General features: G+C 36.2%; 11 protein-coding genes and 2 long non-coding RNA genes across 32 annotated transcripts; 5 read left to right on the forward strand and 8 right to left on the reverse strand.

The window, feature by feature from the left end:
* Positions 1-17856: 17856 nt before the first annotated feature.
* Positions 17857-24682, forward strand: LOC18437729 (PPR containing protein). 6 transcript variants are annotated; one of them, XM_006847929.4, is made up of 9 exons: positions 17857-18210; positions 18382-18824; positions 19823-19949; positions 20036-20380; positions 20509-20671; positions 21794-21917; positions 22015-22083; positions 23319-23561; positions 24239-24682. In XM_006847929.4, exons 2-9 carry the CDS (start codon positions 18642-18644, stop codon positions 24338-24340), a joined length of 1356 nt encoding a protein of 451 aa, XP_006847992.1. In that variant the 5' UTR covers positions 17857-18210; positions 18382-18641; the 3' UTR covers positions 24341-24682. The 6 variants fall into 6 exon arrangements, 4 of the variants coding, with proteins under 4 accessions (XP_006847992.1, XP_020525338.1, XP_088703268.1 ...); XM_020669679.2 differs by having other exon boundaries at positions 17977-18210; positions 19846-19949; XR_016041044.1 differs by having other exon boundaries at positions 18022-18210; positions 21794-21862.
* Positions 24683-29068: 4386 nt separating this feature from the next.
* On the forward strand, positions 29069-30310 carry LOC18437730 (Protein prenylyltransferase superfamily protein). Its single transcript, XM_006847930.4, has one exon. The coding sequence runs from the start codon at positions 29276-29278 to the stop codon at positions 30176-30178; it is 903 nt and encodes a 300-aa protein (XP_006847993.2). The 5' UTR covers positions 29069-29275; the 3' UTR covers positions 30179-30310.
* Positions 30311-33885: 3575 nt separating this feature from the next.
* LOC18437731 (Ribosomal protein L20) lies at positions 33886-36554 on the reverse strand. The gene is made up of 3 exons (XM_006847931.4): positions 36103-36554; positions 34199-34431; positions 33886-34070 (listed from the first exon to the last, which is right to left on the reverse strand). Exons 1-2 carry the CDS (start codon positions 36286-36288, stop codon positions 34240-34242), a joined length of 378 nt encoding a protein of 125 aa, XP_006847994.1. The 5' UTR covers positions 36289-36554; the 3' UTR covers positions 33886-34070; positions 34199-34239.
* Positions 36555-38650: 2096 nt separating this feature from the next.
* LOC18437732 (uncharacterized) lies at positions 38651-62479 on the reverse strand. Of its 3 annotated transcripts, none has more exons than XM_020669316.2 (14): positions 62269-62479; positions 55781-56386; positions 54421-55599; positions 53974-54301; positions 53489-53741; positions 49563-49779; positions 48477-48826; positions 46716-47249; positions 44899-46102; positions 44443-44796; positions 43780-44017; positions 40797-43453; positions 40548-40702; positions 38651-39103 (listed from the first exon to the last, which is right to left on the reverse strand). In XM_020669316.2, exons 1-14 carry the CDS (start codon positions 62371-62373, stop codon positions 38767-38769), a joined length of 8517 nt encoding a protein of 2838 aa, XP_020524975.2. In that variant the 5' UTR covers positions 62374-62479; the 3' UTR covers positions 38651-38766. The 3 variants fall into 3 exon arrangements, with proteins under 3 accessions (XP_020524975.2, XP_088703270.1, XP_088703271.1); XM_088847144.1 differs by lacking the exon at positions 62269-62479 and adding an exon at positions 56541-59758; XM_088847145.1 differs by lacking the exons at positions 53489-53741; positions 53974-54301; positions 54421-55599; positions 55781-56386; positions 62269-62479 and having other exon boundaries at positions 48477-48858; positions 49563-49661.
* Positions 62480-62824: 345 nt separating this feature from the next.
* On the forward strand, positions 62825-76656 carry LOC148780298 (uncharacterized). Of its 6 annotated transcripts, XR_016041050.1 has the most exons (5): positions 62825-63069; positions 63656-63716; positions 69060-69198; positions 74773-75518; positions 76213-76656. It is a non-coding gene; the product is annotated as an uncharacterized LOC148780298 (long non-coding RNA). The 6 variants fall into 6 exon arrangements; XR_016041046.1 differs by lacking the exon at positions 74773-75518 and having other exon boundaries at positions 62859-63069; XR_016041047.1 differs by lacking the exons at positions 69060-69198; positions 74773-75518; positions 76213-76656 and adding an exon at positions 64230-64622.
* On the reverse strand, positions 64930-66584 carry LOC110007584 (uncharacterized). The gene is made up of 3 exons (XR_002281545.2): positions 65869-66584; positions 65448-65609; positions 64930-65326 (listed from the first exon to the last, which is right to left on the reverse strand). It is a non-coding gene; the product is annotated as an uncharacterized LOC110007584 (long non-coding RNA).
* On the forward strand, positions 70985-73479 carry LOC18437733 (transcription termination factor MTEF18, mitochondrial). Of its 2 annotated transcripts, XM_088847146.1 has the most exons (2): positions 70985-71407; positions 71724-73479. In XM_088847146.1, exon 2 carries the CDS (start codon positions 72070-72072, stop codon positions 73330-73332), a length of 1263 nt encoding a protein of 420 aa, XP_088703272.1. In that variant the 5' UTR covers positions 70985-71407; positions 71724-72069; the 3' UTR covers positions 73333-73479. The 2 variants fall into 2 exon arrangements, with proteins under 2 accessions (XP_088703272.1, XP_006847996.3); XM_006847933.4 differs by having other exon boundaries at positions 70985-73479.
* Positions 76657-77307: 651 nt separating the features above from the next.
* On the reverse strand, positions 77308-80170 carry LOC148780299 (putative helicase MAGATAMA 3). The gene is made up of 4 exons (XM_088847148.1): positions 79786-80170; positions 78358-78613; positions 77890-78080; positions 77308-77558 (listed from the first exon to the last, which is right to left on the reverse strand). Exons 1-4 carry the CDS (start codon positions 79811-79813, stop codon positions 77506-77508), a joined length of 528 nt encoding a protein of 175 aa, XP_088703274.1. The 5' UTR covers positions 79814-80170; the 3' UTR covers positions 77308-77505.
* A 757-nt stretch (positions 80171-80927) lies between these two features.
* On the reverse strand, positions 80928-86366 carry LOC148780300 (P-loop nucleoside triphosphate hydrolase superfamily protein). Its single transcript, XM_088845911.1, has 5 exons — positions 85721-86366; positions 84411-84542; positions 81872-82297; positions 81197-81498; positions 80928-81051 (listed from the first exon to the last, which is right to left on the reverse strand). Exons 1-5 carry the CDS (start codon positions 85745-85747, stop codon positions 80928-80930), a joined length of 1011 nt encoding a protein of 336 aa, XP_088702037.1. The 5' UTR covers positions 85748-86366.
* LOC148780301 (uncharacterized) lies at positions 81973-84405 on the reverse strand. The gene is made up of 3 exons (XM_088847147.1): positions 84300-84405; positions 83316-84136; positions 81973-82392 (listed from the first exon to the last, which is right to left on the reverse strand). The coding sequence occupies exons 2-3, from the start codon at positions 84117-84119 to the stop codon at positions 82324-82326; spliced, it is 873 nt and encodes a 290-aa protein (XP_088703273.1). The 5' UTR covers positions 84120-84136; positions 84300-84405; the 3' UTR covers positions 81973-82323.
* Positions 86367-93351: 6985 nt separating the features above from the next.
* LOC18437736 (P-loop containing nucleoside triphosphate hydrolases superfamily protein) lies at positions 93352-107831 on the reverse strand. 3 transcript variants are annotated; one of them, XM_020669546.2, is made up of 9 exons: positions 107680-107831; positions 103480-103522; positions 99828-100099; positions 97925-98446; positions 96289-97464; positions 95860-96187; positions 94371-94626; positions 93902-94085; positions 93352-93691 (listed from the first exon to the last, which is right to left on the reverse strand). In XM_020669546.2, the coding sequence occupies exons 2-9, from the start codon at positions 103505-103507 to the stop codon at positions 93638-93640; spliced, it is 2820 nt and encodes a 939-aa protein (XP_020525205.2). In that variant the 5' UTR covers positions 103508-103522; positions 107680-107831; the 3' UTR covers positions 93352-93637. The 3 variants fall into 3 exon arrangements, with proteins under 3 accessions (XP_020525205.2, XP_020525206.2, XP_006847999.3); XM_020669547.2 differs by having other exon boundaries at positions 103480-103585; XM_006847936.4 differs by lacking the exon at positions 103480-103522.
* A 7759-nt stretch (positions 107832-115590) lies between these two features.
* On the forward strand, positions 115591-118211 carry LOC18437737 (transcription termination factor MTEF18, mitochondrial). The gene has a single exon (XM_006847937.4). It carries the CDS (start codon positions 116369-116371, stop codon positions 118130-118132), a length of 1764 nt encoding a protein of 587 aa, XP_006848000.2. The 5' UTR covers positions 115591-116368; the 3' UTR covers positions 118133-118211.
* A 4055-nt stretch (positions 118212-122266) lies between these two features.
* LOC18437738 (ARM repeat superfamily protein) lies at positions 122267-130286 on the reverse strand. Of its 5 annotated transcripts, none has more exons than XR_016041053.1 (8): positions 129018-130286; positions 128192-128276; positions 124031-124127; positions 123802-123865; positions 123639-123695; positions 123379-123416; positions 123171-123231; positions 122267-122658 (listed from the first exon to the last, which is right to left on the reverse strand). XR_016041053.1 is itself a non-coding variant. In XM_011626388.3 (8 exons), the coding sequence occupies exons 1-8, from the start codon at positions 130075-130077 to the stop codon at positions 122569-122571; spliced, it is 1557 nt and encodes a 518-aa protein (XP_011624690.1). In that variant the 5' UTR covers positions 130078-130286; the 3' UTR covers positions 122267-122568. The 5 variants fall into 5 exon arrangements, 2 of the variants coding, with proteins under 2 accessions (XP_011624690.1, XP_088703277.1); XR_016041054.1 differs by having other exon boundaries at positions 128184-128276; XR_016041052.1 differs by having other exon boundaries at positions 128184-128276; positions 129013-130286.
* Between the last annotated feature and the right edge of the window lie 12249 nt (positions 130287-142535).

Below are 142535 nucleotides of genomic sequence, written 5' to 3' on the forward strand. Positions count from 1 at the left end.
TGGGTTCCATTGGGTTCCATTCAATTTCTTCTTGGGATGAGGACGAAAGGGGAAAGGGTTAGTCCCAAACAAAAGGTCTCCAAGCATTTCTTCTTGGGTTCTTGGGTTCTTGGGACTGCTTGGAGACAGGTTCCATTGGGTTCCATTCCATTTCTTCTTGGGATGAGGAATGGGATGACGAGGAACGAAAGGTCTCCAAGCATTTCTTCTTGGGACTACTTGGGTTCTTGGGACTGCTTGGAGGCCGAGACTGCTTGGAGACCGACTGCTTGGGTTCTTGCGACTGCTGGGTTATTGGGACTGCTTGGAGACCTCCTTGGGTTCTTGGGACTGCTTGGGAAGAAAGGTCTCCAAGCATGGAGGGCGGGTTGCTTGGGTTCTTAGAGACCGAATGCTTGGGTTCTTGGTACTGTTGGGTTCTTGGGATTGCTTGGAGACCGACTGCTTGGTTTCTTGGGACTGCTTGGGACGAAAGGTCTCCAAGCATGGAGGTCGGGTTGCTTGGGTTCTTAGAGACCGACTGCTTGGGTTCTTGGGATTGCTTGGGATGAAAGGTCTCCAAGCATGGAGGGTGAGTTGCTTGGGTTCTTGGAGACCGACTGCTTGGGTTCTTGGGACTGTTGGGTTCTTGGGACTGCTTGGGACGAAAGGCCTCCAAGCATGGAGAGCCGGTTCCATTGGGTTCTTGGGACTGCTGGGTTCTTGGGACTGCTTGGAGACCGACTGCTTGGGACGAAAGGCCTCCAAGCATGGAGGGCCGGTTCCATTGGATTCTTGGGACTGCTGGGTTCTTGGGATTGCTTGGAGACCGACTGCTTGGGTTCTTGGGACTGCTTGGGACGAAAGGTCTCCAAGCATGGAGGGCGGGTTGTTTGGGTTCTTGGAGACTGACTGCTTGGGTTCTTGGGGCTGTTGGGTTCTTAGGACTACTTGGAGACCGACTGCTTGGGTTCTTGGGACTACTGGGTTCTTGGGACTGCTTGGAGACCGACTGCTTGGGTTCTTGGGACTGCTTGGGACGAAGGGTCTCCAAGCATGGAGGGTGGGTTCCATTCTATTTCTTCTTGGGACGAAAGGTCTCCAAGCATGGAAGACGAAAGGGGAAAGGGGATCTCTAACCATGGAGGGCGGGTTCCACAACGAAAGGTCTCTGCTTGGGTTCTTGGGATGAAAGGTTTCCAAGCATGGAGGGCGGGTGCCATTCCATTTCTTCTTGGGACGAAAGGTCTCCAAGGAGAAATGGACGCTTCTTGGGAGGGGAAAAGGGACGAAAGGGGATAGGGGAGGGGGAGCTTCTTGAGAGGGAAAAGTGGGAAAAGTGGGAGGGGAAAGGGGCGGACGAAAGGTCTCCAAGCATGGAGGACGAAAGGGAAAAGGGAGGGGGAGGACAAAGGTCTCTTTGGACGAAAGGGGAAAGGGGGAAAGGGGAGGGGAGGAAGGGGGGAAGGGGAGGGAGAGGAGAAAGGTCTCCTTGGACGAAAGGGGAAAGGGGGGGAAAGGGGAGGGGGAGGAGAAAGGTCTCCTTGGACGTAAGGGGAAAGGGGAGGGGGAGGAGAAAGGTCTCCTAAGCTAGCCCCAAAAGGCTTGGTCTTACATTTGATCCCGTACTCAGTAAGAAACCAGACCAGAAGGGCTTTGTAGATCATGAAAATGCGTCTTCAGGTGATTCCTCATCTGCTTCCTTTTTGGTTACTTTCTCTTTTTCGTTACTCTCTCTGGGTTAGGGTTATGGCTTGGGTCGATCAATCTCCCTTCAATCTACCGACTAGCCGTAGGTCACAAGCTGTAAACGTCTGGCAAAGTATTCACTATTCACCAAAGCCCTAGTCACGTAGGATCAGGATGAGCTAGGGTTATTATGGCTTGGGTCGATCAATCTCCCTTCAATCTACCTACTAGCCCCAGGTCACAAGCTGTAAACATCTGGGCAGTGTATTCACTATTCACCAAAGCCCTAGTCACGTAGGATCAGGATCAACTAAAGAGCTAGCTTTAGACCTTTGGGGCACCTTGCTTCACGCCAATAATCCACTATCTTCAGAAATACCTATTTATGATTGAAAGATGACAGATTTCGAACCTTCAGAGGTAGAGCCGTCTATCTCCTTTCCCTTATGGTAGAGCCAAGTCCCTATGGCCAATCCCCCTTCAATGCGAGTTGCAGATTCTTCCCTAGAAGATGACAGATTTCAAACCTTCAGAGGTAGAGCCGTCTATCTCCTTTTCCTTATGGTAGAGCCAAGTCCCTATGGCCAATCCCCCTTCAATGCGAGTTGTAGATTCTTCCCTCTACGGACTAGAGTGCTTGGCCTTTAGGAAAGGAAGTCATTTCAGTTAGACTAAAGTAAGTCGGCTACTCAAACTCTTGAATAAGCAGGGCATCTTACATGTGGTGTGGGTTCCATTTCTTCTTGAGACGAAAGGTCTCCAAGCATTTCTTCTTGGGACAAAAGGTCTCCAAGCATGGAGGGCGGGTTCCATTCCATTCTCCTTGAATGCTACGAAAAGCTTCTTGGGAATAGAGGGCGGGTTCTATTCCATTCTCCATGGGTGCTACGAAAGGAGAGGGGGAGGAAAAAGGTCTCCTTGGACGAAAGGGGAAAGGGGAAGGGGAGGAGAAAGGTCTCATTGGACGAAAGATGGAGGAAAGGGGAGGGGGAGGAGAAAGGTCTCCTTGGAAGAAAGGGGAAAGGGGAGGGGACGAAAGGGGAGGGGACGAAAGGAATGGGTTCCATTCCATTCTCCTTGGGAGAAAGGTCTCCTTGGGATGAAAGGGGAGGACGAAAGGGGGCGGATTCCAGTCCATTCTCCTTGGGATGAAATGTCTCCTTGAGACGAAAGGGGAGGACGAAAGGTCCATTCTCTCCTTGGGGTCTCCTTGGACGAAAGGGGAAAGGGGAGGGGACGAAAGGGAAGGGCATGAGTTCATTCCATTCTCTTTGGGAAGAAAGAGGTCTCTTTGGAGAAATGGTCTCCTTGGAAGAAAGGGGAAAGAGGAGGGGACGAAAGGGGAGGGCGTGGGTTCATTCCATTCTTCGGGAAGGGGACGAAAGGAAAGGGCGTGGGTTCCATTCCATTCTCCTTAGGACGAAAGAGGTCTCCTTGGACGAAAGGGGAAAAGGAATGGGACGAAAGGGGAGGGCATAGGTTCCATTCCATTCTCCTTAGGGCGAAAGGTCTCCTTGGGACGAAGGTGAGGTCTCCTTGGACGAAAGGGGAAAGGGAAGGGGACGAAAGGGGTGGGCGTGGGTTCCATTCCATTCTCCTTAGGACGAAAGGTTTCTTTGGGATGAAGGTCTCCAATCATGGAGTGAGAGTTCCATTCCATTCTCCTTGAGTGCTATGAAATGGTAAAGGGGAGGGGAGGAGAAAGGTCTCCTTGGATGAAAGGAGAAAGGGACGAAAGGGGAAAGGGGAGGAGACGACAAAAGTCTCCTTGGATGAAAGGGAAAGGGGAGGGGACGAAAGGTGACAGCGTGGGTTCTATTCCATTCTCCTTGGGACTAAAGGGAGGATGGGACTAAAGGGGAGGATGAAAGGAAGGTTCATTCTCCTTGGAATGAAGGTCAAGGAAGGTCTCCTTGGGGTCTCCTTGGAAGAAAGGGGAAAGGGGAAAGGGGAGGGGACGAAAAGGGAACGTGTGGGTTCCATTCCATTCTCTTTGGGACAAAAGGTCTTTTTCCATTCCATTCTCCTTGAGATGAAATATCTCCTTGGACAAAAAGGGCGTGGGTTCCATTCCATTCCTTGGGATGAAAGGTCTCTTTTGGGACGAAAGGGGAGGACGAAAGTTCCATTCTCTCCTTGGGGTCTCCTTGAACAAAAAGGGGAAAGGGGAGGGGACGAAAGGGGAGAGCGTGAGTTCCATTCCATTCTCTTTGGGATAAAATTCCATTCCATTCTCTTTAGGATGAAGTAAGATTATAAATTTTTTTTTAACTTTCTTTATGGATGTAGAGGGCGTGGGGCGTGGTTGGTTTCATTCTCCTTGGGACGTGGTGGGTTCCATTCTCCTTGGGACGAAGTGGTGGGTTCCATTGGAGGGCGTAGTGGGTTTCATTCTCCTTGGGACGAAGTGGTGGGTTCCATTGGAGGTCGTAGTGGGTTCCATTTCCATTCTCCTTGGGACGAAGGGGTTTCATTCTTCTTTTCTCCTTGTTCCATTCTCCTTGGGACGAAGTGGTGGGTTCCATTGGAGGGCATGGTGGGTTCCATTCTCCTTGTTCCATTCTCCTTGGGATGTCCTTAGGACGAAAGGGTTTCATTCTCCTTGGGACGAAGGGGGTTCCATTTATAACTTTCTTTCTGCATGTCGAGGGCGTGGTCGGTTCCATTCTCCTTGGGACGAAGGGGGTTTATAACTTTCTTTCTAACTTTATTTCTGCATATGTTTTTGCATGTGCATGTGTTTCTGCATGTGGAGGGCGTGGTGGGTTCTATTCTCCTTAGGACGAAGGGGGTTTATAACTTTCTTTCTGTGCATGTGTTTCTGCATGTGGAGGGCATGGTGGGTTCCATTCTCCTTGGGACGAAGGGGCGTGGAGGGCATGTTTCATTCTCCTTGGGACGTAGGGGGTTCCATTTTTAACTTTCTTTCTGCATGTGGAGGGGGTGGTGGGTTCCATTCTCCTTGGGACGAAGGGCATGTGGAGGGCGTGGTGGGTTCCATTCTTCCATTCTCCTTGTTCCATTCTCCTTAGGACAAAGGGGGGTTTATAACTTTATTTCCGGATGTGGAGGGGGGTTTATAACTTTCTTTCTGCATGTGGAGGGCGTAGTGGGTTCCATTCTCCTTGGGACGAAGGGGGTTTATAACTTTCTTTCTGCATGTGGAGTCTATTTTTTGGTGTGACGAAGACGAAAGGGGGTATATAACTTTCTTTCTGAATGTAGAGGAGGGCGTGGTGGGTTCCATTCACCATATTCCATTCTCCTTGGGGCGAAGGGGGTTTATAACTTTCTTTCTGCATGTGGAGGGCATGACGAAAAGGGGTTTGTAACTTTCTTTCTGCATATGAAAGAGGGTTTATAACATAAGGGGGTTTATAAATTTCTTTCTGCATATGAAAGGGGGTTTATAACTTTCTTTCTGCACGTGGAGGGTGTTTCATTCTCCTTGAGACGAAATGGGTTTATAGCTTTCTTTCTGCATGTGAAGGGCTTAGTGGGTTCTATTCTCCTTGGGACGAAAGGGGTTTATAACTTTCTTTCTGCATGTGGAGGGCTTAGTGGGTTCCATTCTCCTTGTTCCACTCTCATGTAGAGGGGTGGTGGGTTCCACTCTCCTTGGGAAGAGGGGGGTTTATAATTTTCTTTCTGCATGTGAAGGACGTTCCATTCTCCTTGGGACGAAGGGGGAGGCATGTGGAGGGCATTCCATTCTCCTTGGGACGAAGGGGGAGGGCATGACGAAAGGGGGTATAACTTTCTTTCTGCATGTGGAGGGTGTTCCATTCTCCTTGGGACGAAGGGGGAGGGCATGACAAAATGGGGTTTATAGCTTTCTTTCTGCATGTGGAGGGTCGAAATGGGGTTTATAACTTTCTTTCTGCATGTGGAGGGTGTTCTATTCTCCTTGGGACTAGGGGGTTTATAACTTTCTTTCTCCATGGGACTAAGGGGGGTTTATAACTTTCTTTCTGCATGTGGAGGGTGTGGTGGGTTCCATTCTCCTTGGGACGAAGGGGGGTTTATAACTTTTTTTCTGCATGTGGAGTCCATTTTTTGGCGTGACGAAGACGAAAGGGTGTTTATAACTTTTTTTCTACATGTGGAGGAGAACGTGGTGGGTTCTATTCACCTTGTTTCATTCTCCTTGAGATGAATGGGGGTTTATAACTTTCTTTCTGCATGTGGAGGGCGTGACGAAAGGGGGTTTATAACTTTCTCTCTGCATGTGAAAGGGGGTTTATAACTTTCTTTCTGCATGTGGAGGGCGTTCTATTTTCCTTGAGACGAAGGGGTTTTATAACTTTCTTTCTGCATGTAGAGGGTGTAGTGGGTTCTATTCTTCTTGTTCCATTCTCATGTGGAGGGCGTGGTGGATTCCATTCTCCTTGGGACGAGGGGGGTTTATAACTTTCTTTCTGCATGTGGAGGGCATTCCATTGTCCTTGGGACGAAGGGGAGGACATGACGAAAGAGGGTTTATAACTTTCTTTCTGCATGTAGAGGGCGTTCCATTCTCCTTGGGACTAAGGGGATTTATAACTTTCTTTCTCCTTGGGACTAAGGGGATATATAACTTTCTTTCTGCATGTGGAGGGCGTGGTGCGTTCCAGTCTCCTTGGGACGAAGGGGGGTTTATAACTTTCTTTTTGCATGTGGAGTCCATTCTCCGACGTGATGAAATGGGGTTTATAACTTTCTTTCGACATGTAGAGGGGGGTTTATAACTTTCTTTCTGGATGTGGAGAGCGTGGGTTCTATTTTCCTTGGGACAAAAGGGGTTTTCTACATGTGGAGGGCGTGGTGGGTTTCATTCTCCTTACCATTCTCTTTGTTCCATTCTCCTTGGGACGAAGGGGGTTTATAACTTTCTTTCTGCTCCTTGTTCCATTCTCTTTGGGACGAAGGGGGTTTATAACTTTCTTTGTGCATGTGGAGGTCATTCTCCTTGTTCCATTCTCTTTGGGACGAAGGGGGTTTATAACTTTCTTTGTGCATGTGGAGGTCATTCTCCTTGTTCCATTCTCTTTGGAACGAAGGGGGTTTATAACTTTCTTTGTGCATGTGGAGGTCATTCTCCTTGTTCCATTCTCTTTAGGACGAAGGGGGTTTATAACTTTTTTTCTGCATGGATAGAAATGAAGTTTATAACTTTCTTTCTGCATGAAAAGAAGGGGGTTTATAACTTTCTTTTTGCCTGTGGAGGGTGTGGGTTTCATTTTCCTTCTCGATGAAAGGGAGTTTATAACGTTCTTTTTGCACGTGGAGGGCGTGAGATTCATTCTCCTTCTCAACGAAAAGGGGGTTTATAACTTTCTTTCTGCATGTGGAGGGCATGAGTTCCATTCTCCTTCTCGACGAAAAGGGGGTTTATAACTTTCTTTCTGCATGTGGAGGGCATGAGTTCCATTCTCCTTCTCGACGAAATGGGGGTTTATAACTTTCTTTCTGCGTTCCATTCTCCTTCTCATTGGGACGAAGGGCATGTGTTCCATTCTCCTTCTTTTTGGGACGAAAGGGGACGGGTTCCATTCTCCTACTCCTTGGGGGGTGGGTTGCATTCTTTTTCTCCTTGAGACGAAAGGGGGCGTGGGTTCCATTCTCATTCTCCTTCTCTTTGGGACTTGGGATGAAAGGGGGCGTGGGTTCTATTCTCCTTCTCCCGTGGGTTCCATTCTCCTTCTCTTTGGGACGAAATGGGGCGGCTTCCATTATCTTTCCATTCTCCTTCTCCTTGAGACGAAGGGCATGAGTTCCATTCTCCTTCTCCTTGGGATGAAAGAAAGCGTGTGTTCTATTCTCCTTCTCCTTGGGACGCTTGGGACTTGGGACTAAAGAGGATGTGGGTTCCATTCTCCTTGAGACTAAAGGGGGTGTGGGTTCCATACTCCTCCTTGAGACATGGGTTCCATGACTTGGGACGGACGAAAGGGACGAAAGGGGGCATGGGTTCCATTCTCATTCTCCTTGGGACGCTTGGGATGCTTGGGACGAACTCCTTGGGACGAAAGGGGGCGGGTTCCATTCTCCTTCTCCTTGGGACGAAGGGCGTGGGTTCCTTTCTCCTTCTCGTTGGGATCTTCTCCTGAGGGCGAGTTCCATTCTCCTTCTCCTTGGGATCTTCTCCTGGGGGAGAGTTCCATTCTCCTTCTCTTTGGGACGAAGGGTGTACGTTCCATTTTCCTTCTCCTTGGGATATTCTCCTTGTGATGAAAGGGGGCGTGAGTTTCATTCTCTTTCTCCTTGGGATATTTTCCTTGTGATGAAAGGGGGCATGGGTTTCATTCTTCTTCTCGATATTTTCCTTTGGATGAAAGAGATATTCTCCTTGTGATGAAAGGGGGAGTGGGTTTCATTCTCCTTCTCCTTAGGATATTTTCCTTGGGATGAAAGGGGGTGTGGGTTCCATTCTCTTTCTCCTTGGGACGCTTTGGACGAAAGGAGACGTGAGTTCATTCTCTTTCTCCTGGACGAAAGGGCCATTCTCCTTCTCCTTGGGACGAAAGGGGCGTGGGTTCCATTCTCCTTCTCCTTGGGAAGAAAGGGCCATTCTCCTTCTCCTTGGGATGAAAGGGGGCATGGGTTCTATTCTTCTTGTTCCATTCCTTTATAACTTTATTTCTGTATGTAGAGGGCATGGGTTACATTCTCCTTGTTTGATTCTCGCATTTTCCTTCTCCTTGAGACGAAAGGGCCCATTCTCCTTCTCCTTAGGACGAAAGGGGGCATAGGTTCCATTCTGCTTGTTCCATTCCTCTATAACTTTCTTTCTGTATGTGAAGGGTATGGGTTCCATTCTCCTTGTTCGATTCTCCTTGGGAGACGAAAGGGGGTTTATAACTTTCTTTCTACATGTGTAGGGCATGGGTTCCATTCTCCTTCTCCTTGGAACGAAAGGGGGAATGTGTTCCATTCTTTTATAACTTTCTTTCTACATGTGGAGGGCGTGGGTTCCATTTTCCTTGGGGCCATTCTCCTTGAGACGAAAGGGGGCGTATGTTCCATTCTCCTTCTTCTCCTTGAGAAGAAAGGAGGCGTGAGTTCCATTCTCCTTCTCCTTGGGACAAAAGGGGGTGGGTTCTATTCTCCTTCTCTTTGAGACGAAAGGGGACGTGAGTTCCATTCTCCTTGTTCCATTCTTTTATAACTTTCTTTCTGCATGACGAAAGGGGGTGTGAGTTCCATTCTCCTTGTTCCATTCTTTCATAACTTTCTTTCTGCATGTGTATAACTTTATTTCGGCATGTAGAGGGCATGTGTATAACTTTCTTTCGGCATGTGGAGGGCATGTGTATAACTTTCTTTCGGCATGTGGAGGGCATGGGTTCCATTCTCCTTCTCCTTGGGACGAAAGGGGGCGTGGGTTCCATTCTCCTTGTTCCATTCTTTTATAACGTTCCATTCTTTTATAACTTTCTTTCTGCATGTGGAGGGCGTAATTTGCATTCTCTTTCTCCTTAGGACGAAAGGGGGTTTATAATTTTCTTTCTGCATGTGGAGGGCGTGGGTTTCATTCTCCTTCTCCTTGGCTCCTTGGTGGCTCTTTAGGACGAAAGGGGGTTTATAACTTTCTTTCTGCATGTCATGTGGAAGGGGTGGGTTCCATTTTCCTTCTCCTTGGCTTGGCTCCTTGGGACGGGGAACGTGGGTTCCATTCTCCTTGGGTTTATAACTTTCTTTTTGCATGTGAAGGGCGTGGGTTTCATTCTCTTTCTCCTTGACTCCTTGGGACGAAAATAGGTTTATAACTTTCTACTTTCTTTTTTCTTTCTGCATATAGAGGGCGTGAGTTCCATTCTCCTTCTCCTTGGCTCCTTGGGACGAAAGGGAGTGTGAGTTCCATTCTTCTTCTCCTTGAGACAAAAGGGAGTGTGGGTTCCATTCTCCTTGTTCAATTATCCTTAAGACAAAAGGGTTTATAACTCTCTTTCCATTCTCCTTCTCCTTGGGACACTCCTTCTCCTTGGGACGAAAAGGGACGTGCGTTCCATTCTCCTTGAGAGAAAAGAGGGTTTATAACTTTCTTTTCATTCTCTTTCTCCTTGGGACGCTCTTTCTCCCAAGGAGAAGAGGTCGTTCCATTCTCCTTGGGAGAAAAGAGGGTTTATAACTTTCTTTCCATTCTCCTTCTTCTTGGGACGCTCCTTCTCCCAAGGATAAGGGGGCATGGGTTCCATTCTCCTTGGTCTATTCTCCTTAGGATGAAAAGGGGTTTATAACTTTCTTTCTGCATGTACTACATGAGTTCCATTCTCCTCATCCCAAGGAGGCGTGGGTTCCATTCTCGTTGTTCCATTCTCCTTGGGATGAAAGGGGGTTTATAACTTTCTTTCTGCATGTAATACATGAGTTCCATTCTTCTTCTCCTTGAGACGGGTTCCATTTTCTTTCTCCTTGGGAAGAAAGGTTCCATTCTCCTTTTCCTTGGGATTCCTTCTTCAAGGAGAAGGGTTCCATTCTCCTTCCGCTTGGGATTCCTTCTCCAAGGAGAAAGGTTCCATTCTCCTTCTCTTTGGGATTTCTTCTCCAAGGAGAAGGGTTCCACTCTCATTCTCCTTGGGATTCCTTCTCCTTGGGACGAAAGGGGAGGGTTCTATTCTCCTTGTTCCATTCTCTTTGGGATGAAAGGGGGTTTATAGCTTTCTTTCTGCATGTGGAGGGCGTGGGTTTTATTCTCCTTCTCCTTAGGACGAAAAGGGCATGCGGGTTCCATTCTCCTTCTCCTTGGGACGGAGAAAGTGGCCGTTCTCCTTCTCCTTGGGACGGAGAAAGTGACCATTCTCTTTCTCCTTGGGACGAAAGGGGCATGTGGAGAGCGTGGGTTCCATTTTCCTGGGGACGACAATGGGTTTATAACTTTCTTTCTGCATGTGGAGGGCGTGGGTTCCATTCTCCTTCTTCTTGACGAAAGGGGGCATGTGGGTTCGAGGATGTGGTCCTTGGGACGACAAGGGGTTTATAACTTTCTTTCTGCATGTGGAGGAAGTGGGTTCCATTATCATTCTCCTTGACGAAAGGGGGCATGTGGGTTCAAGGGGCATGTGGAGGGCGTAGGTTCCATTCTCCTTGAGACGAAAGGGGGTTTATAACTTTCTTTTTTATAACTTTCTTTCTTCATGTGAATTCTCCTTCTCCTTGACGAAAGGGGGCATGTGGGTTCCATTCTCTTTCTCCGGTTCCATTTTCTTGGGGACAAAAAGGGATTTATAACTTTCTTTTTGCATGTGGAGGGACAAAAGGGGAGTTATAACTTTATTTTTGCATGTGGAGGGCGTGGGTTCCATTCTCCTTCTCCTTAGAACGAAAGGGGTATGTGGGTTCCATTCCCCTTCTCCTTGAGACCAAAAGGGGCATGTGGGTTCCATTCTCCTTCTCCTTGGACTCCTTCTCCTTGAGACTCCTTCCCCTTGGGGCATGTGGGTTCCATTCTCTTCTCCTTGGGACCAATTGGGACCAAAGGAGGCATGTGGGTTCCATTCTCCTTCTCCTTGGGACTCTTTTTCCTTGGGACGAAAAGGGGCATGTGGGTTCCAATCTTCTTCTCCTTGGGACGACAGGGTCATTCTCCTTCTCCTTAGGATGAAAGAGGGCACGTGGGTTCCATTCTCCTTCTCCTTGGGGACTCCTTCTCCTTGGGGATAAAAGGAGACGAAAGGGGGCATGTGGGTTCCATGCTTCTTCTCCATGGACGAAAGGGGGCGTGGGTTCCTTCTCCTTAAGACGAAAGGGGGCATGTGGTTCATTCTCCTTCTCTTTAATACGAAATGGGGCATGTGGGTTCTATTCTCCTTCTCCTTGGGGACTCTTTTTCCTTGCGACGAAAGGGGGCATATGGGTTCATGTGGGTTCCATTCTTCTTCTCCTTGAGACGAAAGGGGACGAAAGGGGGCATGTGCATTCATGTGGGTTCCATTCTTCATCTCCTTGGGACGAAAGGGGGCTTGAGTTCCTTTTTTCTTCTCCTAGGGACGAATGGGGGCGTGGGTTCCATTTCTTCTCCTTTGGACGAAAGGGGGCATGTGGGTTCCATTCTCCTTCTCCTTCTCATTCTCCTTAGGACGAAAGGGGGCATATGGGTTCCATTCTCCTTCTTTTTAAGACGAAAAGGGGGCATCTGTTCCATTCTCCTTCTCCTTGGGACGAAAGGGGCATATGGGTTCCATTCTCCTTCTCCTTGGGACGAAAGGGGGTTCCATTCTTCTTCTCTTTGAGTTCCATTCTTCTTCTCTTTGTGACAAAAGGGGCACGAAAGGGGGACGAAAAGGGCATGTGGGTTCCATTCTTTTTTTTTTGGACGAAAGGGGGCATGTAGAGGGCGTGGGTTCCATTCTCCTTCTCCTTAGGACGAAAGGGACGAAAGGGGCATGTGGAGGGCGTGAGTTCCATTCTCCTTCTCCTTGGGACGAAAAGGGGCATGTGGAGGGTGTGGGTTCCATTCTCCTTCTCCATGGGACGAAGTCATGTGGAGGGTGTGGGTTCCATTCTCCTTCTTCTTGGGATGAAAGGGGAGACGAAAGGGGGCATGTGGAGGGCGTGGGGTTCATTATCCTTCTCCTTGGGATGATAGGGGAGACGAAAGGAGGCATATGGAGGGCATGGGTTCATTCTCTTTCTCCTTGGGTCAAAAGGGACGAAAGGAGCTTTTTTTCTACATGTGGAGGGCGTAGAATGGAGACGAAATGCTTTCTCTCTGCATAACTTTCTTTCTGCATGTGGAGGGCGTGGGTCCCATTCTCCTTATTCAATTCTCCTTTTGTGTTTTTTCTGCATGTGGAAGGTGTGAGTTCCATTCTCTTTTTCTGCATGTGGTGGGTTCCATTCTCCTTTTTTGTATCCTTTTCTGCATGTGGAGGGGAGGGCTCGTGTTCCATTCTCTCTCCTTGTTCCATTCTCCTTGGGACGAAATGAGTTCTTGTAAATTTTATTTTTTTGAGGTCAATCTTGGGACGAAAGGGGGTTCTTATCAATTTTATTTTTTTGAGGTCAAATTTTTTTCTGGTCAATTCAGTATGAATGTGCCCTTTCGTCCCAAGGAGAATGGAACCCACTTGTTCTTATCAAATTTTTTTTTTTTTTAGGTCAACCTTGGGACGAAAGGGGGTTCTTGTCAATTTTATTTTTTTGAGGTCAAATTTTTTTCTTGTCAATTCAGTATTAATATGCCCTTTCGTCCCAGTGAGAATGGAACCCATTTGTTCTCGTCAATTTTATTTTTTTGAGGTCAACCTTGGGACGAAAGGGGATTCTTGTCAATTTTATTTTTTTGAGGTCAAATTCTTTTCTTGTCAATTCAGGATTAATGTGGTCTTTCGTCCCAATGAGAATAAAACCCACGCCCTCCAAAGAAAGTTATAACCAAGGAGAATGGAACCCACGCTCTCGAAAGAAAGTTATAATCAGTAAGCCACATGTCCTTGTCAATTCAGGATTAATGTGCTCTTTCGTCCCAAGAAGAATGGAACCCACGCCCTCCACATGTTATAACCTAAGCCACATGTTACTTAATAGTAGTAGTATTAAGGAGGGATTAATGGGGGCACATGTTACTTAGTAGTAGTATTAAGGAGGGATTAATGGGGGCACATGTTACTTAGTAGTAGTAGTATTACATGTTACTTAATAGTAGTAGTATTAAGGAGGGATTGATGGGGGCACATGTTACTTAGTAGTAGTATTAGTAGTAGTATTAAGGAGGGATTAATGGGGGCACATGTTACTTAATAGTAGTATTAAGGAGGGATTAATGGGGGCACTTGTTACTTAGTAGTAGTATTAAGGAGGGATTAATGGGAACATGTGGGTTCCATTCTCTTTCTCCTTGGGAGGATAGGGGACGAAAGGGGCATGTGGAGGGTGTGGAGGGCTGCATGTGGAGGGCGTGAAAGGTTCTCCTTTTCTACCTTTTATGCATGTGGGGGGCGTGGAGGGTGTGGAGGGCGAGGGCGTGAAAGGTTCTCCTTTTCTGCATGTGGAGAGATGGCGTGGAAGGCGTGAACCTTTTCTGCATGTGGAGGGCGTGAACCTTTTCTGCATGTGGAGGGTGTGGAGGGTGTGGAGGGCGAGGGCGTGAAAGGTTCTCCTTTATGCCCTTTTTGCATGTGGAGGGTGTGAAAGGGGGTTCTCCCAAGGAGAATGGAACCCACGGCCTCTACATGCAGAAAGAAAGTTATAACCAGTAAGCCACATGTTACAAATTTTACAAAATTTTTAAGTTTTTTCCCAAGGAGAATGGAAACCCATGCCCTCTTTCTTGTCAATAAAGAAAGTTATAACCAGTAAGCCATATGTTACTTAGTAGTAGTAGTAGTATTAAGGTGGGATTAAAGGGCACAAAAGGAGAATGGAAATCCACGCCCTTTTTTTTGTCAATAAAGAAAGTTATAACCAATAAGCCACATATTACTTAGTAGTAGTGGTCTTAAGGAGGGATTAGTAGTATTAAGGAGGGATTAATGTGCCCTTTCGTCCCAAGGAGTTGTCAATTTAGGATTAATGTGCCCTTTCATCCCTAGGATAATGGAAACCCACGCCCTCCACTTGCAGTAAGAAAGTTATAATGTTACTTAGTTGTAGTAGTATTAAGGAGGGATTAATGTGCCGGAGCTATCAGGATTATTGTGTCCTTTCTTCCCAAGGATAATGGAAACTCACGACCTCCACATACGTAAAGAAAGAGAATGGAAACCTATGCCCTCCACATACAGAAAGAAAGTTATAACCAGTAAGCCACATGTTACTTAATAGTAGTATTAAGGAGGGATTAATGTGCCTCAAGGAGAATGTTAGTAGTAGTAGCATTAAGGAGGGATTAATGCGCCCTTTCGTCCCAAGGAGAATGTTAGTAGTAGTAGTAGTATTAAGGAGGGATTAATGTGCCTTTTCGTCCCAAGGAGAACGAACCCCCCTCTACATGCAAAGAAAGTTATAACCAGTAAGCCACATGTTAAGTATTTAAAGCGTAAACAAAATATAAATTTTCCACAAAATATAAATTTATTTTCCACGTTATTGTCAAATGCACGCCCTCCACATGCAAAAAGAAAGTTATAACCAGTAAGCCACATGTTACTTAGTAGTATTAAAAGCGCAAACAAAATATATAATATATTAATGTTTCAAGTTAATACCTTCACATTATCCTACATCGAAGAGAAATTTTATTTTTTTGAGGTCAAATTTTTTTCTTGTCAATTCAAGATTAATATGCCCTTTCGTCCCAAGGAGCTCCACATGCAGAAAGAAAGCTACATGTTACTTAGTAGTATTAAAAGCGCAAACAAAATATATAATATATTAATGTTTCAAGTTAATACCTTCACATTATCCCACATCGAAGAGGTAGAAGGAAGTTGTAGTGAATAAATACCTCTTTGTAGTTAACGAGGATAAAGCGTGCGAAGTAAGGAGAGTCACGTGACAAGGTGTACAGACATAAAGGTTAGTGTACTTTTTAAAATTTACAAAAATGCTCATTGAAGAATCGGCGGGCCATGACGTCATGAATCGAAGAATCGGGAGAATCATGACATCACATGGCGATTTACGGCATGGTAGAACCGGGTGATTTTCGATATTTCACTGGATCCAGCTCAGGTCTGCCGGTTCCCGAGTCATGAATTGAAGAATCAGGAGAATCATGACGTCACATGGCGATTTACGGCATGGAATCGCTGGTTCTTCTCTAAAACCTCACGATTTTCGATATTTCACTGGAACCGAATCATGAATTGAAAAATCAGGAGACATCACATGGCGAATTGAAGAACCGTGCGATTTTCGATATTTCACTGGAACCGGCTCGGGTCTGCCTGTTCTCGAGTCATGAATCGAAGAATCAGGATAATCATGACGTCACATGGAGATTTACGGCATGGAATCGCTGGTTCTTCTCTAGAACCGGGCGATTCTTGATATTTCACTGGAACCGAGTCATGAATCGAAGAATCGGGAGACGTCACATGGCGATTTACGACATGGAATCGCCTATTCTTCTCTAGAATCGGGCGATGAATCGAAGAATCGGGAGAATCATGACGTCACATGGCGATTTACGACATGGAATCGTCGATTCTTCTCTAAAACTAGGCAATTCCGATATTTCACTGGAACCGAGTCATGAATCGAAGAATCGAGGGACGTCACATGGTGATTTACGGCATGGAATCGCCGGTTCTTCTCTAGAACCGGGCGATTTCCTATATTTCACTAGAACCGACTCGGGTCTGCCGGTTCTCGAGTCGAATCGAACTCGCCGACTTTTGAATCACTGCTACTAAGTAACATGTGGCTTACTGGTTATAACTTTCTTTCTGCATGAAGGGCGTGGGTTCCATTCTCCTGTAACATGTGCTGCATGGAGGGGGTGGGTTCCATTCTCCTATAATATGTGCTGCATGGAGGGCGTGGGTTCCATTCTCCTGTAACATATGACTTACTGGTTATAACTTTCTTTCTGCATGGAGGGCGTGGGTTTCATTCTCCTTGGGACGCATGGAGGGCGTGGGTTTCATTCTCCTTGGGATGAACGGGGGTTCTCTTATCAACTATTTTTCTTGTCAATTTTTTTTTTTCTTGTCAATTTTTTTTTTTGAGGTCTAATTTTTTTCTTATAAATATTTTTCTTGTCAATTTTATTTTTTTGAGGTCAAATTTTTTTCTTATAAAAAAAATGAAAGGTTTTTTTATCAATTTCGTTTTTTGTCAAATTTTTTTATTATAAAAAAATGAAAGGTTTTTTTATCAATTTCGAATTTTATCAAATTTTTTTCTCATCAATAAAATAAAATTTTTATTATAAAAAAAAATGAAAGGTTCTTATCAATTATTTTTCTTGTCAAATTTCTTTTTTTTGTCAAAAAAATAAAAAGTTTTTGTCAAAAAAAAAAAAATGGTAATAAAAAGTTATTTTCAAAAAAAAAAAAGTTCTTATAAAAAAATAATAATGCAACAAGTATTTTTGTCATAAGAAAAAAATGAAAGGTTTTTTTATCAATTTCGCTTTTTATCAAATTTTTTTCTTATCAAAAAAATTAAAGGTTTTTTTTATCAATTTTTCTTTATGTTAAATTTTTTTCTTATCAATAAAATAAAAAGTTTCTTATAAAAAAGAATGAAAGGTTCTTATCAATTACTTTTCTTGTCAAATTTATTTTTTTTTTTCAAAAAAATAAAAGGTTTTTGTTAAAAAATAAAAAGTAATAAAAAGTTATTGTCAAAAAAAAAAGTTCTTAAAAAATAAAATAAAAATACAACATGTATTTTTTGTCAAAAAAAAGGTTCTTGCTAAAAACAAAAAAAAATGTAATAAGACAAACATTTCTTGTAAAAAAATAAAACGTTTTTATCAAAAAAACTAAAATGTTTTTATAAAAAAATCATTCTTTATTGTATTCCATGTATAATTATATACTTCATCCACGATAGTTCTATAATTTTTATTTTATGCAATGTAATATAATAGTTAAAATAAGTTCATACATAGAAAAAATATCTAAATATTCACATATTGATAAAAAAAATAGAAATTAATAATATAGTATCTCGATTTCTTATTGGATTCCTAAAAAACAACATTTTATAATAAATATTAATAAATTTTTTATATTTTTTTTACAGCTTAATTTGATCTATTCGACCGATTTTTGATCCGAATCGTCGATCCACCGATCCAGATGGATTTTTGGGGTGCCCGATATGAGCCGTAGATCCATTTTTTAAACCAATAGTTCATACTCAATTTTGACAATAACTCCTTCGATAACTTAGGTGCAGCTGGTTTTGATGGACTCACTAAAAATAGTATGTTCACATCATTTATTCATATTCAGGGCCTTATGGATTTACTACTCCAAATGAGGCCGAAGCTTGGGGTTTACTAGAAGGACTGAAAGGAATTATCCAAGGAGACCGTATAGGAGAAGCCAATATTTCATGAAGGTTAAGGTCTATTTTTCATACGATTAGGGGACACTTCGATGGGATTAAATGCTGAAATCCATTGTTACTGGGAGGCTAATGAAGAAGCAGATGCTTTAGCAAAAAGGTGGTTAACTCCTCTTCCTTGATGGCGACCTTTTTCTAGTGATTCTTCCTTCTTTCTCATACATCTTGTAATCTTTTAAAGACTTAATAAAAATCATGTTAATGTTAAAAAAGAAGAAGAGATGCTTAGTCAAAAGAGTTTTAATTGTAGAGAAAGAGAGAGAGAGAGATGAATTTGGCTTATTGCTTAATGGGACATACAAAATCCATTAATGAGATGACATGAGAGAGAGATTTGGAGAGAAGAGGTGATTAGAGAGAGATGAATTGCTTAATCGTTTTTGCTTGATAGTGCCAAATGGATTAATAAGGGGGTACAGAGAGAAAGAGATTTGGGCACACGAGGTCATTAGGGTAAAAGACAGGCACCATTTGACACACTTCACTTATATTAACCAATCGAACAAGAAAGCAAGTGGATCAGAGGCTTGGGAACAGAGACGAGGTTTGGGAAGGTTGCGAAGCTAAGGCATGGCCTCACGCTACCGACCCTAGCAACAAGTACCCTCTCTCTCTCTCTCTCTCTCTAAAATGAATAAACCGTGTGTTTTTCCCCGCTCTTTTCCCCTTTCTGCTCAGATGCACTAGCCGTTACTCTTTACCGAATAATCCTCTTCCATTTCGCGCCAAATTCCTCTAATGAACCTAGGGTTTTCCCTTTCAATTTTGCAGGCTACAGCTCGCCAGCAGAAGTCTAAGAAGAAGAAGAAGAGGAGGAGGATGACAATTAGGGTTTTGAACCTACTATTCTGTAGAAAAATGGGACTGGAGGTTGCAAAGGGGGCAAAAGTTGGGGTTTTGGAGTGTGACTAAGAAGACGGGGAAGAAGAAGCTAGGTTTTGGCCTTACATTTCTATGGAGACATGGTCTGGTTAGGTAGAAAGCCGGAGCTTTTAATTTGGGGGAAAAGATTAGGGTTTTGATTTTCTGTTATGGGGACGCGAATTCCAGTTCCGCATTACAATGTGCGGTCTTCAGACTCGTTTATAGCGGGTTCGTTGCATGATCTCAACACAGTGGATGCGAGGCCTGGCGAAATCGAAGGGATAAGCGATGTTGATAGAGATGCAGTTACAGGAGATACATTGGAGAATGAAGATGATTCAAATTCAGCTGTGAGTTTACTTATTTGCTTTTCTCCTTCTCCTTTTATTTATTTTTTTATTTTTTTTATTTTTTTTAGTTTTTTATTTTATTTATTTATTTTATTTATTTTTTAACTTTGCCAATGTCTCAAAAAGTATTCTCCTTTTTATTTATTTATTTCCTTTTATTTTTGGCTTTTTTCTTCGCTGATGTCTCAAAAAATCTCTTTATTTTGGTGACTTAATGGGTGGATGAGCATCTGTTGTGTTCATATGCGTAAATGGCCAAATCCTTTTTGAAATATTGTGAGCTTCTTTAGCTGGTAGATTTCTTATACTATATAAGCAATATGAATGATACAATTGAATGCCCAAAATTACATGATCCTAACAAATTTCTTAACATTTTTTATATCTAATGACATTCCTGTCATTTCTTTGGCAATCCTAACATTGTTATTCCTAGTGGTTCTTTTTTCATAAGAGTAGGATCTCTTTTTGTGCTAAATGGAAGGTGAAGATCTCTTTCTTTTACGATTATTTCTTAGAAATAATGGCTCATTGTATCAATAGCTGACAAAAAAAAAGGAAAACAAAAAGGGTTTTCTCTATAAACTTCATTTTCCTTTGTTCAGTCATGTTACTTAAAGTGTTTCTTTACATTTCTTGAATACTTTGATGGTATTGCAGCTTGAACTTGTTGGTTTTGAAAGCCATCCATTGGTTTTCAATTTCGACAATCCACTGGAAATTCTACTAGCCATGTTGAAAGAATAATTGTAATACGATAAAACTTTATGTGGGAGCTTTTTGGCTAAGTAGTTGTAGAAGTTGTTTTTTATTTTCTAAAAGAATATAAAGTAACCATCATGATTTTGTGATTTTATTTCTTGTTAATCTACTGTGATAAAATGTTTTTTCATGTGAATATTTGTGTCCTGTTGTTTCAAGATATTGGCTTCTCTATCCTCTGGAAAATTTTCTTCACATAATGACTCTGTCTATTAGTAATAGTGTCTTTTTATTAGGATTGTATACATGATTCATATAGGAGTTCGTTGCCATTGCATGGCGTTGGTGGAGTGCAAGATGATCAGGCTCCCCTTGAAAGTAGTGAATCCTCAAGGCCACCCTATGATATATTCTCACTCGAAGGTGATTTCTATTTTGTACTTCTTTTAGCTTTACCAAGTGCAATTTATTAGTTGGAATATTGATTCTTGCAAATATTTGTGAGACAGATATTTTGCCAATTGAAACAGCAAGAGCAAGGTTTTTGCAATTTATTGCGGATCATTTTCTTCAAGAACATGTGATTGAGGTTCCAGATTGCTCAAATGTAGATTACACTACCCAATCTGGACAAGATAATATTAACAAGAGAAAATCAAGGGGAACCCAGTATGAAGGGGACCCGAGGTTTGTCTTACCCTTGATGTATGTGGCTAACTTATACGAGACATTAGTGAATGATGTGAATTTGAGGCTTGCTTCTGTGAATGGAGTTCGTGAGAAGACCATGGGTGTAGCTCTTGAAGCAGCTGGTGGATTGTACAGAAGGCTTGCAAAAAAGTTTCCTAAAAAAGGTGGAACATGGCTCTTGACTTTGCATTTTAAGTGACATTAGAGGGCTTTCCAAATTAGTTTTGTGCTTTACGTGTGACTTTTTGTGATATTTGAACTACTCAGTGACTTTTATTCTATGGTTCCGTAGGACCTTACACATTTAGGAGACGGGAATTAGCTACATCTGTTGAGACAAGATCACGATTCCCAGAGTTAGTGATACAAGAAGAGAAACGTGTTCGTTTTGTGGTCGTTAATGGTTTGGAGATTGTAGAGAAACCGAATAACATCCTTCCTGAGGATGCTGATTGGTAAGTTCTGATAATCTTACACGCTGAATACCTAGAATGATTCTCCTTCTCGTGTCATACTTTCTTCTGTGTTGGACAGCTATGCATTACTTACAATGTTTATAAAAAAGAAATATCGATCTTTCTTAGAATCTTTTAACATATAAAAGCACATCACTTTACTGCTCTTTTATGGAGGAAGATCTTGGGTGATGGTTGTAATCAGCCTTTTGTCTTACTTGATATTAATTTCCTTTTTCAAATTTGTTTTTTGTAGCATTTTGTCCATAATTTGCGGAAGAATGTTTTGTATGGTTCTCATGATGGCATCTTAGGAGTTGTGAGGTTTTGATGTAAGGGAGATTGTGCAAACTTTGCTATCCCTATGATTTTTGAGGCAATAAAGATTTTCAAGGATTGGCAGATGTTGCAAACTTGCTGGTAGTATTTCATTAAAATCAATGGGCATGTAGTTATTCATATTATGGTCTAGCAGGTTTTGTGAGTTAACTGAGTTTTGGTTTCTTCTATATGAGCATAGATGAATTCAAGTTGATCTTTTGTTATTCAGCTAGTAGCTATCAGGGTTAACAATCCTGAAGAAGGCACATCTGTGCTTGAACCTTGCCTGTTCTCTGTTGGTTATTCAGCAAGGGAATTACATTCTCTGGCTCAAGCTACAAGTTTCCCAGACACAGCTGCTGCAATGTTAGAGTCTAAATTCTTTTGAGTTGGTTGGTTTTGATCCACAGCTCTCCTTGTGACATTAACAAATACAGTTGCTCAATTCCAATAGTGGAATCTTCCACTTTGTGGCAAGTGCTGAGAATATAAAACATCCTAATTTTCTTATGAGCCATATGTTTTCCTAATGCCAGAAGAAAGGATAAGTTATTTCAGCAGTATTCATAATGCATAAACATTCATGATCTCCTGCATATTATTACTGTTGGGCTATTTTTTCCAAGTATTTAAACATATAGCTCTATCAATATTTATGTTGTGCCATTTATATCTGTCACGGGTAATTTTTTTCTTATTGTGGACTACTATTCTCTCTTTTTACTTTTTCTTTTTCTGGAGTATCCAAGAGTGTTTGTTTCTTTATATCCTCGATGACCATCTTGTACTGCTCTGGTTCAGGTTCAGACGCATGACTGGCCGGCATGAAGTGGCTATCTCAGCTAGAGACTACAAATTTTATTCACCCAGGCATAAATACAGACGCCTCTCCCAGCATTCTGTTTCTAATATTCCAGGGCTTTCAGTGAGTTTGTTGACCAATTTGACACACAATGTAGTATTGGGCTTGTTTGTTAGTGGACTTTTGATTATTATTATTATTATTTTTTCCATAAATGCAGGCATTCCCCAGTGCAGAGGGTTCTTTAGCGCTCGTTACAGTTACAGGGGCACGAAATCCTGTCAATGAAGTAAGATTCCTTGTTGTTCTTGTAAGATTATCTTTGTGGAATCTAGCTTATGTTTAGTGCCATATCATATACATTGGAGAGATTTAGGTAATTCATGGTACTTAAGTAGAGGGAAGTTTGTGGAATGCCTGGAATGTGGTTACATTGTACAGGATGTGGTGTATCTTGCATGGCTTTTGGGTTGTGTTTTGTGGTTCTTGGATCTACAGTCGTAAGGCATAAATCCAGCTATTGCCAATTTTCAATCATCTGGGTCTGATGTTCACAAGAGAAACTGTTTCTATTTATTCAATTTCTATGGTCTTTTGATTGGAGATATGATTGAGCATTTGTCCTATTGTCAGTCACTACAACTTCTCGTATGGCTTGGTATGCATTTATATCGCCTTTTTAGTTGCGGTTTGTGGGTTCCTGTATCTACAGTCATAGCCCCTACCATGGCTAGTTCGCAGTCATCTGTAACAGATGGTGTCAACAGAAACTGTTTCCTATTTGTTCAGTTTCTATGGTCTTGTGATGGAGACATGATAGTTTCAATGGTGAAACCTTCATACATATATCTATAAACAAGGGAAGAAGAGAATGAAGCTTGCTTCTTCTTTTTTCGGTCCATTTTATTATCACTGACTACCATAGGAGCCAGATTACCTACGTACCTCATGGGCAGGGGAGTGGAATGAGGAGCATTTGGGGGTAGGTGAATATATCTGATATTCATTGCTCGTCTGTGTAATGTGGTGCATTCTTACGATCTCTCTATTTCTTTCATTCAATGCATTGATTTTTATTTTACAAATTGCCATTCACCCTTTTACTTTACTGAGTCCTTTCCTGCATTTGCTTGCGACGCATATTCCAATGGTATGGCACAATTTCCATCCTATTTATTTGTTATCACCAATTAATATCTTATTTTCTTACGTACCAGTTTCATGTTTTTTATCCTAAAGTTTCTATCCCTAGCATTCAATAGTTGATTGAGTCCAGCATTCCATATCAGGTTCTTTTCTATATTTAGGTGCCATGGTGCACCACTGTCATAGGCTCTTGGCAAGTTTGGAATGGCAGTTACTGGCGATCGTTGCATTCAATAAATCTAGGGAGCCTTCTTTTCCTTTTTCTTGGAAAATATAAAAATTCTGGGGCATCGTTTGTAGTTTGGTGTGGTTATTGCCATTTTCCTTGTTATAATTACATGAGATAACCATGATATATATGTGTCCTCAATTTGCCAGCCACAAAGCCAGCAGCAGTCTCCAGTCAAACATTTGCCAATATTATCACCACAATCCCAGCTTCATCAGCCAATGCATCAAAGCCAACACACGAGTCACTTGTCTCATTTGGGCCATACGCATCAATGTTGTACAAATTCTTCTCATTCATCAGAGACCTCCCATGCTCATCACTCTCCAACCACCATGCCACAGCATATGTGTTGCATACAACCCCACTCTGGATCACGTTTGAATGTTCTTGTGAGTATATTTCTTGTTGATAATCTCATTGTTGTTTCTGAAACTTATTTTTGTTGTTCATCTTTTTAGTGTTGCTTGCATACTTGGATTGATGTTTGTAATAGTCTGACTTGTCTGTGCTTGTACACTCAGAACTATACATAGCTCAATCCACCTCCCTCTTAGAGCACATTGTCACTAGGTAGGGGCTTTCGTGTTGTTTGCCAAGGGCGGAGAAGAATTTAGAATACATGGGTATTTCTTAACCTAAATGGGGCCCTTAAATGCAAGCCGATGACTAGCTAATGCTGTTTTTTTTAATCATTATCTTAGTTTCAATAATGGTATGGAACATTAGCTTCTTGTTAACATTTGCCATTTTGACATTGTTGCCCTAGTGTGGTAAAATTTTGTTCTGCTCTTCACAAAATGACATAAAATCCTGTTTTCTGCCCCTTAAAATAGGGGTGTTAATTGTGCAAAATGGCACATGCATTTTGGCAAACCATATTACATGGTCCACTTTTGCTTGACCGTCCCCAGCTCAGTTTACCCAAGTACCCACTCCAAATTACCTTACTGCTAATCTTGTTTGTGCTTGATTATTTATGCAACTCGTTCACTTTTGCAACTTTCCTCTTTTTAAGTATTTTATCTTGTTTAGTAATTGCTAATGCATTTCATGATTTTATTTTCAGCCAACAAGTCCTGCCAAGTTCTGTGATGAATGTGGGGCAATGTATTTGAGAGAGACCTCCAAGTTTTGCTCAGAATGTGGAGTTAAGAGGCTAGGCACTTGACCCATGCCTATTTATTATTGCTCGAATTTTGAAAATACTGAGAAGCCATGCTTTTCTATGATCCCCTTGAGCTTTTTGGGCACAAATAAACAAAAGATGCTCAAGTTCTTTGTGATCGTGTATGCCTTGGGGTTACAAGTAATGTAAAAATTCGTGTAAAATCTTACGTATTGTCATATACACTGTGCATAAGAAATCTGTAGTTTCATAAATGGTTTGGGATCCTAAGTTGCTCGATTTTGTTTTTAGCTTGCATTTTTAATCTAATAGATATTAGTGTTGTGAATGAACAACTTGGGGTCAGAAAGAGTTTATTTAATGAAACCTTGGGAATTCTTCTAAGGATCTTAAGCAGTGAATGATCTCATGATGGAAATATATAGTTTTTCTTCACCCTTCCCACTTTCTGTCAACTTAGTGCAATTTGGTTCTTCGACTTTGTTATGGCTTACACATGTAATTGGTATTAGAGAAATATTTTTTTTGGAATTTTATGCATGATTAGATCTGTGTATTGTGTTGTGTTGTGTGTGTGTGTGTGTGAGAGAGAGAGAGAGAGAGAGAGAGAGAGAGAGAGAGAGTTGTGCTTGTCAAACTGATTTGTGTAAATGCAATGCACGTCTCTCTCTCTCTCTCACAAAAACAAGAAACTCCCCAAAACTCTGGCACAGATCAGTTCTTGGGTCTCTGCTGTTGATGAGAAAAGACACTGGGTTTCTGTGAACTTTTAGGAGTTTTTCACCGCTTCTAATTCTTGGGTTTCTTCCAAATTCACTAGAGGAGCAAACCCCATTTAAGAACCACGACTTTTTGCTCTTTTTTCTACTGATCTCCTATTTCGAAACAAAGAGATGGCTTCTAAGCTCCTCTGACCGACATACCGATGGTCAAGATGGACTGGATGCTCCTCCAAGTTTTGAGTTGAGGTTTTTGGTTACAATTGACCAACGTATCCAAAATCGGATAAACTTTTTTCAAGATTTTGTTGGAAATAAACTAATCAGTAAATTTTTGTGTCCTTAGATGGGATTGTACATTGTGAGACCATTTTCCCTTGGTAGAAGAGATCATAATCACTTGCAGCCAACAAATATTAAATTTGACAAAATAGCATATACCCAGCTACCTAATTTATATTCAAAGGTGAAAGGTGATTGTGACCTTGTATCAAAGGTAAATATCTATTGAGCCTTTTCCCTAGTCTTTTAGGTTTCAATTAGTAGTTTTTGGTGAATGTTAAGGACATGACGATGGTTTGGCATTTGAGAAATTCAGACACTCTTTATTGGTTTTTTATGTTGAAATCTTACTGTATTAAGTATTTCAACGTCACCTAAACTCACAATGCCCCATGTGTCTAAGAACATGTGTCTCCTCAAACACCAATATTGGGGTTGGCTCAATTGAAACTTGTAGCCATGTCAAATGTTGTTGTACGTGTTTCTATCTTTTGCAATGTATAGATATTCCAAGGCAAATTGTATTGTTCGTTTTTTGTGAGGTTTGGTTTTGCCAGTACGAAACACCTTCCTACAAGGATAGATGAACTCACAATTCTAATCAAATTGCACAAGAGCACAAAATTTATTATATGACCCCATATGGAAAGAGCCAAGAAGTAAAACAGAAAACCCTTAATGATGTTATAACTGACTCGACTACAAGTATTTAAATTCAAGGGTGGCGCTATGAATGTCATAATTGCCCATGCGAATTAGACAATCTGTACAGAGATAGACACTTATAACATGCGGCGTTTTAAGACTTGGAATTAGGTTTTGGATTTCCCAACCTGGCAATGGGCCAAGCCAGCCCTGGCCTAGTTCCTACTGGGCGGACTTGATCCTGGTCTAGCCCTGAGAGGGCTGAAGAGGCCATGGCCCTATCAAGATCGGGTAGGGCAGGGCAGGGCAGGGCAGGGCAGTTGCCAAATACAATAAAAAAAACAAAGAAAAATAAAAAATAAAAAGGGCGGGGCTGAATAGGCCTGTGGCAGACTTGGTCCAGGCCAGCCCGGCCCTAGCTTTTTAGCGCTGGAATGACATGGATGGGTCGGGCTGAGCTAACGAGCTGATTTTTAGTCCACCCCTCCTCCTCTTATACCAATCTAGATCTGTAAATCAATCGATGGGATTCAAGGAGTGGAGGGATCCAAGTTGCCTACCTACTAAGTCCGATCTAGACTACAATCTAGATTGTCGGCTTTTAATAGCCTAACATTACAAGTGTAGAGACCCTTTGAACATCGACTGTTTTTATTCAATCCTCAACATTTTCTTTTCTTTTCTTTTTTTGTTTTTTGTTTTTTTTGTTTTGGATTTGGTAGAGAACACGATTTGGAAATTTCTTTTATAAAGTTCAGCATATAGGTTGAAGAGGTTACATGCCCAGAATTTGGGATCTCCTAGATTGGATTTTCCCTGAAGGATTAATGAACAGAGTGCTCCCTCTGGAACATGAAATATTTTGGGAAACGTAGATATGAATATTCTAAACTCACACATCCATACGGTGCATGGAATGTGCATCTCATATGCTGTGGAGCCTGGGCTAATATATAGACTTGTTTAGTACATGTTCCTGTGGAGTGTGGGCTAATATATAGACTTGTATAGTACATGTACAAGTGTGTATTTGTATTCGTGCTTCTTAAAATGTTGACAAATACCATACAAATATTGTACACACATCTGATTGAAAAGTACAATGAAAAAGCTTATAATTTTATACTATTGAAGTAATGTGCACTTTATTGGTCTAAAAGAAAGTGTTCTAAATTCTGAAATTGACCTCAAGACGCGTGGATATGATAAAAAAAAAATAAAGAATTTTAAATCTTAAAATTAATGGATCTTGTAACAAATTATATAGGCTGTCCATTTTCAAGATTTTCAAGTATGTATAAGGCTAATTGACCTATAGCACTTTTAAAATTTTAATTTTTTTATCTATGGATAAAAATATATTTTAAACCCATCATAATATTTCTGCCACCAAAATTACATCTCCAATCATATTTTAGAGGTGTGCCCTACTTCTATAGTATAAGAAGGAAGCCATATACATGCCTCACTCAAAATAAAATATCTACATACACAAGACACACACATGTACACGCTTTTCTTGGTTGCAGTCCAAGCTTGCAAAGCATACAGATGGCAAAACATTTGTAACTACGAAGTTTAATCGAGAAAAAAAAAGAAGAAAAACACGAGGCTTTTCTGGAGAAGTTTATATTGTAGTTATACCTTAATATTAATGAAGTTATTATATAATAAAAATAAAATAAAAACTAAAATGGGTAGGGCCTGTCGATGTAAGCATGACTTGCTACTGCTACAAATATTAAGAGCCAATAAATAAAGCAACATGCGAAGGATATGTTCTTTTATATTTTACTCGTTAGAATGCATTTTCACAGGTGCAAAAGGACCTTTGCCTTTTTCTTTGTTTGAACTTTAATGTACTTTTCACCACTCCAAAAAAATATATAAAATCTTAATGTATTTTCACTTGGGCAAGGGGTTTTTTATTTCTCACAAAAGTCTTTTTTCTAGGGATATTTAGAGATGAGATTATTTTATAAAAATAGTATTTATCTTTTGTATATGAAATATCACAATTATTTCCACCCATTAGATGTCCAATTCTACGAATTTTGTTTTGAAACTTTGTATCTTCAATGTCATTCTTACAATCACCCATTTTGAAATTTAGAGAACAAAAATGATACCATCTCTATGTACAAAAATAAATGATATCTTTATCGATAATCTCTTTAAAATATCTCAAAAATTTTGAATTTTACTTTGATGTCCCTTTTTTTTTTTTTTTTTTGTCTAAAATGCCCTTATTAACTGGGTACTCTCACTACATCAGTATGTTAAAGTTGGTTATGTGAAAAATACTGTTCGGTAGTGAGAGTACAAACATAAAAAAAAAAGGCAATAATTATGTGCTAAGAGAACCAAACATGATATTTAAATGAATAAATTTATTTGGTACCCTCTTAATATCAAAAGGTATACATATATTCAATATTCTCAGTGCCAAAACGTATCTTTCGCAAAGAACTACCTCCAAAACAGCCCCAAACTGAGTCTACCAATTTAAAAGGCATTTTGACAAAAACTAAGTCATATTCAAAAGGAAAAGTATATATATAGAGACCATTTACTTTTAGGAAAAGTTTATATAAGGATAGAACCTTCTAATATAGAACTACGGATGCACCTCAAAAATCCATCGAAAAAAGTAATTTTAATGTTGAAAAACCCTTTGATTGATCATCTCGACATCGAGATGTATGACCATGAAAAATAAAAAGATTTTAAGTCTCAGAAATAGTGTATTTTACAACATATTATCTACACCATCCATTTTCAAGATTTTCATATGTTTATAAATCTACTTGATTTTAACTATTTTTAAAATTTAAAATTTTATAATTAGATATAAAAATAGATGTTGAGATAATCCTAATAATATTTTACATCAAAATTATATACCATGATAAAGAGATCATGCCATTATTGTCCTTTAGTTTTCAAATTGGATGGCTATGAGAATGTCATTGATTAAACTCGTATAATTTAACATCTAATGATTAGGAATAATTGTGACCACCTTGTAAGAAAGATAAATAGCCTCACAATTTACAATCCCAATGCAATAAAATTTTTTTTTTTAAAATTATATATATATATATATATATATATATATACTTAAGAAAAGGGATATTTAATCTCCCTGCTTTTAATTCTATACTCATCTCAAGTTCTAAACCCTAAGCTTAAGAGCTCACTGAACACGTCCCTTATACAAGGCTATAAGAGTAATTAAAACCCAATGTCAAGGGCATTATAGTCATATTTCCTATTTATATCTTGCCGCCTGCTCTATCTACCCCCATCCAACCTATCGCCTGCAACAAGAATGGCGGCATCGTTAAGCAGAACTCTCGCACTTGGACCAACAAAAAACCCTAAATTTAGAGTCTTTAACTCCACCCCAAACCCAGATTTTTCTCCTAATCTCAATCTCTCTAATCCCCCCAAAAACCCATTGATCCAAACTATCAGGATTACGGCAAAAACAGCGGTTTTAACTGCGGCTCTTTTGGCCGGAAATTTAGCAATTCCGGCCAAATATAGGGCTGAAGACCTTTACCCGGCGACTTCTCAGCCGGAAGTTGCAGACAAAGAGTCATCTCCATTAACCCACTTCCTAGAAAACAACCCAAGTGCTGTTGATGCCCTAAAATCCCTCCTCTTCAAAAACCTAGAAGCGGGTAACGACACGGAAGCCATGAAAATCCTCAGGCGTCTGGTTGAGTCTCAGCCCTCTGAGCTTCAATGGAAGTTCCTCATGGCGAGGCTCCTCAGCGAGATGGGGGAACCCAATGAAGCTCGATCCGTTTTCGAAGAGATTCTCTCTGTAAATCCCCTTTCTTTTGAAGCCCTATTTGAGAATGCTTTGTTAATGGATAGGAGTGGAGAAGGTCCCGCTGTTTTAGCAAGACTGGAAGAGGCTTTACAGGTCGCAAGCTCCGAGAAAGAGGCCCGAGATGTTAAGCTTATAATGGCACAGATTATGTATCTGCAAAAGAATATTGATGGGGCTTTGGAGAATTATGAGCAACTTGCAAAAGAGGATCCAAAAGATTACCGGCCTTACTTTTGTAAGGGCGTTATATACAGTCTTTTGGATAAGAATAAGGAAGCAAGAGAGGAGTTTGCAAAGTACCATGAGCTTGCACCAAAGAAGTTTGAAGTTGAGGGCTTTTTGCAGACACCATTGTCGAGGATTAAGCTTTTTGGCTCCGATTCTGATAATTGAAGGGGCCGTTTTCTTGGTCAAATTAATTTAGGTGTTGAGTTTTATGCTGTGTTTTTGGTATGGTAATTCTGATAAATGGATAAATCTGTTGCCTTCGACCGAAGGGTAATAAAGTTTGATGTTAATTGGTTACATTGAATTTCAACACATATTTTTAACTATTGTTGGAGAAAAGTGGGGTGCATGGTTTCGCGAGCTCTATGAGTTATAAAAAAGTGTGCGGCCTAGGCTATAAACAATTAAATTAGAGCCTACCTTCAAATAGTATCGAGAAATGTGATTTTAATACCGGAAATCTTTGTGATAGCCTTAAAAGATATTTTCATATCTATTTATAATTTTTAAAGCTTAAAAAATAGTGTAGATTGACATATGTATGAAAACCTGAAAATCTTGAAAAGTGATGGTCCAAAAAATGCATTACAAAAATATATTATTTTCAAAACTTGAAATCCATTTTTTTCTCGTGTTCGTGTACTTGATTCGTGTACTTGATGTCAAGATGATCAATTTGAGCATAAAACAACTTCTTCTAGTGAAATTTTTTAGGTATTTGATTGTTTAGAGCCTCGGCTCTATATAAAATTTTCCCTATGAAAAAAAGCTCGCTTTACGTCAAATTTATTCTTTTGGCAAATTGTTTTGTGAGAAATTACCAAACATGTGCATTTTGTCAGCTCCTTAATTTTCAAGCTATAATAAGTTATGAAGCTTTTGACTTTATTACTGGTTTTACTTGGGAAACAGGTGCTAATGTTGAGTAGAAGCTGCTATGGAGAAGAAACTAGTCGTTTTAGTGTGCTGTTTTTTATTTTTATTTTTTTAGTTCTTAGTGTGTTGTTATTAATACAGTTAACTTAAATTTTGTTTTTTTATTTCAGTTGGTCTGCCCAAGTCCTTTCGAGTTAAAACCTTCGAATCTGAGATATAATTATCCTGGTTTGCTTCTTTTTTTTTTTCAATAATTGGTTCTGGTTCTGCATGCTCTTTTCTGTTTTGTTTCCTAAATTAGTTTGATGGTTCTTTACGCTTTTAGATTATCTATAGTTCTCTCTTTTTAGCTCTTGAACTTCCACAGGCCCCTTAAAGTTGATCTCAAGTACGATAAACCGTTTATTGATGGTATCTCATGGGAAGCACTTTAAAAAACAAGGGAATTTTATCAAAAATCTCTATGATGTACTATTTAACATCTTGCCCATTTGTTTTAATTTAATTTTAAAATTCTATAAAGAGAACATGATAATGAGATGGAATAGTTAAAAATGGATAATATGTTAAAATCAATGTCAAGGACTCGGCTGTTTTCACTTGGAATCGGCCTAGTAACTCATGTCCAAGGTGAGTTTTTGGGCAGCTCCCCCATTAAAAAATATTAAAAAGTTTGCTTTTGTTAAAAATCTTCGTATATGATTTATAAAATCATATTATTTTACATGATCTATATGGCTTTTGTGAGGACATGGGAACTTTTATTATTGCATGTTCCAACTATTCCTTTTTTTCCCTTTTTATTTTTTTTGAAATATTTCAACGTATAAACTTAATTTTTAATAATCCATCTTTTATTGATTTTTTTGAATTTTATTAAACTTATGACTTTTTCTATGACTTATTTCAATTTTTTTGTTTTTAACAAATTTTTATCTTTTGTTTTGGTCTTGTAGCTCGGTCCACTCGAACTCGAGTGAGTTACTCAGCATTAATAAACCACTAGGGGACTTTGCGGTGAGTCGGACCGATCGGAACTACATTAAGATTTGAACTATTTAACGAGTGTAAACTGATCTACCAAGTCAGTTATTGTGTTTGCGAAGTCTGAAGAGGTCAGGATCACTACAATACTGATTTTAGAGATCATACGTACTGCATATCATGTGCATCTCCATTTTCATTATCAGATGGCTTATGCGACAACTGCTTATTGTTTGGTTAAAGGCACCAATCGATGCCATTCACTGTGGAGTGGTTTGGTTTTAGTGTCATTTGTTGAGAAGATTTCCATTTTTCAATAGTAAAATGAATAAAAATAACATATAAGAAAATAGATAAATGAATGACAAAATAAATTATCTTTTTTCCCCCTTTAATTTTTTATATTTTTATATTCTTAGGGGAAATATTTTCTCCTATTTTCATTTAATATTTCCCTCAATAAAGGGCAGTTTATTAAATTACCCATGAGGATGAACCATTTCACATTTCTCCCATATCTTTTGATTTAATTTCAAAACCCTCATAAACAAACATAATCTCAAGTTGGAATAGTTGCAAATGTTCATTTAATTTCAAAACATCCATTAAAAAAAAAATACAAAGCCTGGAGTTGAAATAGTTGCAAATTGCACAAAATGTTCAATATTTCATCTCTAATGGGTATTTTGGTAACTTTCCCCCAATAAATTTAGCATTTTCTTCTCTTTATTTTACGAATAAAACCTAAAACGTTTTTACATATGCAGCCGAAGGCAAGCGAATTTCATAAATTTGGCACCAATATCCAAAATGCCAAACACAGATGGTGGGTCGCTCGATACTTTTTTCAATTGAAAAACTGGATCGCTTAGTCAAAATCACACCAACACATGCTTTACCTTACAAAAGGCCATCTTACATATGGATTTGGTATCTTAAACACATACTAATTCTTGATGCAGTTTTGCTCTAGATCAACAATAACTTAAACAAAATTGTACTACAAATAATCGATGCATAGATAAAATTTATATAGCTTAAATTTTAAGGTTAAAATCTTCTCTTTTTAAGATTATTCATAATTGTGGGAGTCAAGAAAATCGAGGTGTCTCTCTTCTCTGCACAATGTTCAAAAACCCTTTTCTCGTACCTTGGGCATGTTTAGTGACAAAACCCCAGCTACCCAATTTCACATGGACATGGACATGTTTAGTGACAAAACCTCAGCTACCCAATTTCACATGAGACTTATGACCTTGTACCAAACATAAACAGCCTTTTTGTATACTTTCCCCACATGATGGCAGGTTTTTTGGACTTGGCCTGCCTACTCAACAAATAACCAGACTCCATACCCCAAATGCGATTTGCAATAGTAGTGCAGGGGTTTCTTTTCTTCAACAGAAGAGTAAATAAATCTTTTACATTTGCAGCATGGGAAACGCTATGCGTCATGAAAAAAGCATAGGCTTCAAAGTCCCCATTTACACAAATATCATCAGCAGATCTACCGCACAAGAATTCTTCATACTTGACAAAAGGAGAGTAATTTGCAATAAAGGCCCAAGTATGTCCATCCAAAGTTCACTGTATGGGGGCATTACAAAAAGGAAAAAGTTTATATAAGGTGTCAACCTTCTACTATACGAGTATGGTGCACTTAAAAAACCCACCAGAGAAGGTTGTTCCTATGCTGGAAAACCCTCAAATCGATCATCTTGACCTCAAGATTCATAGAAAAAGGTAATAGTTCATCTTCTAAGACATTATCTAGACTGTTCATTTTCAAGATTTTCAAGTGTTAATAGATCAGCTTGATGGTCACCATTTCTAGAACTTTAAATTTCATAATTGGGGGCAACAATAGATTTTCATATCATTGCGAGGCTTTGCAGCACCGAAACTGCATTTTAAGCATAGTTCTTTAATAGTATAAGAATGACACCTTATACAAACCTAACCCTTAAAAAAAAGTCATCTCATTTATTCTCCTAGCAAGAAAAGTCCAAAGATAATAACAACAGCAGCAAGGACCAAAACATATTATTAAAAAAAAAAAATATTGGTAATCAATGTCCACTAATAAAAGAACTCACATAATAAGTGTGAGCATAAGCTCCATTTCAAATCTAATTCTAGCACAATAAACAAACCTGGCCCAATACTCCAAGACTAAATCCTGAGTCCTTGGCTCAACCTGCATAAGCATGAAGGATTTGAGTCATTTAAGAAGGGATCAGTGCTTTTTAGCCATTATCCCAAGACAATTAAGAGCAGGCCAAACACAGGAATTAAGAACAACAAAAACAATGACACAGCCCTTACACTTGTACAAAGATAGTGCAAGAAGACCAAGACTCGTATGCTTATGCAGCGATGCCCTTCTTTGGGGGGGTGATTTCCTTTTTCTGAGGGTTATTTCCAGGGAATGCAGCACGAGAAATGTCAACAAGGGCCTTGAAGCTGTAGGGCTCATGCATAGAGAGCTCTGAGAGCACCTTCCTGTTCAGCTGGATGTTCTCCTTCAAGAGACCATGCATAAAATTACCATAGTTCACCTGCAAAAAGCAGCCATTGTGATGCTCTCACCCAAGATATTTAGCAGTTTCATGACTTTGCAAAGCCCCAAATGCTGAAAAAAGTGTACAATGTAAAATGCATGTGTGTAAAAGAGAGAGAGAGAGAGAGAGAGAGAGAGAGAGAAAGAGAGAGAGAGAGAGAGAGAGAGAGAGAGAGAGAGAGAGAGAGAGATGCAATAAAATTAAATGACAACAACTTTATAATCTTTTCTCAAAGGCATTTGATGCTAGGAAAGCGATATCTCACACACACACACATGCACGCATACACACAGAGGCCGTAAAGGTAAATGAGTATAGGCTCACATGAAATTGGGATGTTTTTCGGTTCCCAAATTTCAAAGTCACTAGAATTAGATAAAAGAGATAAAAGAGCATGGCTTGGTTACCATAATCACTTTAAAATAGGCCATGGGAGAGGCACATGGGAGGCATGTAATTTACAATTAGAAACATGAACACATTTGGAGGTTGAGAAAACTGCATTCCCCATGAGTAACCAAATACCTAAAATATGATCCACCCATGTTTAGGAAATTGGAAATGAACCAATCTTAAGTAGATAATGTACAACCAGCAAGTCACAATCTCTTGTTAAAATCAACAGCAAGGGACCAATCTTAAAATGAATGCAGCTTTGGCCAAGGAAGTCACTATCTTTGAACAATAAGCACAAAAGAAATGCAATAAAGTCATCCTCAGATAACATAAACATAGCACAAAAATCCAATTGAGGGGAGAAAAGCTTTCAATAAAAATCAAATAATAACAACTAACGAGTTTAGCCGTAAAGTGACGAAAATTTACAGTCTTCCAAATGCCCAAATTAGAGAAGAACCCATAGCAGTTGACAGTCAAGCAAACTAAAAATCTCTTTGTAAACCCATGGCAGTCGGATCAGGTAACAAATGCGAAAAAACAATGTCTAGATTATATGCAACAATTGAAAATAAAATAAACTTTGCAGGTAAGCGTTAAGCAAAAAATTCAAAAAACACATAGTCTTAGATTACATGCAACAAATGAAATAACATAAACTTAGCAGGCAATCACTAGGCAACAAATACAAAGAAACAGTATCTAGATTACATGCATTATGCAACAAATGAAAACAAAATAAATTTAGCAGCAAGCAAAAACCTTTCTAAAAGCGATAAAGCCCAAATCAAGAATACTTCACAGAGCCAGCTAGATGTTAAATGATATATAAAGAGAATACAAAAGAAAGAAAGTTCTTGTTTAAATCACTAAATAAGCAGAATGCAATATCATTCTAAAACCCGAACTCAACATTGCAATCATTCTAAAACCCTACTTCAACATTGCATCCCTAATTCACAATTCGACTGAGTTACAGGACAAGCAAAATGCAACAGCATTCTGAAAGCCTACATCAACAATCCAGCACTCACAACTAAGTAACGAAACAATCATAAATGAAATAGCAACTTAAAACCCTAAATCCCGATTTCAAGGATTCACAAAGTGACCACACGAATCATTTCATTGAACCCAAAAAATTTCTGCAATCTTCCAAGAAAGAGAAGGCACCCAAAAACGTAAAATGCATCAAAATAAACATAAATTGCAAGAAAATAAATAAAGGAAAACAAATTTATAAAAGAATGGAAAGACATAGAGAGAACATACACCATGTAAGCGAGTTCCTGCATTGATTCTTTCAATCCAGAGAGACCTCATATCCCTCTTCTTGTTTCGTCGGTCTCTGTAAGAATATTGCAGTGCCTTCTCAACACGTTCCCTCGCAATTCGAATGCAATTCTTGGCCCGTCCTCGGAAACCCTTGGCCAACTTGAATATCTTGTCCTTGTTCATCTCTTTTTCTCTCTCTAAAATCTGTCTCTCTCTCTCACTCTAGAATTTATTCTCTTTCTCTCACTCAGGGCCTCACTAACCAAGATGGAGGGGACCAAAACAGTCACCAGTAATTTGGTGCGAGAATGAGAGAACTTAGGTTGAGAGAGAGAGAGAAGCGTTTTACACTATTAGGAGATAGCAGAGGTTTAGGATTCGAGGTGGAGAGAGAGAGAGAGAGAGAAGGGGACTCTACGAGCAAATGGAGTTCGAGGCCTTGGGGTTTTCGGTGAGACAGTTTTGACGCTTTTAACCCCCCTGTCGTAGGGGTGGCAACGGGCCACTACCCAGACGCGGATCTAGACCCAGAAAAGTTTATAGGACCCGGACCTGACCGGATCTGAAGTTATCTGATTTGGACCCGAGTGGACTCAGATCCGGACCTGATCCAAAAATTACAAATATATAAAGTTGCAACTTTAAAATATAGAATTAAAGAAAATGTTTGTGTTAATGTTGAAAACCCTTTCAATGGATATCTCGACATCTACATTTATGAATATGAAATAGAAATAAAAATGAAAATAAAAATATTTTGAGTCCCAGAAATAGTGCATCTTGCAACATATTATCTAGACCGTCCATTTTCAAGATTTTCATATGTGTATAGATCTTCTTGATTTTAACTATATTTGGTGTTTAAAATGTTATAATTAGATATGAAAATAGATTTTCACATAATTCTAAGATTTTCTATTCCAAATCTATATATTATGATAAAATTTAGAGGTGCGCCTTAATTGGATTGTTTAAGGTTGTAACATTAACAATCCACGCACCTCTAAATTTTATCATAACATATAATTTTGGTGTAAATAGTTTTTTGGATTATTTAAAAATCTATTTTCATATCTAATTATAACATTTTAAACACAAAAAACAGTTACAATTAAGTAGATCTATAAACATATGAAAATCTTGAAAATGTATTGTCTAAATAATGTGATACAAGATGCACAATTTCAAGGACTCAAAATCTTTGTCTTTTCTTTTCTTTTTTTCATATTCAAATTGCACTCTCTCTATAAGCTTGGAAAAGAATAATATCCCAAGATTGACGAGATACCGTCCAATCATTCTAAGATGAGATCTAAGCGTTAGAGATCTCAAAAACCAAAATTTTCCTTTTGAAAATAATATTATTAGGTGGTTCCAAATTTGAGATTGAAAAAATGTCCCTAATAAGTCTATTGTTAGGGGGAATACACGCATGGTGTACGGCCATGCATGTACTCCACCGGATGAAACCCAATTTAGGAATAATTTAAGATCCTAAAATTTGAGGATATAACCTTTTCAACATTCATATATTAATCTCCAAAAAAAAAATAAAAAAAATAAAAAAAAATAAAAAAAACGAAAAGAAATTCAAGTTGTACTATCTGTGCACTTGAAAAAAATACTGGCACAAGATTGAACTCAGATACCATCCCAGTTTTTGGGGGTAAGATCTAAGTATAAAAAAAAATTAATATTAAAATTTTCTAACGATTCTTTGGTGGCTCGGATTAAAAAAATACACCCAGCCTGAGGCAGTAGATAGGCATTATATTCCTCTAGGAGCATAATATACTCCTTTAAGTAAATATAATACTGATTGGTACGTATCACCAAAACGTTCACAGTGTGTTGAGTTTGAAAACTTCAATATCCAAACCTAGCACAAATACGTTTTAAGTGACATCTGGATCTGGGAATGAGCTCAAGGCTAGGTGGTGAAGGAGGAAGAGTGTTACAATATAATATCTTGAATTCTACTCCTGCCAATGGTAGGGCTAACAATGAACCGGGCCCACCCAAGCCTTAAAAGATATTTCAGTCTCGAGCTTGAAATTCCTTAATGGAACTATATGAGATTAACAAATAAATTAAAAAATTGGACATAAAATATAAAGAAAAATATATAATAAGACCATTTACCTTTGTACAATGTGATCACAATTAATCTTGACCACTGGATGTAAAATTGGATGGTTGCATTTATTTCATTGATCAAGCTCAAGGTTCAAAATAATTTTTGACGAACTATGTACCATCTAAACTATCATATTTCACATCGGATAGTAGTAAGTAATTGCGACCTCCCTATATGAAAGATAATTGGTCTCATTGTATAAAATACCAAAATATAAATAAATAGAGGGAAAATCTTTTTTAATATGGGGTAGTTTGTATGAGGTGCCCACCTTATACTATGCAAATAAGCCATATCTCAAAATTTTACCAAAAGATGTAATTCCAATATCAAAAAACCTTACAAAGGTTTGAAAATCCAAGTTCAACCTTAGTTATGAAATTCAAAATTTCAAAACAGGTACAAATCGAATAAATCTATAAACAATTAAAAATCTTGCACTAGAAAACATCAAATATTCGTCCAAACAACCGTATTATAGCACAATATTTACAAACTATAAAAAGACTATACAAAAAAGATTACTACATTTTCTTCTTGTTCTTTCCTTTGGGTTTTTGGTTTTTCTTCTTGTCCTTCCCTTTGTTCCCTTTGTTCCCTCCATTTTTGGCTTCAGATGCGACACTAGTTTCGGTAGTCTTGTTCTTTCCTTTCGGTTTTTGGTTTTTCTTCGTGTCCTTCCCTTTGTTTCCTCCATTTTTGGCTTCAGATGCGACACTACTTTCAGTAGTTGTGATTGGGGTACTTGGCTCTTCCACTGAAGTCATTGACTCCATGAGGGGCTCAAGCAAAGGTCTCCTATGCAGCAACTTGTCACACAATCCTTGAATCAACCTGTCATTCCCTTGAAGCTCTTTCTTACTATCACAGAATAAAAATTTCAGCTTCATTAGTGCATAAAATCAATCGTATTACACCCAAATCGAATATCACCATATAAAGACTCCAATGATTACAAAAAAAACCAAGAAAAAGAAGAGAGTCTATGGCCCATTTAGGGAAGAATTGTGTCATACGGATACCAATAAAAATGAGAATTATTTCTGTTTGAAGTTTAATAATGAAGGACTGCAATTTTACACTATCATCTATGGACTTAAAAAACTTAACAGATATGATAGTATGTGAAGTATCAGGTTTTGTTGGTGATCAAATAAATAATATAGCAATGCATTTCTATGTGGTTAGTCAATGAATTACTGTCGCAAATTTCACAATTATTCCATGATAAATCCCATCCTACCTCTCAAGCAATTTAAGCCAAAAGATAACATTGCATTTGCATATGTTGGATGATTAAAATTCCTCGGGATAATGTAGTGATCTTATATTCAAGATATCAAGGCAAGTGCTCCATATCCATGAGACTCTTGTTATACAATGTTATAGAATATCAGTACCACAGTCAGCAAAAATCCATCCAAAACCTTTTTTTTTTTTTGGACCCGGTTTCTGAGTCCACGTACTTACATGTAAAAATACAGGCCCCTTACTAATTTCTTTTTAAATAGAATTTGATCCTAATTTTTAGGGAATATATAATATTTGACATGGAGATTATAAACCTGTAAAAATAAATACATTTTAAAAATTAGAAATGACAATTTTTGTAGAAAATATTTGAACCGTTGATTTTACCTTTTCTTTGAAGGACTATTATTTACAGGACCCGGTTTTGGTCGACGGTGTAGATCTCCGGGCCGGCATAGTAACATGTGCAGGTTTGGACGCACCAAACAATTTTCCTTTTTTTTTTCCCGCAGAAAGCTCTGAATTTTTAGTGAACATTCGAAGAGACATATTTCCAAAATAATGACTTTTTATTTATTTTTTAGAAAACGATATATCACATACTTCAATTTTTTTTTCACGGAAGGTTAATATTATTAGCTGCCCTTCCCAACCATAAATACATACAGACACACATACCGTACTTTTACATCACTTATTTCAATCAAATCTAAGCTAATCACATTCTTACACGCAAAACTTTGAGGATCTCCATTTTTATTGACTGTTTCTTTTGGCTACCAGTTTTTGGACAAAATCCAAATTAATACCAACTTATTTGCTCACCAATATATGCCCCTGTGCTTATTGCTAGTGATGATCCTTACTAAATGGTATAGCAAAATGCCAAGGCCATCCACTTAAACAAGAATTGCAACCATGACACTTGAATACCAAACAGATCAAGAGCAACCAATAATCATCACACAGAAAAATCCAAACCGAAACAAATACTATATATTGTATTAATTAGCCAAGAATGTAATCAATGTGGAAAGTTGGGAGAATACTAAACCTTAAATCCAAGGTTTCAGACAGCAGGTCCAATTCCCCAACCATGCCTTTCAATTCCCCCAGCAGAGAAACATCCAACACTCGAAACTTTTGCTGAACCGCACCAGATTTCACTGTTGCACAATTAACCACCTGCAAGTAGTTCTCCATATCCATCTGATAAAAAATAGGAACCAGCATTACTTAAGAAGAGAAATTAACATCCTTTCATGGCATTACAATAAAATATAAAAAAGGCTAATATTGATACCTTAATACGCTTGGCATCAGAAATCAAACTTCCAGTGTTAACATCCCACCCCTGCTCCAGGGAATTGACTACGAGTAGTTTTTCCCAAAACTGACCAAATTTTATCTTAAAATCAACGACATAATCTCCACTAGCAGAGGGATGTTGTTCCCCTGCCACATCCATGAACTGCCCCTTGATTTGGATACCGGTTGTAAAAGGAGGAATTTCAGAAGAGACTGCAGCATTTGAATCTACTGACTGATCTTTGCACTGAGAACCTTCGGTAATTTTTGGAAACAATGCTTTGAGAACAGTCTCTTTGCATAACATTTCATCTTGGGCAAGGATTATTGAGCTTGGACAAGAAAATTCGGAACTATCTCTAAGCATCACGACCAATGGATTGCCAATTGCTTGTAAGGCTTCAGCAAAGCCTCTAAGAAACAAGCCACTGGCCTTTGCATGATGCACATAGACACTACGAATCCACTGATGGAAACCGGGAGGCAAAAATGATAATATATCCCATATCTTCGATAGATCTGAAACGAATTCATAATTCCTTCCGGAGTTCAGACAAACCAAACCCAAGATAATGACTAAACGCAACACCATTGATGGCAAGTAGGAAGAGTGCTTCAAATTTGAACTATTAACCCAGTCCGTTGTATCGCGGATATTGAAAAGAAGACCACGAATAATGTAAGATATAAAATCATAAATACGATCAAGATACCCAACACAGAAATACTGATTGGGTTCCTGAGGAGCATAAGAAGCTCTAGACTGGGCTTCCCAATCCTGGCATGCAACCATTTCAACTAGACAAGATTTTGTGGTAAAAAAACAACCTTTCCACCTTTGACAAGAGCAAAGCAGGAACAAGAGGCGCTCAACAAGGAGTATGTAATAGCGAGGTGACACATAATCACGCACATTCCTCCAGTTGATTTCATATACGCTCTTGAATGCATCACCAAACCTGGGGACCAGAACGGCCAGTTCTTCCCACCCCATCTCCCTGCAATCCATCCATTGTTCAATAAAAGATTGCCACTGGGGAAAATGATCCAGAGACTTCACCATGCTCTTATATAATTCATCAGTATGTTTTTGTGAAACAAAAAGTAGCAGTACCATCTGCCCAATTTGGCCATATGACAACTTTTCTCTTCCAGGATTGATCATTTCAAAATGAATTTCCCTAACAATCTTCCCTGAAATAGCATGCTCACGAAGATATACCAGACTCTCCTCCATGGCATTTCTCCAGTCTAAAGGAAAGCAAATATCCAAAAACCACTCTTTAGACAATCTCAAGTATCCCTTTAGCTTTGAATCAATATATCCTACCCGATGATATTGTGGATCATTAAGAAAGTTTGAAACTTCGAAGGTATTGAGGGCAATTACACCTTGGCTGAATTGAGACAAGGATCTATAGATGAAACATGTACGAAGAGCTTCTAGTTTTTCAAGCAATTTTATACCAACGGATAGCAATTCTGATTCCCAGAACTTTCGACACTGCAACACAAAATGTTTAGCACTTATGTAAAGGAGGTCCCCCTGCTTGGAAAGAGAACCCCTCACTTTTTCACCCATCCAAGAGGAAAAACTGTTAATTACAGCATAGCGACTCCAATCTTTTCCAGCGAGAACACCAAAGTATTCCAAACAAAACTTCCCATGGTTATGGTAATCTAACCCAACAAAATCATCATATGAAGCAAGATAAGACAAGATGCTCAAAATCCTTTGCTTCCACAAATTCCAATAGTACATCAATGTCACAACAGAAACCTTGTTCTGACTCGTGATTCCATCAACATCCTTTGGTGGATCTAAGTATGGAGCAGACTCCCAGTGAAACTTTGAGGGGTCCAGTAAAAGATGAAAGTCGATAATTGAGTGACAAGCAAACAATTCCAGCCTAATATTTTGCAAATTCTGAGCAACATTTAAGTGCTCCACCATAAATGACAGACTGGCATTTTGCTTGGATAAAAAGCTCACTTCAGCCGAAACAGACTCATAGACAACACTAGATTCTCCCAATGATAAGCCTTTGGCCTTTTCCAATAGCTGGTCCCTCCCCTCAAATTGCTTCAATGGCCAACCCTTACTGTCAGGTGTCCAAAGAGAATTGACAACAACAAATAACATAAGCAATCTTGATGAGTTTCCAGGTTGCCCTGCTTTTTCTAGCATATCAGCCATAAGTAGCAGGTCTCCTTTCGTTCTTGCAACATCAGCAGCCTCAACAAAGTTCCCTGCTTCCATCTCCACCTGCAGTAGTTCATCAAGACACTTCCGCGACTTCAAGAATGAACGAACCATACCCATAGAAGCAAAAACTTTAATAAATCTCATCATGCGCTTGATATCCCCGGCACAAAAATAGTAATCAGCACTGTTTTCCAAGTACTTGTTTTTAACCTCAGAAACTTCTTCATGCCTTGCAACTTGAGAATCAGGAGAACTATCCTCCCAATGTAGAATGTAGTGCAATCCCATTTCGAAAATTTCGCCTTTTGTACAAGAATTCAAGCATTTGGAGAGAACACCGGCTTTAAAGTATACATCAGCAGCTTCAGACCAACAGTGCGCCATTGAAAAACAATCCCCAGCATCCTCAAGCCTTAACATACCACATTTCTCCAAAAGAATATTGCCTATTGAAAGAACAATAAAAATGAAAGCAAAGTAAGATACAAAAGAAAGAATGTATTTGTATGAAACATTACAGACAAGGCAAAGCGATAGCATTGTCATGGCATGATGTCAGCAACCCCTCCCTAATCAATAGAAATTAAACCATGAGATTCCATAAACATACAAAAAATAACAACCACCTGAAGACATGCTAATCCTACGCAAATAAGGCAGCTATCATAATATAACAAATTTCAAGAATTGACTCAAAATGATCACAGTGTTCCTATAAATATATATTTTAAGGAGTTTTAATAAATCTGAAAAAGAAGAAAAGAGTGCTAACCAGCTTTTTGGAACTCCTCTAATTTGATATAACAATTTGCAGCAAGTTCGACCTTGTTGATAGTTTCATATATATTCGCTGCCTCAACCATAGCGATACGAGCCATTTGAGGATCTGACAAAAGAATACGATCTGCCGTCGCTTGAAGTCCTGCTGCTCGGGCCCACTTTTCACCTTGTACATCTCCGGCCCTTTCAAAACACATTGTGGCCATTTCATAGTTGTCATCATTGAACAACTGTAGGTATCAAACCAGCTCTGTAAGCTCTAAGGAAATCTAACATGTAGCCAGACATAAATTATTTCATTATCACTGGTGCACCGAGAAATGGCCAAAAATGAAGGCAGCTAAGTTCACCAGAATACCCAAAGAAAAGTAACCAAATGTACTTCAATTTTTTTTTCTTTGTTTTTATTGCTAAATTATTCTTCAGTTGTTTCCCATAATATTCTACTCCTGTCCAAGGAGTAAAGGTGAAGCTACTACTTACGCCGGTGATTTCCAGGTGTGTCAAGTACTTAGCAACCCCAACCTTTTGGCCACTTTCTGTGGAACAAGACTGAAATGAAGTACACAGCGGTACCCAGCTGGTCCATGTGCAATTAATAAATTACAGAACACAGTTGTATAGATCTGAGAGAGAAGGGTGAACCAAAACAAACCTTGATGGCACGTCTCCTCCATTCCTCTGGGCTACTAGCAACCCGCATCCCCTCAGCCAGCGAACTATCCAAAAGTCTAACTTGAACAAGACCCAAACTCTTCCAATAATCAAACATTGGCTTACAAAAATCTCCACTATTCTCACAGATCCACAATCTTTGCTTTGTACGAGTTATAGCAACATACAACTGCTTTAGTTCAGAGCAGAGAATATTGTGTCGCCCTTCATCAAAATGGGGAAAGGATTTAGGTACTTCCGAGTGCCGCCACTCCAGGTTTGCCATATATTCATAGATAACCCTCCATTGGTTTCTCAGAGGAGATGCACCAAAAAAGTCATACAACAAAACATCCTGCCCAATCCAATAAAAAGGCAGTGAATAACAAATCAAATAAAGCATCAACATGAGATAAGGCAATATTAACAATTTTGTAGAACATATGCACTGCCATACCTGAAACTCCAAGCCCTTGCATTCAATAATTGTCAACACGAGAGCTTGCATTCCAACATAATCAAAAATTTGCTTCTTTGCAGAATCATCACGGACCAAAATAACTTGTTCTGCTCCGAATTCATGTGAACCCTCACCAATAGTTCCACTATTGCCAAAAATTGTCATAATGGCGTTTTCATCATTTTCAGACTCAAGTAAGACAGGTGACTCACCATATATGAGGCTCATCTCAGGATCCAAAACATCAATGGATTGAGGAAAAAAAGAGTAGAGCAAATCAAGAACGCTTTCTGCCAACATCAGCACACCAGCATGTGTACGAAAATTTTGATTCAAGTGAAACAAATCAGATATTTTTGTTTCTTTTCCTCGTGCACTTCCTAAACATCCTTCTCTCGACTCATTGAGAAACTCCTTGTAGAATAGCGATCTAATATCTTCGAACCTGAAATCAATTCCCCTTGCAATTGTTTGTGCAGTGTCCCCGGAAAATACATATCCTTCCTGAACATTACTGCATACATGCTTAAAAAGAGCGATTTGTCTCATTGTCAGGTCTTGAACTTCATCAATATAAACAAAGTCAAAATTTTCACCCTTATAGCCACCTTCCCTTAATCTGCAGTGTATGTCAATCACCAGATCCGACATGTCAAAGTGCCCATTTGCCAGCTTTTTCCTCTCATAATCCAGGAAAATATCATACACTCTCTCTCTCTTTTCCTTACTCAAAGTGGAAACTCGACCTTCAGACAAGCCAACATAAACCTCCCGACCCAGCTTATCTGGAATAGAACCCACCTCAAATCCACCTTTTATATGAGAAATTATTTGAGTAAATACGGTTGATGGGTCCAAATTCCTGATGAACTGGCCGTTAAAATGTGGCCAATAGAAATTAACAAAATGCTCATAATCAACCTCATTTCTCGCAATGAACCTTTGAAGAGCGATGGATTGTGAAATTCTACTCCCACCAAGAGGAAGCTCCCTTAAATCATGGAAGCGATAAAAGAATGAAGGCATCATACTCTGGTCTAACATAAGTAGGAGCTTACGGAAGGTAATAATAAGAGGAAAGTGCCTTTCAGTGATAGCATCCAAATTGTCAGGTATATCCCTGAACTCAGTCAAATTGTCACTAGCATCATGCATTTCAATTGAATCCAAACTGACAGAAAAGTCACTCCCAGAAGTGTGCCTGGGAAAAGAATGAATAATAAGTGAAAAGCATCAATAAACCATCAAAGCTGACAGAAAATATGGGCGAAATTAGAGCATCTAAAATAAACAGTTCATCAAACCCAGAAGGTGCTACAATTCAAAATCAATTGAAAAATCAAGCAAAAATATACACCTGAAAATCGTAAACAAACTTAAATCATAAGTGTGCATTTACATGTACGAAACACTTTCCAAAAAGAAAAAGAACTCAGTGCACAAGTAAATGCAGGCACGAGGACATAGATACACATCATAACAAGGCATCGAGCAATTTTCCCTATAGATTTATCTTCCAAAAGCAAACCTTCTTAACTTGTTAAAAAAAAAAATAGCCATAGAGAAAGTACGACCATCTGCAAATCCCAATTGTTTCATAACTGCCAACTGCCATATCCAAACCTCCATCAGCAAAACAGAAACAAGACAAGGTATACTATGGGTGTGATAATAAAGAAGATGAATTCCTAGCATTAATACAATAAACAGGTGTCAAAAATGCTGGAAACCAGAGAAGATTACCCAATAATGAACAAGCCTGACAACATTGAATCTAAGAAGCTAAGAATAAATAGCATAAAAGAAGAACCAACCTCTTGAGCCGATGTATGTGGCTCTTGACAGCTGCACAGAGTTTAGGACTGACAGTGACAAAAATCTGTCTTAAGAAATTCCTCTTAGACACTAGACTTGTTTCCATTTGCTCATACATGCTATAAGTTACCTCAGATGATGAACCATCCACATCTAATCCTTCTGAAGCCACATAATACTGCTGTTCCTTTCGTATAAGCCTCATAGTCAGCACAGTTGTCTTGCCAGTCCCTGATCTCCCAAGAATGAAAGCACTTTCAGGAAACAAAATTATTTCCCTTTCCTGATAAGTAAGTTCAAATGGGAGATCGACTTCTCTTCCATCAGTAGCAGTTAGCAATTGATTTACCACCCCAGAAGATAAGGAGTAGAACTTCATCAACACTAAACTTTCACTTACTTTAGAGCTCTCCATACATTCGCCAGTCTCCAACCTACCCTCTTCCACTGGTTCCCCATGATCAGATTTGCATAAATTTTTATACTGCACAATCTCAAAATCTGTAGCCCAGCTCTTTGGAACTTCAAGATTCCTAACACATAAAGTATAAGTCAGAAGCATGAAACAAGTAAGTTCATGTCTTTTGGAAGAAATTAAGGAAATAAAACCTCAGGATTCTATGTCAAGAATTCCAAAGGGATAAATATATCAGAATAAAAAGGGCAGAAGCCAAATATAAATGAAGAAATCTTGAAAGGTGACATCAGGAAATAGCACATCATCATCATCATCGTCAAAGCCTTTTCCCATCTAATTGGGGTCTGCTACATGAATCCTGGTCCGCCATTCTGCTCTTTTAAAGGCCATACCATAAGTGAGGCTATAACTCCCTGTATCTTTTCTCACTACTTCCAAGCATGTCCTTTTGGGCCTATCCCTTGCCCTTTTTGAGCTCTTGACTGGAGGAAATAACACCTTATAGTGAAATACCAAAAAGAAAAGTTGCCACGAGTCAACTCTTACCAAACCCTTCAGATATCCTACTTTAACAAGTATGCATTAGATTTAACAGCAAAACTCATACAATAATGTAATGCTGCAACAAATAATACTTGGACACAAGGCAGGGCATCTAAGCAGTACTTTGGCTTAAACCGGCAGTGAAGCAAAGAGACAAAAGAAGGTGGCAAGTACAGATACATCATTGTATCTCGCACTAGCAAGGTTGAATATCGAGGTAAGAACACTCTAGCTCCATAAACCATTTTGGTAAATGATATACCACCAAAGAATATAAGGATTTAAACCTATAACATGATATACAAGGTTTAGGGTTTACTAAAACTACATTCTTAAAATCAACATAATGATTCACACATGAACCTTTATTTTATGTCTTTTGGCAAAAAAGCTGCTCAAAGGCTCTCTCTGAGTCCAACTAAAACACAAGGACAAAGACTATCAAACTTGTTACATGGCATAAAACCCATAAATTGGCAAAGCATATACTAGATGAAGGTGTGCACGAAAAAACTACATAAAAATGAGGTGATTAACACTAAGGTCATACATCAAGATATCAGATACATACTTATGTGGATGATCAAGCAGAGTACAATAAGTAAAGATCTAGAAAACTTGAAAGGGAAGCACATGAGATCGAGCCGCTCTCAATGATGCAAGGTGAGAAATTGGGAAAACAAGGTTTATCAAACTATAAAACGATTTCACATGATCGACAAAAATATATAAAAATACAGACGAATGAAAAGCACATAATAGCAACAAAGGATGAAAGACCAAGCTGGATAGTGAATACCCTTCAAGTAGCTTTTCTTTGCAGCGCTGTAGATAAACTTCAGTATGAAGCGAAAAGAAGTTGTCAAGGCGCCTAAGAAGTTTGGAAACCTCAACAAATGGAAGAATATCCCAGACCTTCAACACTTGTTCACATCGTGTGTTCCTCACAATATCAACTGTCCATATCAGAATCAGCCCTTCAACCTTGGATTGTTTGATAAGGCCTGAAGAAACACCTTCTACAAAGTACAAATTCCTTTTTGGACGCCAACCATTAGCCAGCCTCAACAACAGACGCAGAACCATCTGCTTCTTGTGGGTTGTCCTTAGTTTTGCAAAGGATTTCTTAAAATCATCAGCAAACAACACCTATGGAGAGTACGAAACCACTTAAATGTGAACTGGACCACAAAGAGAAACCCAAATATCACCAATTACAACAAAAAATACCAAACATAACCCATGAAAGCATGCAACTTATCTCTTTTACTACAATATAAGCACAAAGAAAGAAAGACTATGAAACAGAAGGTCCCCTTGAAAATGGGGAGGTTCCAATTAATTAGAACCAAGTACAAATATGAAATATAGAATCAGGATTTCACTATATGCTTAAGCCTGTTCGACCATTCCAGTGTTGAATGGTTAAACCTTGGTGCTACCTTCTAGAGTATCAATGAAGTCAACCACATCTCATTACTTAAGGTCAATACAAAATGACTGTCACCACAAGCAAACAAGTCCCCCATTTTTAAATGCAAGAGAAAAAACACAGCCTAATGCTAAAATTAATCCCAAATCACAAAACTCAAACCCAAAAGTAACAGAAATTAAATAATATTTCATTCACATTTCATATGATGGCTTCTTGCTATAAGAGCATGTGACAAGAAGCACATTACATATATAAAAAACAAAATAAAAACAACAAAACAAAAATCGAAATAACAGAAACCAATTAGAGAAGGAAACCCACAGATACTACAGAGATATCAATGATAGCCAGATTATCCAGAAACATAGATATAGAATTTGCAATTTATTCAAGCCTTATGTGGACCTACAACTCCCACAAATAACAAGTCCAATAGAAGTGAGAGCCTACCTGCCACCTTGCATTAGCAAAATTTGACGAATCCTTATTAAGCAAGTCATCTAACTCTTCAAGTTCACTTTTCACACGTAATATTGCATCCGCTAAACCTTTATCCTCAAGAGCATCAAAGTAACACCCACGATCTTTTGCATTGCATATAAGTTCCTCCCATACTGAACCACTTTGAATCAATGTCCCCGCATTACCCATTATCCATAGGCAGTGCCTGCAATTAAAACTAATAAGAGACGAAACATAGGATCATGCAGGAAAAGAAGTTAAAAGTAACAACTACTAATTTATAAAACCTTAAGAAACACAGCTAATTGCCCTAAGAAATGTAGCATAAACACAATCCAAACACCCACATCAGGCAGACCACATCTTTGCTCACTATGTATCAGACTTAACCCAATCACCATAGTGAAAAACTTATGCGAACTAGAAAAGCAATGCAACAAGTATACGCAATTGCATGCATGTGAGTACATTTACAAAGATTATGAGAAAACACAATCAAGCTCCATGCATGCTCCACCCACACACACACACAGAAATACAGAATAAATTAGAAGGTAGAAAAGGAACGAAAAAGTATACAATGAGACCATTTGCGTTTGGTACAAGGTGGTCACAATTAATCTTGACCATTAGATTTGAAGTTAGTGGCTGCAGTTATTCCATTAACCAAACTCAAAGTTCAAAAGAAATTTCCTCGAACTTTGTTACACAACCAAGCTATCAGATTTTACGTCGGATAGTTGTAAATAATTGTGACCGCCTTGTACCAAAGGTAAATGGTCTCATTGTATACAATCCCAAAAGGAACAAAGGAAATATGTAATGTTTAATGAATACAAAACAATAATGTTACAAACAAGGTTTAAAAAAATGGAAGGGTGAACTAGATCGTCTATCCGAAAAACGGTCGGATTGGCGAATCGACGATCCGGAACGCAAAATTGGCTGGATTGGCCCTACCCGGCTATAAATTTTTTTAAAAAAAATGTCATAATATTATTTTTTGGGTTTCCAAAAGAAAATAAGGGTGATGCATTATGGACTTTCATTATTTTACAAAAATACGTGATTGAAAGACTATATCTTGTCTGAGTGTCTATTGATATTCGTTTCAATACTAATCTTTTATACTAATTTTGATATAATACTATTACAAAAAAATTTGTACTATAGGTAGTTGAATTGTGGGCTTGAACACGAATTTATGAGAAAATATGCTAATATTTTGCGAATGATATCAAGTAAACCATGGACATTTGAGAGGAGCTGATGTTACTTTGTCTTTCAATAACACAAGCGCTAAGGCAGATCATTTGTTGATATAGATATACAACGAAGTGCAATGAGTGTACCTTGATCTATGCATGAGGGAGAGAGAGCAACCAAATACAGCATAGTGAAAATAAATATAAAAAAAAATCCAATATTCAAAAGAGAGAGAGAAAGATATGTAAGACCCAATTCAAGAGATAGAGTGTGAAAATTGTAAACCCAATCCAAGGGGGAGAGAGAATATGAAAAAAAATCCAAGAGAGAGTGAAAAGAAAACCCAATCCAATATTCAAAATAGAGGGAGAGAGAAAAGTCCCCTACACTTCCATAAACTCACATGGAATTGAGAGAAAGAGAAAATGCCTTCTCAATTTCTAAGAGAGAGAGAGAGAATGCCTACTCAATATCTTACCACTTATAAACTTCAAACTCTCTCTCATCGAAAAAGAAAAACTAATAAACTTCAAAAGCTCCATGTATCTCTCTCTTCTTTTCGCGATAAAGTCTATAGTAGTGTTGTCAGATTCGCTTCAAAGTCTTTTTCTTTTTGGCCGAATCACATCTAAGTGGGGTGAAGCGGCCTGAAGTGAAGTGAATTTGACATTGGTCTGTAGTCTCTTATCTCTTTTCTTTTTTCACAATAAACACTTCACTCAGTATATTCGTGTGGGGGGGGGAAGGGGGCGGGGGGGGGGTGTGGTGTTTAAAGGGAACATCAATTTTTACTTAGGCAAGGATATATTCCACATTGGGGATTCCACAGAACAGCTGGGAGTGAGCTCTATAAAATGTACTGATGTGTAAGCAAGCCGTGTGTGTTCGTAAGGTGCACGCAAGTAAAAAGGTTGGCCCGTCTGCTAAAAAAAAAAGGTTTGTAAATAGCACAAAAAATAAGGTTCTTAAATGAAGGGTGGGCACACCACAATTCATTAAGTTACAAAACAAGAATTTCAAATGACAACTTTTTAAAATAAAGTGCAAACTCGGTCACTTGTTTTTTTCTTAAAAATAAAGTGCAAACTTGGTTACCCGAATCCTAACAGAATTGGCTGTTTCCCTAACAAAACCAGCCAGTTCTGTTGGAAAACCAGACAGATCCAGTTGGTTCAAGGGGGGAACCCCCAATATTTAGCGGGATCAGAATCGACCTGACTGACTCGATCTGGATCAGCCAGTTCTAATCCAGATCACCGATTTTTAAAACATTGGTTATAAATAAAAAACAAGGGAAACAAAATGGAAGGAATAACAAATGGGGGAAGGGCATATGACTAGCCATGTAAAGGGGTGAACATCATATCATACAATCTACTTCTAAGTACTACATGTAGAAGAATATTATGATAATGGAAAACAAATAGAACGGAGATTATGTTTCCCCCTTATTTATGATCATGTTGGGCCATTTACATTAGTATTTATGTAATTTACCCCTCATTTGCTATTGCATGCAACACACGAGAATGGGAGGGTACTCCACCTGAATAACTTTCATAGGGCACACGTGCCTTTTGTTGCATTCCTCAGGAAATGGAAGATCCTTTTGATGATTAAACATTTCATTTGCATTTCAAGAACAAAGGTTTTGGTAAGGTTTAAATATGCTTTCAATGTGCACGGCATTGTTTCAACCATATAGTTGAGGACACGGTTTCGATGTGGCCAGCACGCATATTATAGAAATGCAGGCTTGGCAATAAACATATTTTCTAAATATAATTTGATCCAAATTTTTAGAGAATATATAATCTTTAACAAGGAGATCATGAATATGAAAAAAATAATAATTGAAAACTAGAAATAACAATTATATTAAGAAAACATTTGGACTGTTAGTTATACTTGTTTTTAGATGGATCACCTATTTGCATCCATCTTTAAGATGGATGCTTTATACCTCTGGACCGCATATTGTAGAAATACGGTCCAGCTGGCATGAAACAATTTTCCTATTGTTGACAAAAATGGACCCCCAAGACACTTATTTTGACCCATTAAATGTTACCATCATTACACATGCGTGGAAGCAATTTAACTTTAGAACACACAGTGGATTAATTGCTTTTTTTGAAATTTAAGCTTGCCTATCTCGTGTACCACATAGAAAGATTCTTATCAAAGTCGATTTGTTTGATTCATTTATCATCAAGAAAGATGATGCATGACTAGGTTGTTTTCATTCCAAAAACTGTCAATGAACAGGTTGAACTGGAATGAATCCTATTTCAAAGATTTTAATAAGAAATCTCCATTTCTTTTTGCTGCTGATTGATAATAGATAAGTGTTGGCAATTGACTTAGGATGAGTGGACACATCCAAAATGCTAGAAGTCTAGAAATGTCAAGCAGCTCATGTCTTGACATGTGTATGAAGAATCCTCATAATAACACATCTCTGAGAACCAGACCCATTGTCTTGAGCCAACTCACAGCGCCGCAGTTGCACAATAAGTTAAACAATGTATCCACATATGTCACGCAAAACCAAAAGATCTAAAAAGAGAAATGAAGCCAATTTGTCACAATGGCTAAACTTTTCAAAATAGTGAATCAAATGCAATATCAAATAAAGGAAAAGAACAAATGAAGCAAATGACAAAGTCACACAAGATGCCAGAGAGAAGCAAGTCAGTAAAAGGTACCTTGCTCGTGTCAAAGCCACATTAGTCCGAAATCGACTAGATACGAAACCAATGTCTCCACTGCCATTACATCTGACAGTTGAAATTATTATTACATCATCCTCACTGCCCTGAAATCCATCAACAGACTTGACCCTCAAGGCAAAACCGTCATGCATCTCATATCGTTTCAGCTTCTCCTGTATTGCGCAAACCTGAGCATTGTACGGTGATATGACCCCAACAGTTAGCCTCTGGCCAGAACTACTGCATGCTGCAAAATTTACATACAAAAAATAAAATTCTCGGTTGCTTCTGCAGAAAAACTTTCAAGAGAAAATGAAAAAAGTATATTATATTTAGAGCTAATGCAAAAGATAAATTAGAAACCAAATTAAAAGAAACAAAAACAAAGGCCACCAAAAAATAATGAAAACTAAACCAAGCCACTGAAAAGGTAGCTTGCCCTCAAGAATCACAAACCAACACGAGAAATATATGAATACCATTCAATAGCTTTTGAACTATTTGTGAGACAACAGCAACCTCCACCATGTTTTTCCAGCTCTTGCTTATATCATCCAATACTTCCCTTCCATCTCTGATATTTATGAAAGAATAAGAACCATAGAGGGCTCTGGGAAGATAATGTTTTTCATAACTTCGACACATCACATTAGGACCATCCAAAATCTGATCTCCATAGAATGTTGCACTGGGGAAAGAGCTTATTGATGGATGCATTCTATACTGTATATTCAAAAGATGTTTCGGATGCCCAAGTGATCCAAGCCTAGCAAAAAGACTTCTCCCATAACCTGCATTTGTCGATACCTGGCAAAAGGTAAAAATCAAAATAGAAAAAAGGAAATTATGTCATTCATTCTCTTGTCGCACCCATCCATTGTCTTTGGGCGAGCGTAGAAAGATAATCAGGAGTAGCAGACTCAAACCTTGCTGTGAACCATGGCAGGCAACTGGCATTCATCACCGATGAGTATAACATGCCTTAAACCAGCAAGTTGTAGAGGTATTGATGACTCACACTCTTTCAACTGCGCTGCCTCATCTATAATCAGTACATCTAAAGGACTCTCCATCCTTAAGGAATGCAATAGAGAAGAACTTGACACAGTGCAGAAGACAAGAGAAGCATTCTTCAAACAAAGCGATTGAATTGAGGATTTAGAGAACATTCTTGGAAGTATCAAAGAAACTTTAAGTACTCCAAGGACACGAAGGCACGACCTTCTGATTACCCGAAGTTCTTTTACAACAGAGTCCAAAGATAATGAACCATCCTCAACAAGTTCCGCACCTCCGGAACTATCATTTCCCTCTTCTTCAGAAACCTTAAGGAGGACCTTCACTTTGTCTTCATCAATATCAAGACTGAATAATAAATTCCCAAAAGATTCAATGAGATTGTGAAGCTCAATTAAATTATCCGACACACTTTTTGACATATATATTTTAGGCAAGTGAGAATATAATATGCTGATACAATTATTCACATGTGAGCTAATCGCATTGAAACGCTCTCGTAAGAATGCGAGAAAGCTAGCATTCTCCTTGCCTTTATCAGTTTCCAGAAAGTCTTTATATTGAGATGCATAATCCTCAAAAAAGTCTATCATGGACCTTAGTCTATAGTTCCATCCAGTGAGTGGGACAAAACATTCTAAAAGACGATCCACACGATAATCCAAAAAAATATCATTAAGCTCACCAACAATGTCCATACGAGTTTTATTTCCAAATAAAACCATGTCACCAAGAAAGCAACCAGTGAAACTGTCCCCAGTGACTCGCCCATGACAATCTCTAACCAACTTCAGGAAACGCGAGGCAACTTCCAAAACTGCAACATTGGTGGGCGCACAAGTAAGGGCCTTAAAATTCATTTTGGTGAGAGCACTCAAAATAAAACTAATGGTTTTAGTTTTTCCAGTTCCAGGGGGACCCCATATAAGTTTTATCATATAAGGTTGCCTGTTTCTCAGTGATGAAATAGTGCCAACTACTGCATCAATTTGGGAATCATTCAGCATGGAGGATTCCAGTTCTGCAAGAAATTCTTTGCCCACAATTTCAACCCGATCCATATAACAAGTATCATGGGTTGACGTGGCCTGCAATGAAGAAGGAAACAAATGATTAACTTCAATTGCTACAGAAAATCTGGATTCCAGAATGATAAAGAAGAAAGAACAGGCATATCATACACTGCAAAAGCAAAACCAATCAATGTAAAGAAAATAAGTCCATAACCGTCATTGTAACGAAAAGATACAAAGGACAAGTAAATCTTACCAAGTTTCCACCATTCAACAGCTTCTCAAATTTTTTAATATTTTCATAACGGGGTTCCTCAGACTTCACATTCAGTGCATGCCATATCCGACTATTAGTAGAGATACTCATTAGAAAGATAACATAAAGAGATCTCCCAGAGGAAAGAATATCATCCACACAATTTGACACTTTTAGTACAAATACATTCTTTCTTTGTTCCTCTTCTTCCAATGCCTCTGATCCATCAACCATTCCCTCCACTTCATCATCCCCGACTCTCCCTTTACATTCACGAAGTGCAGCAAGACAATAGAAAGTGCCATAGCGATTGAAATCTGCAACATCTTCAGGAACAATTGTGGATAAAATTACAATATCACTATTCATTGGTTCATAACGATCCCTACCACCCACCGTCAAGCCATTTTTACCAGAGTCTACTTCAATGATGTATCCAAAACCACTGGATACAACCCCTTTGACAGATAAAAGTTCAGCAAGTGGCTTCTCATGTACAAGCTCAAAGCCCTCCCGTAACTCAGCTCGTGTTTCCTCAATAAGAGGATATACAAATGATCCAAGATAATCTTCAACCGAGTGAAATAACTCTGGAATTTTTCTTACCTGAACAAAAAACAACTAATCATCTTTGAAAAAAAGAAAATCTCACATGACCTTTAGTCATGCACAAAATGAGAGCTTTATCACCCCAATAACTTTCCAAAAGACAAAAAGTACAATGAGAAAATGCAACTGTATTTGAAGATAAAACCAAAACCTAATGCCTTAGTGAAGCTTGAATTCCAACGACAAGACGATCAGCTCCTCTACAAGGTCCAGTACCATGCCAAAATAACATCGAATGAGGTCCAAATCAAACACTCCAAGTAGATTCAGGACCCAGTAGTGTACAAGACCAAAAAAGTTGCAAAATTTTGAAAAAGAAATATAATAAATAGTTTAAAAAAAGAAAAGCAAAAAGTAAACAATAAACAACATCAAAAGACCAAATAAGATGGACAAGAAAACGAAAAAGATAGATTTAGAAGAATTATTTTATAGCTGTAAGCAACCCAGGAAATCCAAGAAAAGGAGGAAAATAAAAATTGTGCACGAAAAAGGCAAAACACAAATCATCATCAAAATACTTATACATTTCTTTCAGGAAAAATATAATTTTTGGGATTTTCAATAAAGTTTTTATTTTACCCAAGTTTGTACACAGTAACATAGCTCGCAAGGGGTCGAGTCCAGGTGCACTTGGCCGAATTTTGAAATCCTAATTGGTGGCAAAGACAAACACACAAATAAAAACAATGCAACATGCATTTGCCAAACCCAACACGCATTCCAAAAATCATACACGGCCAATTCATCACGAAAAAGTGAAAAACAAAATAAGCCATCAGAAACAACTTCACCAAGGACAACATGTTAGCAATACGGTCTCGTAGAATCTCAACTGTTGAAGAACATGTAGACTTTACAATCCATCACTATCAAACACAATACACAACTCAAACAACAGTGCACTTTTCCAATAAATCAAAATAAGTTAACCCACTGTCTTCACGTTAGGGCAGCAATGCAACCACCCATGTGGAGCAAACCAATTTTTGGTTATTTAGAGAACTGGTTCTTTAACTTCACTGATATTGACAACATAAGCGTAAGTACAAGAACAAACTCAAGGAATTGGATACTCATTCGCCTTTTCCTCATTATTTTTATGATGCCTTTCTAACAGCTTAAAATTCTACATTGAATGCTTCACAAATTATTAAAATAATTAAATTATCAAAAAATTTATTAAATGGTACTATGCATTGCAAATTAACGTCTTAAAGCGCAACCAATTCCACTTGGACTGGGCCAAGTAACTCGACCTCAACACTGTGCAGAGGAAAATTTTGTGTTCAAAATCATGTATACAAAAAATAAGTAAATAACATTATATAATTTTTCTAAATAACTAATATCTAAGCATCAATAAGTTTATGTATAATTTACACACTTTTTATGATGACGTGTAAATTAGTTTCGGGAAAAAGTTTATAAAAAGTTGCAACCTTGTACTGTAAAAAAAATGCAAGCTTCAAATATCCATACCATAGAAAAAGGTTGTTCAGATACTGAAAAACCCCTTAATTGATTATCTCAACCTCAAGATATATGGATGTAGGAAAAGAGAGAGAGAGAGAGAGAGAGAGAGAGAGAGAGAGATTTACAGTCCCAAAATAGATTCATCTTGTAATACATAAGGTAGACCGGCCATTCTCAAGATTTTCAACCGTTTGCAGATCTACCCGATTTGAACCATTTTTTGAGTTTAAAATTTCAGAATTATTTGTTAAATGGATTTTCAGGTCATCATTGAATTTTTTGACACCAAAATTTCATCTTTCGATGAGCCTTAGATGTGTGCCTTGGATTGCTAAAAGTAGATAGCTTATACAAACCACACCCTTTTTCTTATTATATGCTCTACTTTTCTATTTTTTGCATTTTTCTGAATTGTTTCAAGTTATATATCAAATTTCCTCCATGTTCCATTTCCTATATACTTTTTTCCATCATACATACAGATAAAATAAATGATGCAGACATATGATCCATAATTACTGATTTTTAATAACTATTAACAATATCATTGTATCTTTTAGCAATTTTTGAACTCTTTTGGGGCTTGTGCATGACTTGACGATTCCAAGTTGAGTTGCTGCGAAATGTTGCAAATTAGTATAAATGAGTTGCATCATTAAAATGCACTGAATGGGGGTTTCAGTCTATGCCCTATAAGTCTTAAGGTTGCAAGCTTAGCCAATCGATCCAAAATGAAATACCTATAACAGAAACATCGAATGTACTATCCAATTGAATTTATCAGCAATTAATATCTATAGTAGGTAATCATTGTTGTAGAAGGTTGCTGAAATTGAAACAATAGTGACCATGGTTGATGAAAATTGAAACAATCTAACAAGTGATTATGTAGACGTGGCCTGGAATTGAAAAACTATTATAAATCAAGCACCAAAAAAAAGCATGAACAAAAGGAAAATTATGAAAAAAAGCTGCCAATTATGTATAAAGCTTAATCAAACAGAAAAATAGAGGTAGAAATAGCTCCAGAAACAAACCAGAAAAAGAAACCCAAATTCTCGAAAATCTCATGGCAATGTAAGCAAAACAGATGACCATCGTTTCACCATTGACGACACAAGAATCAACCCAATAACCCAACAAAATATATGAATGTACCATTATCAGGAAAAGGAAATCCCACAATCTCATAAGATGAAAAAATTTCGAGGTAAGAGAAGAAGAGTACGAGCAAATTCTAGTGCATTTCACCATATGAAAACCCATGTTTATCAAAGGAAAAACCAAACCAAGAAACGCTCTCAGCAAAATCCAGGATTAAATATAGCCCATGAATGTCTAAGCAATCTTCAATGAAGATTGATTTTAATTGAGAGTGAGCAGCCCCTGTTTCTCATCAATCAAAATTTCGCCACGAAACCAAAAAGAAAATAAAATGGCAGTAATGAAACATAATTTTGATCCAATTTTTATTTTACATCAATTGGAACGCATTTTTTTCTGTTAATATTTGGGCAAAAAATTAGCGAAAATTAAGACATGAGATGGGAGAGAGAGAGACATTTTTCCGCTTTCAAGTACAACTTCGAAAATTTTACGCGCATGTCCTTTCAAACTTCCGTTATTTACGAAGTCATTTAGATTTCCAGAGAAAATTACGTAAAAACTTTTTAAATTAATTTTATTACCAAAATCTATATTCGTACGGAATTTTACATTAGTGGGGTAGTGTTATTCATTGGAATGAAAACCAAACATGGTGACGAGGGTGTAGGGTGCTACCAAGTTCCAAAAATAATGAAGACATGATAAGATGTAATAACGACGACATCTAAAATAAGGACAAGGTTTCTATACAGCCAGCCTGCATAAATATGTTTTTTAAATATAATTTGATTTTAATTTTTAGAGAATATATAATATTTAACATGGAGATCATGAATATGAAAACAAAAAAAAAATGAAAATTAAAAATAATAATTATATTAAAAAAAATTAGATTGTTAGTTATAATTGTTTTTAGATGGACCACCTATTTGCATCCATCTTTAAAATAGATACTTTATACTTATGGATCGCATATTTTACAAATGCGGTTCAGCTCCGCATCAAACAATTTTCCTTAAAATAATGATACTTTATGAGGATATGCGTGTTAATTAAACGATTTTTTAAGGTATTGTGTTCGTACTCAAAACTCTTTTTTTTTTTCTTTTTAATAACAAAATTACCCCTATTTTTATCTCAAATATCAGTTTAACATTTGTAACAAAACATTCGGCCACTACAAACAAATATCAGCTTCTTTTGATACTCTTGGTGGCTTATCATTTTTCCTGGAAAATTTAGCAACATGTTAGTTCTCAAGATCAGCAGGTGACTCTCCAGTAACAGGCCGAACAAAGAAATTTTAAATTTAGGGACTTTCCCAATTTAAGGGGATACGCGTGAACTGAAACCTTCTCCAGTCAAATGTGATGCATCAAGACAAAAAAAATAAAAAATAAATCGAGCAAAAATTCCATTAGATTTACCATCAATCAAAATGGAAGGTCCATATTTAATTTGGGGCAAAGCTCTAGAGTGTTTTTCCAAAAGGTGCTGTTTGAATAGAGCCGAGGCTCTAAATAATTAATAGTGATGAGAAATATGGTTTCAATACTGGAAACCATTATTATAGCTTTAAATTTTCATCTTTAATTATAAAATTTAAAACTTCAAAAATAGTGTAAATCGAGGAGATTTATGAAAACTTTAAAATCTTAAAAATCGACGGTTCAAGAAATGCACTATTTTTAAAATTTGAAATCCATTTTTTTTCTTATATCCATACATTTAGATGTCAAGATGATAAATTTGAAAATATTTGGATATCAAAACAACTTATTTGTGTGAAATTTTTTAGACGGGCTCTAATTTGATTGTTTAGAGCCTTAGCTCTATATAAACTTTTCCTATTTTTACTATCTTCAAAGATGGTAATATTATATGAGTAATGATCCTATAGGACCTTCCCCCACCAATCTTTGTAGAACCTCAAAGGATCACGATTAAATTTGGTATGGATCTTTAAAAAACTTGTCATATCATATGGGTGTGGGACTTGACTTTTGTAGAGATCCAAGCGAAATTTAATGATGATCCTACACATATGCATAGGAGAGGATCCTATAGGATCATTTCTCATATTATTATTATGCATACTTTCTTGAAGGTAATAATTGTCCAAACTGCAATTGTCTCATTGTTGTCATCTTATTGAGGACACCCTAATACCCTTTATTTGTTAGTAATTAGTAAATAGTAATTAAATTATAAGCAGATGAGATAATATGTACTTTCCTACAATTAATTCTCTTAACCTAATTTAAAACATGCTACTAAATATTTGAATTTTGAACTTATTATTTCTCATTGAGATATTCGTTTCAAATTTCTCACATATTGCATGACAAATTCAAAATTTTCATTAACAACATAGGAATAAAAGAAATCATATGGAAATAGAACATCGGAATAAATTTTCATACTTTTTTGTTTTACAATTTAAATATTATACTAACTAAAACCAAATTTTATAGAAAAAGTATACAATAAGAGCATTTAACTTTTGTACAAGGTGATCACAATTAATCTCGACCTGGATATGAAATTTGGTGGTTGTATTTATTCACAAAACTCAATATTCAAAAGAATTTTTCTCGAACTTTGTAACTCACGCAAGCTATTAGATTTCACATCGGATGGTTATAATTATTACAAATAATTATGATCTCCTTGTACCAAAGGAGAATTGTCTCATTGTATACCATCCCTATTCTATATAAGTAATATAAGTATAATCTAAACTTCGACCAGCTAATTCAATTGATAGCAATATCCATGAGAATGAAGCAGTGCAATTTCAAAATACAAAAGAAAATGAAACAAAAAACAATTAAAAAGAAAATTTATCAAACTCTTCCGAAGATTTGAAATATTTAACATTTTCCCTTTTTTTAATCTAATTTTACCGCCCATCATTCATTTGATCAAATTTCAAATAGCACATGTTGATCAAAATTCAAGAATCCGAACACATCAAAATTGGTTTCAAAATTTAACAAAATGCACCAAGGATTAAAATGTTAACCAGTTCAATCTTTATGTGTTATTTTGATAAATTTCCAGTTTTTTTTTTTTTTTTTTTAAAAAAAAAAGAGTGGAAGAGAGAACAATTCATATTAAAATCAATCAAATGAGAGTAGAAAAAATCGCTGAAATTCAACAAAATACGCAACATGATTGGCAGAATATGTATATATATATATATAGCCATTCAAAAATATAAACCACAAAAAATCAGCAGAGCACAAGAATTATCATGGAAAATAAAAAGAAAAATAAGACGGTATAAATCAAACCTTCTCCTTATAGAGATCTTTATTATATACATCTTCAACGGTCCATTTCAAAACAATATCAAGCAAACCCAAGCCCTTCTTCCTCTCATCACCACTCCTAGCCATGGCTTGTCTGCAACTGCACAAACCCCAAAAACCCTACATGGACCACCAAACCCCAATCCTCCATTTAATCCCAAAGCAATGCTTCTCCATTAAGAAAAGAAACACCACTGTCCTCTCACTTTGAGAAAGTTGATATACCAAAAGGCATCAGGCATAAAAACCCAAAAAGAAAACACCACTGTTCGTACACAGGGGGTGGACTATGTTTCGCCAGGGGAATTTATTTTGAGAAATCAGCGGCTGAGATTTTGGGAAGGCAAGGGCGTGGTTGAATCTGAACCGGCAGTTTATGGGAAATTGAAAAGCCTGAGTTTAGTGGACCCTTGGGCGACGTGTGGAGGGACACCTAAGAAAGCGCGAGGAGACATGCAGTGGGAAAAGGCCTACTTAGCCTTTAATTTTGATGATGATGGATGGCAAATAAACATTTAATGGCATGGGACCACCCCTAATCTAAGCCGTTGGATCAATCTCTAATCTGAACGCGAGATTAAGGTGTGACTGGCGAACCTGTCGAGAGGGTAAAAAGGAAAATGCCTCTCCCGTTCTCTCTTCCCTCTCTAAATATGCTCTCGTTGAATCTCTCATCTCTCTCTAAAACCAGATAGAATGTAAATCTCTTCAATCTCCTCCTCTCGAGCAGGAGAATGGAAAAGGAGTCCACCTCACTAAAGACAAGCACAAAGGCAATGAAAGGTTTTTTCTCTCTCTAAAATATGGTTCCAATAGCGGTTTTTCTCCAACCAGGATTGGGACGTATGAGTATTGAATGGCCTTTTCTCTCTCTAAAATATAGTTCTAAGGGTTTTCCTCCAACCTAAACTGGGGCACAAGAGTTCTGAAAGGAATTTTCTCTCTCTACAATCAGGTTCGATGGAGATTTTCTATCGAAAACAAGGGCACAGATTTTTATCTAGCATGTACTCTATCTCTCCACCTCTCGCTTTCTTCTCTCTTCTCTCCCATCGCCTCTTCTATTTTCTCTTCTCTCCCATTGCCTCTTCTATGGACTATCCAATTTCGTTATCTATCTTCTCTCTTCCCTCTTTCCCCTCAAAAAATGAGAGAAATACTCAAATATACCACTGTGAATCTTCTCCACAAAGGCCTCCCCTGAATTTTATTTTACATAGGACACTTACCGATTGGCGTTTACATCTATTACTCTTATCTTCCTCTCGTTTTTCTCCATATCTGTTACAAAATGGAGCTTTTATCTAAGATGAGATATTTAGTGATTAATATTTTGATTGAAAGTTATGGATTCCATTGAACTTTGTAGGTTTTCATTCAAAGTTTGAAGATTTTTTTTGCCCTTGCACGACAGGATTTGCAATTTGCAGGTACGTCTGTTTTTCTTTTCTTTTTTCTTTTTTTCTGAAATTTTATGATATATTGTCGATTTTTTTGATACACTTTTGTTTTCTTGCTGTGAAATTTATGGAAAATGAATAATTTCTTGCAAAGATTTTGACTGTCGATATTAATTGTTTTCTTTATTTTTGACATGATGTGGATTTTCCTAAAAATTCTGGGGGCACATGCTTTTATTTTTGGCTTATAAATTGCTTAGAAAACGAACATATTTATGTGGTATCAGTTTCTTTATATTTAAGAAATAATTATATGGAATTATCGATGATCAGTTTTTTTGGATGCATGCTCATTGATTTTGCTATTTATTGGAGTTCATGTGGTACTTGTAAATCCTGAATGTAATTTTCAAAACAAAAAATTGTTGATGAGAATGCCCAAATTTCATTTTGGTTGAATAAGTTGAATCATCATCTCTGCGTTCCTAGGAGTTTTTAGTTAAGCACATTTTGTGCCCTCAATGTCTAATTGCATGGTTGTAGGCCCCTACTGGCTATGGCAGGCAGTATGCTTGTTTTTGCCATTCAAACATTTAACATGATGCCTGCATCCAAGGAGGTTAACCATACACTTACTTATTCAGTTTTCGGGACCTCAAAAGTGTTCCTGGCAGGATTTGGCACACCTCGAAGGCGTCTATGGGGGAATTAATATGCTTAACAATAGATGAAAGTTGGGTTTCCCCACGGGCTTGTCCCTCACTTCATTAGCCATTACCCATTCTTTTTATTTTCAAGTTGAATTGGTTATTCAACTCTCATGTAATGGTTATCCGGCTTTGATTTGTTTCACAATAACATGATTTTAGGGGCTGCTTCTTCTTGTAATCGTGCCGGTGCAAATGTTGAAACATGTAAAGATCTTAATTGGACCAAGCATACTTACAGGAACAACAACGCCTAAATTTGGAACAACCCACATTCTGCAAGAATATAATTGAAACTGGGAGTAAAATACATTTGTCGTATTAAACTGAGCTAAAATTTCTCCTCTATCTCTCTTGATGGGGAACTTTGTGTCACAAAGTATATGGTTGATGTAAATAGACCCGATCTAGATTGCATCCCATAATGAACAGAACCTCTATTCAAAATTGAAGTCCTGTCATGGGAATTGCATTCAATCAAGATCGAACTCGTCATTTAAAAATGAGCGTGATCCAAATAAAAACACTCCTAATCAAATTCCAAAACAAGTACTTCACCTCATGAAAGTTACACCCACAACAAAAACCCTACTCAAAATCCCATTACAACATATGATGAGAATCTACTGGTCTTACATTACCCATAATGCCAATGGTACATGGCCTAAAACAACAAGTAATACATGATTTTTACAAGTAAAACAAGAATCTACTGGTTTTCATATGACCAACTTATCCTGCATTTCGCCTTCTTCACATCAATAAGTAGAATTATATACGTGCAAGGGGGCAAAAATGTGTCATCTTACTCGTTTTTGCCTACATGACCGTATGTCGCTATTTATTTTTGCTCAATTTTTTATCTTCCAAAGTGATCCTCCTCTTTTGGCCATGTTTGATAACCACAAAATAATGCTCTCCGGTGGACACTGCCTGTCATGGAAATCGGGTAATTTAATAAGAATAGAGATTATAAAAGAGAGTGCGTTAGAGAAAGAATTGGGAAGTTCAAAGAGAAAAAAAGAAGTGGAAGAGGAGATGATCTTGAGTCTACCTCAACAAAGTTCCTTGAGTCCTCAATGCCACTACCTCTAAAAATGAATAATGGAAAAATTTCTCGAGTCCTCAATGCCACCACTTCAAACAAAGTAAACTGGAGATTCTATCGAGTCATAAGCCACTATCTCATGGTTCATCATAAAAATGTAGCCCAAACCTAATAGAAACATCAAAATGATAAGACATAATATAGAGGGAGAATAATTTATAAACTCATATTCTATTAAAAGAAATATCCACAATAAATGCAATGCTAAACAACCAGTGGACTCAACTAAAAATACAAAAATATAAAACTAAAAATAACAAAAACTCAGTGCAATAATATGAAACCACTATAAAATAGCCACAAAAAAGAAAAAAAAGAGAGAAATACAGATAAAAACCCACTAAAATAGGTATATAATAACCGTAACTGAATCAAAGAAACCTTCTTGAATATGCAACTCCCAACTCAAGTTTCTTAAACTTGCAGCTCCCTACCATTCAATCTAGACTTTTATTAGAGATCTGGGAGGGTTTTCATTATCCATGCTTTAGGGTTCTTGTGGGTTTCTAGATATCAAAGGAGGAAGAGATTAGGGTTCTTGTGGGTTTCTAGATATCAAAGGAGGAAGAGATTTGGGGTTTTCTGTGAGATATTTTGGGATTTTAGAAGGAGAAATTTGGGGGTTTGATTGGAGGCAAGGAGAGATTTGGAGAAGTCAATGGTGGGGCAAGGTTTTGAAAATTTATCTTGTGGAGATATGGCCAAAGGCTATGAAAGGAGACAGAGACAGAGTGGAAGAAAAGGGGTCCAAGGTTTCAGAAAGAGAGTGAGAATGGAGATAGAGAGAGGAGATGAATGATTGCAGGGAGTGAGAAAGAACGACAAGTGGGAGAAGTATTGGCTCTGTTACAAATAAAAGAGGGAGAAAAAGAGTATCTTTGGTTTCGAAGAAATAGAATAGCTTTCCATGTGCCCTAGTTTCAAAGAGAATGGGTTGATTACTATTCGTGCCACCATTAGAGAGAGAGGTAGGGGAGCATGCCTCGGCTTTAGAGAGAGTGGGTTCCTGGTTGGTTATAGTGAGAGAGAGAGAGAGAGAGAGAGAGAGAGACAGAGAGAGAAAGAGAGCATTTTGGAGAGTTCTAAAAAGAGATGTGGGTGGTGTTACTTTATTGTTACCGGTAACTGGCTTTAGAGAGAGTGGTTAGCCAATGAACCCTCTTCCCAATCTCGAGATGGAGAATAAGTTTAACGGTGATCTTGAGGGGTCTTATGCCATTGCCATTGCCATTGCCATTGGGGTGTGGCAGGGTCTCACAGGAAGGATCATGATTGTGACCTTAATTTGAACAAAAATATGTTTACCAAAATGAAAACGACACTATATTTTTGGACTAATATCTAACATGCACCGACCCTTGCAACTGTAGTTTGATAAAAAGGAAACCAAAAAGTTGCTATAAGGTTGCAACCTTAAAATGTAATCTAATGTAGAATTAAGGTTGCGCCTTAAAAATCGATTGGAAATATTATTTTAATGTTGAAAAACTTTCTAATTGATCATTTCAACATCGAGATATATGAATATAAAAAAAACAGATTTCAACTCTTATAAATAATGTACTTGTAACACATTATCAAGAATCTCACATGTTTATAGATCTTTAAAATTTTACAATTAGAGTTGGAAATAGATTTTCAGGAAATCATAATAATCTTTTGATATCAAATTTGGATGTGCGCCTTAATTGGATTGTTTAAGCCATTTTCAAACCACACCTAAACGAAAACCACCCTAGAATCAGTTTTGACATCTTTTGAAAAAGAAACTTCTATGTTTGTTTCCTTTTTCTTTTATTTTTCAATCCTTTTCGGCCCCAGACTTGCCTGGTTAGATCAAAATATATTTTATATGCGTCCCCCTCCAAAAATACATCTCAAAAATCAAATTCAGATCAAAATTTTAGGATTTGCTACTATCAACAGCGAAGATGATAGTGAATCCAGAATATTTTTTTGGCAAAGTAAAAATGATGTTTCTTGATTTATTTATTTTTTTCCACCGTCCATTTTGATAGCCAGTGGAGGCACCAGTTTTTGACATCCATTTTAGCGATGGATGACATGCTCACAAACAACCGATTCAAAATCTAAAGGACAGCAATTATTGTGATCTCATTTTACTAAAAGAAAATGGTCTCTTTGAACACGTTTCTTCTCACCCAAAAAAAAGGAGCCTCAAAAAACGGTGTACATGTAGAAGCATTCCTAAAGTTACAAGTTTTTAAATTCAATTTTGAGTTAAATTCGTGTTAAGAACGCTAAGTTTAGAATACACCATGTCACTAAGAAAATATAAGTGTGAAAGTTGGGCACGAAACTTTAATCTCTAGACAGCACAATTGCTTCTTAATTGGGATTTGGGTTTGGAAATCCAAGTTCTAAACATTATTTTAACTAAAAATGGGTTTGGAACTTTTACCTTTCGGACTATTTTTTCACATAAGAAATTTTTTAATAAAATATCTTAGTTTAGAAAAAACCCCAAACATAGATAGTATGAAAAACATTTGAAAATAAAATAAAATGAAAGATAAGAATTTTTAGGTAAAACATAAAAAGAAAAGTGTTATATGAGGACCCATGTGGCCCGTGACAATCCAACATCTATCTTAAGGTGAATGTTGAGAAATAAGCACGCAAAACTAATGGTGCCAAAAAAAAAAGAAAAAAATTACTTTTGATGATTTATTTATTTTTCATTTTCAAGATCAACATGCCTAAATCATAACCTCTTAAAAATTTAAATTCAAAATCCATCTCTAAGACGGACTTTAATTGGTGGGATGCACATGCACATGTTGTGATTCGTTGGACACAAAGAGAAATTTCATCCAAAATGAAAGAGACCGTTTACCCTTTAAATGGGATTGTATACAATAAAACAATTTACCTTTGATACAAGGTGGTTACAATTACTAACAATATGAAATTTGATAGCTTGGATGTGTCACAAGATTCGAAAAAATTTCTTTTGAAGTTTGGGCTTAATTATAGAATAAAATCAGCTACTTAAATTTTCATCCAATAGTCAAGATTAATGTGACCACCCAATACCAAAGGTAAATAGTCTCATTATGTACTTTTTCCTTTTACACATCAAACTTGTACCAAGGATTTTTCTTAAATTGCCACCAAAATATCGAGTTAATTAGATACACACCTAAGGAATGGCGAATTAGATACACAACTAAGTAATATATATATATACAGTATGGTCCACATTGGCACGGCAAAAACGGTGTAGCACTCGTCACAATTCAAGTGGATTGTGATGGTGTTCACGATATGTAAATGGATCATATTACAGCGCGCCAACACAAATAGACCTCAGATTGGGAGATAATAGTGTAGACATTGCTGATTCAAATCGATAGATCGTTGGGACCGGGAATTAGTTCGTGAGCACTCGCTCGGTTTTATTTAGGATTCGGCGATCCTGACTCACCGGATTCCCTGGTTCCCACACATGATAATTTTATGTTTTATTTTTCAATTTATTTTTTTTTAAAAAAAATTGGACCAATTCTCACACTAAATAATCGGTCTGATTCACAGATCCAAATCGGATTTCCAAAATGGCCGCTTCACCCAGTCAATCGGAGGTTTTAAAGCACTTGCAGAGAGACCGACAGTTGTGATTGTAGTTCGGAGCCAAGAGCTTGGACCCAAAAAAACAAGGAGTAAACTCATAAGGGTATGAATAGTCTTGTCTCCAAATTTGACTAATCTGTTAGCCATTGAGATACACATCTTAAATTATATTTTCAGGTTTAATAGTTGAAATGGAACAATCTTTTAGAGAATACTTGACATGGATGGTTAGTCAAAGTCCTGAAAACATGAGAAGGAATTTCTTGTGGAGGGGTGTTGAGAAGAAGAAAAAAATGCTATTTAGTGAACTGCAAGTCACCTCGTATACCTCATAGTCTTGGCATTAGAAGACTTGAACACTTAAACAGTGACTTAATCCTTCTTAATAAGTGGTGATATAATGCGTACTTTTAGGTTTACTGAATTGAAAGGTTTGGCCAGCATTGGAAAGAAAAGAATTTAGAGAAGTCTACAAGGAAGATATCATTCTTCATGTGAAGAAATGACTTATTTAAGGAGCAGAAGCTTCAAAAGCCTAGTAAATTTTTTTTTTAGGCTTCATCTCTCTATAACTAGAAACAAGTTTTATCCAGTTTTAACAAGAAGCTTACATGCCTAGTGTTATTGCTATCACTTTGTCTTTTAGGAAAAGAGGCAACTTTAGTGCCGTAGAACTTGTAATAGTTGTGCATTTAAATTGGCAAGTCAAAATCCTCAATGCTTTGCGCCTGTGCATCCTGGAGATAAATTTGCTTGGTAAAAACATAGATGCACACAAATTCATATTAGGAAGGAGCAAATGTTGTCTTGAGAAAGTGATTTGTTGGGCTTGGGATCAAAGAGATTAAAGCTTATTTGTTTCGTTTACTTTTTATTTTTTGCTCAATTTCACCCAACACTTTTAGCAAATATTTTGTTGTTCACAAATCTTTTTCCATATTTAGAAATTGGAATATGCGTGGATGTTTATGCCTTCGGCTCACATTAGTGGATCCAAATTACCAAAATATATAACAAATCCAAAAAAAATATTTTCAATAAAAATATAGTCTAGGTTTGGAACTCATAATAAATAAAAGTATTCATATCATTTGTTTTGAATGAGTTAAGTGGTTCAAATTATTAAAATGCCCTCACTTGTGTAGGATTATAATTTCAGGACAAGGTTAGCTTGAAGTTCTTTAAACAAAATTCCAAATGACATTCGCAATAGGAATCATTTATCTGGCATTTCAAAATTTTAGATAGTTCAACTGTTGATAAATATAATTTGATATCTCTCTCTTTATTTGTTGAGGTTGATCTTTTTAAAGGGGGAATTATAAAAACCAGCCAAATTGGGTTTTCTAGACAATCTCCCCCCAATTAGTTTTTGCATTGCAATTTTTATCCCAATACAAAAATTTATAGTCAATGCGGTCTGGCAACATGGGCCATACTATCTGGCATATTTGCCCTACGGTCCACCATTATGTTCCATATAGTTCAACATATTTGGTCAGTCCAAGAGTATATTTTGTCGGTCCAACGCTACGATACCTCAGTATGGCATAAATTGTATGCAGTTCGACAGATTGCTGTTGTGGTCTGGCAATTAATGTGATATGGGTTCCGGTCCAACAATAATGTGCCTAATCATCTTTGGTGATTGAGTGTTTATGGAAATGTACTCTTTCATATACATTTAAAGTATCCGCAAAAGTAATAGGGGATATTTGCCGTAGAGGTTCGATTTGAGGTAAAAATTACAGTAAAAAGCTTGATTGGGGGAGGTTATAAAGAAAGTTTACCCAAAGAGGTTTTAATAACTTTCCCTAGATATTTTCTCCAAACAAGATTCAGGTCTCGCCTAACCTCCCTTAAAGCGCCCACCAGACGGCCAAGTTCGCGAAGCGAAACGGTTTTCAGACGATGTCCTAGAAAACCCTAAAATTGCAGAGAAAACCAACCTCCATCTATTTTCTCGCTCGTGCTTTTGGGAGACCTATTCGATCCTGAGATTGCATAGAAATGAAGCCATTTTTCCCTAACCCTAAAACTTTGCAGGGAAAACACATTATGTATCTATTGGTGGCCTTCTAGCTTGTGTCGTCCGTAAAGGCTCATTCTTTCTCAATTGATCTCAGCACCCCATTATTCTGCAACTTTCCATTATCAAACGTTCCTTCACCTATAGAAAAGAGGGACATTGCGATGCTTGAACAGATGAAAGGTCCAGGAGTTTGCCAGAGTGTTTTTGAGAAAACGTAACCCGAACACTAGAGTTGCAGAGACACCCCGGTCAATGCAGGCTTGCGAACTGTTCATAGATGGTAAAAAATCGCTTTACTATTACATTTTTACATTAGCTGCCATTGTTCCGCAATTCGTCATGACCCATTGTTCCCATTCCCTAAAGAAAGCAGCTCATAAAGTATGCACTGTGTTATTACAACCTAAAAACCGAACTTTTTCAACAAATCTTTTGGATGAGACCCTAACCCGAAATTTCCAGGAATGCCCAACTCTTTCCCCAAATCTTTTGGCTCGAATGCTAACTCTAAATTTTCAGAAAAAACCAATTTGCCCCCAAAATCCTTTGTACAAAAACCTAGCCCTAAATTTGCAGAGCAACCCGTTTCTTCACAGGCCAAGAGCCGTACATTCCTCTGCTGATTCCATTCCAGAGGAGACTCCATCAACCTCTGCTCACTCCGGTCCCCGAATCTCTCGGTTTGCTCGCAAGGAAGCTGAAGATGCTCTCTTGGACTATCTCCACTTCACGAGATGCTTAAGTTTCACTGACGCAGAGCACATAAGCAAGAATTCACCCACTTCTATTCACTACCTCCTATCAAAAGTTGTGAACAAGCAAGAGATTGGTCGCTCAATTGCGAGGTTTTTACGATACCATCCCATTAATGAATTCGAGCCATTATTTGAAAGCTTGGGGCTAAAACCTTGTGAATTTGCCTCTCTACTCCCTCGTGGCCTTATGTTCTTAAGTGATGATCAATTATTGTTAGACAATCTCCATGTTCTGTGTAAATATGGTGTTTTGCATAGTGAGATAGGGAATATGTACAAGGAAGAGAGAGAAATTTTCAGGCATGAAGACGGTGTCTTGCTTTCGAAGCTCAAAGCTTGTGAGGAGCTGGGTTTCAGTCAAACTACTGTTGTAAAGATTGTGGCTTCTTGTCCTTCTCTTCTTGTTGGGAATGTTAATGAGGAATTTTCTAGGTTAATTGTAGAAATTGAAGGTTTGGGTATTGAAAAAGATTGGGTAGGGGGGTGTTTATCCCCAAAGAACAAGTATAATTGGAAAAGAATGTGGAGATTATTGTCCCTTTTGGAAAGGATGGGTTTCAAGAAGGGGGAATTAGCTGAAGTTATTGAGAAGCACCCAAATTTCTTCTTCGAAGGTTCAGGAGAGAATATGTATATTCTGATTGCTCTATCGATGAAATTGGGTTTTCACATAAATGATATCATGAGCTTGATTTGGAATTTCCGGAGAGATTCAAGCCCAAATCTAGTGAAGAATTTTTGGCATGCGATACATTTCCTATATGGAGCTAGGTTAAAAGTCGGGGATATAGTTAGGCTCGTGCACTCACACCCTCGTGTCTTGAGTTCATGCACTTTAAAAAGGCCCAAATCGGTGAAGCAACAGCTGAATGTGGGGATCAAACGTTTAGGCTTGATAATTTTAGAGGACCCAAATCGATTAAGAGATTGGGGATTGGGGACGAAGCTGCACCCAGTTTCTGGTCCCTCAGAGGATGAGCTATCATTACTCAAGAAGATGCAATTCTTGTTAAAATTAGGATTTGTTGAGAACTCAAAGGAGATGGTCAATGCTGTGAAGCAGTTTAAAGGCAAAGGGGATGAATTACAAGGGAGATATGACTGTTTAGTAGGAGCAGGATTTGAACCTAATGAAGTCTCTCACATGACAAAGCTTGCTCCTCCAGTATTGCAACAAAGCCAAGAAAAGCTCCTGATAAAGATAGATCTCCTTGTAAATAGATTTGGGTATCCTCTGAAATGTTTGCTGCCTTATCCCTGGTTTCTTTGTTATGATGTGGGAAGGATCAAGCTTAGGTTTTCAATGTATGACTGGCTCAAGGAGAAAGGGGTAACCAGCCACACATTGACTATAAGTAGTATTATTTCCTGTTCAGAGAAGAGGTTTATTGAGAGGTTTGTCAGTCTCCACCCTGAAGGTCTGGAGGTTTGGGAGGAATTAAACAAATAGATGATTTTGGGATGAGGTTTTATCTTTCATTTCGATTAGTTGTCTCGATTTGCAGAGACATATGCAAGCTTTCAATGATTTATCTTGTAATCCTCACTTTGCATCCTGTATTTTTCGCTCTGCATCTTTTATCAAAAGGATTCATTATACTGCGCATGATCTTGGCCAAAAGGCTATAAATTTTCATGATTATACAAATAGCCAAAGGAAAAAAAGGATCCAGTACACATTTTTTCTGTTGTGTAGCTGGGGCTCTGTCTTGGTTCAAACTTGAAAGGATTCTTTCCTTATTTTTAAGGTGAGGTCCCTTGAGCATATTTTTTCAGAAGGAGGTCACACTCGTGAGGCTCTGATTTTCTGAAAATTTTCTTACCAAAATGTTTGTAAAAGAACTAGTTTATTTTGGATTTGTTTGGAGAAGAATTGATGATGTGATGGGTGATTAGGGCCTTACAAAATCTTACCAGACATTCGAAGGTATGGAGGTTGGGCAGGCATTAAAGAAATAAATGTTCTTGGGATGAGGTCTTATCTTTCGATTTGGTTCAATTGTGTGGATTTACTGAGCTATATGCAAGCTTTCAATGCTTTATCTTGTATTCCTTACTTTATTCTTTATGTTGTCTCTCTGCAATCTCTGATTGAAAGGCTTTGTCATGCAACACTTGATCCTCGCCAGAGGGCCAAGAAAAGTATACAGTTTCATCATCATACATTTTACCGAGAATAACATAAGATGGATTCATTAAACAGTTTCTCCGTTGTGTTGCTGACAGTTTGTCTAGGTACAAACTTGTAAGGTTTCATTTTTATAGGCTTCCTTGAGTTTATTTTCTCTGAAGGAGGTCACACTTTCAAGGCTCTGATTGGCTCAAAATTTCTTACCAAGGCATTTAAACTTGGGGCATGAAGAAACTAAATCTATTTTGGATTTGTTTGGAGAAGAATTGATGGTGTGGATGAGTGCTTAGGGATTGGACAGTTTGAATTTCTATCTGAAATGAGTTAATCAATTAAGTATTGGTTTAGAGGGAATATGAGGTTGAGATCCAAGTCAAACATAAGAGATTTTGGATGGAGAAACAGAATGGAGCATGCTATTTGGTGTTAGCCTTTTCTTAGTGGAGTCATGTGTTGTTAGCGCATAGCACAAAGTTCCATTATTTTAGATTCTTAATTTGACCTAAGCATAGTCTAGAGTGACCCATTATTTTATTAAGTCCTATTGTGTAATCCATTCCTATTAGTTGTGAGAATATCTATTTCATTTAAGATCTTATATTTATGATGTCCTATTGTTTTAGATTCTTAAATCACAATGATGAATCCTCTTAGTTGTGAGATGAGAATATATCTTTTCATTTCAAGCTTTAAAAAGCATCTTTTACATCTGTGAGAGAGAGAGAGAGTAGTTCATCTTGTCCTCTTGCCCCTTCGTAGAGCCAGCCTTTAAGAAACAATGGAAGCAAAGGAGACTACATTTGAAGAAGATGAACCTTGAATGGTAGGATTCTGGGTTGCTGGGACTCCGAGGGAATGGTGCATGCCAAACTTGTGTCATGACCTGAAGATGTAGTAGGAGGGACAAGCCTTGGTACTGGAGCACTCTGACGAGCTTCATCATCAGCATCAACGCGGTTGCCTAATGCTTCTAATGCCCCAACATAATCCTCGAGGTGGTCATCATCAGGATGAAAATCTCATCCTTTGTACTTGTGGGGTATTTTTATGGACCATTGCAATTCAGATTTTAATGCAAGGGGAACTTTGGCAACCATGCCATGAATATATGTTCAATTTAAAACAAAGTAAACACTTTCAAAGTTAGTACCATTTTCGAAACATGCTATATAAACAGATAGTGTTAAGGTATATGCCTGTCAACCATGGCAAGATTGGACCTCAGGTGATCGATGACATGTTTTTGTATATGATCATACTCCAGTCATTTCTGTGGCAATCCTACCATGATTATTTTGAATGGTTCTCCTTTTTTCATAAGAGTAGGGTCGTATTTTCTGCTAAATTTTTTGACCTATTAAATCTTTATTATACTGTATGAACCTTGGTTTTTCTTGGAGAATTTGCTGATCAAAACTGCATTGTCCTTTCTTTGTTATTTATTACATCGCAGATTTGTCAATAGCCACCAAAAGACCAAATTTTCTATGAATTTCAAAGTCTCAGTAAGTTTTGACTTGACTTGAAATCTTTGGTTCCTAGGTCTCAGACATCCGATAATGTTTCGATCCCCTTTTACTGGAATAAACCTGGTTCAACGTTTTCTAATTTTATATTGAACAAGGTTATGCATATCTAGGAACAGATGATTCATGACATTGCATGTTATAGGTCAGAATGGCATTCATATGCTTACTTTGTTGTGATTTAGCAGAAGTGAACTTGGCTGAAATGAAAGGCTTTTTTTTTATTATTAGTTATTTATTTATTTTTATCATAATGACTCACTCTGTCAAAACTAAAAAAAATAAAAGAGAAAAATGGTTTTTTTCTATCAAATTCATTTTTCATATGTTCAATCATTTTCTTAACATTTCTTAAAAACTTTGATGGCGTTGTAGCTAGAACACGCTGGGTTGTGAAAACCATCCGTTTCTTTTCAATATGGGCCATCCTTTGAAAAGGCTACAAGCTATATTGAAAGAAAAAGAGTGGTACATAGAAGTTTTTTCGGTATGGTGACTGTAGATGTTGTTTTTTATTAACATAATCATCGTACTTATATGATTTTATCTCGTTTTACTTTATTGTTACAGTTTTTCTTTTTCATGCAAATGTTTTTCCTGTATCATCTGAATTCTTCGGAAAATTTTCTTTACATAAATAAAATTTCTGATCACTTTATTTATTAATTATCAGGTTTTTTTGGTAAGATCACAAACATGACTTGATTCGGAAATATACTGTAGCGTTGCGTTGGAGTGGAAGATGAAGTAGTGAATCCTCAATTCTTTCATTCACTCGTTGGCCGAGTGGAAGACGATAGCCTCCACTCGAAAGTAGTGAATCCTCAATTCCTCATACACTCGATGTTAATTTTTGTGTTATTGGTGTATCAATTCTTGTAAAAATTTGTGGGGCAGATATTTCACAATCGCCGAGGGTAAGGTATCTATTGGACATAACAGATCATTTTCTTCATTCATATTCCACAGGAGTAAATTATCGTACCGAATCCGGTCATGGATCTTATCAAAAAGAAGGCGCCATGAAGTGGACCCAAGGGTCGTCTTACCCTACGCATGTGGCCAACTTATATGAAACATTAATTAATGATATGAATTTGAGGCTTTCATCTCTGAATGGAGTTCGTTGCAGGCAACTGGTGTAGCCCATGAAGGAGCTTGTGATTTGTAACAAGGGTTGCCAAAAAAATTCCCATAAAGCTTTAAGTGGGTCTCAGACTCTGACTTTCGCTTGGATATATCCGGGATAACTTTTCAAATAAGAAGGAACCCGGTTCGATAACATCCTCCCCAAAACCATAATCCCAACTTCTCAATTCTTACTCAGAGCATATAAACCAAAGGGCAAGCTTTCGATGCTTCCCCTACAACATAAATCTTATATACTTCCTTTTATCCAACCCTCCATTGTGAATAGAGGGCTAAGATTGTTTCAATCACAATGTCATGTCTTTAGGTTATTTTTTATTTTTTTTAAAATTATTTTGACACCAAATTTTGTACGCCCAATTTTTTTTATTAATTTTGCACTAGAGAAAAATATAAAAATAATATTTCCAATAAATAGAATGACCAAAATAATTCTGAAAGTTTCAAAGTGTATTTTGGTAATTATATTTTATCAAAAAATTACTTTTAATGTTTTTTTTATAGGTATGCCTCAATGAGAAGATGGCACATACCAAATTTCATATTCATATAATTTTTATAAAACAAATTAAAAATAAAATATTTTGAGACATCGGATCTAAGATGAAATGGTGAGTGACTCTTTTGATCAAATTTGGCGGCTGAAAAATAGGGGAAACATAGATTTTTTATGCCGTGGAAATTATAGAAACCTTTTCCAAAACGAAATAAGCCCTTATAGAGAACATAAGGGCAAAAACCATAATGATTAACCAAAGGACTTGTATTGTACGAGGCCATGTTTTTCCCCCTAACATGGATCAGATGGCTCAGGCCCTCAGTTTGGAATGAGCTCAGCAAAGTGGCCCCATAATTCATTGGCCAAGTCGTCTGCGTGCAAAATAAAAAAAAGTTTCATAAATAATTCAACATTCCTATAATTAATCAATAGTCACAAAATTATAGGATGCATGTTATTCTATATAGACTTCGAACAATTAGTATCACAAGTACAAGAAGCAGTTTTTAAGTAAACTGCACATGAGAACATTATGGAAGTCAGTTTAGTAAAGTGCAATAAAGATGGAATAAATAAAAAATATTTGACACTACATCAAAACAATGATGTACAATTGAAAACTCATACAAACATAAAATAGAAGATGCAAGGAGAATATTAACTTGGCTTAGAATACAGAGAGTATAAATTAAGAGGGCATACCTGCAGATTCGAAGATTTTGCCGTGTGATTCTTGTCTGTTAAATTCACGACGGCTGGCTTTAACCAAATCAGGGTCCTCATTGATTTTAAAGAAACAGCCTCTCACCATAGCAGCATCACAAACCAATTCTGACCAAATACTACCACTTTTAATCAAAGTCGGTGCATTGCCCGCAATCCAGAGGCTATTTCTGCGAGGAATAAAAACAACAAATCATAAACTCACCAACACAGAAGAAAAAACCATGAACAATACAACGATGAAATTGAGGGGAATCTATCAAAATACATCTAAGGGATGAACTATTTAATACTTTACTCATTTCATATCATTTAATTTCAAAAAGCCCAACAAAATGTTAAATAGTTGAAAAGGAGTAAAATGTTTGAATAGTTAAAAAGGAATAAAATGTTAAATAGTTGGATAAGTTAGGTGTATTTTGATAAATTAATGAAAAAAATGCTCACCTTGCCCTTGTCAAAGCGACATTAGTCTTGTTGAGATTGGAGAGGAAACCGATAGACCCCAATTGATTTGCTTTAACAGTAGAAAGTATAATAATGTCCTCTTCACATCCCTGAAATCCATCAATGGACTTCACCCTTACAAAAAAGTTATCATGGAAATGACACTTCTTTTGTAGCTTCTGAATTGTTTCAACCTGAGCATTATATGGAGATACTATTCCAACACTCAAGGGAGAACCATTCTTAGCAAGCCAAGCTGTAAATCCAAAAATTTAGTTAGAGATTAGTCTCACAAAATTCACCACATTAAAAGTAAGGTAAAGCTTTCAGACAACATTTCATGGTAGAAGCAACTATTCCACCAAAGAAGAAATCATAACAAGGCCAAGAAAGGGAACTGTTCCATTGAGGAGAAAAAAAAAAGGTATATTTATCAAGTCAAATTATGAGTAAAATAAAGAAGGCTCAAGTTCGAAAAAAGTGGAAACATGCAAAAGCCACATGTGTGCCAAGATCTTCAAGTCCTGTATCATAGTATTGGCATTTATGTGCTCATTTTCTGCATTACATCATGCAATTTAACCTAGAAATGTTCCCTAGCTTAAAACCATAAAATGTGTCTAAAAAATATGGGAAAGTATAGAATGAGAACATTTGCCATTGGTACAAGGTGGTCACATTAATCTTGACCATTGGATGTGAAATTGGGTGGTTGTAATTATTCTATTGAGCAAGCTCAAACTTCAAAAGAAATTTTCTCGAACCTTGTGAGACATCCAAGCTATTAATTTTCACATCAAATGGTTGTAAGTAATTGTGACCATATTGTAAAAAAGATAAATGGTCTCATTGTATATAATCCCTAAAAATATTTCTAGGACTACTTTATGACTCTATATCAATTTCCATAGAATCCATTAAATAGTTCAAAATAATACAATTTTATGGGAGGTTTCAGGTGCAATTTGTATGCAAATAGATGAGTAATGGCTGTTTGTTTAGACCCATACAAATATTATAAAGATTTGTAAAAGACATATAGTTAGTGGAGGACATATAACATTTGAAAAGAACACATTCACCAATAGCAGGACCTGTCAAGATAGCATACAAATTCTAGACTCAAAATCAGTGATTTTAAAATCTCCCCTCTAACTTGGGATTGCCTGAGTTGAATATGGTTCGGGATGTGGGTAATTCCAGTTTAGGGGAAACTTGTGATCGCCCCAAATCTCATATTCTTCCTATTTCTTTTAGTTCTTTAAATACAACCCACTGCAACTTGGGAATCTAACTGAACTGGTTGAATTGGAATCAAACCCTTGGGGATTCAAGACCGAATTCCAATTTTCAATCACTGCTCAAACTAAAATATGCGAAAGTTTTTTTCTATTATTTTAGAAATATTTGGAATGGGCTAACTACCACCTTTGAAAAGCTTCTTCACTGTAATCATGACAATATCTGCCTCCACCAAATTCTTCAAACTTTTTCTCCCCTTTTCCTCTCTCCCATCAGCAACATTGATGAATGCATAAGTGCGATTGGAGAGGTAGCGCTCTGTAGTAGAAGTGATTTTTACATTAGACCCATATGAAATCAGCCGGTCCGGTCATAAAATGTGGCATTTGGGAAGCAACTTATTGAAGGGTGCATCCGATATTGCTCGTTAAGAAGAGACTGCAGCCATTCAAATAAACTCTTCCCAAACCCAGCTCTCTCTGAAGCCTGACAGAGAATGCATAAAGACTGTTGATTCTTTTTATTTCTTGATGGGTCCATACAATGTTAATTGAACAAACATGTATCAGCCACAGGAGGAGACAAACCTTACTAGTAATCAGGGCAGGCAACTGGCGCTCATCACCTATGAACATGGCATGTCTCGGTCAGCGAAGGTATAAAGGAATGATGGATTCGGCTGCCTTTAGTTGTGATGCCTCATCTAAAATTAACAAGTGGAATTCTTTCTTCATTATCTCGTAGGTTAAAGGAGAAGACCCTGATGCTGTGCACAAAATTAAGTAAGGAAGCCTACTTCAAGATGAATTTCTTTAGAGTGTCGCCTTTCAGGTAGATTTATATTGAGGCTATTATGCAGTGCTTGGAGGACTCGGAGGGCTTCCTTTGATAACATGAATAGAATTTCTTCCATGCTAACCTTGATATCACCCTCTTTTTTCCCAGATAATGAACTCACCAAATCCATTTCTTGGTTAATACATAGATAGGCATCCCATGAATTTCTTCGGTTTTAAGCCGTCGAGTTCAGTAGTCTTTAATAAACTAAGAGTCATAAAGCTTCCCAAGTTTAAGCACCAAATTCATTTTGATTCAAGAAGGTTAGGGGCAAGTGAGTCCACAAAGCACTAATACAGTCCTTCATTGGCAAAACTAGTTTTGTGAACGTCTCCCTGAAAGCCCCGAAAAGCTTCCCAAGTTTAAGCACCAAATTCATTTTGATTCAAGAAGGTTAGGGGCAAGTGAGTCCACAAAGCACTAATACAGTCCTTCATTGGCAAAACTAGTTTTGTGAACGTCTCCCTGAAAGCCCCGACAAACTTTTGCCTTTATCTCTTTTCCAAAGAAGGATCGTATTCATCGACATAAGACTGAATATTTTTAATTGCTGATGATATCTTTTTCTTCCAACCAGAAGGGCCAAAGCAAAAGCATTCTTCAAGTGCATGAATCCTGTAATCGATATAGATATCACCAATTTGATTATCAACATCGAGTCTCCAATCAATAAAATAAAATGTCTCCTAACGGAAATCCAACTAATGAAGTCCCATGTAGTGTAGTGGTTTTCGCGATTTTTTTACTAAATCCACCATACATACGGCTACCAATTTCATAGATTGCTACATTAATCGGAGCACAGGTAAGAGTCGCACAATTCATATGCAAAGCTACCCAAAGAATTGAACAAATTGTTCTAGTCTTCCCTGTGCCTGGAGGACCCCAAATGAGTTTTACAGAATACGTGTGGTTGCATCGAATTGAAGATAAGGCAGAGTAAACAGCTTTAGTTTGTGAGTCATTTAATCCAAATGAATTAAATTTTGATTTCAGGTTCTTATCAAGAAGTCCTCGAGAGCATGAATCACAAGTTTTCTTTCCCTCTTCAAGAAAGCAACAATAATGCATACACACAAAAGATAATTACACTCACAAGCAGAAAATTTTGTAATTTTGAATACTCACATGTAAGAAAATCGTATTCAGGCGGAAAAAAAGAAAAAACGTAGCAAAAAAAGTTGCGATTTGCAGAAAAACATTCCAAACTCGGATCAAAAGAATAAACTGCAAAATAATTAAAAATTGCACATTGCAACACAAGAAAACAATATCACCCTGAAGAATCAGGCAAAGAACAAAAAATAACAAAAGGAAGAAAACTGCTAACAGAAAACATACTAAAAAAACATAATCACCAAAAACAAACACAAGAAGAAACAAATACTCAAAAGAAAACAACCTTTGCAACAAAAAAAAACTACGAACGTCATACCAAATCGCTAGAAGAACACAAAACCTCGCCGAAAATTCCAAGAACTTCCTCTTTTGCTCCAATTCTATGCAATGATTTCCAAATTCGTAAACTCGGTGTCAGAGTCATCATGAAGATCACTACACAACCAACATCAAATGGAGGAACATCCAAAAGCTTCTTCTTCATCGCGAAGAGAATTACTTTACAATCAGAAGAACGTTTGTTATCAACCACAGAGATGGCACCCAAACCGTGGTATGAATCAGTTCTGAATAAGTCTTCAATGGAGTTGGGTTTCGTTGTTGATAAAAGAATGACATCCCCACAATGTGGTTTGTAGCCATTTCCAAAGCTTTCTCCACTGTTGGTACTTAAAATGTAGGTTGACTTCCCCCATCTCTCTAAAACCAGAGTCCATGGAGCTTTTGAAATGGTTAGAAAAGACTGATTCAGTTGAGCTCGTGCTTCTTCTAGCAATGGGGAAACGAAGGAACCAAATAATAGTCGAGAGATGAGAATCTCTGTGGAATATCTATGACCTGAACAAACCATGCATAAAAGTCTATAAGAAAGAAGAAACATGAAAAGAGAGAGAAAATGAACAACCAACATCAAATTATCATATGTTGTGCGAGAGAATATGGAAGGAGAGAGAAAATAACACGCTATCATAAATGTATACTAGGCTAATCATTTCATCACCTAGGTTTAATGGGTTATAAAGATACCCTTTTAATGCGGGTTTTCGAAAATAATTTGGTTTGAGATTTTCACTTGAATAAAAATAAAGTGATTAAAATCACTAGTATACTTATAAAAGTTTTTTAAAAAATATCTCATTAGTATATACATAAAACTGTAACACAAAAATATCGACCATAGACATCTCTCACTATAACATAGACCCAGTACCAAGATGTCTTATCGTAGCTCCCCCAACATGATTATCCTGCAAATCTCTCCCTCTCTCTCTCTCTCTTTCTGAAGAAGAACAAGAAAATTAAAATCCTAAAAAAAAGCTCTTAAATTTTTTTAAGAATAACTTCAACCACTTTAAAATTTTGCTTCCTCTGGATATAGAAAAAGTGACTAGGTCAACAAAAGGAGCTAACGTGAAGTGGTTCATTCCTAAACTGGAAGAGAGAGATCTCAAAAGAAAAACTGCTGAGAGAAGGAGAGCTCTAAAGAAGAACTATTGTGTGTGTGTGTGTGAGAGAGAGAGAGAGAGAGAGAGATCTCAAAAGAAAAACTGCTAAGAGAAGGAGAGCTCCAAAGAAGAACTACTGTGTGTGTGTGAGACAGAGAGAGAGAGAGAGAGTTATAAAGAAGAACATCTGAGAGAGAGATAGCTTTAGAGCACAATTGCTGAGAAAAGGAAGAGAGACCTCTAAAGAGGAATTGCAGAGAGATAGATAAAGGGAGGGCTCCAAGGAAGAATTCCAGAGAGAGAGATAGTTTTAACCTGATCCCTGTAGAGATGCTCATTCATGACGTCCCAAAATGACCAGTTGAGGATTACACTCATCAAATCAATTATCTCATACCTCTTACTCGTCTTCTTCTTCTCTTCCACTTTAGACTCCTCAAATTCTATGACCTCAGTCTTCTCACAATTCTTCTTCGTTTTCTGCTTCTTACACTTCTTCTTCTTCTCCTCGACTTTAGCCACGTTCTCAAATTCGATAACCTCAGTCTTATCACTATTCTTCTGCTTCTTACTCTTCTTCTTCTCCTCCTCAACTTTAGCCTCCTTCTCAAACTCTATGACCACAGTCTCACTTTTCTTCTTCTTCTGCTTCTTTCTCTTCTTCTTCTTCTCCTCCACTTTAGCCTCCTTCTCAAATTCTATGACCACAGTCTTCTCACTGTTCTTCTTCTTCTGCTTCTTTCTCTTCTTCTTCTTCTCCTCCACTTTAGCCTCCTTCTTAAATTCTATGACCTCAGTCTTCTCACTGTTCTTCTTCTTTTGCTTCTTACTCTTCTTCTTCTCCTCCTCCACTTTAGCCTGCTTCTCAAATTCTCTCGCCTCAATCTTCGCACTATTCTTCATCTTCTTCTTATTCTGCATCTTACTCTTCTTCTTCTCCTCCACTTTAGAATCCTCAAATTCTATCACTACAGTCTTCTCACTCTTCTTCTTCTTCTTCTTCTTCTTCTTCTTCTTCACTTTATCCTTGTTATCAAATTGAATCACATCCTTCTTCTTACGCTTCTTTTCCACTTCAACATTATTCATATTGCCAATCTGAAGCACCACATCTGTCATCTTAACCTCAGCAGACCCTGACAAGTTAGAAAATTGTTAACAATATATCAAATTTTTAAAATTAAAATATCAAAGAAACTCAAAAATATTTATTTAAATAAGAAATAAAATGTTGCTATCTACCTTTAAAAAAAAAACAAAAACAAAATGATGCTGAAAATAACAGAGGTTACCCCTTACTCAATGTGGTAAAAGAGTGACATCCCCACAATGTGGTTTGTAGCCATTTCCAAAGCTTTCTCCATTGTTAGTGCTTAAAATGTAGGTCGACTTCTACCATCTCTATAAAACCAGAGTCCATGGAGCTTTGGAAATGGTTCGAAGAAACTGATACTGTTGAGCTCGTGTTTCCTCTAGCAATAGGTAAACAAAGAAACCAAAATAATGGTAGAGTGATGAGAATCTCCATGGAATATCTGTCACCTGAACAAACCGTGCATAAAAGTCTATAAGAGAGAAGGAATATAGAAGGAGAGAGAAAATGAACGACCAACATAAAAGTCTATGTATATTGTGCAAGAGAGAATATGCAAGGAGGGAGAAAATAACAAGCTAGCATAAAAGTATACAAGGAGTGTGAATATGAAAATGAGAGATAGAGAAATAACATAAAAGTACCTTTTTTTTTTTTTTTTTGGATTTTGGGTAATTCACAAAAACTCTACCCATTTTTTCAATTGATTATTGATTGGGGAGTCATATTTTGAAGGTGGTGTTTATTGAGGGTGTCAGCGCCGCAACGACCCAGCCCCTTTCCTTTCCTGTGAATAAAAGTATATGAGAGAGAAAGAATAGGGAATGAATGAGAGAATGAAGAGGCCATGCATAAAACTAGGAGATTGAATATGGAAGGGAGAGAAAATGAATATGAAAGGAGAGAGAAAATGAAGGGCGTGGATAAAATAATTTTAATTTATTTATTTATTAAACATGTACTATTTGAAAAAACTAGATGGAAAATTTGACTTTTTAATAATACATATTAAAGGATTTTACTTGAATATATTATTAAAAAAGAAAAGTATAGGACAAGACATTTTGCTTTCGATATAAATAGGTCCTAGTCACTATCAACCGTTGGATCCCAAACCATGTGGCTTAGAGTTTGCATTGTCATTGTTCAAAGTTTAAAAGAAAACTTTTGGGATTCATAACATAATCCAGGTCATTGAAGGTTTGATTGTGACATTCATGGTTTCATATATACAATCCCTATTAAAAAATATAGAACTTATTTTCTATGGAATAACTTAGATAAAATTCTTGAATTAACAAAAACATCCCTAAAATATTTATTATTTAATATAGTATCTATGAATGCATCAGATTATTTGCTAGGTATGATAAAATATAAATGTCTAAATCATAACTCAAAACATGTGTGGAGCACGTGTATACGCATGTGTGTGAGTATAGGTGTGTATATATTTTAAAATAGGTGGTTGTAAGAGTGTCATTGAACTGATACAAAGGTCCACAACAAAATTTCTTGAGATCTTGACTCACCTCAAGCGATCCAATTTGACATCTAATAAGTAAGAACCATTGTAACCTCAAACTACAAAAGATAAATAGTTGAGAAGAGGGGAACATGGGTTCACCTTATCTTTATAGAAATGTTCATTCATGATCTCCTCAAACGACCAAGAACTACATTCCTTAAATCAATTATCTTGGCCTTCTTACTCTTCTTTTTCAACTCAACATTAATGCAATTTGAAGCACCCCATCTGCTATGGCTTATATATAGACGGTTTCCGAAGGAAATACACACATTACTACTGAGTTATGACCTGCATAGATTAAACCCAAAATGCAAAGCAAAACACAGGGAACATCTAGTGATACTAAACCAAAAGAAAAGAAAGAAGAAGAAAAAAAGACAGGTAAAATAAAGAAATGGATGTCAAATACATCAGAGTTTACAAGATGCGTGCGAGAGAGAGAGAGGGAAACTGCATGTGTTTGAAGATAAATACCCAAAGCATGCGAGCGAGAAGTTACAGGAAGTGGTTCCCCTGAGAAAATAAGAATTGAATGTAGCTGAAGAATCAGATGGAGCAAGAAAGAGACTGAGTTTATTTAGAAAGAGAGAGTGAGAAGAGAGGGCTGAAATTCGATTTTGGATGTAAGCGTAAAATGGAAGAAAAAGTCCCTGAGTTTCTGCTACACCAGAAGTTGCAGGCGGGCAGATAGCTGATGAAACAGTACTAGAAAGAGATGCAGACCCATTTGGTTTGGACTTTGGACTTTAGAAAGAAAAAGGCTAGTAGCGTTCTTATATGGTTTTCAAGAGAGGGAGAGCTTAAATGGCAATCTTACAATGGTTTATAGAAGTTGAAGAGTTGCAACAAAGTCTAGAGAGAGAGAGAGAGAGAGAGAGAGAGGATTAATTAGTGAACGGCAAAGAAGTTCAATTTTGTAGAGAGAGCGAGAACAATAAATAGCACAACATTAGCCACCCTCTTTGTCGCCTTCCCATGCAAGGCGTCTTAGACCGCTCTGCCCTTGTGGGACCAAATTGTGTCCCTCGTTAGAAAGCTTTTTAATCCTTTTAATTTTTGAATTTTTTTATTCAATTCATGCTTAGAGAAAATAAAAGATTTTGAACTAAAAAGTTCACATATCTTATCTCCTACAAAATAAATAAGGAAAGTTCATCAAAATACACATAAACTATTTAACATTTCACCCATTTTCAACTATCCCAACTTATACTTTAATGGGATTTTTAAAATTAGGTAAAATATCTTCTAGGTGCATTTTGAAAAGGAAATTTTTTATATAAAGTGTCAACCTTATGCTATAGAAGTAAGGCCGCGTAAGAAATTCAATAAAAAAAGTTTGTTCCAACATTGGCAAACCCCGCAATCATTCATCTCAACCTTGATATATGACAATTAAAAAAAAAAAGATTATAAATCTTAAGAGGAGTATATCTTGTAACACATTATTTAGACCGTTCATCTTCAAGATTTTTCAATTATTTATAGGCCTGCTTGATCTGTACCATATCCTGGACTTCAATTTTTAAAAAGGAAAATATCTCTATACTTTCTATTTTTAGGTTTCATATCTCAATAGACCCAATATTTTAAAAGATATCTTATCGCATAGAAACCTTAACTTTTGTATCTTCTAACCCGCTAGAATAATTTTACTCATTTTATTTTTTTTCTTTTAACCCAAACAATTTGTTTAAAGACAATTTTTTGTAAACCACATCCTTCTTCTCTTCACATGATATTTTTTTTTATTTTTTCTCTTTCTCTTTCCACAGTGACTCTCCCCAACCCCTTCCCTCTCTCACCGTATTACCACTCTCTCTCTCTCACGTCCTAATAGTTCTCTCTCTCTACAATGACTCTCCCTAATTCCTCTTTCTTTCTAACCATAACTTTCCCCAATTCTCTCTCCACTGTTACTCTTCATAATTTCTCTCTTTTTCTCTCCCTACTGTGACTTTCTCTACTTTTTCTCTCTTGTGCTAACAAAAGAACTCTTAGTGACAAAAGACAAGCAAAGGCCACACTGGCTATAGGAAATCAAAAGAAATTATAGCAGACACCTCGACAAGCAAAGGCCACTGGTTATAGGAAATCAAAAGAAATCATAGCAGACACCTCTGGCTATCTGATCATTTGGACACTATCCCCCAAATGATCGGTGGGTTGGGGTTGCAATAGGGCAATAGGGCTTTAGATATGTAGGATTTTTTAAGAGAGTTTATGGTATATCAGGGCTGCAAAAAGGGTTAGATGTGATAGAGAGGAGAGAGAGACAATGTAGAGAGCGTCTATGCAACTTTGGGTATTAGAGAGAGAGAGAGAAGGTGATTCCAAAGATAGAGATGGTGTTTTGGGGTTTTTTAGAAAGTGTGGTTTATTTTTTAGAGAGAGAGGAGATAGAGACGAGTATAGATGGACAACTTTGGGTACTAAAGAGAGAGATGGAGTGTTGAAAGAGAGAGACGGTGATTTGAGAGAGATAGTACTTTGAGAGAGAGGTGTCATTTTAGTATTTGTGTAGATAAAAAATTAACGGTGGAAGGGATCTATGGTGTTGCAAGATAGAAAAGATAGACATTTTATGCCATAAATAATATTTTCAAACCTTATGTTTGATGAGAAATAAAAGTAAAAAATAAGAGGTAAGGAGATATTTTTCCTTTTTAAAATTAAGGTGGACATGTATTTTTAGATTACCGTAAAACTTTTGACTCCATAACCATATGAGGAATTTGAAGGTGCGCCTTAATGTAATTATTTAAGATTGACACCTTATATAAACCTCACCCCTATAACTTTCCCAATAAACAATCATATGATATGAGGCATTTGTACACCGCCAACTTTTTCTCTTTTTTGTTTTAAATCAATGGTATGATATTTGCAAGATTTGGGTCAAATAATGTATGATGCAAAACTTTAGTCCTGCAGGACCACCTACTATGTGCTATTTGTTCCAACCCGGCATAGTAAGTACTTAGGGTTTGGCCCTATTTTCAATTACAAAAATCTACCTAGACTATTGAGCTTTCACACCTAGGATTGATGTGGATTTTGAATGGAAATACATTTTCATTTTATCTGAAATAAATTTGTAGGTCGTGTCACGGGGCATACCTTTTGAAAAGTTGTTTTTAGTTTTGAATTTTATTCGAGTTGCTGCAAATCACAAATTTTAGCTTAAAATACCTATAAAATATTTTAAAAGTCTGAATTAAATACTATTATATACAATAAAAGTTACACACGAAATAACTGACAAAATAATATTATTTAAAATATATTAACTATAGTTAAAAAGTTTATTTTAGATAAATTTAACTATTATTCAATCAAGCTCAAATGCTTAAAAAACATTAAAGTCAAATTTGCTTAAAAAACATTAAAGTCAAATTTGATGGTTTTGCTCATGGTTTAAAAAATGTCGATCCAGATTGAGAATCGTCGAGGACGAACTGGTTCATATGAAATCTCGGGAACCAGCTAGTCCTACCATAGATAAGTAAGACATGTCCCCACTTTTTTTTCACTTTTTCAAATTTTTAAAATTTTTACTGACCAATTCGGTAGACTAGATCGTCGATTCGCCAAACCAAATTGGAAATCTAGATGCACAATCTAAGTCACAAATCTGTTTTTTAGAACCTTTGTTTTGCTTACACTTCAATGGATTATTTTAAGGGAAAATATATTCATACCCCTATTTTTAGGGCACAATAGATACAAGGTCTTAAAAGATTTATTGAGACATAAAAATTGTAGATTTTATTTCTTCTAACCCGTTGAGCTAATTTAATCGTATTTTTTTAGGCCAAACAAATCTAAACAGACATATCTTTTTTAAAAGCCATCATCCCAAACTTTTAGAGAGAGAGAGAGAGAGGCTTCATGGAAGTGAGATATTATTGGGAGGAAAGAGAGAGTGAAAAACACAAGAAGATAGAGAAAGAAATAAGTTTGGGGCATTTAAGTGAAGAGAGATAAATGATTGGGTTTATAAAAAACATATCTTTCTCACATTTGTTTAGGTTAAAAGATAGGTTTAAAGTAACAAAGGAGTTACAAGATACTTTGGTTTATCAAGAAATAAAACCTAAAAATAAAAGATATGGCGATATTTTTCTTAATTTTATTTAATTCGTTGTAGAAACTTTTAAGGTTGAAAAACATAGTAATGAATCTGAAAGGTGATGTATAAACATATGAAAATATTGAAAATGGACGGGCAAGATAATGTGTTGCAAGATGTACTATTTATGAGACTCAAAATAATTTATTTATTTTTTATATTCATCTCAATGTTGAGATGATCAATTAGAAGAGGATTTTTCAATATTAAAACAACTTTTTCCAATGGATTTTTTTAAGTGCATCTTTATGGAGTGGATGATTGAGATTTTGAAAAACGGAAGGTCGTGGTGGAATCTGAGCCGACGATCTATGGGAAATGGCAAAGTGTGACCTGCATGCAACATTTCAAATTGATCCTCCAAGAAAAGGCTAGAGAAAATATAAAAATATCATAAGTGCCCTTGGCCATCGACTTGGTTGAATATAGCAACCCCAAAGGCTTCCATACACACGAGTCTTGGTACACGTGCAGGGGATCATCATCATTTCAGAAAACGGATGGTAGAGATGAACTGCTTTACAAACATGACAAACTCCGTGCTGAACCATGTCCACAAATCGGTTCTCCGCTGTCTAATTTCATGATCGACGCTTGATACACAGTCATACTGTTGTATACAGGCCATATGGTGTATATTCCCAATTTTACAGGTCTCGTGCCCAAAACAAGCCACACTCCTTTGGGAAAAAGACAATTTTTCCTTTTTTTTTTTTTTTTTTTTTTGAGAAGAGTCCTTAAAATAAGAACGTATTTACAATAGATTCAAAGAAGGCCATAAAAAATCACTGGAAGGCTTTTTTTTTTTCTTGCCAATGCACCAGCCACGCTATTGGCTTCTCTATAAACATGTTGAAACGATAACTCCATACCGCTTAATATCTAAAATTTCAGGCCAGATATGCCGTAAATTACACAGTGGCGTGCTCTTCTTATTGCACAAATTAATCATATTTAGGGAGTCACCTTCTACCGCACAACAGCCCCCAAAAAATTTTTTCCCTCACCAACTTCAATCCTTACAATATTGCACTAAATTCGGGCTTATTTGTAGGAGAGGAGCCACAATGGCCCGCGAAGGAAAATTAGATTCCATCTTCTGAAAGTTTTAATAGACCACCAATCCCAGCCAGCCATTTCTGGGTTTTCGAAAGAACTTCCAACATAATTTACTTTTAATGCAACTTGAAGTGGATCTTTCCATATACCTTTTGGTTTCAAAAGTATTGGGGCATTGTTAACATTGTTTTCTAAATTAACTAGAATATCACTTTATAAATCCTAGTTCCTTCCTTTGTAACTGAAAACCTATTCAACAAACCGTTTCGTATACTATTTTTAACAGCCTCCCGACCCAAAAGAACACCCTCAAATGTTTTTCTATTTCTTTCTTTCTCCCATACCACAACTGCTCTAAATATCCTCCAAATCAATGGTCCACACTTACAACTCCATTTGCAATAGAATGTTTTGATGTCCTCCAAAGCACAATTTCAGCAGTAAAAGAACAATGCAAGAATAAATTGTCCTCAGTCTCCCCCATCTTTTTTTTTTTGCATAACAAACAAATATTAATAGACCCGGTTTTTATGTGGCCAAGCTCGCATATGTAAAATGCAGGCCTCCTAATAAATCTATTTTTGAGATGGATTTTAAGGCTTAATTTTTAAGGACATGTAATCTCTAATGTGGAGATCATATATATGAAAAATAAATAAATTTTAAAAACTATAAATAATAATTCTAGTAAAAAAATATTTGGACCATGAATTTGTATTGTTTTTAGATGAAACACCCACTTGCATCCATCTCTAAGGTGGATGCTTTACACTTTCTAGATTGCATTTGTAGAAATGCGGTCCAGCCAACAATTTTTTATTATTAATTAGAGTTTTCCCTCTCTTCATTAGATTATCAACAAAAAAAAAATTTGAGAGAAAAATGCATGTATTTTTTTTCCTTTTTTTTTTTTTTTGAGTCAATGGGGATTAGATTATCAACAGGTAGTGCTTTACTTGCAATACAATCTACATAAAGCTTGAATTTTGTGTGGGATTGGAATTTTCCAAATATATCTCAAGAGGGTTGTGTCCACCTACTTCGATCATGATAGAGAAGCTTATACACTTACTTGACAGAAAATTTACCTGACACTCTCTCTCTTCCAAACTACTTCATCCTCAAAGTTTGGAGAAATATAAACATAAATCAATTATGCCAATAGTAAAATTACTCTTCGATCACCACATCTACCACCCTATTATAAGCACAGTCAATCCTTGAAAGACTTGCTTTTGAGGATTTCTTTGATTTTTGAGATCTACCTTAGAATAACAAGAAGGGTATTTAAAAAGAGAGAAAAGGAATTTGAATTCCTAAAACATGTATAGATATTAGATAGTTTATATTCTGTTTTAAGTTAATTTTTTTAGATTTCAATTCATATAGTTGCGAGAATATTATTGACTAGATTCGAAGTTCAAAAAAAAAAAAAATCTCGAACTTCATGACACATCCCAAGCTATCCAATTTGACAGCTAATAGTTAGTAGTGGTAAACTTCTAATAATAACGATAAATGCTTTTATAATTTGCAATCTCTTTTTTCGTTTTCTTTTCCTTTTTTTTGTTGTTCACTAGGTTCACGATGGTCCTTAAAATTTGGGACACCAAACATACATGTGTAGTGTTTTGCACGAGGGAGTTGGTGGGACTAGAAATACTCATGGTTAGGGTTTTGCATGTGGGATTGTATGAACATATCGTCTTTGCTAAAAGATTTATTTGCCCCTAAAGAGTATATTGTCCATTCACTCCTTTGGGTAAAACCCAATTTACGAGTACTTTTAAGAGTCCAATAATTTTTGGGATGTAATCTCATCAACCCACATAGTAAAGCTTTTCCAAATCACACTTTTTATGGTGCTCGAAAAAAAATAATGCCTCAAGATTGAATAGAGACTTTTCAATTATTGATTTTGACCGATATTTAATCAAATCGGTTTGATCAACTGATCAAAGATTAATCACATATTGATTTTGACCAGATTTAGTCAAGCTTTAATTTACATTAGACCAAACTAGCCAAAGCACCAACCATCCGATTGGCTAGGCTTCTTGATAACACTAAATAAAACTCGGTTATTGAATGTGACTTGTGAGAGGCCACGACATCTTATTTGGACTTCTTTCTCTTTCCCATAATTGGAATATTCATTTTAGCTAAAAGATTTCCTACTCCCATTGGAGTATACTATTCATCTATTCCCTTTGACAAAACTTATATTAGGAATATCTTTTAAATTCCATATTCTACGGATGTGATCTTTAGAACCCGGCAACTAATCTTAAAGAAAATACTTTAAACCTCTCACTCTCTATATGGCTAAAAAAGGGCATCCAACGGAACAATCAAATTTTTAGATGGAATAATGTAGATGTTCAAAACTCATAATCCAATTTTTTTTTCTTTGAAAATAAACATCTAGTAATAATTAGATGGATCTCAAAATTTCTCTCCTAAGTGCTTTGCGTGAGGGGGTAAATATGTAGGTCAGAGGAATGAGAAAAAATAGAAGACACAGTGAACCATGCAGTTGGGAAATTTAAATTTTGCTTGGATATTATTGACTATGATAAATCAATTCACCAATGCCTGCGCATACAAGGATATACAATACAAGCCGGGAAAATTACATCCTCTAGAAAACCATAATCCCAACTTCTCATTCCTTCCTAGGAGCAAAGAAACCACATAAACCCTCCCTAAAAGCACATAAGGGCCAAAACCATAATGAATAAGTTAAGGAATTGTATTGTGCAAGGCCATTTTTTTCCCTAACCAGATGAGAATTAGGAAAATAGAAACATGGTACACTTGGATCAGAGACCGAGCTCAGCAAAATGGCGCCATAATTCATTAGCTGAGTCCACTGCCTGCAAAACAAAAAAAAAAAAGGTTCATTTATAATTCACCTTTGCTACAATTAATCAATAGTCTTGAAAAAATATCTGACAGTAAGTAAAACAACCAAAACAGGAAAACAATGATGTACATTTGAAAACTGACAAAAACATAAAACAGAAGATGCAATGAGAATATTAACTTGGCTTAAACGACAGTGAATATAATCTTAGGGTGCGTACCTGCACATTCGAAGATTTTGCCATACGATTCTTGCCCGGAAAATTCACGACGGATTTAACCAAATCAGGGTCCTCATTGACTTCATAGAAGCAGCCTCTCTCCATTGCATCAAAAACCAATTTTGCCCAAATACTACCACTTTTAATTAAAGTCGGCCCACTGCCTACAATCCAGAGGCTATATCTGTGAGGAATAAAAATAACGAATCATTAGTTCACTACAAGCGAAGAAGAAATCATGAATAATACAATGAGGAATTTGAGGGAAACTTATCAAAATACATCTAAGGGATGAACTATTTAACATTTTGCTCATTTCATTTCACTTAATTTCAAAAAGCCAACGAAATGTTTCAAATGTTCAAATAGTTGAAAAGGAGTAAAATGTTTGGATAGTAGAAAAGGAGTAAAATGTTAAATAGTTGATAAGTTTGATGTATTTTGATAAATTTATAAGGAAAATGTTCACCTTGCCCTTGTCAAAGCGACGTTAGTTCTGTTGAGATCGGAGAGGAAACCGATAGACCCCAATTGATTTGCTCTAACAGTAGAAAGTATAATAATATCTTCCTCACTTCCCTGAAATCCATCAATGGACTTCACCCTCACAGAGAAATTGTCAGGGAACTGACATTTCTTTTGTAGCTTCTGAATTGTTTCAACCTGAGCATTATATGGAGAGACTATTCCAACACTCAAGGGGGTGCCCTTCTTAGCAAGCCAAGCTGTAAATCCAAAATTTTAGTTGGAGATTAGTCCCACAAACTTCACCACATTAAAAGTAAAGTAAAGCATTCAGACAACATTCCATAGTAGAAGCAACTATTCCAGCAAAGAAGAAATTATAACAAGGCCAAGAAAGGGAATTGTTCCATTGAGGAGAAAAGAAAGTATATTTATCAAGTCAAATTATGAGTAAAATAAAAAAGGCCCAAGTTCGCAAATAGTGGAACATGCAAAATCCAGATGTGTGCCAAGATCTTCAAGTCCTGTATCATAGTATTGGCATTTATGTGCTCATTTTTCTACATTACATCTTGCATTTAACCTAGAAATGTTACCTAGCTTAAAACCAGAAAATGTTGTCTTAAAAATATGGGAAAGTATAGAATGAGACCATTTACCTTTGGTACAAGGTGGTCATATTAATCTTGACCCTTGGATGTGAAATTAGGTGGTTGCAATTATTCTATTGAGTAAGCTCAAACTTCAAAAGAAATTTTCTCGAACTTGTGACACATCCAAGCTATCAAATTTCACATCGGATGGTATGGTTGTAAGTAATTGTGACTACCTTGTATCAAAGATAAATGGTCTCATTGTATACAATCCCTAAAAATATATTTCTAAGACTATTGTATGACTCTATATCAATTTCCATATAAGAAATTAAGTAGTTCAAAATAATACAAGTTTATTGCAGGTTTCAGGTGCAGTTTGTATGCAAATATATGAGGAATGGCTGTCTATTTAGACCCATACAAATTTTATAAAGATTTATAAAGGACATATAGTTAGTGGAAGACATATAACATTTGGAAAGAACACATTCACCAATAGCAGGACTTGTCAAGATAGCATAAAAAATATGGAAAGAACACATTCACCAATAGCAGGACATGTCAAGATAGCATAAAAATTCTAAACTCAAAATCAGTGATTTTAAAATCTCCTCTCTAACTAGGGATCGCCTGAGTTGAATACGGATCGGGATGTGGGTAATTCCAGTTCAGGGGAAACTTGTAATCACCCTAAATCTCCTGTTCTTCCTATTTTTTTTAGTTTTTTAAATGCAACCCACTGCAATTTTGGAATCTCACTGAACTGGTTGAATTGGAATCAAACCCTTGGGGATTGAGGGCCGAATTCTAATTTTTCAATCACTGCTCAAACTAAGACAATATGCGAACCTTTTTTTTCTCTTAACTAAGAAATATTTGGAATGAGTTAACTACCACCTTTGAAAAGCTTCTTCACTATAATCATGACAATATCTGCCTCCACCAAATTCTTCAAACTTTTCCCTGAACTCTCCTTTTCCTCTCTCCCATCAGCAACATTGATGAATGCATATGTGCCATATATGCGGTTGGAGAGGTAGCGCTTTGCATAAGAACTGCTTTTCACATTAGGCCCATCTGAAATCAGCCGGTCATAAAATGTGGTATTTGGGAAGCAACTTATTGAAGGGTGCATCCGATATTGCTCGTTAAGAAGATGGGTCACGCTATCCAGAGACCGCAGCCGTTCAAATAAACTCTTCCCAAACCCAGCTCTCTCTGAAGCCTGACAGAGAATGCAGAAAGACTGTTGATTCTTTTTATTTCTTGATGGGTCCATACAATGTTAATTGAACAAACATATATCAACCAAAGGAGGAGACAAACCTTACTAATAATCAAGGCAGGTAATTGGCGCTCGTCACCTATGAAGATGGCGTGTCTCAGTCGGTGAAGGTGTAAAGGAATGATGGATTCGGCTTCCTTTAGTTGTGAAGCCTCATCTACAATTAACAGGTGGAAATCTTTCTTCATTATCCCGTAGGTTAAAGTAGAAGACCCTGATGTTGTGCACAAAACTAAGGAAGCCTGCTTCAAGATGAATTTCTTTAGCGTGTCACCTTTCAGATTCTTAGGTAGACTTGTATTGAGGCTATTATGCAGTGCTTGGAGGACTTGGAGGGCTTCCTTTGATAACATGAATAGAATTTCTTCCATGCTAACCTCGATATCACCTTTTTTTTCCCCAGATAATGAACTCACCAAATCCATTTCTTGGTTAATACATAGGCATCCCATGAATTTCTTCAGTTTTATGCCATTGAGTTCGGCAGTCTTTGATAAACTAAGGAAAGAGTCATGAAGCTTCCCAAGTTTACGCAAGCTGTCACCAAATTCATTTTGATTCAAAAAGGTTAGGGGCAAGTGAGTCCAAAAAGCACTAATACAGTCATTCATTGGCAAAACCAGTTTAGCGAACTTCTCCCTGAAAGCCCCAACAAACTTTTGCCTTTTCTTTTTAGATCTCATTCCCAAAGAAGGATCGTATTCATCGACATAAGACTGAAAATTTTCAATTGCTGATGATATCTTTTTCTTCCAACCAGAAGGGCCAAAGCATTCTGCAAGTGCACGAATCCGGTAATCGATATAGATATCACCAATTTGATTATCAACACCTAGTCTTTGCTCATTTCCAATCAATAAAATATCTCCTAACGGAAACCCAAAAGATGAAGCTCCATGGATTGCTTTAAGCGATATTTTTACTAAATCCACTATACGGCTACCAATTTCATGGATTGCTACATTAGTTGGAGCACAGGTAAGAGTCGCACAATTCATATGCAAAGCTACCCAAAGAATTGAACAGATTGTTCTAGTCTTTCCTGTGCCTGGAGGACCCCAGATGAGTTTTACAGAATATGTGTGGTTGCATCGAATTGAAGATGAAGCAGAGTAAACAGCTTTAGTTTGTGAGTCATTCAATCCAAATGAATTAAAAGTTGATTTCAGGTTCTTATCAAGAACTCCTCGAGAGCATGAATCACAAGTTGTCTTCCCCTGTTCAAGAGAGCACACTGACTCAAATTCATTGAAGTTTACTGATACCAAAACAACAGCAAAAGGAACAAGGTAAAAAAATAAAACATAATGCGTACACACAAAAGATAATTTAACTCACATGTAATTTTGAATACTCACATGTAAGAAAATCGTACTAAGGAGGAAAAAAAAGTAAAAACATATATATAAAAAAAAAGTAGCTATTTGGGGAAAAAACTACCAAACTCGGACCAAAAGAATAAACTGCAAAATATTTAAAATTTGCAAATTGCAACGCAAGAAAACAATATCACCCTGAAGAATCAGGAAAAGAACAAAAAACAACAAAAGGAAAAAAACTGCTAACAGAAAACATACTAAAAAAACATAATCACCAAAAAACGATCACAAGAAGAAACAAAGACTCAAAAGAAAACAAACTTCGCAAAATAAAAAAACTAAGATAAGATGGTCATACCGAATCGCTAGAAGAACACAAAAGCTCGCCGAAAATTCCAAGAGCTTCTTCTTTTGCTCCGATCCTATGCAATGATTTCCAAATTCGCAAATTCGGTGTCAGAGTCATCAGGAACATCGCTACACAACCAGCATCAAATGGAGGAACATCCAAAAGCCTCTTCTTCATCGTGAAGAGAATTACTTTGCAATCAGAAGAACGATTGTCGTCAACCACAGAGATGACACCCAAGCCGTGGTATGAATCAGCTCTGAATAAGTCTTCAATGGAGTTGGGTTTCGTTGTTGATAAAAGAATGACATCCCCACAATGTGGTTTGTAGCCATTTCCGAAGCTTTCTCCGCTGTTGGTGCTTAAAATGTAGGTCGACTTCCCCCATCTCTCTAAAACCAGAGTCCATGGAGCTTTGGAAATGGTTTGAAAAGACTGATTCAGTTGAGCTCGTATTTCTTCTAGCAATGGGAAAACAAAGGAACCAAAATAATGGTCCGGTGATGAGAATCTCTGTGGAATATCTGTGACCTGAACAAACCATGCATAAAAGTATATACGAGAGAAGAAACATGAAAAGAGAGAAAATGAACAACCAACATAAAAGTTTATGTATATTGTGCCAGAGAATATGCAAGGATATGTAAGGAGAGAAAATATACTAGGAGAGTGAATATGAAATGAGAGAGAGAGAGAGAGAGAGAGAGAAGAAGGGCCATGCATAACAGAACATGAGAAAGAAAGAGCAGTGAAGGAAGGAGGGAGAAAGCGAAGAGGCCATGCATAAAAGTAGGAGATAGAATATGAAGAGGCTGAATAGGGAAGGGGAGAGGCAGAGGCTTGAATGTGCAAACAAGAACAGAGGACTTAGACATAGAACAAGAGGGAAAGGCTAAAAATACATGGGGAGTGAATTCATGTCATAGTTTCATTGTCACACTAAGAAATTGAACTCTTAAAAGATCATGTCCATGATGTTTGTATGACCCAAAATTTCAGATACACATTCTCTTTATCAAAACAATCATTTTAAATAAAAAGAATTATCATATTTGTTTCCTAGAGAAGGTCGAATTGTGTCGGTCTCCAACAATGGACATAGTCTATTTGTATGGACAATGTGATCTAGGCTTTTCAAGAGCCAAAATCATAACTTTCTTTTCGAGAATTTTTCATCTAATAGTGATATGATAGATAAAATTTGGGATAGAAAAAATCCCTCTAATTCCTCAATCTAATCGTTTCATCACCTAGGTTTAATGGGTTAAACAGATACCCTTTTAACGTGTATTTTCAAAAATAATTTTGTTTGAGATTCTTCACTTCAATAAAAATAATGTGTTTAAAATTGGGGATCAAACAAATAACTTTAATAAAAAGTATGTTTTCATTGAATATTATTATTAGATCGCATAAAATCACTTGTATAATTATAAAAGTTTTTAAAAGAATCTCTCATTAATATATACATAAAACTGTAGAACAAATATATTGACCATAGACATCTCTCACTATAACATAGACCCAGTACCAAGATGTCTTATCTTAGCGCCCCCAACCATGATTATCCTGCAAATCTCTCCCTCTCTCTCTCTCTCTTTCTGAAGAAGAACAATAAAATAAAAATCCTAAACAAAAAGCTCTTAAATTTTTTTAATAAAAACTTCAACTATTTTTAAATTTTATTTCCTCTTGATATAGAAAAAGTGACTAGATTAACCAAAGGAAGTAACATGAATTGGTTCATTCCTGAACTGGAAGAGAGAGAGAGAGAGCTCTAAAGAAAAACTACTGAGAGAGGGAGATCTCTAAAGAAGAACCATTGTGTGTGTGTGTGAGAGAGAGAGCGATAGAGAGAGAGAGAGAGAGAGAGAGAGAGAGAGAGAGAGAGAGAGTGAGTGAGAGTTTTCACCTGGTCCTTATAGAGATACTCATTCATGATGTCCGAAAATGACCAGTTGAGGATTACACTCCTCAAATCAATTATCTCATGCTTCTTACTCTTCTTCTTCTTCTGTTTCTCAAATTCTATCACCTTGGTCTTCTCACTATTCTTCATCTTCTCCACTTTATCCTTGTTATCAAATTGAATCACATCCTTCTTCGCACTCTTCTTTTTCACTTCAACATTATTCATATTGCCAATCTGAAGCACCACATCTGTCATCTTAACCTCAGAATAGCCTGGCAAGTAGAAAATTGGTAACAATATCAAATTGTAAAAATAAAAATATCAAAGAAACTCAGAAAAAACTATTTAAATAACAAATAAACTGTTGCTATCTACCTTTAAAAAAAAAAAACAAAATGATGCTGAAAATAACAGAGGTCAGGTTACCCCTCACTCAAAAGTCAATGTGAAGGAAAACTTGGTATGGTTAGGACCTCCTTGTTTTTCTTTTTTCTTTTGTTTCTTTTTGCCTTTTTTTTTTGGCAATCAAAAGTTCACAACCAATCTTTTCTTTTAACATGAAAAAAACTAAAGAACGCTGATTAATCATTCTGTCCTAAGCACACAATAGCTTCTAAGCAGTGAAAATAATAAAGAATAAAGAACAAGAATGTGCAAAGCAGTGAAAAAAAGATGAGAATCAATATAATAGTGCCTTTAAGGTACATGCATGGAGGGAGAGAGATTTGTACAGAGCAATGTGGGGTTTGAAGTAGGACTAAATTGGTCTATAGAAAGAAGGGAAACAAGACATTGGATAAGGAGTTGCAGGCAGCTGAATCAACCGCATTAGAGAGAGACAATAAGTGCTCTTAACACTTACGCTCAGGCCAGATTAGTAATAGAAACAAAATTCAAAATAGTAAAATACACATTAAAAGATAAAAAAGAGATGTTGCTCCTACCTTTTGGGACGAGATATTGCATGTAACAAAATTGGAAAATGTATAATACCATTATACATACAATACAATGTTACAATAGAATGAAAGAACCACCACAAGAAATAAAAGGGAAAAACTGTTAACATAGGAAAATCACTTCTAGAGAAAACGTAGCTGTAGAGAGAGAAAAGAGGCACGTATTCATTCAAACTAGCTAGAAAGAGTTTCACGATCGCTCTCAATTAATTTCTACTTTTTGTAGGGAGAGAATAATAAATGCCATAAGAGGTTTTAAAAATGGGCAAGTTGGTGAACCAAACCGGAACTGAGCGGTTTAGTTCATGAACCTGTTGATTGGGAACCGGCCAGTTCTACCACCTACTTGAATTTTGTAATATTTTTATTTTTTATTATCTAATTTTTTAAATTTGTATTGATTGGTCACTTGGCCTGACCTGAGACCCAACGGGTAGACCTAACCTAAGCCCTGGTATGGGTCCGGAAATTAAACCTGACGGGTCGGGTTTGGGTCCAAGATACCCAAGTCTAGGTATGGGTCAAAAAATTGAACGTGACGGGTCGGGTTTGGGTTCGGGTCTGGGTCCAAATCTTAGACCTGAACACTATTTGGGTCCGGGCTAGGACCATGTAGGCCCATCCTAGACCTAACCTTAATGGTGCCGATATTTTAATACTATTTAATATATGATATTTAAATAATATTTAAGTAAGGAAAATGTTTATATAAAGTTGCAATTTTTTTCTTTGACAAGACATATAAGGTTGCAACCTTAAAAGGTAGAAAAGATGCACATCAAAAATCTAACAAAAAAAGTTATTTTAATGTTGAAAAACCTTCTAATTGATCATCTAGACATCCAAATGTATGAATATGAAAAAAAAATAAAAAACTTGAGTCTCAAAAATAATGCATCTTGCAACACATTATCTAGACCGTCCATTTTTTATATTTTTATCTAGACCGTCTATTTTTAATATTTTCATATGTTCATAGATTGATTTTAACTATTTTTAAAATTTAAAATTATAAAAAAAAAAATAGATTTTCAGATAAAGAATTAATTTATATAAGGATGCTACTTTATAATGTAGAACTACAGATGCCCCTTAAAAATCCATAGGAAAAGGTAATTTTAATGTTGAAAAACCCTTTGATTGATCATCTCGACATCGAGATGTATGACTATGAAAAATAAAAAGATTTTAAGTCTCAGAAATAGTGTATTTTACAACATATTATCTACACCATCCATTTTAAGATTTTCATATGTTTATAAATCTACTTGATTTTAACCATTTTTTAAATTTAAAATTTTATAATTAGATATAAAAATAGATTTTGAGATAATCCTAAAGACATTTTACATCAAAATTATATACCATGATAAAATTTGAAGGTGCACCTTACCTCTATACCTACAGATGCATCTGTATGCAAACCGATCAAAATTATATACCAAGATAAAATTTGAAGGTGCACCTTACCTCTATACCTACAGATGCATCTGTATGCAAACTTATGCTTTCAGATAATCCTAAGAATTTTTACACCTAAATTAGGTGTTATGATAAAATTTGGAGGTGCGCCGTAATTGGATTGATGCCGCAGCCTCATAAAAAACAATCCGGCTTGGGCTTCCCCACCAACTCGCACATGCTGGAGAGCATCTAGCTAACTCGCACGTGTGAGAGAGCACCTTGACTTGGAAAGTTTCGGTCTTCTGTTCAAAATTTATCGGAGAAATTTCAGTCTTCTGCCTAGCCCATTTTGGTCGTGAGTCTCGTGACCCAATCTTTTTGACAAAATGATTCCTACTCCTTCTGTAGTATACTATTTATCTACTCTCTTAGGGAAAACTTCCGCTAGAAATATCCATTAGATTCTAAATTTTAGGATTTGATCTCTAGAACCCAACAACCAATCTCAAAAAATAATAATAATAGTAATAATATCTCTCACTTCTATGTACATAAAAAAAAAGGAAAAGTTTATATATAACCGAGGCTCTAAACAATCAACTTAGAGCCTGCCTCAAAAATTTGTTGTTTTGATGCTCAAATATCCTCAAATTGATCATCTCAACATCAAACAATTAACTTAGAGCCTGCCTAAAAAATTTGTTGTTTTGATGCCCAAATATCCTCAAATTGATCATCTCAACATCAAGATGTATTGATATGAGAAAAAATGGATTTGTAGTTTTGGAAATAGTGTATTTTGTAACGTATTTTTGGACTGTCAATTTTTAAGTTTTCATAAATCTGTCGATCAACAATGTTTTTAGAGCTTTAAACTTTATAAATAAAGATGAAAATATATTTTAAGGCGATCATAAAAATTTCTAGCATTGAAACCACATTTTAAGATCTAATTTGATTGTTTAGAGCCTAGGCTCTATACAAACGAGAGCCTAAAAAAAAAGGCTTCATGAGATTGCACTGAACCATCGCATCTTCGAGGGATTGACCTTGATGTTTAACAATAATAGAGTTATAATTAGATGGATCACAAAATTTCAAAAAAGGAAAAGAAAAAGAATCTCCTATGTTAGGGTTTTGCCTAAGGGACTAAATATATAGTATGCTCACGAGTGAGCAAAGTATACACATATTTCTTCCCCTTTGATGGTACAATCCACTAAAATGCCGTAAAATTAATTAAAAATAGAAAGAAAATATATGAGGTAAAAACATATATAAAGTGTTACCTAAAAGTGTTGATGTTCTTTTCTGCATGGCTTGTTGACACCTCTAGACACACCAAAAATCAAAATTAGACTAAGATTAATGAGCTCATGGCCTCCATTGTAAACCCTACAAGCACGAGAACAGTTTTGTAAAGACAAATCACAAGAATACAATATATAATATATTTTGTATTTTAATTTTAAATTTTTATAAATTTGAATCAACACAATTTTTAAGCGCGTATAGCTCTAAACAAGGCCCATCTTATATAATTAGCAAAAGAAATATTTTTTTAAAAAAAATTAACCAAAATACCTCAAAATATTCTAATGCCATTTGAAAAGACTTTATAATAAAGCACGATGTATATATATTTAAAAAAATTCTTTACCCCTACACCGGCAAGATCACTTATAATGTCCAATTATAATCAAATCACTCTTAAAATAAATAAAATAAAAATAAAATCCGTTCTCAATTCCTACCTCTTCAAATACAATTCTTTATTCAAAAAACAAAACTAGAATTTATTGCTTTATTGGAAGTGAAGTAAATATTTTAAAAAATAAAATTACCGGAGATTACCTCAACCGGGCATAATACACCCACGCTGAGTCTCCTCCTTCCGATGGGGCTCGGGATCTATGATCGGTATATTGATTTCCTTACTATGGTAAAAATCCACTTAATGAGTTAAACTTCATCAAGCCTCTTAGCTTGCCACCCACAAAGAATAAACTTAATGGCTTAATCTTCATCAAGCCTCTTAGCTTGCCACCCATAAAGAATAAAGGTGGTACATGCCACCAAAACATAGTGCAACTTAGAGAGAGATAAAATTAAGGCATGCCTCCCCTTTGAAAGATAGGGGGATTTTGGGTAGAGAGAGAATTGTTAAAGCGATAAAAGATAATACGTATTTATGAGGAAACACCTCCTTTTATAGATTTTCTATGTCATAGATTTTTCCTCAATTCGTATAGTCAAATATCAACCGTCGATCTAATGAGACTTGTGGGGTGAGAGATTTGAGTCATCAATCTCTTTAATCTACCATCAAGATTCAAAAACATGAGCTAGAGCCCTTATCTTTCCTTTCTTAAATCTATTTTCATCAAATAAGGAAAGTTTATATTAAAAATCCTTATTTGTTTGATAAATCAATCTTGATTCTCAAATATTCAACCTTATCATATAAGTTATATAAGCGAACCAAGAGGATAAACATCCTTCTCAATATGTTACGTGGATGGGTGGAGGCGTGCCCCCCTTTTGATGGCCATGTGTGGCCCCACCTAATCTACATCCTTTTAAATTTTGGGCCCATATTTTATGAAGATCCCAAATATTTTATTTCATATTTAATTTAATTTAATTTTTTAAAATCTTATATTTTATTTAAAATATTTAAAAATTAAATTTTCTTAATTTATAAATTCAAATGACAAAAATAAAATATCAGAAGATTCACAAAAATTCAAATAAACATTCTAAAAATCACATAATATAATTAAAATTAATTAATTTTGATGGGAATCGGATCCGTTAGATCTAAGAAATTATCAATACATGCAAGCACTCCACCTTCAACTGTGAATCACGATCTGCCTAGCTTTCTCAAACTGACCCAACAGTTTTCATGACCCACAGTCAACTGCAGGGGTTCATGATTGGACTATCAAAGCTAGCCAATAGACTAGGGGATGCAATCTCAATTTATGGATTTCAAGTTCTCCCCTAGAGACAAAAATCATGGTCCTCCAGACTATGATGCAACCATGACTCTATGGTGCATAGGGGTAATCTCTCGCACATGTACATGCTTCACCCTCATTGGTAAATCTCAAAATGACTATCCTATGTACTTACCGTGTGATGATCTAACGATGAGGTTCTTGCCATGTCTCTAAAGGTTATTTATCACATGCAAGGGCCACACAGTCTCTTGGCTCTCATTTGGGCATACTCCGACCTCATCAAAGGATAACCCACGAAACCCTTCTCGGTAGATCCCTATGCCCAGATATCTTGGGTTTTTCCAAACATCGGCTGGCCTAGCTCGTTGAGCCTAGTCCGAGTATCAGCAAATAGCATTTGCCTAATATGGTCTACAAAATGACCACACTCCTACTAAGTTTATGTTTCAGTATATAAAATGAGTATACAAGCTCTCATAAGGCCACATAAACCCAACAACATTTTGGTTAATTTATACTATCCAAACTACTTTTTTGCTATTTTTATAAGATGAGCATTTCTAGTTATATATATACTTAAAATTTCAAGTTGATTTGGCTTTTAGAAAAAATTCAAATTAAAATATTAAATATATTATTCATCATGTGATTAAGACTAATCTAAATTACTATTCATTTTAAGTGACAATCTATTGGTAAATTTTTCTGTGTGTGTGATATTTACAACAATAGAGCTAGCTGCCCCTCTCATGGCAATCCAACCCTTGAGGATTACGTTAACCAACACTTTCAAATGTATATAATAAAGGAAAAGTTCTAAAATACGCCCATCAATTATTTAATAATTTGCATATTTTTCATCTATTTCAACTCTTAATCATGTGTATTTTGACAAAAGAATGAGTGAAATGTGCATTTTTTATTAATTTTCCTATAATAAGATTTTTTTTTTTATTCACATGTATTGTACAATTCAATTGACTCATGAAAATCATAAATTTATCTACCTTATTTTAAAGTAACTAAATTATACTATATGTACAAGTTTTCAGTAGAAAATAAATCCATAAGAACAAATCTTATCATATCGGATGTTTTGGATGAAGTATCACACAAACATTCATGTCAGTGTCTAATAACATTAGGGAAAGGTTTCTATACTTCCCCTGCAATATAGAAGTTCTATCTTCCCCCTACCATCCAATCGTTCAATTTTGATCAAGAGAGCAACTCACCGTTTGATCTTAGATCCGACGTCTCAAAGTATTCTATTTTTATACAAATTGTATGAATATGAAATTTGGTACTTGTCATCTTCTCATTGGGGCGCGTACCTATAAAAAATATTAAAAATAATTTTTCGATAAAATATAATGACCAAAATACCTCTTGAAATTTTCAGGGGTATTTTGATCATTTTATTTTATTTGAAATATTTGTTTTATATTTTTCGGTAGTGCGAGTTTAACAGAGGAATGGAAGTCCAAAATTTGGTGCCAAAATAGTTTATAAAAAAAATATTAAAAATAAAATAGTGTATAGATGTGACATTATGATTGGGGCAATCTTAGCCCTCCATTCAGAATGGACGGTTGGATAAGGGGGAGGATAGAACTTCTATGCTGTAGGAGAAGCATCGAAAGCTTACCCTGAATATTAATGCTACGTTAAAATAAAGAAAGCGACAAAATACTTAATTGTAGTGAACAATATGTTAAGTTATGACTGAATCTCTTTTTTCTTCTTAATAATGATATTCTAAGTTTAAATAATTTGAAGATTTTTCATTGGGTTACTCTTCCTCAATTTTACCTAATATTTTGATGATATGTTTGTTTTAAGAGGTTTTTTTAGGGAACATATTAGCAATGTATTCTTTTATTGCACACCAACATATTTTTATGGAATTTTTGGTAAATCAAGATACTTAGTTTAATCCCACTTTGCAATGCATATCTCAAAACCAAGATTTAAAATATAAAATCAATGAAGAGAAGGGAAGTTTGGAGAAAGTTACATGAAACGAGTTTTTCTATAAGTTAATTTAAGGAAAATATAAAATCAACATTTATATTTATTTCATAAAAAATGGGATTTTTTTAAAAAAAATCTTTTGAAAGAGAAAGTTTTCAACAAATTTAAAAAATAAAAGATTTTGAATAATCACATTTTAATTGGAGACCTGCAAAAGTATAAGTTCAACGACTATGAGTTTGATTGCGTATTGTATGTGGTTGGGCGGATCACAACACGTGGGATTCGACTTGTAAATATACTCATTGGGTGCGCATTTGAGGATATTAAACAATATAAAAATAAATAATATATTTATTTATTTTTATGCTTTTTATCATTTTGGTAAAGATTGGAAAGTATCATTTTAGGAACAGATAACAAACATTAACATGCTAAGGCCCCTAGGCATAATCCAGAGAGAGAGAGAGAACAACTTCATACATTTTGAGAAGCTGATCTCTGACCAAGCGTTTCAGTAAAAATTGAGAGAGATTGAGAGTTTCTTACTTTTCAAGAAGCTGATCGCGATTACCGAAGCCGCAAATATGATTTTTATGGAGGTCACCCAATGTGACATCGGAGAGGAGTTGGAAGGGCAGTGCTATGCCTCATACCATCACAAGCATAGCAATCTATCCTCCATATAGACAACCTCCACCTTTTCCCTCATACCATTGCAATCAAACAGTTAGAGAGAGAGAGCTGTTTTTTTTTCCATGGTTGATAATCTCCCATGTTCTGCATTAGATCTTCAAACTGGACTGCCCTTTGTCGTCGAAATCGGAGCTTCATGTATAAATTCATCGACAGTTGCTTAGCAATGAAGAATTTATGTATTGGACGAATAAAGTGGCATTAAAGGAGAGAAGATGGTTACATTCTTTTTCCTAGACCCAAACTTTAAAAAGCTTTCGTAGATGTTAAGATTCCATTGTCATGAAGCCTTCAGGATGATTCCTTTTATTTGCTTTTATGAGAGGAAAAAGTTTATGTAAGGGTGAGGCCCTAAATAATCAAATTAACACCTCAAAAATTTCACTAGGAGAGGTTGTTTCAATACCCAAAAATTTTCAAATTGATCACCTTGACCTCAAGATGCATGCACATGAGAAAAACTAGATTTCAAGCATTGAAAATAGTGCATCTTATAATGTATTTTCTGACTGTCAATATCCAAGATTTTCAAGTGTTCATAGATCTGTATGATCAACACTATTTTTTAAGCTTTAAATTTTATAGTTAGATATGAAATTAAATTTTTAGGCCATCATAATGATTTTTAATATTGAAACAACTCTTTCGATTCTAATTGAAGGTGAGTCTTACTTTGATTGTTTAGGGCCTCGGCCTTATACAAACTACATGCTTTTGAGGGACTAGTAGTTTAACTTTTAGAGTACAGCGTGTCTATATATTTGTCGGCTCACTTATAAAAACCGTGTCCTGTCCGTGTTTAGAATATGGCGTTATGCAATTAAAGTTATAGCGTCCTTGGGTTGTTACCATTACAATGACCCGTGTGATGTTTTTCAAGACCGTGTGATGTTTTTCAAGACCAAAGAGAGTAATATCTTGATCTGTGTTTTAAAAAACGTCGAGTCGGTTCGATTCGAAAATCGTAAAAAGTGGATCGTATTGGCACAGTGACTCGCCGATTCACGGTACAGAATCGGCAAGTTCGAACAGTGAATCGGCGAGTCCCGTACGGAATTTATTTATTTATTTATTTATTTTTATTTTTATTTTTATTTATTTATTTATTTTTATTTTTATTTTTATTTATTTATTTTTATTTATTTATTTATTTTTATTTATTTTTTTTTATAATCCATGATAGATTTTTTTGTAATCTTGATCGATTTTTTTGTACTCCATGATCGAATTGTTTTTGTTTTTTTGTAATCCATGATCGAATTTTTTGTTTTTTTGTAACCCATGATAGAATTTTTTGTAATCCATGATCGAATGTTTTGTAATACTTGATCGAAATGTTTGTTTTTTTTTTGTAATCCATGATCGAAATGTTTTTTTTTTTTTTTTGTAATCCATGATTGAATTTTTTGTTTTTTGCTTTTTTTGTAACCCATGATAGAGTTTTTTGTAATCCATGATTGAATTTTTTGTAATCCATGATCGAATTGTTTTTTTCTTTTTTTGTAATTCACGATTGAATTTTTTGTTTTTTTTTGTTTGTTTTTTTTTGTAATCCATGATCGAATTTTATGTAATCCATGATCGAATTTTTTGTAATCCATGATTGAATTTTTTGAAAATTTGTGATTTTTTTTTTTTAATCCATGATCGATTTTTTTTTTTGTAATCCATGATAGAATTTTTGGAAAATTTGTGATTTTTTTTTTTTAATCCATGATCAAATTTTTTTTTGTAATCCATGATAGAATTTTTTGAAAATTTTGTGATTTTTTTTTTTAATCCATGATCGATTTTTTTGAAAATTTGTTTTTTTTTTTTTAATCCATATTATTCAAAGAGAAAATGAGAGAGATGATGATTCTGAGGCCACCCTATCCCAGCCAATATTATTCACATATCGAGTCCCAACAACAACAGTGTAGGGATGAGCACGACAGTGCAGGTGAGCATGAAGGATGGACAATCTTCGAGGATTTTAGATTGGGAACACAACAAAACACTAACACTCAGGGATTTGAGAATAGTCAAACGCCTGCTAATATCGATGATTCGTTTTTAGATCGAATCAATGAATTGTTAAACGAATTCAATCAATGGCACCAGCGTGACCAAGAAGAACAATAACGTCGTCTATCATTTTATTTTTAGATATACTTATTCCATGATAATTATATGTTTATCCTTTTATGATGTAAATTAAATGCTGAATGGCAGTTCATGCAGGGAAAGAACATATCAATATTCGCATATTCATTCAAAAACATAAAAATTCTTAATGGAGTACCCTCATTTCTTATTGAATTCCTAAAAAACAATATTTATAATGAATTTTAATAATTTTTTCTGATTTTTTTTAAACTTTATTCTGACCGATTCACCCGATTCCCGATCCGGATGGCCGATTCGCCTATCCGGATAGGTTTTTTGGAAGCCCGATCCGGGTCACCGATCCGTTTTTTAAACCATTGATCTTGACAAATCTATGAAATCTCTCCCTAAATATCCGTTATTATAAAAAATCCCTTTTTTTGTATTTTTATTTATATAATTTTTATCTTCTTTTTTTTTTCTTTTTTTTACTTGCTTTCAAATCTTGAAGGTTAGAAGTCTATTCACCTCAGCCCTTTGAGGTCAGCAAAAAATTATAGGACAATTTGGTCGGAATGGAGTCCAAGATCGCTTTCTAGGCCATCGGATGTAGTACCACTGTGATCTCAGCCCATTTTCCCCAAAAAATATATACATAAAGCAAAAATATGAGCGGACTTTTAAATAACGTGAGCATGAATTCTCAAACTTCTTCTACTTGTAATAACAGCCAATGATCATAGTAACGGCCGTTAAAAAATTTTCTTTAAACAACTTTCCGCGTATACGTGCAATCGTAGAGGAACAAGATTATGTACAACCATACTCCTCAGGCCCACTTGAATCCAGATCACCGCGTACCCTACTCAACAACTCCTACAAAATCAAGACCCAAGTCAAGGTCAGTCAAAAATAAGCAATTAAGAAAACAAGCTATTGGTATGAGAAAATTCCGGGAAAATCCTCATAGTAATTGATGTGGTTTAACCTTTATCCTGGTGAAATTAGATTTGCATCATCCACCAAATTTGCTCGAGGCTTGGTCCGGTTAAATCTGATCCCGGTCAAGCCAATAGAACCAGATTCTAAAAATTACAAAAATTTAGGAAAAATAGTTTAAAAAGAGGAAAAAAATATTATATATTCTTTCCCTTATATCAAAAGTATACGTCTTTCATTTCCTAGTTGTCCGGTTTAAATGAAAAGTCGATATGGTTGTAATTATAATGTTATGCCTGTTTTGTTTTTAACTTTTTTACCCATAAATCATCCCTCCATTCAGAATGGATAGTTGAATGAGGAGAACTATATAAGTTTTATGTTGTAGGCAAAGCATCCAACGCTTACCCAAAATACTCTATTAAAAATTTTTGTTCATTTTTCTAACTCGGTTTTTGTTTGGATAAGATCAGCCAAGGTACTCGTTAACGGTTTGATGGATTGGATTCGCCTATCTGTACAGTCTTGAAAATTATGGTTAAAAAGTATGTCTCTTATGGTGAACCAGTCTGACAATTTCATACTTAATCAGATTATTTGCATTAAGTATTATAAAAAAAACTGAAAAAGGCCACCAAAGGATAAAAAAAAAAAAAACTCGTGACTTCTGAAACCAATAGATCCCTTCAAGTCAGACTTTTCACCAATTAAATTAGTATATATATATATATATATATATATATATATATATATATATATAGAAGTGCGGTTTGTATAGAGCCTAAGCTCTAAACAATCAAATTAGAGCCTACCTTCAAATAGTATCGAAAATTGTGGTTTCAATATTTGAAATATTTGTGATAGCCTTAAAATATATTTTTAGATTTATTTATAAAGTTTAAAGCTTTGAAAATAGTGTAGATCGACAGATCTATGAAAACTTGAAAATCTTGAAAATTGATGGTCCAAAAATGTGTTACAAAATACACTATTTTCAAAACTTGCAATCTATTTTTTTCTCATGTCCATGCATTTTGATGTCGAGATGATTAATTTGAAGATATTTGAATATCAAAGCAACCTATTATATATATATATATATATATATATATATATATATATATATATATATATATATATATAGGAAAAAGTTTATATAGAGCCAATGCTCTAACCAGTGTTTAAAAAAATGCCAAGTCGAACCGGACTCGCCTGGTTCGACTCGAGAATTGCCATGGACGGATCGAATCGGCGAAAAAAACGGGAATCGTCTGGTTCTAGAGAGAACCAGACGATTCTGTACAGTGACTCGCCCGATTCACTGTATGGAATCGGCGAGTCCCGTACGGAATATTTTTTTTTTATTTTTTTTTTACTTTTTTTTGTAATCCATGATAGATTTTTTTGTAATACTTGATCGATTTTTTTGTAATCCATGATCGATTTTTTTTTTTTCTTTTGTAATCCATGATCGAATTTTTTGTTTTTTTTTTTTTTTTGTAACCCATGATAGAATTTTTTGTAATCCATGATCGAATTTTTTGTTTTTTTTGTAAGCCATGATAGAATTTTTTGTAATCCATGATCGAATGTTTTGTAATACATGATCGAAATGTTTGTTTTTTTTTTTGTAATCCATGATCAAAATGTTTGTTTTTTTTTTGTAATCCATGGTCGAATTATTTGTTTTTTGCTTTTTTTGTAACCCATGATAGAGTTTTTTGTAATCCATGATTGAATTTTTTGTAATCCATGATCGAATTGTTTTTTTCTTTTTTTGTAATCCACGATTGAATTTTTTGTTTTTTTTTGTTTGTTTTTTTTTTGTAATCCATGATCGAATTTTATGTAATCCATGATCGAATTTTTTGTAATCCATGATTGAATTTTTTGAAAATTTGTGATTGTTTTTTTTTAATCCATGATCGAATTTGTTTTTGTAATCCATGATAGAATTTTTTGAAAATTTGTTTTTTTTTTTTTTTAATCCATGATCGAATTTTTTTTTTAATCCATGATAAATTTTTTTGAAAATTTGTGATTTTTTTTTTTTAATCCATGATCGATTTTTTTGAAAATTTGTTTTTTTTTTTTTAATCCATATTATTCAAAGAGAAAATGAGAGAGATGATGATTTTGAGGCCACCTTATCCCAGCCATATTATTCACATATCGAGTCCCAACAGCAACAGTGTAGGGATGAGCACGACAGTGCAGGTGAGTATGAAGGATGGACAATCTTTGGGGATTTTAAATTGAGAACACAACGAAACACTAACACTCAGGGATTTGGGAATAGTCAGACGCCTGCTAATATCGATGATTCGTTTTTAGATCGAATCAATGAATTGTTAAACAAATTCAATCAATGGCACCAGCGTGACCAAGAAAAACAATAACGTCGTCTATCATTTTATTTTTAGATCATATGTTACTAATTTTATGCTTTATTGTAGTCCATGTATGTTGATATACTTATTCCATGATAATTATATGTTTATCCTTTTGTGTGATGTAAATTAAATGATGAATGGCAGTTCATGCAGGGAAAAACATATCAATATTCGCATATTCATTCAAAAACATGAAAATTCTTAATGGAGTACCCTCATTTCTTATTGAAAATGAATTTTAATAATTTTTTCGGATTTTTTTTAAGCTTTATTCTGACCGATTCACCCGATTCCCAATCCGGATCGGCGATTCGCCGATCCGGATCGATTTTTTAGAAGCCCGATCTTGGTCACCGATCCATTTTTTAAACCATTGCTCTAAACAATTAAATTTGAGCCTACCTCAAAAATTTCACTAGAAGAGATTGTTTTGATATTCCAATATCTTCAAACTGATCATCTCGATATCAAGATGCATGGACATGAGAAAAAAAATGGATTTCAAATTTTTGAAATAGTGCGTCTTGTAACGCATTTTCATACCGTCAATTTTCAAGATTTTCATAGCTCTGCTCGATGTACATTGTTTTTTGAACTTTAAATTTTATAATTGAAGATGAAAATATATTATAAGGTTATCACAAAAATTTTCAATACTGAAACTACATTTCTCAATACTATTTGAAGGTGCCCTCTACTTCGATTGTTTAAAGCCTGGCTCTATTCAGACGACACCCATATGTAGTGCCTAGGAGAGTGACGGAGACTTGTATCATGAGTGTGCAGCAAAGAGAGAGAAAGGTCTGCGCCGCGCCCCTTTTTTGGGTTGCATTGGCGGTGGGCTCGCGAAGTCCCCTTCGAATCAAATGGGAGCCTTTTATGATCTCAAATGCAGTAGCATTCGGGACAATTAGAGGGAAAATGAGTTAAATGTGCTGTGTTTGTCTAATGTTTTTTTAAGTCTCCTCCAAATCCCTATCTTACAAACTCTTATTTTAATTTTAATTCTTGATTTTATTTATTTTAATACTTGTAGATCACCTATTCCGAGTGATCTACACTCATCTAGATGGATCACCAATCCAATTATCTGACACCAATCTATGGGTCCCACCGATTTGGGTTTTAAAACACTCATATTTACGTTCTTATTCAATTTAAGGTTATTTATTTATCTCCCATATAAACCTTATTTTTTATTTTTTATTCATTGCTTTAAATTATTTGGAAAACAAGTTTGCATTAAAATGTAAAAATGCATAGGGTCAAAGAAGTTTTCTCTAGGTTTTTTTTTATTTTGACAATTTTACAATTTCTTTAAGTTTCACTGAGGGCATGACCATTAATAGAGCATAATGGCGAATCAGGATTCGTGTAGTCGATCCCAATTAGTTAGCAAAAAAGCTTTGACGATAATGATGATAAATTATAAAATTCTTCAATAATAATGGAGGTTGCTTAGATCTATAAACACTCAATATTTTTAAATTTTTTTTATTAAATTACCTGTAAAAGATGAATAATTTAATGCCTTACATATATCTTTTGATTTAATTACAAAATATCTATATAAAAATACATAATTTTGAGTTAGGTAAAATGTTAAATAATTCATATCCTGTGTGAGTATTTTTATAAATTCCTCAAGTATCCCTTAACATAGGATAATGATCCAATGCAATGGTTGTATCATAGTATAATGCAACCACACTTTCAAAAAACTGTTTGTAGTAGTCGTATGACCCAAAACTTTACACACATACTCTCTTCATCTCAATAATTAAATTTTTTTTAAAAAAAAAACTAATTTGCACCCTATATATGGTTAAAAATTAGTCCCATCTGGCAATGAATCTAGATCGTTCATTTGATGAATTTCAAGATTTAGGCATTTATAAATTTAAAATCATTTTTTTTTATATTGTTAATCTAATGATAATAAAGTTATTTAAAAATTTTAGAAAGAAAAAAATCATTCTTGAACCTAGATCTAAGCATCTCATCAAAATGGATGGCCTATGTTAATTGGGCTAAAAAATACTTTCTAAATTGTTAATTTGATGATAATTTTGTTAATCTATTGATAATAAAGTTATCTAATAAATTTAAAAAGGAAAATATCATTCTAAATCCTAGATCTAAACATCTCATCAAAATGGACAGCCAATGTTAATTGGGCTAAAAAAAAAAACTTTTCATATTATTTTTTCAAAGTTTTCTTTTTTATGATCTTTCATTAAAATGAAAAAATATATATTATAAAATTTGGATCAAACAAATGTCTGTGTTTTTTAGTGTTATTGCGTTATATTACTATATAACCTACGCATGAAATCACTCCCCATAATTTCTCAAATATTTAACATAAATTATATAATATCACTCCCCAAAATTTCTCAAATATTTAACATAAATTATATAATATCGTTCCCATGTGCTAATTACCAACTTTGTCCCTATATATACAGTGTAAGGTGTGCGGTGTACACACCAATGTCTCGCTCATGCAGCCCCCTTCGACGCTTTCCCTCCAATTTGAACCCTAAATCTAGGAGTTGCAGAGAATCCAGTATACTCTCATTTTCACTCATTCATCTGCTTGAAAACCCTAACCCAAAATTTTGGAGCGTCCCATTGTTTGTTTTTCACCTTTTAGGTTATCAGAGAAGCCTAACCATTTAATTGCAGAGAAGCTCCGTATGCTAAAGGTTCCTATTCAAACTTTTGATGGAGAGAACCCTAACCACTGATTTTTCAGTGGAATTATGTTCTTCCCATTTCACTTCAAGGATTTTCAGTTGAGTATCCTAACATTGCAGTGAAATCCGTCTGCATTCTCAAGGTGGATTTCCGAAGTTAAATCAATGGTAACAGCCGCTACTTTGCCATTTAGTTTCTTAAAAAGCTGTTGTTTTTCTGCAACTTGCCATGACCATGTGATGAGCAACGCCATAAAGACATAAACTATGAGGCTTGCTTTTAGACCCACAAAAGCCACTGCTTCTCTAGGGGTTTTTTACACAGTGATAACTTTAACCCTGCAACTGTGGATAGTGGATGATATTTTTTTTTTCATCTACCTTTGAAGTTCTCTACTGAATCTTATTATTCTGAAACTCGTAATGACCAGTTGTTTCTACGCCATAAGACTAGTAGCTCATAAACTTTGCACCATGTTATTACGGCCCCAAAACCCAATATTTTTCTCTAATCTCTCTGGAAAAACCCTAACCCTAAACTTGCAGAAAAACCCATTTCTGAGAATTGCTTATTCTTCTCGAACTTCACCATCGGACACCAGCCCTTCGGTCTCTTCTCATTGTGGGATTAATCGAATCTCTCGAATAGCTCAAAGTGAAGCTCAAAATGCTCTCTTGGACTATCTAAACTCAACCAGGAGCTTATTATTCACTGATGCAGAGCACATGAGCAAGAACTCCCCCAATTTTCTCCAAAAGCTTATGTCGAAGGTTGAGAACGAGCAGGACATTGGGCGTTCCATAACCAGATTCTTAAGATACCACCCCATTAATGAATTTGAGCCATTCTTTGAAAGCTTGGGGCTAAAACCATCGGAATTCTGCCCTTTACTCCCTCGAGACCTTTTGTTCTTGAGTGATGATCATCTCTTGTTAGATAATTTTCATGTACTTTGCAACTATGGTTTTCCTCGAAGTAAAATAGGCAAGATGTACAAAGAAGAGAGAGAGATTTTTAGGCATGGAGATGGGGTCTTGCTCTCAAAGCTTAGAGCTTATGAGGTGCTGGGACTTAGTAGACCTGCTCTAATAAAGCTGGTGAACTCTTGCCCCTCTCTTCTTGTTGGGAGTGTTAATGAGAATTTTGTTGGGGTTCTTGAAAAATTGAAGAGTTTGGATATTGAGAAGGATTGGATTGTTGGTGTCTTCTCTCAAAAGAACTCATGCAATTGGAGTAGAATACTTGGCTTGTTCATTTTTTTGGAGAAAATGGGTTTTGGGAACAGAGAAATGGCAGACATTATCAAGATGCATCCAAAATTATTCTTTGAAGGATCAGGGCAGAAAATGTGTTTTTTGGTATCACTTTTGATGAAGGTAGTAGGTCTTCAAATAGATGAGATTAAAGGCTTGATTTTGCAGTACCCAAGTGTTCTTGCCCCAAATATCACCAGGAATTTTTGTCAGGGGATATGTCTTTTACGCACAGTCGAGTTAGAAATTGAGGAAATAGCTAGGCTTGTGCGTTCATACCCCCATATTTTGGGGTTGTGTTCCTTTAAGAGGTCTGAATTGGTGTTCCGTCGCTCAAAAGTTGGGAAAATGCGCTTAAGGTCGATGATATTAGAGGACCCTAATCTGTTAAGAAATTGGGTCGTGGGGAATAAGATCAGCCGAGTGCCAGTCACTGGCAAAGATGAAAAATCATCGCGTGAGAAGACCAAATTCTTGTTAAAATTGGGGTATGTCGAGAACTCAGATGAGATGACCAAAGCCCTGAAGAAGTTTAGAGGCAAAGGGGATGAATTACAAGAGAGGTTTGACTCTTTGGTAGAAGCTGGGCTTGATGTCCATGATGTCTCAAACATGATAAAGCTTTCTCCTGCTGTTTTGAACCAGTGTCGAGAAGTGCTAGTGAAGAAGATGGATTTTCTTGTAAATGATTTTGGTTATCCAAGACAATCTTTGGTAAAGTTTCCATCTTATCTTTGCTATGATATGGAGAGAGTCAAGGTTAGGTTCTTGATGTATAAGTGGCTTAAGGAGAAAGGGGTAGCCAGGCCCAATCTAGCTTTGGGTACCATTCTCGCATGTTCAGATGAGCGATTCTTAAAGCAATTTGTAAATCTCCATCCCGAAGGTCTGGCAGTTTGGGAAAAATTGAATAAATCATCTTCTTCAGGTTAAGGTTTGTCCGATGCACGTCAGTTATGTGTACTTGCACGCATGGCAAGCTATTAATGCTCTTGGTATCTTTGTTTGCAAAGCTGTGTGATATTCCTTGCGTACATTCTTCCATACTTTGTTTAAGACCTTGCGTAATTTCTTACTTTACAATCTTTGATATTTGCATTATTATGGGTCCAGAAAAATCTAGTCTACAAACCCATGATATCCCTCCTTTTAGGGATTCTCTCATGGGTTGAATGCAGTTTGATTTGATCAGACCAGACTGAAAAATTGCAGCACCCTGCATCAGACATCTTCTCCTGCTTCATAGCAGCTCTTTCCACCTTTTGCTTTTTGCATAAAAAGAAAACAGGGAAATCTTGTTGTGGAACTGAAAATTTTGTATTTTTGGCATGCAACAGCTTGTTATGATTGTATTTCCTCAAAGAAACTGCACAAAATGGTATAGAGATTGTTGAAATGATTTTCATCAGCTATACCTAATGTATGGGTAACAATTACCCCAAAATGCTACTTTTGGCAAAACCAATCCTCTGTTATCAATTAAATACATGGACAAAGAGAAACTTGAATGTGCAATCTGAGAGGAAAAACAAAAAGGAAACACGTAGAGAACAAAAAGCAATGAAGGGTGTAGATATGATGTAATACATCCCAGTCTGCTCAGAAGTCAGAAGAGCCACATTGGCCTTTCCTTTTATTACCATCGGAATCATAAACGTGATTGAGATTAAGTTGCTCATTAAAACTTAAAGGTTATGTCATTAAGAGGAGGGATGTAAAAAAGGAGCATTTGGTGCATTTCTTGCCATCATGATCATAAAAAAGACATTTTGAATATGATCTGGTACGCAGCTTCCGTCAATGCAATACCTCCACTTGATAAACTTAGCTGCTCTTCAAATCAGTCAAGGAGGATTAGGATCCTTGCATCACAGTCCACAGTCTTGTGATCCAGTCTTGAATGCGTGGAATTCAAATTGGATGCATGTTGGCTGACCCTGTATCAGCAAGATAGAGTGCATTTGCAGAAGGGCCGTCGTACACAATCTTGAGATCACTGAGCATATGCGGTATCATAATTTTCTTTGTACTGATCCTTGCGGAGTAGTAATTTCTCTTTGGATAAGTATACAATCAAACAAAGGTTCACCTGTGCACCCTATACATATAAATATTCTTAGTAACTTTGTGATTGCAGAAGTATATTATATAAGGAAAAAGTTTATATAAGGTTGCAACCTTAAAATGTTTGCATCTCAAAAATCCTTTGGAAAAGATTGTTTTAATGTTGAAAAACCTTCTAATTGATCATCTCGGCATTGAGATATAAAAATATGAAAAAAATAAGACCGAGTGCAAAAAATAGTGCATCTTGCAACACATTATCTAGACCGTCTATTTTCAAGATTTGCATATGCTTATAGATCTAGTTGATTTTAACTGATTTTGAAGTTTAAAATTATATAACTAAATATAAAAATAGATTTTGAGATAATCCCAAGAATATTTTGCACTAAAATTATATATTATAATAAAATTTCGAGGTGAACCTTAATTGGATTGTTTAAGGTTGCAATCTTATAGAAACCACACCCATTATATAATCCATAGGACCTTTTACAATGGGCGCACCATATTTTTCCTGCAATAACTCGCGACCCTCCCAAGCTGTCTTATGTGGAAAGTACGTGCTTCTGCTGTTTAAAGTCTGTTGAAGTTTATGTGCTTCAATTGGAGGAACGACACACCTGGTCCACATCTTGATAGTTCGAGAGGGTTTTAAATTGTTGTGGATTAACCTTATACTTCCCTTTAACTGAATGTGCCATGGATAGAACCATAAGCTATAGAATCATTATCCTTTTACCATGAAGGCTAGACGATAGTCCAATGCCACACTCTTGTTCATCATTTCAGTAGATTCTAATGATCCAGCTAGCTGATTTTCTCATTGCGTGGTGGAATTTAGAGTATCGTAGACAATGAAAGTGATAGTATCTCTCTCTGAAGATTGTATTTGATCATGTCTGCATGAGGATTTTCCCCTTTTTCACTGAAAATGCATATGGCTATTTGATGATTTTCCACATTATATTTGAGTTTAAATTTGGGGTTCTTTGGAGGTCAGTTCGTGGTTTGCAAATTGATTATTAAATGCCCTTTATGAAACATTATAACAGGGGGAAGTTGTAAGGTTGTGGTGGTGGTGGTAGTAGCGGCCGTGGTAGTGTGGTGAGGGCCGTTAGTTGTGAATCTGGTGATGGTGATGGCAGTGGTTAGGTCATGTTGGTTGGGCGGTGGGGGTGTGGTGTGGTGAGGGGACAATGACGATGTGGTGGTGGTAGTGTAGTGGTTGTCAGAGGCACTGACGGTAGTGCTCATGACATGGTGGTGGCAGCATACGTCGTTGTAGCTGTGTGGTGGTGGCCTTGGGGGCAATGAGGTGGTGGGGGTGTGGGACTGGCGGTTGAGGTGTCATTGCTGTGGCGGCACTGGAGTGCAGTAGTGACTGGTGGCGGCAGTCGAGGTGTCGTGGTGGTGGTGGTGGTGGTGGTGGTGGCGGTGGTTGGGGTGTGGTGTTCGGGTTGTGGGGATGAGGGGAAGGCAGTGGGGCGGTGGCTGTTGCATTTGGAGAGAAAGGTACGCACCACCTCTCTAGCTTGTAAGGCTTGTAGTAGAGAGAGAGAATAGATCAAAAAGAGAGAGAGAGAGAGAAGTTGTGGCACAGAGAAGGAAGTTATAGGATTAACCCTTATCCTCGCACAAGTGACTCCATAGGTAATCCACCTCCATTGTTTTTTTTAGAAAAATTTTATATAAAGTCAGACTTTAAAATTTAGAATTAGGATGCAGCACTAAAATCTTTCGAAAAATGTTGTTTTGATGTTAAAAAAACATCTAATTTGATCATCTCGAGATGTATAGATAAGGGAAAGAAAAAAGAGATTTTAGATCTTAAAAATAATACATCTTGCAACACATATTTCGGACTAAATTTCAAAGTGTTAAGAGATATGTTTGATTTGAACTATTTTTAGAGTCTAAAATTTTATAATTAGAGATAAAAATAGATTCTTACACCATCCTAGCAATTTTTCATACTAAAATTACATCCCATGACAAAGGTTAGAGGTGCAGCTTACTTTGATTGTTTGAGATTGCAACCTTGTACAAACCATACCCTTGGGTTTATGAGCATATAAAAACTAGCCCTAATTTGTTCAAATTCTTATAGGCCTTTAGTAAGAGGCCCACGGCCAAGTCCATTCTTCCAATAATATTTTGCTTTAATGCTTTCTGGATACTTAGAAGTGATGCTGCAAGTTTATTTCGTTCGATCTGGGATCCAATTCTCAGAGAAATGGACCTTCCTTCACAGTGGTAACAAGTTGAGTCCCATCAATCTCTCTCTCTCTCTCTAAAAGGTAACACACAAGCTCACCCAATTGGAGGCTAAGTTCTGAAAAACTTAAACAGAGGAAGCAACTAAATCAACACTTCTATGTGACGCTTCATTTCACTCTTTTTCAACTCCAACTCTTGATCATGAGTATTTCAATGGGTTTTTTTAGACTAAATCTACAGAAATGAGTAAAATGTTAAATAATTAATTTTTTTAAGTTCGTTTTGGTTCTCATCCCCGTAAGAAAGGTTTCAGAGCAAATATTTCCCTTCTCAAGTGGATAAAGAAAATAAACAGACGTGATTCTCGTGGGTCAACTGATGCACTTTCTCAAATGCAATCTTTCTCAAAAATCCATCTTAAAGATAGATTTTGAGCCTAATTTTACAGGTCAATAATCTCGATTTCCTCAATTATAAATATGAAAAAAGAACAAGAAAAAAAGAAGTTGAAACTCAAAAATAGATTGCTTTTTGGACTCTTCATCAATGCCATTTTAATTCTTCATCGTTCATTTGCTATTTTTTAAGTGCAAAGTAACATATCTAAAGCAAAAATGCATCTAGAATACGGGCATTGCTGTGGGGGGGAGGGGACCTCAGTTAAACTTTTCCCTACAAAATTTATCATTTTTATTTCCAAGTAAAAAAAAAAAACTATCATTTCTATTTGAAAAAACAGATCCCAGCACATCTCCATTATTCCATATATAAAAAAAGATTGCGTTTTCAAAATAGAAAGCCACCAGGTTTTGAATTTCGTATTTCCACTTACAAATATTTCTCTTTCTTTCTAATCCTATTACATTTGCATATAAAGTAGAAAGCTACAAAGTTTTCAACATGGTACACGACCCAGCTTATGCAGCTTTCAAGAATAATCGAATCACATGACATCAGGGGAAAGAAGAAAAGATATCATGACTTCAAAAAAGTGAGGAGACATTTCTTATGTTTTTGTGTTGTTCCTGTTTATCATGGATTCCATCAGATCCCAACATCAATGTCCTGAAAAGGCTCCTGAGACTTCAAAGTGCGTCAATGAATTTCTGGATTTTTGCTTGCGCCTTTTCCTTCTCTTCAGGTCCATCCAGATCTCCAATATTGTCATGATATTCCTGCAAAAGAAGAAGATGAAGAAGAAGAAGATGACGAAGAAGAAGATGATCATGATATAGCACATGAGCTCAGAAAAGCAATCAAGGTTTCCCCAACTCGAAGAACAGCTCCTTTAAGTTCATACTTTGCACTGCCATTAACTGTTCCTCCTAGCTTTATGGTGACATTAAATTCAGGGATTTGTTTCTTACAAATCTGCACTTAGTTTAGCATCAAGAAATTTGATCAACGCATCTGAGAAGCAAGATCTCCTGATAAGGGAACTGATCCACTAGAAGCAAAGCAGATAAAAAACAATTGATATACAAATTTATACGATAAGCTATCGGATAACCATGCACGGGATACTCGTAGTATCCATTCCGTAAACTTAAGACATCTGACACAGAATGAATTGTTTCAGAGATTGTAACGACAGAAAAAGCTACTGATTCATTCAAATGCATCCAACTGATAACAGTACAAAAGCAAAGAGGTGAAGTTCACATACATGTGAACTTAGAACTGATACCTGAAGTATTTCCTTGACATTCTCCTTTGACAATCTCTGCTGCCTGAGTAGTAGCTCAATTCTTGATCTCATTCCAGAATGCCCGAATAGAAATAAAAAGAGAAAAAATATTTAATAATGATCTACAACAATTTTCTGAACTGAACATCAGATTTAATGTGCAATAGATCCCAAAGGGAACACAACTTCTAAAATTATCATCACTTACTCAGAACACCAAAGATGCCCAAGAATAACTGCTATCAACTGCAAGTCCAACAACCTCAGTGTCAATGATTATGAAAAGTTAAAGGGGGTCTAAAAAGGGTGTCAGGGATTAATGGGATCTTATTTTGTTAAATGATTAGATATACTGATATGGTAATTATCCAAACTGCAGTTGTAAAATAAACAAAGATCTAATAAAACAAACACAGAAAAAAGGTAATATATATATATATATATATACTTGTTTAAGGGTAATCTTACTTGAAGAGTATAAAGTCCAGACTCTAGCTTCCGATTGTAGCGCTCCTCTTCATCCATCTGTTTATGTTAACACTTAGACGATCAAGACACAAAGAAACTAGACGACCATAATATCAAAATAAAGTCTCAATGATTATGTTAAATAGGGCAGATAGAAGAAAACCTCTAAGTCCTCCAATTCAAGCTGGTTCAATCGCTCAGTCTCTGCTTTCACTCTGTCCAAGTATCTACAGCAGATCGAGAGTTTTATGAGACATTTTCATATTTGATTGGTTGTAACAAGATTCTCAAGACACCTATAGAGAATAGTTATATAGATATGTGATGAACCAAAAGATGATGCTTATAACCAGCAAAGCACAAACCAATTTATACTTCTACAGCATCCTCACCTCATGTATAGTTCCATTAGTCTATCGATCTTTTCACATTCATTTTCCACAAATTTGCTAAGAAGTCGTTCCCTTCTTGAACCCCGAAAAATACCACCTTCATAGGAAAAAGAAGATAACTAGCATGAGCTTAACAAGTGAATAAACAAGATTTTTAATGCATGCATTAGAATCCAATTTCAAAAGCACAATATTTATTACCTGCTCCTCTGTCCACGTACATCTTGCAAGCAAACTGGCAATGCTATGAAGTACAGAAGTAGTTTAAGAAAAACAAGTTTTCTATGTCTATTCCACAGAATATGAATAGCAGGTTTTCGACTCTGCTCGGCCATGGCACTTGGCCACCGAGCTGGTCAATTTACTCGGGAGATTCCCAGTCGACTCACCCGTGTCTGAAGCTGTACCTTACAATAGCCTCCAAAAAATGTGTAACAGAAATATGAAGAGTACTCCCCAAAGTACTCCCCAAAAAGGGACAAATTTTAAAATTGCTAAAAATGAAAAAAACGTATAAACAATGGAAAAAAAATGTAAAATATGAAGAATGAAACTAATATGATAATGATGGGCCCCACTCGCTAAAACTACTTGATAATCCAATTTAACATATCCAATTTAAATTTTTCTATTATTCTATCATTAAATCAAATGAGGCCTAAGACACTGCAAAAATTGAAGTGTAAACATCATCAAATGAAGACTTAAGAGTATAGATCATACACTGCTCTGCAATATGAGTTCATTTGTATACACCAATACAGACTCACAGGCTCAAAGTCCCACAGAGAGCACTACACTGCAAGGAATATAGGGACTCTACACTGAAGTACTTACCGCGAGTGTTGTAGATATGCATAATATAGGGACTCCACACACTAATACTTCCACGAGTGTTGTCGATATACATAAGGACCCTGGTGTCAAGGAAGAGGTCCCTTCCAAACATGTCTGTGATCCATAGAGCAGTCCCTTTGTTCATGGTTTGTCTGTGTGCAGCTCCCAACCCAAAGTCTCTATGGCTTATCCAGCCTTGCTTTGGCTCTGTTATCACCACCTTGACTCTGCCATCCACTAAGCTGGCTTTTTTGCCCACCATCTCGGCCCTCCTCTTTCTCCTCCCCCGTAGAGGCCCCACCATCTTGGCCCTCCACATCTCCTGCTCCTCTGGCTCCAGTTCTGTTGCCTCAATCCCCCCTTCTGTTGGGATGCCATCTGGGTCATCAGCTAATTCAGCTTCATGTATACTCTTGTTGATTGCTTGCTCTTCTCATTCTACCAGCCATTTATCTCCTAGATCCACCAAGAACATGTAGTCCAAGTTGATGGGATCGTAATCATTTTCTCCCTCCTCAACTGCCTCTTCCTCAAGCTCAGGTAGTAGTGCACATAAACTAGCTTGTGCAGCCTCTCAGTTTTCAGCCTCCTCCTTGCAGTATAGGTCCACTGCGATGTACTCCAGGAGGGTTGGATCTTGGGATCTACTCTAGGAATTCTCATTCACCACACTAGGTTAATCGCGAGAAAGAGGGAGTATTGACCTTGAGTCCAGATAGGTTCTACCTTGAACCCCCCTCTATGTGCACTGAGACCATAGAAGGATCCAAACAGCACATACTACAAGTTTCTCAGTCTAAAGTCTGAATTGTCTAAGGTGCTGCTGTTTTGCAAGTTGCAAAAAACAGGGACTTGAAGAAGCTGATTCTTGAAGACGACACATCCAATTGCAGTGAAATTTTGAACAATGGAAGGACCTCGAGTTTAGTTGATGTATACAAAATTTCAGCACAATTTTTTTTTCTAATTTGTGAGATATTAACATGTATGTGATTGCTGCCACTGCAACTTTCAGAAGTCATGTTCTCTATAACTCTAACCCAACATCTTCCTCTAGACCAACAGCTAAGCAACAAATAAAGTGATCCCAATTTGTGATTTCTAGTAAATGTGCAAAACAAGATAACGGGACATTCTTGTGCACCATGATTTTGTTGAAGGGGCTTGAAATTACATGATTGGCCTCTTGGAAACTAGTTTGGTGTAAGATGAGACTTATAAGGCGTAGCATTAGAGACAACAAATGTCTGACCTGTTATGAGCAGGCATTTCTTTGGGGATTGGGAAACAATCTTTTGCTAATGAGCAAAACCAAGGCAAGTACTGAGAATTATCTTTTGGCCTCTAGCAAGAGAGGCTGAAGGAGAGGTTGGGGAAAAATAGTCCTACAATGCAATCCCCTATTAAAGCACTAAGACAATATAGAGAATAAGAAATGTCTTCTAGAAAGAAAGTTGAAGACTTAAAGCTAAACTTTGATGGCAGAGGCACAACAATGATTCAAGCTAAACTTTCATAGGGCCTCTTGCAGTAATTGGTTCCAACAAGGTTTGGAAGTATATTAAGAAATGTTCTAATCTGGTGAAAAGTTCAGAAGCATCATTGCCAATCAGATAGGAAAAATGTACTCCACGAAAAGAAAGGTTGGGGTGCTACATGGTGAAATTAGGATCATTCTCCAGTTCTTCAATCACAAGAGGTCTTTGTAAATGTGGAAATATACGTACCATTGAGAATTTCACATATATTAGAGGAGATTCTAGCAATTGTTTGTTCTCTGAACATGCATGGGAGGTAAGTGAGGAGCCGGATATGTTGGGTAGGGATGGATGACCACAACAAGAATGTACTCGAGTCATCTAATACTTCCAACTTAAATATTTTGTGGTTTTCTCCTGAAGAATAAAGCTTGTTATTAAGAAAACAACTGAATATGAAAACTGCTTTCCTGCACTCCAACAGTGTCTGAGGCACTGAAACAGCATATGCTGTTTGTGTTTCACATACAACATTTGGATCACATGATTTCTGAGAATCCCTCTATTATTCAACATATTTTCGACAAATGAATGACAAACTCACTGCTTAATTGTCATACTACGGCTTCCTTTTCTTTGCAGACCAACACGTAGCTCCAAGCCAATGAAAACAAAGAAGAGGTTTCTATACTCTAAGGAGTGATATGTGATGCTTACTATAATATGCATACATCATCATCATCATCATCATCAGAGCCTTTTCCCAGCTAATTGGGGTCGGCTACATAATATGCATACACGAGGAATAAAACAGATAGAACAAAATTTTATTTCTCTTAAAAAGTAAAAAAGACTTGGGCCCTGTTTGGTAATTGAGAAAATAGGAGAAAAAGAGATGTTTCTCAGTTACCACATTTCCCCTGTTTGGGAATATGGGAAAAGCATGGAAATACGGCATTTCTCTGTGTTTCCATGCTTTTCCCCAATTTTGGGGAAAACTGCAGTGCACCCCCAAGGGGTACATCGCTGATTTCTCAGGAAAAGAGGAGTAACGAGAGACCCCCTCGTCCCCCTTTTATTCTCTAACCTCACACTCTCTCCCCTCTCCATTTGTAGCCCTGACAAATCTTCTCTCTTTAGCCCAAGCAGTCTCTCTCCCATTTTTACAGATTTTTCCAGTTTTCACAGAGAGGTTGCCAAACAAGGGTTGTCAGCTTTCAGCCACAAAGTTTCTACTTCTACCTTTTCCTCAGTCTTCGAGTTTCTCAGAGATTCTCCAGGAAAAAGCTTTCTTAGTTACCAAACCGGGCCTTACAATACTCTAGATTATACACAATATAGCCTGGAGCCAAGTTTACATGAACATTCTCCCAAAAAAATAAAAAAAATGAAAAGTTTTGTGCAGCACAACCTGTCCAACGACCCACTATTCTGGCCTTTCTAATAACTTATGCAAAATGGTGACACTTCCTAAAATAAATTCACAAATAAAAGAAGATTTCGAGCATAGATTTAAGTTACATTCAGTATCGCATCAACAAATAAAAAGACAATCAATACACGTTTAATTCATACAGAAAAACTTATGATCTTGTTTAACAGACAATAAGGATATGAGATAATAGATACTGGATAGGAAATGGCCATAAATGATTTATCTTAGTGAATTCAAGCATTAGGGGAAAGCATGAATTTCAATTCATGAGTCACATAAAAAAAAAAAGAATAAATCAACAGACCAAAAAGCCTATTACCTATAGAATAGTTGAACTTTAATATGCCCAAATAAGTGCATGCTTCAGCCCAACTAATTAATGTAAGTTCGGGAGTGCACTTGCCTGCTTACCAAATAATGATGCAATGAGTGAAACAATGCGCTCTTCTAGCTCTTCTTGATAGCTTTCTTTATTTTTCTTTTTGTTGACAGGAATCTGAATAAGTCAATATATGTAAGTCATGAGTTAAATGATAAAAGCAACCAGTCATGAGTTAATAGATAAAAGGTACCAGCAAAAACGTAGGTGACTAGGTGGACAAGGGACTTGAATCGAAAATGTTGATGATGAGAATCCATATGACACATAACTTCACTTTTAATAATGCTCGGGAGAAAGGAGAAATGCATGAGCAGCAAAGACCCAAACCGAAAACATTCTATATTCCTATAAAACACCTATATTTCAGAGTCAAGGTTTGCTTATATAAAATTATTAAAATATGCATCCTTTCATATACCAATGTCATTTTTATCACCTATCAAACATAAAACAAAGGCAAAAGAGCCCAGTGTCCTCAGCAAAGAGACTAAATTTGATATATACAAAAGCATCTGACAACAACCAAGGTGTATCAAGGGCTCATGACAAAAGCTTACAAAGAGCATAGACGTTGAAAACATCTTTAGTAGAAATCCTCAGTAGAAGAGCAAAAAATCTAGAAACTAAGACTCAACATGAGAATGCTAAATGATAGGATATCAACAAAGTCGCTGCTGTGGATTGGGTCGGCAACCAACCAACAAAATGCATGATTCACTAACAGCATAAAAAACTAAAAATAAGGAAACTGAACACTGAACAGAGTGGGTGAGTGGGGGAGAGATATAGAGAGAGACTACAGGTGCAATGAACAAAACAGAAACAAATGGGTATAAAGAGAGAAACTTGCCTTACCCATGAAAGTAGCAAAAGCAGTCTTCAACCCCAAAACATCCACAAACCGCTCACAAGCCGGAGGATACTTTGTCATTGCAAAATCAAGCACCCTTATTGCCGACCCATAAGCCAATTTCTTCTGCTTCATAATAATAATCATCAATTCCACCCCCTCTGCTTTCAAAAACCTCTCCTTGTTCTCTAATGGCATCACCAAACTGCACAAACAATCAAACAAATTCTCTACCATTTCCTCTTCATCCCCACTCTTTGGGTCCCTCGATTTATAGAGAGCAACAGCCTGAAGAACAATGTCCACCCCATTCATTTGCCCTAGTCTCCTCTGGTTTGCCCCACTATTCTGCAACAAAATTGCCAATATCTCTGATGCATATTGTTTATTGCTATCGAATTCTCGAGCTTTAATCTTATTCAAAAGCCATCTCATAAGCTTGGTTCTCTCACAAACCAGCTCTGCAACTGATGGTTTAACCTCAACCATGTTCTCGATGGTCGCCAATGTATTATATATGGCCGTCATTTCATCAGGATCAGTTTCTGAGAGACGCCCTAGATTCTGAACCAGTAATTCTAGAGCATTGTTTTCAACAAGAGAATCAACAAGAATTTGAGCTGATTCATCGCTGTCTTCTAAAACATCTTCATCAGTTAAGTCTTGAAGAAGCCCTACCACATCGACTGCTATATCTGTGTTCTCATGGCCTAAAAGCCCTAGAATGGAAGGAACGGTATTGAGTTGAACCAGATCAGGGTAAAGCTCTGGTGCACCAGCTAGAATTTTGAGCTTTTCGATTTCTTCATGAAGTTCCACCTCTGAGTCTGCAAATTTGTCAGGCTGGTCTGGATATTTCATTCTAGCTTCCAGGTTAGCATGGAGCCTGCGCTCAAATGAGAGGATCAATTTCCTTAGGGCCCTTTGGTCAAGAACTTCAACAGAGCTCTGTGATTTCTCGACAGCTTCAAGGAGAGATAAATCAAAGCCATTCTGGTCCGGCTGTGGTTCGAATTCATCTCTTTTGCGTTTGAAGTCATGGTTTTGGGAGATTTTCTGCGCCATGAAAGGCGGCCACTAGAAGAGCAAAGTCTCTGTAAAAACACTAACCCTAAACCTGAAAAGCAAGAGCTTTCTTGCTCGAAACACAAAGGGAAATGCTCAAAAACCCTAACTTTAATTACAAAAGGGAAAGGTTTTATGGCTTGAAACCAGAAGGAAATCCAGTGAAAACCCTATCCCTAATCACTTTAGTATAGCATTACTGTATCATCGTGCTGATGGGAAAATAGAGGGGAATGTATAACAAAACCGAAAGTTTATATAGAGCCGAGGCTCTAAACCATCAAATTGGTGCGTACCTCAAAAATTTGACTAGGAGATGTTGTTTTGAGCTCAAGTATCCTCAAATTGATCATTTCGACATCAAGATACATGAAAATAAAAAAAAAATAGATTTTAAGTTTTGAAAATAATGTATTTTGTAATACATTTTTGTACCGTCAATAATCAATATTTTTCAGTTTTTATAGATATGTCGATCTACATTATTTTTGAAGCTTTAAACTTTAAAAATAAAAATAAAAATATATTTTAAAGTAATTACAAAGATTTCCAATATTAAAACTACCTTTCTCGATACCATTTGAAGGTAAACTCTAATTTGATTGTTTAGAGCTTAAGCTCTATACAAACCCACCCCAAACAAAAAGCAGTGTATTATATTAGCACAGTAAGGTCACAATTGTTATTAGCCGTTAGATGAAAAATCTTTCAATGACTTATGACTTGATTTGACTTATGACCTGATCTCAAGACAAACAAATTTTATCCCTTTAAAATATGCCTTTTGCCTCCTAATTTCATATCCAACACAAAAATAAACATAGCCAAGTTATATAAAACATGATTTTCATTTTACCATCGGTTTTCATTAGGTGCCCACCGTACATCACAAATAAGGAGCACATTTGAATTTTGCCAGAAGATATAGCTCGGGAAAGCTTATGATGGCTTGAATATCTATGTTCAATTTTATTTATAAAATTTAAAATTTTAAAAACTGTTGAACCGAATATATATAAAAACACTTAAAAATCTTAAAAATTGATAACTTGTTACAAGATGCACAATTTTTAAAACTTGTTATAAGATGTAGAGACTTACATTAATACTTGAAAAGTCTTAAGTACATTTCCTTTTTAAAATATGTAGAGAGCTTTAAGATATTATCAACAGTTTAAACAAAATAAACTTATAGTTACAATCAAAATAAGAAAATTAAAAATTTCTATACATCCAACCAATGGTTTAAAAAACGGATCGGTGACCCGGATCGGGCTTCCAAAAAACCGATCCGGATCGGCGAATCGACGATCCGAATCGGGAATCGGGTGAATCGGTCATAATAAAGCTTAAAAAAAATTCGAAAAAATTATTAAAATTCATTATAAATATTGTTTTTTAGGAATTCAATAAAAAATGAGGGTACTCCATTAAGAATTTTCATGTTTTTGAATGAATATGCGAATATTGATATGTTCTTTCCCTGCATGAACCGCCATTCAGCATTTAATTTACAGTATTTCGTGCTCATCCCTACACTGTTGCTGTTGGGACTCGATATGTAAATAATATGGCTGGGATAGGTGGCCTCGGAATCATCATCTCTCTCATTTTCTCTTTGAATAAAATGGATTAAAAAAAAAAAAAAACAAATTTTCAAAAAAATCGATCATGGATTAAAAAAAAAATCACAAATTTTCAAAAAATTCTATCATGGATTACAAAAAAAAATTCGATCATGGATTAAAAAAAAAAATCATAAAATTTCAAAAAATTCAATCATGGATTACATAAAATTCGATCATGGATTACATAAAATTCGATCATGGATTACAAAAAAAAACAAACAAAAAAAAACAAAAAATTCAATCGTGGATTACAAAAAAAGAAAAAAACAGTTCGATCATGGATTACAAAAAATTCAATCATGGATTACAAAAAACTCTATCATGGGTTACAAAAAAAGCAAAAAACAAAAAATTCAATCATGGATTACAAAAAAAAAAACAAACATTTCGATCATGGATTACAAAAAAAACCCAAACATTTCGATCATGTATTACAAAACATTCGATCATGGATTACAAAAAATTCTATCATGGGTTACAAAAACAAAAAAATCGATCATGGATTACAAGAAAAGAAAACAAACATTTCGATCATGGATTACAAAAAATTCTATTATGGGTTACAAAAAACCAAAAAATTCGATCATGGATTACAAAAAAACAAAAACAATTCGATCATGGATTACAAAAAAATCGATCAAGTATTACAAAAAAATCTATCATGGATTACACACACACAAAAAAAAAAAAAAAAAAAAAAAAAAAAAAAAAAAAAAAAAAAAAGAATCCCGTACGGACTCGCCGATTCCGTACAGTGAATCGGCGATTCACTGTACAGAATCGTCCGGTTCTCTCTAGAACCGGACGATTTTAAATTTTTTAGGCGATCCGGTCCCCTTTCACGATTTCCGAGTCGAACCGGGTTCGACACGGCGTTTTTTAAAACGCTGCATCCAACTATTTGGGATAAGTCAACTGGGATGATGATAAGAAGTTCATGTACCCTTGTACTCCATTTTTTGGTTTTTGAATGTTCATGTACTCCATGTTTGCCCATAAGATTTTAAAGCGTTCATGACGCCATGGTTTACGAGGATTTTAAAGAGTTATTGAGCATGTTGACGAAAATCAACTATATGTTTCAAAATCACAAGTCCCCCACGTCCAACTCATCTATATACCTTTTGATAGTAGAAGTGTATTACATTCCCTTCTTCTTAGTGTATTACATTATGAAGGCTCATATTTACTTAATAAGGTAGGAAATTTTTGTTTTTCGGGCTAAAATGATATTTTCTTTTCATATTGTAGTGCTAGGAATCAAACTTGAAATGTAACAATCTTAATGTTGATCGCTGATCACTGGAGCCAAAGCCCGATCCCTAGGGCTATGGTGATATCAATTAATAAGCCAAAGTCCGATCCCTTGGCTTTCCAGCCCCCTTTTCTTACCTCCGCATCTGTTTTTTTCTTTTTGTGAGTAGGAGAGACCTCGGACATGATAGACCTTGTTGAAGGACACATTTTTTTTTTACCTTTTTTTTTCTTTTTTGCTTCTTGTCATTAACGTCCAATACATGATTGGCTTTGTTGAAGGCCAATTTTCCCTAGTCGCATAGGAATTTCTTCCTTTTAGGAAGTAAGATCTTCTACTCTGGCCTACATAACTTCCTAATCGAGTTGTTAGCTATCTCTTTCTCTTTCTTCTTGTCTTGGATCGTTAGCTACCCCTCTTTGGTTTTTCCACCTTCCTCTTCCCTTTAGCTCTGTTTTTTTTTTTTTGACCAATCTTAATAAAGTTATTGATAATTAAAAGGAAATTATATTAGTGGAAATAGTAAAAGAAGCAATAGAAACATCACCCCTGGCTAAGGCGTCAGCAACACCATTAACTTCATGGTAAACATGAGAGAAAGATAGAGAAAAACACACAGAAGCATCCATCACCTGTAGCCATAAAGATCGTAGTACCCAAGGTTTGAAAACTTCCAAACCTCTAAGTAAAGTGCAAAGTTCTACAAAATTAGCCGTAACTTTACCAATTGGTCCCACATAGGAAAGCACAATACTGCTAAAACAATCTCGAAAAACACCACCAATACCAACTGGGCTTGGATTCCCAAAAGAGCTATCAAAATTTAGCTTCAAGCACCCCCATAGGCGGGGCAAACCATAACCCATTTGGCCGAGATCTATACATACCAAGAGAGAACAGATTTGGAAGACTAACCATAACATTAACTTTAGAAATCCCCCAACCCTCCTTGGAAATAGAGAGACACGACCAAATAGAAAGTTTGATTAAGTGAACTAACTTGTCAAAGGACAGAATGGATCCCTCAAAGGTTCTTCTATTTCTCTCCTTCCACACCTCTCAAACTATAATTGATTTTGTCATTTTCCAAAGCACATTGCCAATTTTAGGGAGGAAAAGAAGATTAAACTGATAAACAAACTCGACTACACTTTGAGGCAATACAAAAGAAACTCCTATCAGACCCATCAACCAATGCCACAATCTAGAGGTAAATGGGCAATGTAGCAAGAGATGTGTCATTGATTCCCCATCTTGTTTACATAGCAAACAAATATTTGGCAGAATCTTGCCCTTTTTCTGAAGGTTATTAATAGTCAAAATTTTATATTGCGCGGCCAACCAAACAAAGACTTGGATTTTATGGGAGTTGGCCATATCCAAATTTGAGCAATTTTAGGGCAAGACTATCTCCACCGATCATGGAAGAACAAATTATAGCAAGATTTCCCAAAAAAAATACCATTACTTTCAATTTCCCATATAAACAAATCTTCTGCTTAGTCTGAAATATACACGTTCTCCAAAAGTTCCATAAGCGAGCACCACTGGGACCATAGCAAATTACTTAAACGTTGATAAATGAGAGGTATATTCCAAGAAAACGGGTTGCCACTCCTTTCCACTGCATCACAAATCAAAATATTTGGGTTAGAAGCCACTTGGAATAGATTTGGAAAAGCGGCTTTCAAGGGATAGTCACCTAGTCATTTGTGATGCTAAAATAACATCTACGACCCACTTCCAACATTCTATCTAAAGTAAGCGGAGATCATAGGCCTACAATTAGATATAGCTCTCCACATATAAGACATCTCCTTTTCTTTGGCACCATCAAGTCATAAACCATAAGTAGTTAGTCCATATTTAGTAACCAAAACTTGGTACCAAAGATAGTCCTTCAAATGAATGCTTCGCCACTATCATTTACACAACAATGCTTGATTAAACTTTATAATATTACGAATACCCAAACCACCTTCACGCTTAGGGGTGCAGACTCTATCCCATCTAAGCAAGTGGAGCTTCCTATTCTGTCCAGATGAGCCCTACAAGAAATCTCTCATCATTTTCTCAATCTTTTACCAACTGAGCCTAGAATTTGGATCACTAACATCTGATACACAAGAAGGTCGGCCAAACAAGATCTTAAGATAGTTACCCTACCCCCAAGGGATAGATATTTATGCTTCCACAGATCTAGTTTGAGTTGCACCCTCTCAATAATGAGTTGCACCCTCTCAATAATCCTATCCCAAACCTCAATGGAAAATCTTGAATCTGAAAGTGGTAACCCCCAAATAGGTAATGGTAAAACAATCGACTTTGCAACCAAGTACCATAGCCAAATTGTTTAACATCTCCCCTGCACAATTTAAACCCACTAAAGATGATTTATTAAAATTCACTTTAATCCCTATAGTAACTTTGCAAATTTCTAGAAATCTAGCGATATTCTCCAACTGAACTGCCTCCGCATCAAAAAAAATAAGAGTATCATCAACATATTGTAGATGAGAGACAAAAATATTAGAGTTTACAATCTTGAAACCCGTAAAGGAACCCAAACTCTCAACCCTTGACAACATAAGGCTAAAACATTCTGCATAAATGGTGAAAAGGAATGGGGAGAGAGGATTACCTGACGCAGCCCTCTAGAAGCTTTGAAAATACCAATTGGACTACATTTAAAAGGCACAGAAAAATTAGCAGAAGAAATGCATCCATAGATCCAACTTCTCCATCTAACTCCAAAACCTATCAACTTTATAATTTCTAACAACACCCTCAATTCAACCATATTATATGCCTTTTTCATGTCCAATTTCAGCAATACACCCGCCTTCTTGCTAGTACCCGAAAATGGATGCATTCTTGTGCCACAAGAACACTGTCAATAATCTGGTGAATCTTGGATAAAGGAGGATTGTGTGGTAGAGAGAAAGAAATGAATGACCCCTTTAAAGCGCTCCGCTAGAACTTTAGCAATGATTTTAAAAACACTAGTAAGCAAACTGATAGGTCTAACATCTATTAGTTTACTAATCACTAAGTTTTTAGGAATCAAGGCTAGGAACGTTGAGTTAATCCATTTAAAAATAAGACCTTTGATAAAAAACTCTTTGACCATCAACGACAGCTCATCTTTAATAATATTCCAAAATTTATGAAAAAAATTAAAGGAAAGTCTTTGGGCCTGGCGCCTTCTCTCCAGGCAGTGCAAAAATTGCACCTTCTAGGTCCTCAAAGGTGATATTCCTATCCAACAGAATTTTATGCTCCTCATTGAGTAACTTAAAAGAAACATTAGAAAAATTAGGGATTAGAGTTATCTCATTGGAAAAAGCAGTTTTGAAATGCTGGTTAACTCCCCCTTCTATAACACCATTATCATCAGCTTCAATTCCAGGGATACTATGCCCCGAAATATCATTTTGCCTCCTCATGGCGCTAGCAATAGCATGGAAAATTTTTTATTGAGATCTCTTTCCTTTAGCCATTTGTTATGGGATTTTTGTTTCCAATATAACTCCTCAACTCTTTCGTAGCTCCTCTTACTCCTTGAGCTTCACATTGCGCTCACTCACTAGCTGATCAGTTAAAACTCCATTCAGTTGAGAGTTAAGATCGATCAACTCAATCTCTGCTACAATCCCCTCAATCTTGGCCTCAAGATTCACATTATTTTCTTTCCTCCACTCAATGAGTTTATGCTTAACATTCATCAATTTTTTGTGTATTTGAAAATCTCTTGAGCTTACAACCTCAGTATTTAACCAAGTTCTTCTGATAAGATCTACCACTATTTTATCCTCCAGCCAACTTAACTCAAATCTAAAAGAGGACACCCTGTATTGAGTAAGACATGTAAGTGATATGAGGATAAACGAACCAAAGACTTCACAGAAACAAGAGGGAAAACATCTGCCCACTCCGCAGCAATAAACAATCTGTCTAACTTGGACATTGCCAGATTACCAGCAACCTAGAGCCAATGATAGGCGAATCTATCAGGGCATTATCTTAAATAAACATGTTAAACCTTCTCATCGATGTGTTTATCGGGTGGCCTGCTAAACATTCATCAGGCCACCTAATAAAATTAAAATCCCCCCCCAATTACAATTGGATAAGAAACAGAACGCCAAGCCACATTCATATCACAGATAAATCTCATTTTCAAAGAAGAGATAGAAGACTCATAAACATTCATAAAACTCAAGAAAAGCCCGGAGTAGGACCCATGAAACCCAAAAGTAAGAAATTGTCTTTAATAACAAACTCAAAGTTGTTAACAATTGACGGCCATGGCGATCTCCGGCCACTTGTCGAGGAGATCGCAATGCCTTCCCTATAGCAGAAGAGTAGCCAAAGCCTCTAACACCCACGAAAAAGTTTAATGAAATCCTTCCCTCTGACATACAAGCGCGAAAGACAAGCCTCCTCCATGCAAAAAGAAAAAAAGACGGCCTAAATCCATGGATGCCGAAATCTTCAAAAAGACATCTTAGCCCCTCACAGAGAGAACTTGGCGACACAAAAGCTGGTACCAAGAAAGGAACACTTCCAGGAAGAGAACCCAAGTAAAAAACGGCAAGCAGCATCCAAAGCAAGACATAGAAAAGGAACGAGACCCAAGGTCATAAACAATAAAAACAAGAAGATCCCCATCACCGAAAATCCCTTTAGATTAAAAATAAAATAGTCCCTAGTTCAACTTCTCCTTTTATGGGACTTAATAAGGTGGGACATCATGTTTTTTTGGCATAGTGAGATTAAAAAGCAATAGTTAAATTACATGGTCATCATTATTATTTATTGATAACTTTTCTAAAGATCTGTGTCAAAATTTAATAGTGACCCTTTAAGATCCTACTCATGTAGAAGGATATCACAGTATCATTACTCTTTAGATATATAGGTTAAAAATAAAATAATCCCAAGTTCAACTTCTCCTTTTATGGGACTTAATAATGTGGGACATCATGTTTTTTTGACATAGTGACTTAATAATGTAGGACATCATGTTTTGTTGGTATAGTGAGATTAAAAAATAATATTTATATTACATGGTCATCATTTTCGTTTATGGAGATGCGGGGTATCGAACCCCGTACCTCTCGCATGCAAAGCGCGCGCTCTACCATGTGAGCTACATCCCCAGCAGGGGATTGCCAATAAATCTTTTCTATTTTTAGTATCTTAAAGGATCATGGGACCAAACTGTACACTTACTCTTTCAGGAAAAAGACGTGCTTAGGAGTATTTTCTTGATGAACAATTTTGATATCTACCTTATAATCACCAGAAAAGTGTTTTCGAATATAAAATTGGACTTTGAGTTTGTAAGCAATTAGATCTGTCTATTAAAAAAATTAGACAACCCCTATTTAATTGTAGAGCATTTTCTCAGGCCAATGCAAAATATTTTTTTTCTATCTAAATTTTTTTTTAGATAGTATATAGCCAAGAGTGGCTATAACATTGACTGCAACTTTTAATTTACCAGTACATGCCCTCTTCTCTCTCTTACACCAGTAAATTAGCTTCCTCAATTGTGAGACAAAGTGGATTATGCAGAAGGCAACTATAGTTCCATTACATACAAAGCAAATGTTCCGCATAGGCAACAAAAATTTTAAGGTTTTTTTGTATCATATGGATTATCGATATTTTTAGTATAGAAAAGCATACAAAGAGAATTTATCTTTGCTATAGTGAGGTCACAATCATTCTTTCATCAATTTTCAAGTTGGGTGGCTAGGAGTGTGACATTGCCCAAGTTCAAAGTTCAAAAGATTTTTATCGAAGTTTGTGACATGTATCAGTTCGCTCAACTTAATATCTTAGAACTAGGAGTAATTGTGACCTCCTTATAACAAAATAAATAGTTTTATAGTATACAACTCTTGCGACCTCTTTATAACAAAATAAATGGACTTATAGTATACAACTATTTTTAGTATAGACTGAGAACTAATTCAAGAAAAAAAAGAAAAAGAAGCATATCATTACTTTGAGTCGATAACTTGATATGTGTTTGAGAAATGTGGGCATCTATTCTCCCAACCCACACTCTCAAGAAAGGAAAAATATTTCATAAGGCAATATTTCATTGAAAAGTTTTTTAAAGTCTCTCTTTTGCAATATTTCATAAGGCAATAATTTCTTGCTTTGTGTCATCACTATCTTTCAAGTTCATGCAATATTTCATTTTCCAATAACTTTTGGTTCTTGTTTATATTGGTGAAAGACGGTGGAAAGCAAGGATACATTTGAAGGATTAACAAAGTGAACTAACAATCCTATTGTGTTTCTTTTTGCACGAATCTTTGTCATTATTGGATAATATTGGTCAGGGATAAAAATCAACGTGCATCTAAGTTTTCCACTCAAATTTATCCTCATGATATAAGGAAATAAATTACCAATTTACCAAAAATGGTTCTTTACAAGTATCAATATGTATTTAAGTTTTCCACTCAAATTTATCCTCGTGATATAAGGAAAAAAATTACTAATTTACCAAAAATGCTATGCAATCCAACCGAGCCATGATCCTTCTCCCAGCCAGGTACTTCATGCATATGCACCTCTGTGCCAATCCATATATTTTTTTTCAAGGGTGATTTAGTGGGGATTGGGAACCCCACCTGTATAAAAATAGAGTCAGAGACCTCTTTTCGGGTAATCGGAGGTAATACCACCATGACCTCAGTGTCCTTGCCAATCCATGCCAAGCAGAAAGTGTACACTTTTTGTGCTAGTTCTCTCCTGTTGGTTATTAGAAAATATTAGAAGAGATCATTCCAATAATCCAATAAGTATGCATGCTTTTCTCAGCTTCACTCTCCAATGTTGGACTAAAAACCCATCATTCATCTCTCCGCATAAATAAGTGGCTAAACTTTTTGAATACAAAGCTTTATAAAGAAGACACTAATTTGAAATGATACCCAACACTTTCCCAAAGCAAAAATATCAATAGTTTCCTTTACTTATCAGTATTTTTTGGCAACTTTGATATAATGTTACTAAAAGAAAGACTAATGTGATCTTGCCAGGGGATATATTTTTTTATTTTTCTTTTTTTGACCTTTTTTTTTTTTTTTTTTTTGACAAAGATCACTTACAAGTAATCTTATTACAATAACTCTTACTTCAAAGAAAATAAAAAAAAAACCTTGCTGCCACTAAACTAATTTCTTTAAACAAAAAAAATAACCACAATTCTTATGATTGAGAATATAAAGATAATATAATTAAAGGAAAAAGTTTATATAAGGTTGCAACCTTAAAATGTAGAATTACATATGCACCTCAAAAATCTATCAGAAAGGTTGTTTTAATGTTGAAAATTATTTGATCATCTCGACATCGAGATGTATGAATATAAAAAAAAAAAGTTTTTGAGTCTCAGAAATGGTGCATCTCGCAACAAATTATCTAGACCGTCCATTTTGAAGATTTTCATATGTTTATAGATTTCCTTGATTTTAACCATTTTTGAAGTTTAAAGTTTTCCAATTAGATTTGAAAATAGATTTTAAGATAATCCTAATAATTTTTTAGAACAAAATTACATGTTATGATAAATTTTGGAGGTGCGCCTTAATTGGATCGTTTAAGATTGCAACCTTATAGAAACCGCACCCATAATTATATATGACAAAAAACAAAAAAGAGGGTGTCAGAGATTATCTCAACCAGGCTTATTACACCCCACACTAAGTCACTACCTTTCGATGGTGTGAGATCTAATGGTCAACCTTCAAACTCAACCGGGGAAGCAGATTTAGATAAGCCACACCAATGGAACATGAACACTTTGATCACAAAACGAACACCTTAGGTGAATCCTCCTAGCAACTTAGTTTGAGATAGACGCTTCTCTTTTCTACCACAATCCTATAGTCTAAAACCCCAATAAAAGATGAGAGATTATAAGATAGACCATTAGAAAAATGACACTCTCAATAGCCTAAACCCCTTTAGTTCTTTCATAATGTGGGAGAGAGAGAGATCTCAAAGATGAGAGAGTGGGTGTGCCCCATTTGGGCTTTCATGAGAGATATGTTTTTAAGAGAGAAATAGAAAAATAATATGTAGAGATTTTGGATAGAGACAATCCCTTTTTATAGGCTTTTAACAAGATTAGGGTTTTCTTTCACTTGCCTCTTATGTGAGATTGAATATGAACTATTGATTATGAGTGACTTGTTGGGTGAGAGATTTGAGCCCTCCATTCCATAAATGGATGATCAACAAACTAGGAAGGTGCTAGACCTTTATCCCCCTATTTCTTTTGACCATTATCTCATCAATATAAATCAAATAAAATACTACTAATCATAATATTGTGCATTATCTAAAAATATACACAAGCCTTCTAAAAGATTCATTCAAATATTTCTCAAAATAAATAACCTTTCTAAATCTTATAATAACTTGCCTCCAAGCCAAAGTTATTACTCTTATCAACTTCAACCCCTATAAAATAGGAAAGACTTCTAAAAATGAGGCTTGCCACCCAAAGGTGGCTATGTTAGCCACACCAACGTAGGGCATAGTTGGGCCATGTGTACAATGGGCCTCCAATGTTTTTTAAATATTTTTTAAAAATTAATAAAAGATTTTAGAAATAATTTGAATGTTTAAAATATTAAAAAATCAAAGATTTTAGAAATAGTTTGAATATTTAAAATATTAAAAAATCAATATCTATGTTTTTATAAATCCAAATTTGATAAATAAAACATTGAGAGATCTAAAAAATTCAAGTAATAATCATAAAATCATATTATCATAAAATAAACGCAAAATATTGAGATATCTAAAAAATTCAAATAATAATTATAAAATCATATTATCATTAAATAAACTTAATTAAATTGATTAGATGGGATAATGATTTAGGAATAAACATTTGGGGCACTCCACTTTCAAACGTGAACTATGGTCCACACTTGCTTTATCAACCTACCGAATGTTTCACATGACCCACAGTCTATGTCGGGGTTCATTAGTGAGTCACCAAAATCTTACCAATGAGCTAAAGGGTCGTAATCTCAGTTTATAAATTTCAGGTTCTTCCTTAAAAATGCACCAATGTCACTTAGACCTGATGCAACTACAGCTCTTATGACGTATAAGGGTATCTCTTGCATATGTATAAGGTTCACCCTAAAAAGTGGTTCGCTTTCCTAAAACGGCTATCATTATACATATCGTGTGATGGTACATGGATAGGGCTAACATACTCCAACCTCATCAACGGAAGACCTATTAGAATCCTTATCAGATAGTTTTCTATGCCCAGGAAATATAAGTTTTTCCCAACTAAACTGACCTAGCACAGTCTAATATAAACAAATATTGTTTGCTTAATATAATCCACAAGGGACTACACTCCCACTAAGTTTATGTTCCATTATATCAAAATATTTATTACAAGTACTCATAATGCCTTTAACTATAACAGCACAAAACAAATTGGAGTTTTAGGTGCCAAAAGTTCATTTTCCACAACTTAACTTCTTTTTGGCGAAGCTATGCAGTGCATTCCATATTAACTC

This window comes from Amborella trichopoda, chromosome 9 (genome assembly GCF_054954075.1).
Source record: "Amborella trichopoda isolate Santa Cruz 75 chromosome 9, AtrichopodaSantaCruz75HAP2 v2.0, whole genome shotgun sequence".
NCBI lineage: Eukaryota > Viridiplantae > Streptophyta > Magnoliopsida > Amborellales > Amborellaceae > Amborella > Amborella trichopoda.

What these genes read in the sequence shown, in the direction of transcription:
- LOC18437730 (XM_006847930.4), top strand. Translation starts at nt 29,276, where the DNA reads ATGGCGGCATCGTTAAGCAGAACTCTCGCACTTGGACCAACAAAAAAC.
- LOC18437737 (XM_006847937.4), top strand. Translation starts at nt 116,369, where the DNA reads ATGACCAGTTGTTTCTACGCCATAAGACTAGTAGCTCATAAACTTTGC.
- LOC18437738 (XM_088847151.1), bottom strand. Translation starts at nt 130,077, where the DNA reads ATGGCGCAGAAAATCTCCCAAAACCATGACTTCAAACGCAAAAGAGAT. An exon ending in ACTCATTGCATCATTATTTG is followed by an intron (nt 124,128 to 128,191) that starts GTAAGCAGGCAA and finishes TTTCCTATGAAG; the next exon opens with GTGGTATTTTTCGGGGTTCA. An exon ending in CTAATGGAACTATACATGAG is followed by an intron (nt 123,866 to 124,030) that starts GTGAGGATGCTG and finishes GATCTGCTGTAG; the next exon opens with ATACTTGGACAGAGTGAAAG.
- LOC148780300 (XM_088845911.1), bottom strand. Translation starts at nt 85,747, where the DNA reads ATGAATGAACATTTCTATAAAGATAAG. An exon ending in CCAAAGCTCCATGGACTCTG is followed by an intron (nt 82,298 to 84,410) that starts GTTTTATAGAGA and finishes CAACTGAATCAG; the next exon opens with TCTTTTCTAACCATTTCAAA. An exon ending in TATGAAATTGGTAGCCGTAT is followed by an intron (nt 81,052 to 81,196) that starts GTATGGTGGATT and finishes TATCGATTACAG; the next exon opens with GATTCATGCACTTGAAGAAT.
- LOC18437733 (XM_006847933.4), top strand. Translation starts at nt 71,380, where the DNA reads ATGCAGGCTTGCGAACTGTTCATAGATGGTAAAAAATCGCTTTACTAT.
- LOC148780301 (XM_088847147.1), bottom strand. Translation starts at nt 84,119, where the DNA reads ATGACAGATGTGGTGCTTCAGATTGGCAATATGAATAATGTTGAAGTG. An exon ending in AGCATCTCTACAGGGATCAG is followed by an intron (nt 82,393 to 83,315) that starts GTTAAAACTATC and finishes TGGTTTGTTCAG; the next exon opens with GTCATAGATATTCCACAGAG.
- LOC18437731 (XM_006847931.4), bottom strand. Translation starts at nt 36,288, where the DNA reads ATGAACAAGGACAAGATATTCAAGTTGGCCAAGGGTTTCCGAGGACGG. An exon ending in CAGGAACTCGCTTACATGGT is followed by an intron (nt 34,432 to 36,102) that starts GTATGTTCTCTC and finishes TGCTTTTTGCAG; the next exon opens with GTGAACTATGGTAATTTTAT.
- LOC18437729 (XM_006847929.4), top strand. Translation starts at nt 18,642, where the DNA reads ATGGGGACGCGAATTCCAGTTCCGCATTACAATGTGCGGTCTTCAGAC. An exon ending in AAAAAAGTTTCCTAAAAAAG is followed by an intron (nt 20,381 to 20,508) that starts GTGGAACATGGC and finishes ATGGTTCCGTAG; the next exon opens with GACCTTACACATTTAGGAGA. An exon ending in GATCACGTTTGAATGTTCTT is followed by an intron (nt 23,562 to 24,238) that starts GTGAGTATATTT and finishes TTTTATTTTCAG; the next exon opens with CCAACAAGTCCTGCCAAGTT.
- LOC148780299 (XM_088847148.1), bottom strand. Translation starts at nt 79,813, where the DNA reads ATGATTACAGTGAAGAAGCTTTTCAAAG. An exon ending in AGTGAAGAAGCTTTTCAAAG is followed by an intron (nt 78,614 to 79,785) that starts GTGGTAGTTAGC and finishes TTGGATTTACAG; the next exon opens with CTTGGCTTGCTAAGAATGGT. An exon ending in CAAAATCTTCGAATCTGCAG is followed by an intron (nt 77,559 to 77,889) that starts GTATGCCCTCTT and finishes TTTTGCACGCAG; the next exon opens with ACGACTTGGCCAATGAATTA.
- LOC18437736 (XM_006847936.4), bottom strand. Translation starts at nt 107,749, where the DNA reads ATGTCACATTGGGTGACCTCCATAAAAATCATATTTGCGGCTTCGGTA. An exon ending in CGCGATCAGCTTCTTGAAAA is followed by an intron (nt 100,100 to 107,679) that starts GTAAGAAACTCT and finishes TCTACTTGCCAG; the next exon opens with GCTATTCTGAGGTTAAGATG. An exon ending in AGTGAAGAAGCTTTTCAAAG is followed by an intron (nt 94,627 to 95,859) that starts GTGGTAGTTAAC and finishes TTGGATTTACAG; the next exon opens with CTTGGCTTGCTAAGAAGGGC.
- LOC18437732 (XM_020669316.2), bottom strand. Translation starts at nt 62,373, where the DNA reads ATGGCTAGGAGTGGTGATGAGAGGAAGAAGGGCTTGGGTTTGCTTGAT. An exon ending in AAGATCTCTATAAGGAGAAG is followed by an intron (nt 56,387 to 62,268) that starts GTTTGATTTATA and finishes TTTTTTGTTCAG; the next exon opens with GTAAGAAAAATTCCAGAGTT. An exon ending in AGAGGAGTTCCAAAAAGCTG is followed by an intron (nt 43,454 to 43,779) that starts GTTAGCACTCTT and finishes TTCTTTCAATAG; the next exon opens with GCAATATTCTTTTGGAGAAA.